The sequence below is a fragment of the Mastomys coucha genome, unplaced genomic scaffold (genome assembly GCF_008632895.1).
Source record: "Mastomys coucha isolate ucsf_1 unplaced genomic scaffold, UCSF_Mcou_1 pScaffold15, whole genome shotgun sequence".
NCBI classification, from domain to species: domain Eukaryota; kingdom Metazoa; phylum Chordata; class Mammalia; order Rodentia; family Muridae; genus Mastomys; species Mastomys coucha.
In genome coordinates this window covers 102628238-102772416 of record NW_022196897.1, presented here as the reverse complement: position 1 = coordinate 102772416, position 144179 = coordinate 102628238, and positions in this window count along the sequence as shown.

Below are 144179 nucleotides of genomic sequence, written 5' to 3'. Positions count from 1 at the left end.
CACAGGGTGGGCGATGATACTTGAACTTCCTATGGCTACGCCTAGCAAAACAGCATTGTTAGGAACATTTAGGATCATCAGAGTGAAGCAAACAATAGGAAAAATGGCCCCGTGACAAGACAGAAGAGGGAATCCTCATGGACAATTGTCAGACTGAAAGATGTCAAATCTCTCTCATTGCCAAGGAAATGTAAAACAAAATGATAACTAGATCTTAGTTTGTATTTAAAAGATATACCGAATTAAAACCATCAGGCAGTCCTAGGTGAGGATGTGAAATGATGGATTTTGCATAATTCTGTTGAGAGTATGAATTGATACAAGCTTGTTAAAGAATGTGACCTAATATGAACCAAGTTCATTCAACACCTCTAGTTAAGCATCACTCTTCATTGAGGAAATTCAAATGATATCATTATCTGTTATCAGCCCAATGTTCAGCCTCCTTCTCTCTTAGCTTAGCTGCTTGCTCCAGGAAACATTTACTCCAGAGGGTGTGACATTCCAAAGATAATTTATTTATCATGAATTACAGCTTGAGCAAGGTTTTTTTTCCAGAGTCTTGTCAGACAATGCCCACCAATCCAATTCCCTTGTGTCATAAATATTGCCTGATTCATACCAGTTCTCTGTCATAGCATTATCTTCACCAAAACAGGTCATAAAGTCATATAGATTCCCTGGTCTTCATTTTCTCTTTGAGACAATGTTAAGAATCTGCCATAATCTTCATTCTTACTATGGTTGACATAATAAACTTTTGTTTTCTTTAACAAGTGCTTTTTGTTTATTTGATTGGGGGTCAGAATTTTAGGTTATTTTCTGGGACTATTTTGGAGGAGATATTAGTAATAAAGTTAAAGATGTGTATATAATATGGCCCGAGGAAAGCAACACATACATAAGCATATGGTTCAAACTGTGAGCTTGGTGAACTAGGAAGTCACTTTAATGAATTACAGCCCCCACATTTTTAGAATGGAATAGAGTAGATGGAAATGAATATTAATGGAATGGAATGGAATAGAATCAAGTGAATAAATACATTTAAATAACAAAATTCCTATAAACTATTTTATAAAATTTGTAATTCAATATAGGTATGCATGGTCACATATGTGTATTAATACATTAACTTAAACTAAATATGAATGTAAAAAATAAGAATTGTATATTTTTATTTCAGAATATTTGTAATAATAAGAAATTAAGATCAATCTCAATATTCAAAAATAAAACAATAGATGGTATCTATTTATGCAGTGAATACTATGCAGTAGGTAAAATGAGTGAACTATATAGTTATGTAAATGAGCACAAAAATCTTTTAAGACACATAGTGAAATAAAGAGAAAATTACAAAAGAAGAAATTAAACAGCACAATTAATAAATGGGCTGATGAAATAGGCAGACAATTCTCAAAAGATAAACTACAAGAGGCCATAATATTAGATGATCTGTTCATCAAAGCTGCACTTGCCCCAGCCCTGTGGCACCCAGGACTACTTGACTGTCTACATGACTTCCATTCTGTCCTGCATGGCTGAAAGGCATCTCTAGAATTGCTGTCAGAGAAGCCTTGTTTAGTTCTCATCCTTTCTTTGCAGATCTAAAGAAGGCGGAGACCATCTCCCTGGGTGGGCTGTGGGAAAGAGGAGGTTGCTGGGTGACACTTCATTTGAAAGCTCTTTTGCAGCCTTTGCATCTGGAAAGTCTTCACCAATCTGAGATTCAGATCTTAACTGGTTTTATTGCAAGATGGAAACAGTCACCATCAGAATCATTCATAAACCACAGATGAGGATACAGCTCCACAGCCAGCTCTCTGAGTGGGGTGTACAGACCATCTTTGACTGGTTGTTTGTGTTGGCGTTGGAGACAACTCTGTGCTGCCAAGGATGAGGCACTAACTGGACCATTGTTTCATAGAACTGACCAGTTGTTTGATGAAACTGGCTGTAGGAGCCTCTTGTTTTGATGTGGTGTAAACAGAACTCCACGCTCTTCCCAGTTCTGTGTCTGTGCCTTCTCTCTTGGAAGGACTTGGCCAAAAGCCCTGTTTGACATAAAACAAAACAAAACAAACTGGAGACATGGACTCAACTCTTCAATATTTAATGCACCACCACATCCTTTGTCTTTCTCCTAAATGTTTGAGGAATTTCTTTAAAATATCATGAGAGAAATAATGACTGGCTTTTGGCAATGATTTTTAGGAACCTATATAGTGGTATATATTTGATAATGAAATTAACAAAGCTAATGGTAAAAAAAAAATTAAAAGATGGTTATGGACTGGTTACCATGCCACATTATTCCATAAATCCAACCTCATCTTTATAACTATCCTATAAAATAGGGAATGACTACTACCACTTTACACAGAAGGAATTGAGACATAAAGGCTTTAAGTAGTCTTCCCAGGATTCTAAAGCCTGAGAAGGAGCTCAGTGGAGCCTGGTGAACTGTGTAGTTAACTCTCATGTTTCACACATGAGAGAGCTGCAGAACTAGACAGATACAGTCACCAGGGTCCAGGGAGATGACATCATTCTCTTCAGGAATAATCAGCAGACATTTACTTAGCCCTCCAGCTCACTGAAGTCATCCCTGCCTTTGCACTCTTGCCTGATGATGCTAGTATTTAGTACAAGATAGGTCAAGCAATTTACTTGCTCCATGAGGCTTTTAACCCATGAGCTTCATTGGTCTGATTTTCTTGAGTGTGAATCTGGATTTTTCCATCAGATGTTTCCCATTGAATAATTTTAATTTGCTTCATATTTTTCATATTTTTATATTCATTTAGAAACAAGTTACCCTAATAATCATATTGTAGAAGTTCTTTTTAGAAAAATTCCATTTGGCTGGGTGGTGGTGGCACATGCCTTTAATCCCAGCACAAGGGAGGCAGATTTCTGAGTTCAAGGTCAGCCTGGTCTTCAGAGTGAGTTCCAGGACAGCCAGGGCTATACAAAAAAAACCCTGTCTTGAAAAAAACAAAAAAGAAAAATTCCATTTGGAGCTAAGTTTTATTGATCCTTAACTATAAAGAATTTACCAAAATGAACCTCTGAAATGATTTGGGATTGAGAATTTCTCACTCATTTTTTGTGTAAAATTTGGCTATATTCATTAGATACTCTTCCATAGATCATGTAGGAGATGACATGCAAATTGGGTGATGCAAACCCTTTTACTTGTCCTTTGGGTATAGGACAGTATTCCCAATGACCATTATTCCTTCATCACTGTTGAATACAGCTTGGCTTGAAAAGGTAGTTGGAAGCAATCCAGATACTGTTCCTTCAGGAACTTATATGGTGGTAATTAATATTAAACAGCAGGAAACAGATACTGTAACACCTCATGAGCTATCTTCTTTGTCTCATCTCTGGAATTTATTTGAAAATTGCCAAAGAAAATAACTGCCCTTCTCTAACTGATCAGAATCTGGAAACAGCAGTGACATCTTCAACAGAAGAATTTCTTGGAAAGACCTCTCTTTATAAAAATGTATTTTGGAAAACTGACCAACCAAAGTATACAGAAAACAGAACTGGAACATTTAAGTAAGAGGAAGGTTTAGTCAAGTTAATCAAATAGCAAAATAATACAGTCCTCCATTACCTGATTTTTATCTACCCAGTGTAAATGTAAGCATAGAATCTGAAGTACCATCGTACCTACCACCATGACATAAGTGTCTCTCTTACAGAGTAAATACTTACTGAAGGTCACTTTTGGGGACAATTCTTTGGGTCTTTCAAAAAGGTCTGAGTTTCCTAGGAATGAGAGAGGTTAGTATGATATATTCAAGGTTTTTCTTTCAAGAATTCATTTTTCTTTTCGTGTGGTTTAAAGGCTGTGGCTATACTATATTCATGGACATCAGTTTCTATAGTGGATTACACTGGCTGGTTTTGTGTGTCAACTTGACACAGGCTGGAGTTATCACAGAGAAGGGAGTTTCAGTTGGAGAAGTGCCTCCATGAGATCCAGCTGTGAGGCATTTTCTCAATTAGTGATCAAGGGGGTAGGGCCCCTTGTGGGTGGTGCCATCCCTGGGCTGGAAGTCTTGGGTTCTATAAGAGAGCAGGCTGAGCAAGCCAGGAGAAGCAAGCCAGTAAGGACCATCCCTCCATGACCTCTGCATCAGCTCCTGCTTCCTGACCTGCTTGAGTTCCAGTCCTGACTTCCTCTGGTGATGAACAGCCATGTGGAAGTAAGCTGAATAAACAAACCCTTTCCTCCCCAACTTGCTTCTTGGTCATGATGTTTGTGCAGGAATAGAAACTCTGGCTAAAACAGTGGATTTTCCCAATTTTCAATAGGCAACAAAGGCTTTTATCCTAATTAAATTTTATTAGTAATGTTATTGAGCTATTTCGGTTTGATGGGTTTGAATATGTGTGCTCTAGGGCATGGCAATATTAGAAGTTATGGCCTTGTTTAGGAAGTGTGTCACTGTGGGGGTGGGCAATGAGATCCTTCTCTTAACCACATGGGCCTCCTAACCCAGTGGCCTTCAGATGAAGATGTAGAACTCTCAGCTCCTCCTGCATCATGCCTACCTGGACACTATCATACTTCTGTCTTGATGATAATGGATTGAGTTTCTGAACCAGTAAGCCAGCCCCAACTAAATGTTGTCCTTATAAAAGTTGCCTTGGTCATGGTGTCTGTTCACAGCAGAAAACTCTAATTAAGACACTTGGGGAATATGAATATTTGCTTAAATATCAATTTTAAGAGGATGGATTGAGTATCCCAGAAATAGGTGGTACCTGCAGGAAATTCTTCTTGGAGACTAGAGTTTTTCATGATTTATACAGACTTTCATGTCTTACAGCACAATGTGGTCACAAATATCTTACTGAGAGAGCACATAGATTTTCAAAGAGAACATTTTTCTAACAGTGAGAACTTGAGAAGAAACAAAAAGCAAGCAAAGGAAAGCATTCTACAGTGAATTAGACCCCAATTCCCAGCTTCTTCCATTGTAGGACATACCTCATGCTATCAGATGGTTCTGCACAGGTGTTTCATCCACAATGACTGTGAAAATACAACCCCAAACAAGAAACACCCACTGAAACAATGGAATGCTGAGAAATTTAGCAAGCCCTTGCTAAACTTGGTTCATTTACTCCTTGTCATGGGTGTGTTGTGTCAGAAACATAGACAGGTTTGTGTCTTTCTACAGTGTCAGAATTTATTGAACCAGAACAAGTTGATAAGCTGTATTGATTTGGTTGTTTGCAACTTTCCCAGTAGTCTCGATTTCCCATGATAGCTGTCTGCTGGCAAACACATGTTCAATTATTCCAATCTTAATGTCGATATTAATTATTAGGTGCTCTATTATATACCACACAGTAATTGCATTTGTCTCTGCATATATGTTAAGGGTGTAAGTATTTTTTAGAATGATCACGAAAGGAATAAAAAAGCTGAAGCAGAATTCAAGGAGTTCAAATTAGTCTTACTGGTAATAGTAGGAAAAGGCTTTCAGAGACTTAAAGAGACTCTGCTGGGGAGGATCAAGGTATTAGCAGCTGGAAGGAAAATACATTTGATAGAAAGGAACAAGGATTTTGAATCATTTCCATGCTCAAATACTTTACACCAAAATTAAAAGCAGCATACATTTCTGGCTGAAGAAATCTCTGAGCAAAGTATGAATGGGTGCACAGTTTCTCTTAATCATATACAGTAGATGTGAAAAGAGAGAAAGGACTTAAGGATGTAGTTTAAAATCAAGGAGGAGAGGGAGCGTAGATATTTGGACAATCTCTCAGCCTGGCTCTGTAACAATTTAAGACGTATATTTAGCAGAGAAAGCTGCAAGCACGTCCAAGCCATTGCTTGACTAGTGTGAGTAGAAAGGCCAGGTGCACTTTATCAAGACAAAAAGGAGTGAGACCCAAAGACATGCCAGAAGTCTTTCAGATTGCTCCTCCTATAATAGACCAGAGTGCCCAGCAACACCAGTAAATACAAACTCCAGATGAAGGAAGCCTGTGGGATCCCAGAACACCCTGCAGTTTTGATTCCAAAATTCCATTGAAATGACTTTCAGCTCCTCCAACTGTGGCCAAATGCAACTCAGGCTGCCATTCCACAAGGCAGAGGGCAAAGAAACTGAGATGTGTCCACATAATACTAATTCCTCAAACACACAAGTTCTCGTGGCATGGCTGACTTTACTGAGATCTCTAAGGATGTACTTGAGACACCCTGTCCTTTCTAGAACTTAGTGGAGAGCTACCACCAAGACCCAGAAATATAAAGCCACCAGCATTATAAGTCAGTTTGAGGAAGGTATAGGCATGAGACTCCAATGCATGAAGGGTACTTCATGGATTGAGAGCCACAAAACGTGAGACAAGATTGCCTGAGGTTTTGAAGGCCCAATCTTTCTTCTAGAGTCCCTAGAAGGTACAACAGGGATGGTCCAAACCAGAAGTTTGGATGTTGCTTGTTCCGAAGGTTTTGACTGGCTTGAAATGTGTTGCTCCTTTCATCTTGTCCCAAAGAGGGGAGGGAACACAGAGGTCACATTCAGCAGTCAAGAATTCTCAGTGCTTTGAGGACTTCTAAGTCTCTTTAGTAATTGCCCCCTACTGCAAAAAGAACTTTTTCTGGTCAAAGATGACAGCAACCACTAATCTGCTGGCATTAACATAAATATTCCAAAGGCATTTTGGCAGGCATATCACATCCATTTAGCAAAACAGTGTCAGTGGCTTCCCTACTAAGGCCTATCACCTTCCTAACCATGGGCTTTTGACATAGTTTACAGTGGCAGGAATTCTCTCCTGTGGTGTAGAGCTCAAATCCAATCAGAAAATTGTCATTGACCCCGTCCCCTGACACTTATGCTCCTATTGCATCAATGAGCCCATCTTGCCTGAGAGATCAGTAGTGTCATCCCAAGCTATATAGCAAACCCCAGGTTGGAAAGAACAACACAACAGCACCTTGTCTCAAATAAATAAATAAATAAATAAATAAATAAAATCAATTCAATGACTGTCTAAGAAATATCCATGTTCATGGAATGGATTTTCCATTTGGTCTCCCCTCTACTTATTTGTATCAACTCAAACGACACTTACAAATAACCTGGGCCTGGATGTTCGTACTGAGAAATTCTAAAAGTAATAGCAACAACAACAATATTTTCCAAATCTTGCTAATCCAGCATTGTGATTTATTGAAACCATTCTAATTCTGGTTTGGGCTAATCTTGCACACTGAATTGAATTTATTTTTACCCTCCACTCAGAGTTTACAAGTATAAGACTTGAAACATGAAAACCTTTATCTACACACAATGCACCTTCTCCTTCTCCAAGTTGTCTGTTTGCAGTAACATCACCACAAGGATAATGATCCTCTTTCCCATCCGGGGGGGGGGCTCCTGTGAGAAAACCCTGTCCATGGTAGATTTGGATCTTCATCATCCAGGATTGAATGCAGACTCTGGTGGAACCTCTACAAGTCTATCAATACATTAACGTGAAGAAACAGTACAGGAAGAGAAAAAGCTTTCTCATTCCCTCTATTTCTCAAAATGAAAAGCAAACATGCATTGCCAGTGCTGGAGTCTTGCTTTGACACCAGCTCCACTTGGGAGGAAGTGGTCTCACATCCTTTGAATGACTTTTCAGAGAGTTAAGCAGATGGGGCAGGACATGTAAAGGTCATTCTCTTGGTTGTTAGGCACCAGGGGCTCATGGGATCTTTTCCTCACTGGGATCTGAGGAGAGATCAGTTTCTCTCCATCTTCTCAGTTTCATGGTTTCAGGAAAACCTTAATCAACCCACTGGTGAGGGTTAGGCCCAGGCTGTCTTGAGTTTATGCTGACACTCACATCTTGCCTGGTGAATAGACTCTAGGAGTATGATGCTTTCCCACCTAAGTGGCATGAGTTATGTGTGGAACCTCCCCTTAGAACTTCACTCCTGCTGTGTAAGGTTTTGATTACAAGGCAAGAGGCTCTGGGACAGGAAGAAAAGTGGAGGGGTGTGGGGGAAGGCTTTGAATGCCTCCTTTGTCCCAAGGTCAGTTCTAAGCCACTCAGAATTCCTCTGCTATTTATGAAAACTCACCATGCTCCCGCTAGCTACTTTTGTCCTTCTGGAATAGAAGTAAATGAATCTTAAGGATGCTTAATAAGTGCTCAAAGATTCTCAACTAAACTTCTCTGACAAGATTCCATTACAGATGTGAGAAATACTGAAAGCTACTGTCTCTTCTTCATATGTTTGTCTATTGATTTGGAGAGGAACTGGCAACACTGAGGACTTGGATTGTGTGAGCAGTAATAACTACTGAAAATATTAAAATCAATCAAACAAAAAAATAAAACAACAAAACAAAATCAAAAAACCAAATGCTCTCTTCATAGCTAGAAATTATTTCTGACTCCCCTGCGATGTTCTGAACACAGACAGAACTTTCTATGTTCTATGGGGTTCTCACCTTTATCTTTTCTTGCTGACATTAATCCTGATAAAGATGATCTCAGGGAGCTAAAAATGAGAACATTTTTTTTTCATTACATGAAAATAGCAACATCAAGCCAGGACCTCCACTGTCTAGCAGCTCCTCCACCCCTACCCAGCCCTCCCTGCCTAACCTCAATGACAGATAGGAGGTTAGTGCATTAGGCTTGGGTTTGTGACAGAATAAACATCTTACAGTCTGCTGGAATTTGGCAAATGAACTAACCAAACATTTTAGGATTAGGAGACAAGACATGGATCAGAGGTTTGGAAAGTGTTTCTTATATTTACATATGCATCGTTCCTTAGGTCTGTTTGAAGTTTGGGATACCACAGGTGGGCAGCCTTTCACATGGAGAGAACCTTGGGCTTGAAGGAGAAACCAGTTGGCTTGAGTTTTCTAGCCCTCAAATATCTGCACTGTCAAGGAGTGCTAGGGAAATACAAGGACAAAGCTGTACCTGGAGCTGTACTTGTATGCTGTCACGTACAGCAGCTAGAGTGTCAGGAGCTGGGAGAAGGCTTCATCAGTGAAGTGCTTGTCACTCAAATTTGAGAACTTGAACTTGGATACCTAGCACCCACATAAAAAACTAAAGGCATTAGTGCATACCTTTAATCCTTGACCTGGGGAGGTGGAGACAGGGGTTGTCCTTGAGGCTTATTGGTTAACTAGTCTAGGTGAATAGGTCCTCTTCTTCTTCTTCTTCTTCTTCTTCTTCTTCTTCTTCTTCTTCTTCTTCTTCTTCTTCTTCTTCTTCTTCTTCTTCTTCTCCTCCTCCTCCTCCTCCTCCTCCTCCTCCTCATCCTCCTCCTCCTCCTTCTTCTTCTTCTTCTTCTTCTTCTTCTTCTTCTTCTTCTTCTTCTTCTTCTTCTTCTTCTTCTTCTTCTTCTTCTTCTTCTTCTTCATCTTCTTCTCCTCCTCCTTCTCCTCCTCCTTCTTCTTCTCCTCCTCTTCCTCCTCCTCCTCCTCTTCCTTCTTCTTCTTCTCCTCATCCTCGTCCTCATCCTCCTCCTTCTTATCCTTCTCCTCCTTCTCCTCCTCTCCTTCTTCTCCTTCTTCTTCTTTTTCTTTTTTGTTTTTTCAAGACAGGGTTTTTCTGTATAGCTCTGGCTATCCTGGAACTCACTCTGCAGACCAGGCTGGCCTTGAACTCAGAAATCCGCCTCCCTTTGCCTCCCCAAAAGGCATATGCCACCACTGCCTGGCTGGTTTCCATATTCTTACAGTGATAACTCTGACAGAGTTCGTCCTATGCTACAGAAAGATACCCGTACTAACCTCTGGCTTCCACAGGTACAAGCATACATTCCCCCTCTTCCCTCTCTCTCTCTCTCTTTCTCTCTTTCTCTCTCTCTCTCTCTCTCTCTCTCTCTGTCTCTCTCTCTCTCACTCACTCACACACACACACACACACATACACACACACACACAAACACACACAGCACTTCTGAAGAGAGAAGCCTGGGAAACTTTACCAACTTATATTCCTCATCTCTGAACATTATAGGACAATCAAGTTAAAGAGCATAGTGAATGGCAATGTTTGTCCTTTAGAACACAGGTAGCACTCAAAATTCATAATGCAAGTCTTGATTTCCCTTGTGTAATATTGCTCATAACAATCCTAGTATACAGCTGGAAATGCCGCACATGATAAAGTGACCTATCATTTTCAGTTTTGGTATTCTGGGAAATCACACCTTTTCTGTAATTTCCAGTACCTTGGCAGTTCTCTCAAGAGACACTACAGCCATTTCTACAAACTAAAATCAAAAGCAAACTGGACTTGTGAGTAGCACAAGTAGTTTTTGCCCCAATACAAAAGAGCTTCAGACAAAGACATCACAAGTCCAGCCTCTCCTGGGGAGGTCTCTTTTCATGACTAAAAATAAGAATTGTGTTACTTAATGGTATTTCTTAAACCCTTACTGAAGATCCAGTTCTTGCAATTTATCATGAACCACAGAAAGCATAAGCTTAAAATACAGTGAGCAGTGGTTAAGGTTATCTGTTCTTGTCATTTAGACTGGAACATACTTGGTTGTTTAAAGGAAATGAGCAGCTCTGGCAGGATTTGAACTCTGGATAAGGAAAACAGTAGCGTGAGCAGTCCAGTAATGAGCCAGGATAAAGGGTGGGGTTGGCCATATCTGTGTACCCTGCAGCTAAGGATGGAGGAGCAGAAAACAGAAACAGCCCATAGCTGTTAATAGGACTGTCTGCACAACAGGCCTTTCTGACCATTAACGACATAAGTACAAGCAATAACTTTTAATACCTAGGTACAAGGTTTCAGACTTCCGTCTACCTCTGGGTCCTTTGGGAAAACTCCAGTCTGAAGACAGCATTTGCTCTCTTCACTCCTAGCTTATTAAAGTATGAGAAGATGATGCTGGGCATCATCAAATGTGACCTTTCCAGCTAGGAGGAGGAAGAAGAAGAAGAAAAAGGGAGGCCAGTTTAAATAAGTCATCTCCCTCCAGAAAGGCAAGGAGACCAAACTGTGCAAAGAGAATGACTACCTTTTTGGTATTTGTTATTATTGTTGTTGTTTGGTTGGTTGTTCGAGACAATATCTCATGGAAAACAGGTATTACCAGGGCAAGTCAAGGTTTTCTTGGAGGGAAAAAAAATAACTGGGCAGGCAAGTTGTAAACCCTGTCATCTGCTGCCAGAGGAAGACAGAAAGGCTTCCCTTCAAGAGAGCAGGCAGGCTCGGCAATGTGGCTCAGTAAGAAGCTGCATGGTGGGAGAGGGAAGACCTTTAGAGAAAAAGAAAGAGATCTTAGATAGCTAAGGGGAGCATGCTTAGGTATTCGATAGAAAAAGCCAACATTCAAAAGAAAAAGAAAAAAGCAAGATTATAATTCTCTGATGCAGTTAGAACTCTGGAAGGCCATGTTCCCCAATGCTCTATGATGGAAGCTCTGCAAGGGGCTACACCAATGGAGGCACTTCTGGCCAGAAGATATCCTCTCATCCACAGGGTAACTAGTCCTCCTTTCTCCTTAAAATGTCATCAGGTAAGTCAGATTTCCTTGTCGAGCAATTGGCAGGCCCAGCTGGATTAACCTTAAAAAGGAGACAATAGTGTGCTACCTGTTGGTCTCTACCTGCTGTCAAAGGCGGAAGTCATAGTCCATTCCTCAGACCATGTGAACAAGTAGCTTACCCTTAGTGATCCTAAATGTATATATGTTATATTTGTACTGCATATTTGTGAGAAGTGGTGTTCTTGGCAACACCTATAACATCAAAAAATCAATCAACTATGAAAAGTTTTGAATGTGTTCTATGCCCTAGTATCTAATATTGCACCAAAATTTAATTCTTTTTATATAAAACTAAATGTATTGGTAATTTTCTTTAATCCTTAATAAATGTCAAATTATGCATCAAAATATATTTATGATTTATTACTTGTTATCATTTGATCTGTATATCTATTTTATATACTCATATACAGAAAGTCATATCATGGCTGTTCGGGGAAAATGGAGAGGAACCAATAGAGCAGAAAACCTTAAGGAGGCTCTGTTATGAGTTACATCCTTCAATGGCAGGTACTGTGAGCCACATCTTGGTGTGCAGTCAGTCGATCCAGATCCCAACCCACAGGGCTCCTGACATTGCTTAACTTTATGTTTCCTGGGGCCCAGATTTGAAACCATGAAATGTGCAATATTTATTTAGCATTAGACAAGATTCTGAGGATGCTTTTTTTGGAGTGATGCTGTGACCACAAAACTGAAAAGGGTTTTGAGATGAAATGTTAGCCTTGTACCCAGGTTTGCTTGTCACTCTTTCCATTTATAAGCACTGGTAATATGGCTAGCTACACAATGTATTTTAACCATTTTTAAAAGTCATTTTTCTCCTTTCTCCCTTTCCAACCACAGAAATATGTTGGGAGTGTCATAATTAGGTTTTTTTCTCTTTGGAATTTTAAAATAGAATATTTTTGTGATAGAAATAGCATTTCTTTAATTTCTTTCTTTCTTTCTTTCTTTCTTTTTTTTTAATCACCAATGACTGCCATACCTAACCACAGGCTTGGCTAATTGTGTTCAGAGTTGAGCTTTCTCTGCCTGGCAAGTGTGCTTTGTTGGGCTGCCCAGAATATTCTGCAGTGGTTTGTTTTAGAAGCTAATCAGGTGAAGGAATTCAGAACTAAAACTGGACCAGGGGGTACTGATTAATTCTGAGAAAGTGTTTAGTCTAAGGTCTAGCAGGTACCAGTGAAATGCTTAGTATTATGGAGGTATTTTGAGATGCCATAGTATCAGAGGCTGTGTGTACCAATTGAAACTAGCTTCCTTATGCAAACGGACCCAGTGCCTATGAATCTCAAACAAATGAGTGTCTGAATGCAGAAGACTTTAGGTAATGGGTTAAAATGTTTCATGGCTTTGGAAGGCAAGGCATAAGCTACAGTTTCTACTGGCTTAAAAGGTCACCCAATAATTTTTGAAAAGTAAAGATGTTTAGAATTATCACAGAAAGAACAAGCAACTGACATCCTGAAGGGAGAAGGGTTTCAACATTTGGACAATGTTTAAGATGTGATAAAAGTGTACCAGGAGATAAGGGAGTGAGTTCTAAATAAGGAAATTTTTCTTTTACCATTGATCCAGTTATTTTCAAGTTCTTCATGTTATGGATAGAACAATGTGATCAGAATACTTATGAGTAAATAATATTGTTTATGTAGATAAGTTGGTAAATATTTGAACACATATTGAACATTGATTTGTATAAACATACACTCTGGAAAATATGAAGAGCTCTATAATAGATGGCTTTAAATCAAGCCTCTGCATCATTCAGATCATTGCTAAATTTAGAATTATACTTTAGAGCATTTCAGATAAGAGAGTTATTCCTTGAAAATTCAGATAATAATTGGGATGGTTTTAAGTAATGACAGAACATGTCTAAGAGTTCCAGAAGAGAGGTGGGAGGGCCAAACATATATTCAGTAAAGACCAAGAAAATAAAAATAAAAGATAATAATTTTTTTTACAACTGTTTATACAAATCCAACAAAGGTAAAACTCCATCAGGGAAAGGTTAGGAAAACACCACCAAACAACAATGGCACACATGAATGCAGAACTTGACAACTAGAAAATAGCCAGCTTACCAACTTCAGTGAGAACTGAACACTTGAGAGGAGGGGGCCAAAGGAAAGGGTGTGGGCATATTCTACTTGATTCGTGGTATAAATTAGATCTATGTAAATAGAATACAAGAGCTCATGCTTGGAGCAAAACCCTCCTGAGTGGAAAGGCTGCTGAAGTCTGTATTGTAAAATTTTGAGAAAGATTTTCTCACCTCTTTCTCAAAGTGTTTTACGTGGACTATACTTTACACATACCCACAACAGGCTTGTGTAACTTCTTGACATACACAGTAGGCTCTCAGCATCCAGTTAAACATGCTTTTTAAGTGGAAGGTCATAGCCTCCTGTCACACCTGGGCACATCTGGAGATGGGCTTTGTATGTTGACGAAGTACAGAATTTTTAAGAAAAACCCAGATAGGTTGTTTTGGTGTTAGTGAAATTTCCCTGCATGCTCACTATAGAGAAGGATGTTATCTAGACCCTGAAAAGATTCTGTGAGGAGAAAATAAACCAGCCTCGAACCTCCTGCCTACCTAGCTTTCCTACCACCACTTAGAACCCCAGCAGCATCAGGGAGCCAGTCCATGCACAGGGGAATTCTGCAGAGAACCAACCAGTTCTGAAAAGAAATCCCACAGCCCATTCCTCTGAAAAACCCCTAGCCCTTCAACCTAATCAGTCATCAAAAAGAAACCAAACATTCAAAAAGAAAAAAGAGAAAGGGGTGGAGAGGAACGCAGTGGGTCTATTTTCAGACCTTCTAAATAAGGAAGGGGTAATACCCAAACTGTTGGTATAGGGCTTGGCAAGGAAAACAGCATTTAATAAGGAATATTCAAGTCAGGAATTTGGAAAATGAGGTTTCAAAAAGTGGGTCAGTACCTAATTAAAAAAATAAAGAACCTTGAAAGCTTAGGAATAAAAGCTCAGAGTTATTCCTCTTGACCTACAAAGTAAGTAAAAGCTGTTTGTGTAGGGAAAGAACAAAATGCTAAGATTATCCCCTGCTGGGTAACAATGTGGTGGGTGGCCATGAGTAAAACCCATAGTCCCCTGCCATGTTTGTTTGAGAAAAGCTTTCATGGATCATACACAAAGTGATTAGGTTCAACATCACCCTGAGATGTTAGATACAGAAAGCTTTACACTCAAGTCACATTGATTCACTTTTATATCTTTTCACTTTTTATTGTAAATAAGATCCACTCATGTATAGCAATATAAAGCACGAGAGATCTCTAGCAGCCTCAGTCCACTTCAGCAGCGCTAGTCTGCCAGTCTTGTCTTGCTTCTCTGTGTCCACCCTCTATCCCCATTGTCTGTAAATGCCTTTCATTTTGAAATAACTTCAGACTTACAGAAATATTGCAAAACTAATGACCTGCATTTCCACATACTATTTAATTAGATTTCCTAAATGTTCACTTCTCTCTTTTCTATTTTTATTTTTCTGGTTTGCACAGATTCTTGCACATATCAGTGAGGAACACCGTGAGGTTTTTCACTCAGGTGTGAACTGAATTGTGATCAAATTAGGGTAATTTGCATGTGGATCACCTAACATTTGTATATGTGGGGGGGGGCAGATTTCTTGTGGTAAATACATTTAAATATTCTAACCAGTTTGAAGGACATAATGATAGCTGTTCTTTTAACTAATTTTAAAGCACCAAACTTTGCTGACTACAGGTATGATGTATTGATCTCTAAAATTGGACACCACAATGCTTGCTTCTCTCTCTCTCTCCTTTCATTCTCTCTGTCCTCCCTCTCCCTCTTCCACCCCTCCCCCTTTCCCTCCCTTCCTCCCATCTGTCTCAGAGTGGTGGACTCCCTCACAGGTCTTTATGATGATTCTTATCATTCTCTGAGTCTTAGTCTTTCTTTTGGACACACTCAATCTTTAAGCTCATATTGCAACGTCCATGCCACAATCCTGAAATGAAACACTTCTCTGATGACTACTGCTTCCTTGTAGGGAAGAATAATACTCAGAAATGAAAATATGCTTCCTACTCCTCACTTAAAAGACATCACTAGGAAGACAATGTCCATGTGAAACCATGAGCTCATACAGAAACTTCCATTTGAATCCAGTCCCATATGGCTTATTCTAGCCTTCCTTGTTTGTAATTTTTCTAACTGAGAAACCTGAACCACTATCCACAATATAGTCAAAATAACATTTTATATGAATTGCCTCAGCAACTTCAGTGAATAGAGATGAATTCATGAGTAGATTTCTTCAGCTGGTTAGATCTACTCCTGGCAGAGAAGGTGAAGAAAAATGTCAAAGATATTTATAAAAAGGTATACATTCTTCTACAGCTTTAGACACAAAGGCAAACACAGGCTGCAGACGTGTTTCCAGAGTAGTTCAAGGCTAGAGACATCTTGAATCTGTCCTTGGATGGAGCTTTATTTTCTCAGACTAAGTTTGGGCTTCACATTCCAGCTACAAGCCTTTCCCCTGTAAAGGGATGCAAGGAGACTTGCCACCAGCCACTAATGGAGAAAGCAGCTGTGTCTATGGAGAAGGCAAACCACTCTCCTAACTCCAGCATTGCCTCTCCTTCCCACAAGGACAACAAGCACATAGTTTATGCACAAATGAGAAAAAAAAAGACCTCCTGGTTGTTGCTTGGGAAGCCTATTGGAGAGGAAAAAATTCTCTATAAGCAATACACTTTGTGGCTGAATTTTTCCTTTAAGTGATGGCTTGAATAAATGGTGATTTAAAATTAATGATCAATAGTGTTTGTGAGTTGCATGGGTAGATTTATTCAGAGTTCTCTAGGGAAACAGAATAAATATGAATTAAGTAGAGATTAATGAGGTTACTTTACATAATACAGCCTGAGTCTGGAAAGTCCAACAATTGACTATCTTCGTGGAAGAGAGACAAAACCTGGTATCTTCTCAGTCTGTAAGGTCAGGTGCCTTAGCATTTCCCTTCTGCTGTTGAAGGCCTGGTGATTCTTGGGGAGTCACAGGTCTCCAGTCCATATTGTCTGAGGAAGATAGGTTTGGTGTCAGTGGAGAATGACAGCAGCATCACCAGGGCACATGAACTTGCCCGTGAGATGTGAAGGCAGGGAGAAGAAAGCAAATCTTTTTTCTTAAACCCCCTTTTACCTGGTCTGCCACTGGAAGGTGCCATCAAAACGATGGGTTTTCCCATTTTAAATAACTTGATCAAAAAATCTGCCAAAGGTGTTTCTAGAAGTTTCCTTTTTAGTTGATTCTAGACCCAGTCTACTTGACAACCAAGACCAAACTATTATACTGAGTTAGTGAACATGTGGCATGAATGAACTGAGCACCCTTTCTCTGGAGAACTTTCTCTAAGGCTACTTTCCATGATTAATGGTGTAGTTATTACATATTCCATAAATGTCGGACACTGTTAAGAATTTGGACTTGGGATAGGGACCTCTAGAGACTAAGAGCCACTATTGCAGTAACCATGAACAGAAGATAAGACTTCTTTCTCCTTGATGAGTAGGTCGCATATTGCGAAAAGACACACTGTGGCTTTAAAGCAAGTCCCTGATACACTATGGCTGAGGTGATGTCCAATAGCTTTTGCTAGCCTCATCTGTCCCCTTAGAGAGAGATTTTCTGGGTAAGGACTCAGAAGAAAGAAGCAGGGTTAAGAGAAAGTGAGGGCAGGGACTTTTAGCAAACACCATCAGCAACTTCATAGTTTTTGACGACAAAGCCTGAGAGACCCTAGGATCAATGAAGGACATTTCATTCTGTTAAGCTCTGTCAAGTTTCTGAACATTTTCCATGCAGAGACAATGACAGACTTTTCAAGGATTATATCATTACTAGGTAGTATATTATTTCAGCAAATAGAAACATAGGTTTGTTGTCCACTGTAAAAAATAATGCAAGTTCCTCAGCCCACAATGTCTTGCCATAACACAGCACTGTGTGGGAAGCCATACTGGTTGTCTGTGTGTCACTCTCTGTGAACTGAGACAGGAGATGCTAGCATTGGTAGCTCCAGATAATGGAGTGAGTGCACATGCATGTGTGCATATGTGCATGTGTGTATGCACGTACGTGTGTATATGTATGTGCATGTGGGAGTGTGCATGTATGTTGAATGCCTTTGCCAATGAACCAGAGAGAAGTCTCATATCCTTTATTGGAGTCCATAAAACTGTGGGAAAGTGGCTTGTGAGTTTGAAAGTATGCTACTATCTCTGACTTCCTACTGCTTTCAAATTGAAGATCAGACTCAACAGTGCCTACTAGAAACAGCCTCTCAGATTCACTCGCCCCATGGCTGTCCTTTATCCATAGCTCATCCACTTTTGCATGCCCTGTTGGCCATCAGTCTAGAGATAGAGAAAATGGGTTTGCCAATGTCTTTCAGGCCAGCAGCTACCAACTGTTCCCAGATAACTATGACTGATTTTTCTTGGCCCACAGTCTCCTGAACCTATCTGTACTTACAGGTAAACTTATGATCCAATTATAAAGAGTATATTTCAAACAAGACATGTACATAATCATGAAAATCTTTATAAATATATTTTCTTTAAAATATTCAACTTATTAAACTTATTAGTGACAATTAATTGTTTCTAGATTTAGATTCATGAATGTCTCCACAGGCCTTCAATTTTCTTCCTTTTTCTATCCTCCATACACACTATATCACAGATCTAGAGCAAAGACAAATGAAGCATCCCTAAAATAGAAGGCAGGAAGATAATAAAAATATCTAACTACTAAAGTTTAAAGGAGAGTACATTTGGTGAAATGGTCATTATGAAAGTCAAACATTCAATTCAGCAAGTCAGGTTTAGATGCAAAGCTCAACAGTCTCTTTTCCTACTCCTGCCCTGGTCTTGTTCATGATGAAGTGTCTTTCTCCCATTTCTGTTCGTGTCTGTATCCCTGATGAGTTTTTTGGGAAGAGACACCACTTCATGTGCTTCTGTGTGGCCCGTTGTATAGATTGGCTGCTCACAGCATCTAACTGTCCCCAAAGGAGAAGCTGGCTGAGTTCTTCTAGGAAGAAGTGCAATGTTTTATAACATAATAGAGTAAGATGGAAACCTTCCCAATTCTGATATAGTATTCCTAAAAGCTCAATTCCCTCAACTAGGAAAAAAGATCATATAAACTCCAATGATTTGATTTGATTTTCTTGTTTACTAATTTCTAGAACTACTAAAAATACATCTCATTTAAACCAATCAGAATCAAGGTTCCTATAAATGTTGCAAGTGCTATTAAGGTCTTATTGAAATAGAGCTATAGTATGTGTTGACCCATTTTCCTGTGCTCATGAACATCTTCCAATCCTGTGTTCCTCCAAATTGCTTAGTTGCTTATTAATGATTTTAATGCCTTTGTTTAACATTAATAATAATGTTTAAGGGATGTTTAAGGGCCTCATCTGAGTCCCAAGTTCCCATGCTAATGTCTATTCTTTTTATCTTTTCTAAGTGGGAAGAGAGGCCAAGGGCTGACACACTGAAGCCTGGCAACCACAAAAGGGCTAGTCTGGCTACTGCAGGCCAGTGAGTCACTGTGGAGAGATCCCTGGGGCCCTAACTTACTGGCCAGATAGCTCAGGCAAAGAACTTCAGTCTTGGTAGCTAGTAGGGCCAGCTAATTAGACTGCAGTGCATTGATTACAGTGGTTTCCTTATTTTCCTCATAGAGCTATACTTTGACAGGATCTTAATATTTTATCAGCTTAAAGTCTATGAGTTTTATAAGGTGGATACCAGTTTTCCCAGCATGGATTAACACAAGTCTAAAGGAAATTCAGAGATCTCTCAACTGATTGTGTAAGCCTTGTGCTTGGTTTATGACCCAGGCCAGAAAGATTACTATGCATCAGCTAAATCTGTTTCCTCCTTAAATTTCTCTTGTTTATCACACCCATGCACATATACTCTTTCCTGGGTTCACTGGTCAGGAATTTTTGCCCTCATTGTAATTGACAAGCATGAGTCGCTTGAGAAGAGAAACCCAACAAAGAAAATGTCCTCCTCAGATTGGCCCGTGGGGCATTTTCTCGATTATTGATTAATGAGGAGGTGTCCATCTCACTGTGAACAGTGCCGTCCCTAGGCGGTGGTCCTGGGTATATAAGAAAGCAACCTGAGCAAGCTGAGAGGAACAAGCCAGTAAGCAGCATTCTTCCACAGCTTCTGCTTCAGTTTCCTGCCTCCAGGTTCCTTCCTGCCCTGACTTTCTTTCAGGATAAACTAAAAGCTGTGAGATGAAGTAAACCTGTTCTTCACCAAGCTGCTTTTAGTCACAATGCTTACCTCAACAATAGATACACAACTCTAAGACTATGGGTCCTAATTCCTGTTTCTAGAAACCATCTGATTGTCTAGTCATAGCTTTATATAGATAGTATTCTTTGAGTAAAACAACAGTTGACGCTGTGAGAAAGCCCTAGGAAGGAAAAAAAATCAATTTATTCCTCTGAAAATTAAAAAAAAAAAAATCCCCTTATTTCCTGATTGGATTTTGACTCCATGACAACATCAGTAACAGAGTTATTGAAGTATGGTAGGTGAAATGGCCCCTTTGTTTCTAGGTAGGCAAAGATTTTGAGCTCCTGTAGAGGGAGGAGCTAACTCTTAAATCCCAGTAGGTGTCTGAACAGGTATCTCTCCACAGCAACCCCTGAAGGAACTCAGCTTTTCCTGCTCCTTTCTGCATATAGACAGGTTGCTTCTCTAACATCTCTGCTCTGTAGAGATAGAGTTGCCCAACGTCTGGCTACTCTTCTAGGCCAATTCAGCCTCCTCTGGTGGACATTTCAGAGCCATTGACCTTGTTTTCTTACTGAAAGTGAAGTCTAAAAGTCTGAGTCAAACCCACTTCTGGGAGTGTTTTTCTGGAGCAGCCTCTTAGAGGCCCTCCTGTGTGCATCTCTCACACCTGCATAGCATTGCCTTGCCCAGTGCTAAGAATAGGAAGCCAAACTCCACATGAACACTGGGCAGAGAAACAAGTCAGGGGAAACAGAAAGGCCCTAGTGCTATGTCCTAATGCCAGGGCACACATGGTGCCCTGAGCCATCCAAGGAAGGTGTGACACTGTTTACCAGGCGAGTGGCTGCTGCTGCTGCCTGGCTCCCTACGCCCTGTCTGGCCTGTGAAATTTGATCTAAGTCACAGGAGGCAAAAACATATTAGTCTGACCACAACTCACATTCCGTAGGAGGAAACAGGATTAGAACATTGCTATTCTTGCCCAATGCTGCTAAATTTAAGTCAGTTTAACTGTCCACTGCAGTCTTTTCTCCAAAAAACAAAGGCAAGCATCATTTGGTTCAATACTAGAGGTGAGACACTCTGAAGTAGTACTGGTCTCAGCTCCGAAGTGGGTAAAGAAATATGAGAGGGTACACACAGCCCTGATCTCACAGCCAGAGTACCTGGTAAACACCTCCACAAATGACTCCATTCATACCCTCCTTACAATCAACTAAGGAACCTGAATTATATATAACATAAAAGTGAATGAAGCACAATCTCACCCTGTGAGAGGCAGGCACACCATAAACAAGAGTGACAATCTCCATTAAGTGATATATAGTACACTAGAGGACCTTCACTTTCCTTCATTTCTGTACCTTTCCTGGGCCACATCTACCTCCAGTCTAGCTTTGTTTCCTGTTAACATAGGGATCCCCAGTATGTAAAAGGGAGCTTGTCTGTCAAGCTTCCACTTTTAGTGGCTCATCAGGTGAGACCTGGAAGCTCCTCCCAGAAATGCGACAACTCTACAAGTGCTCTCTTCTGATTTACCTCCATCTATCCATATATCCATCCTTACACTACTCTTACTATTTTGAATCAACTTTGTATTTAATTTTATTGAGATGTCACATTTGAACTATTTTCTAACTTTATTCTACCACTTCGGGATTTTAAATGGCTTATATAAGCAACCACATAGCTAAGGACTTATTTCTATTGATTTGACAAGATCTCTGGTTGATACTTGGGCTATGCAAGGCTGGTAAAGATCCTTAGAGTGAAACATGGCTAGGATTGGTAGCATTGAAAGCTTATGCTTATACATAAATGTTATTTCTGATAGTCTACTAGTCTGAGGAAACCAAGTTCTACCACCTTTTTCCTCCTCCTCCTCTTCCTCCTCCTCCTCCTCCTCCTCCTCCTTCTTCTCCTCCTCCTCCTCCTTGTCCTCCTCCTCCTTCTCCTCCTCTTCCTCCTTCTCCTTCTTCTTCTTTTGGTTTGGTTTGGTTTCATGTATGTGAGGAGGCCAAACTGTGAGTCTAAGGAATGGCCCTGAATTTACCCTTCCCCTTCCTCTATCCCCAAGTATTAAGTGTCATGTAATAAGGAGACCCCAGAGTCATATTTTTTACTTCCTTCCTTCATCTGCCCTCAGCATAAGAAGGAGATACCGTCTTTCACCTGTGATGTTATGTACCCCCCCCCCATTACCAATGGCTCTTGCTGTAGATTGACATCTTGAAAAGCTTCCTTTCCATATATATGACCTCTTTCTAGAGAGAATGAGGATCAACTAGGAAAAACTGATGGGAGATTGGAGAATCAGAGTTAAGATTGGAATTTGAAGAAGGAAACCTGAGAAATGACCACTTAGAATCGGATCCTAAAACTAAGTAGATATTATTTGTACAGGAAAAGAAGGACTAAAGGAAAGAATTTGATTTACTTGGAGTTGTCAGTGAGGAATTTGGTGATTCTAAACTGCCATGATTTGCCCCAGGAAAGAACAAATCCCTGGCTCAGTTGCCAGCATCCCCAGGCACCTGAAACAGGAGATTTAGCTCCCACCATACTGAAATTGCATCAACTCAAATGTTATTTTCTTTCCGTGGAAAAATTACAGCAAAGAGATTAGGGCATGATTTAGTGCATTTCAAAGGAAAATAAGGACTAACTACACTAAATAACTATGAAATAGTCTAATGATATTCTAAAACTACTCTTATTAATTTGAAAAAATGCAGAGGTTCTTTTGTTATCATTCTCGATCTCTCACAGAACATTAAATAAGTAATTAGCAATTTCTGCCACTAATTCAGGATCTGTAATGGCTCACTGCATGGCTGTGCAGTTTGCCTGGCCTTTCTATGATACCACACTTCTCTGAAAAATGGAGATCTTCTTTTGTGTATTGTGAAGAGAATAAAATAATGAAGGTATATTTTTTTTTAGAAAACATGACTATAGTGGTTAAATATTTTATTTCCCATGCAACCTTTTTTTCCAATATGTTTGATTGATCCTCTATATAACTCCCCCCAACATGAACATATGTGGTCATGTACAATGACATATAACAGGAAGTCACAACAGCTATAAGTACAGTTTCACAGAGACAAATATTGGATCCCAGAACAGACTGAATCTGTTCAATAAACAGAAACTGTCAAGCAATACACTATTACTTTAGGTCAAGATAAGCATTACTAAGTGTCAAAATATAGAAGGTACACACCAATATTTGCCCAACCATGTAAATCTAGGGCACTATCCAAGATCCATCTCCCAATACTCCATTGACCACCTCTTTCTCTACTCTGATCTCTCCTTTAGCATCATCTAATATCCATCAGCACTATTTCTGTGGTCTTGTTGACATTCTCTATCAGCTGTCACTTCTACTTGCATTGTCAGGAGCTCTACAAAAATTGTAGAAAGGCTATTCCCAAGTCCCTTGTCTAATTCACTGTTCCTAGGTGAGACTGAGGCAACCTAAAGTTTCAAAGGCTCACCAGGGGCCAGCAACATGGTTAACCAACCTGCTGCCAAGCCAGATGACCTAGGTTTGATTCCTGGAGCCCACATTGTAGAAGGAGAGAGATGACTTCCACAGCTGGTCCTCTCAGCTCTACACACACATACACAAAGAAAGAAAGAAAGAAAGAAAGAAAGAAAGAAAGAAAGAAAGAAAGAAAGAAAGAAAGAAACAGAGAGAGAGAGAGAGAGAGAGAGGGGGGAAGGAAGGAAGGAAGGAAGGAAGGAAGGAAGGAAGGAAGATGCAATTTAAAAATAACAAACAAATGAATGAAAAGGATCACCAGGCAAATCTAATGTATTGGAGGATAAAATGCTATAGCTGGGGCTTTCAATTCTGTAGGTGGAGAAAGTTAAATATCATTGATTTCCAAAGTACCTACCTTACTTAAGGAATCGCTACTATTCGTGAAACTAAAGCTTCATTCCTGATAACCCAATGTACAACTTACCATGCCGTTAGACATTGTTAGCTGTTAGTGGCACTCCGCATTCACCTCGATACACTTGAGTGGGCTGACCATAAAAATAGTGCCTCAAGCTAGACCATCATTGAGAAAGAATCATACTGGTATAGCCAGACAAAGTAACCCAGCCATTCCAATTATGGAAATATTTCCTAACTGGGAAAATTTGCAGGCCGAGGATCCAACTCGTTACCCTTTGGACAGAACATTTTTCTCATTTTAAAATGGGAATAATAATAGATTGCAAATAGGCTGAAATGAAGGCATTTTTAATGAAAGAGTTCTACAGTCTTTAAAATCTTTTTTTTTTTTTTTTTTTTTTTTTTTTTTGGTTTTTCGAGACAGGGTTTCTCTGTAGCCCTGGCTGTCCTGGAACTCACTCTGGAGACCAGGCTGGCCTCGAACTCAGAAATCCGCCTGCCTCTGCCTCCCAAGTGCTGGGATTAAAGGCGTGCGCCACCACCGCCCGGCTAAAAATCTTAAATATAAACTTAAAGCACTTCTAATTGAGCCAAACACTTGCCATGAAAGAGACTGCAATGCTGGGTGCATGCTCCTGACTCTTGCCTGAGACATTTCTAGTTAGGAGTAATCAGTGCAGAGGTCAACAGCTGTGAAAAGTGCTGGGCCTGAGTGAGAACTGAGGGACCAGGCATCCACGAAAGACTGCTATCACCCACTCCATAATTCACAGAACATTGCAGAAGAGAGGACAGTGAGACTACTAAGAGCCAGAGGATAGTGCAGAGTGTTGTGGAATACTTTCTGTCAGACACAACATGGGTGTTATCCTCTTGACCTCATAGCCAAGAAGAGGACTGGCACCAGGCTGGGCCTATCAACATCCTCTCTTGGAAAGGGGATATACTCACAATGCCCAACACTTTCTCTGAGGATTTATAGGTAATTAATGGTTTCTTGGGAAAGGAGAAATACTTTCTTCAGTGGTATAGACACTGGTAAGGTGAGCATGTTTCATAAATGATCACTTACCCATGAATTTGTAAGCAACCCAAATGAAACTCATTGCATCACCAGATATTTTTAAAAAAATCAGAAAGATGTACAAAGAGATAAGGGTCTGTTTGGAAAAAGGGATCAGTAGAACTGAGAAGTAACATGGGGCAAGAATAATGATCAAAATATATTATAAACATGTATAAACCTGCCACTATGAAACCCATTATTATACATTATTAATATATGCTAATAGAAATATTTTAAAAGAAGCTGAGGTACTAAGGAAGGTCAAAAATGAGAAGTGTCAATCATAGTTGAGAAATCAAATCCTACTGAAAATCTGAGACTAAGATGAGGTAAAAAGGGAAAGCAAATGATTCCTATTTAAAACGTGTTTCTCATCATCAGATGAGGCAACGCACACCTAAAATGTCAAGTCCCCTTTGCTAGTTTCCTTACTGGGAAATAGAGAAAAATACTTATCTTGGGGTCGTTTGAAGATTAAATTGGCAATTCTTATGTCCATCACATGAGGAGTACACAATAAATGGAAGGTCTTTTTGGTAGTGCCATCACTATCATTGGCTTATGATGTTCCCAGGAACCCATGAGGCAATAGAGCCAGTGATGAGAGTGATGATTAAAAGAAGAAACAGAAGGGTGATGTGGAAATAGAAAGAAAGGGATAAGGAGTCCTGCCTGATACTGTAGATAACAGCTATCACACAGAGCTACCACATCCTGCAAAACTCCAGAGACTGACCGAGCTGGTGTGGTGAGAGGATGAAAAAAAGTCAAACACACAGACATACAGAAAAGCTGAGGTGTGATGGACTGGGCTCCCTGAAGCCACAGCACCCTGGAAGCTCAGCATGTTTACTACATACAGATTAGCAAGGAAGAGAAGTAATAGCATACAAGAGAACAAGAACATAGGGTTTGTGGTGTACTTCTGAATCAAGTAGGCAGGTTTAGCTGACTTTGGTAGAAACAGACTCTTTGGGGGAGCAGTCTTCAGGTTGTAGTAGTTGTGGGGCAGAAGATACTGTGGACATTTTCTGCACACACCACCAACATGGACATGCAAACCAAGAGGGAAGACTTTACCATTTCCTGGAGCCCAACCTGGGGAAGCATTTGCCATTCCCATGGGACTGAGGCACTAGGGTTCTTGACATGCCCATGCCATATCAACAGAACACATTCGCTCAGAACTTCTCTGATTCCCAGCACAAAGCCAGGACCTTAAGCCTCATAACTACCACAATCCTCTCTTCTGTGGCCCTGCCTTTTGAGAATATTTTCTTACCTCTATGGGCATGCACATTTCACACCCATATGGTTCTCTCCTTAGCATTTAACTAGAAAGAGAAATGTCTCCCAACACATTTAGATAATTTATTTTCAGTGCTAAAATATTTTTGTAGACTAAACCCAGATTAAGTTAAGCTTTTCCTTATTTTCCAATACAAGAGAAGACATTGAGAGAGGAGCCAAGTGTTATTGCAGACTCAATGGGATCACTGTCCTGGCATGCAAAACTGCAGCAACAGATAGAGACAGAGGGAGAATGCCAAGAAGCCATTGGATGTTTTCACAGCTAAGGTCAGAGAGGGAGGGAAAAGTGCCCTCTTTTTTTGCCTTATCACAGGTATATAAACAGATAAAAGTATGAACATGGGAATTGAGCATTATACAATGAGGTTCTTGGCTTCTGCACCTCATTCTATTCCTTACAATGAGGAGTTATCTATGTCCCTTGTTGGGAGAGGCAAAGTGGACAGGTATAATAGATGATACTCCTGTTTGGCTTTTGGGTTTCTGTGTCTAAATCAGAAAGGGATTTGACAACTATGAGTTTGTCAGAAAAAGCTTGAAGGAAACAAATCACTATGCTTTGTAAATATTCAGTCATTCTTAACTAAACATGATATTCCCAATCTCACACTAAGCTAAGACTCTTGTGTGGTGTGCCAGATACTAAACTTTAGCTTTTGAATGTAGAAAATGAAATGGGAGAGGCAATGGAAGATCCAGTTGCCCCAAGACTTGACTATGAGGCTCATTACCTAACCTGATTCTATAGCTTGGAGAGGGTCAAGATGTAGTTGAGCACCCTTTCAAACCATGTCTTCATCAAGGAGGTATTCAATAGAGTGAAACTGGTCAATCTCTTGCTGTGTCTAGCCACAAGTTCTCAGGAATTTTCTTGTATCATGGACTGTGATTTCAAACAAAAGCCATATAGGAACTTATCTGAACAAAATTTACAGAATGAAAGGACCTATTGCTTCCTGCTCCCACACATCTCTTCTAAGGGCCCCAATGTCCCTTCCTCTTTTGCTCATCATTCTGTTACATTGGTCGTTTGAAGGAAGAATATGTTATAGTATTTGAATCCCACTACTTCTGTTACAAGTCTTTTGACAAAGAAATAGGGTTAACAAAGTTATTCAGTAATCCAGTTCAGTGGGATTCAGTAAGAAAGCTGTTAACAATACTGTGATCCATGGATATAGGAAGACCCCAACAGTCATAAACAAAACATGACATTAACCCAGGCTAGGGTTGTTTTAATCTCTCCTCTTTCCCCTTACTCTTTTCTCATTTCTTCCCTCCTATACTTCAATCTCCCTACCCCCAACCCCCGCCTAGATGGAGTTCAATGGCAATTCTTTACCCACTTTCAATCTACGCAAATTACCAGGTTCTATTGCCATGTGCAAAGGTGCCAATGAGTTTACTGGTGCCACCCAGCAATTCACTGTGGTCATGATGGTCAAATAAGGCTGAGTCTGGTCACAGTCTGTCTCACAAACTCCCTTTGCTTATGGCTTTCCACCATTGTAGTAATGAGCCCTTTGGTCCTACAACCAAGCCAAGAAATGGAAAGAGGATTCCATACTAAATATGAAAAGGACAAGAAAAAACAACATTCATTTTTAAATCATAAGGCAAGCAAAAATATGGGCAGGAACCAGTTGTTAAAGACATTGTTTTTATAGGAGTCAGTGCAACTAAAATTTTACTTTGTGTATAAAAGACAATTATTTTAATTGACTAGAAACCAAACAAACCATGCAGCAAGCACTTATGTATACTTGGGTTTTTTTTTTCATTTTTTTTTAATTTTTAAATTATGTGTGTCTCTGTGCCGGTATGCACATATGCATGCTTGCAACATCAGAGGCCATGAGAAGGTATCCAGTCGTCTAGAGGTACAACTACAGGTGGCTGTGAGCTACCCAACATGCATGCTAGGAACCTATCATGGGTCTTCTGCAAGAGCAGTATGTGCTCTTAATCACCACAAATCTGTTCAGTCCCTTGTTTAGATTGTTATTTGCAAATTCATTCAGTTTTTATGACAATTTCTGTGATTTGGAAAATTTCTACTTGTAGTTGAAAGGGTACGCAGACACAACATTCAATGAAAGATGCAGAAGAAGTAGATTCAAAGAATGAAGAAACTGTTCCATCTAGCCACAACAGTTGATTTGCTGTTGGTGGGTCTGGGCCTAGGCTGAGCTCAGTAGCACAAACATTTTCCTGAGGCAGCCTCAGGGCTGTGGCTTGGGCACAATGCCTAGTTGCATACATAGCTTCCACTCTGACAATCTGGGTCTCCAAGAAAGCTGGTGGGAGACTACTAACTAAACTACTAACTACTTTCCTTTCCAATTAAGCTAACTGAATTCTATTTATTCTGCTATTTTCTCCCAGGGCTGCTGTAGAGTTGCTTTTTCCCATTGATCGTGGAATGTTCTAGATTAGGGAGGTATTCCTTTGTAAAAATCCCTCATACCATTTTTTTACATGTGTATGTTTAATTTAATGTCAAATGGTTTTATATGATGAATAGTATTGCAGAAGTCATTTTTTGAAACATAAAACACCTTTTCCTATCTCATAAGGCCCATTCACTTAGAATTTAAGCTAAGATGCATGGGAAAGCTGAAGCCATGGTAGAGAAAGTGTTGTGATCTTTGGAGTTCTTGACTGAATGCTCCAACACCTCCTAGCAAAGATCAGTTTTTTTAAAAAATCTATCAATCCCTGTTGCGGGAATATTTAAAAAAATGAATGTTCCCTGCAAACTCTCTTTCCTGCCAGTAACGTTCTAGTGTTGGTGCTGGTACCATCTGGCCACAACACTAAGTCTCAGTGAGTTCTTGCAATTTTCTCCCAGCTAACAGCAACATCTCGTTCACATGCAACCCTTTACACATCCCCACAATCATTCATCTAACTCTTAGAACCTGGTAAAATATGACTCTTAAGGCTTAATTATCTAATCAGGTTTATATAATAATAAGATCACAATTACAAAATGCCAATTAGTTTATCTAATAATAAGATCACGATTATAAGATGCCAATACAAGAATTTCAATGCCAAATGATAAAGACAAATTTTGACCCAATTAATTTAACCTTGTAAAAACCTTAGCCTGGTTGTTATAACCATGCGGGGTCTGAATTGTCATCTTCCTCTGTCTCCGTGATGAAGAAGCTCCGCTCCTTCCTGCTCTCTGCCCTTTTTCCAGCTTCTAGCTCCACCTCTCTATTCCTGTCCAATCACAGGCCTGTCACTGCCCTAATGTGATTGGATGGAGAAAATGCTGCAACAAATCCCATCAAAGTAATCTCCGCTGAAGAGCACCTGTTCATCTAATAGATTAACTCAATTGCAGTCTGTATTTTATTTACATTGCAAACACTCACCGTCACTGCTTTGATTTATGCCTGATTCCAAGAGCTTGTGTGGCCTTTCCATTATAGTTTATACTCCCAGTTAAATTGTTAGAATTGGTATTTGAGGATGAGATCATAATTTATGGCAAAAATGACATGCCTAGTAATTCCTTTTTTAATAGAATGTCATTTTCTATAAAAATGATCCAAGTGTGCCTGGTGGGTTGCGACGAGCATCCCCATAGACATTGAACATAGCTCTCCCTATCCGTGCCATCCCCAGCTCTATTGAACTAATCTCAGTTCCTCATCTCTGCTGGGTCTTTTCTAAGATTATGCACGGTTGTTAATGCTGTCTAGATCCACACCTTTCTTGTTCTAGCCCTGCAAATAGGCATGTGCTATTCCTAACTGACTCCTTCTTATCCTTGAGACATACAGAGAACTTTTCACTCAACACTCAATAGAAATTCTCCCTCCCCGCAACTTTATCCTTCCTTACACATCATAATATGTTTTTAGCTATTCACTTGGCTATTTCTTTAGTCACTTGCTCCTTTGAAAGTGTGAACTACATGTGGGTAAGGACCAAACTTGATTGGTTCACCATTGTATAATTAGAATTTTTAGCAAAGGGTCTGAAATATATTGGGGGGGGGGAGGTTCTACAAACTCCACTGAGTTGCCTCCTCACAAGATAATATAGACACTATTTTTAATATATTAATAAAAATGTGTTTATACCAAAGAGTTACATCCAATAAAGAAAACACATAATTGCCCTTCCTTATAAATAGCTATTCCTTTGCAGATTAGTATATACAGGAATTTCCTGGCAATCTCTTTGGACATGGCTGTGAACTTGTGCCAAACAACAAAGGTCATGGGACTTTCTTCCACTGAAATCATGTGTGCTTACCTTAAGTCCACTCCAGAGCAAGGGGAATGGAAGTGCTTGCTCATCTTTGAAAATTGTTTTTTTTTTTTTAATGTAGTGAATAACCCATTGTTTCCCCTACTCCACATTAATCACCTCTCTGAGCACTTTATTTCTCTATTCCTTGTTGTTAACTAGAATTCCCAGAAGTGAACAAGTTTCCAGTATTCTGTGCATGAACTGGGATAGAGAGGAAAAAGTCAAAAGTCCATGCAAGGATTCAAATTGTTCCAAAATGCTGTCCTTTGGGTTGATGTACATTCCTTCAGTCTCTTAATAAAAGGTTAGGCATTACTAATAGAGTGAAATGTAAGGCATGCCTCTAAGTCCATAGTGTTAGGAATTGCCAAAACCAGCGTTAGTGAAACATGGGACAAACAAGAAACAGAGCCTGTGTGTCTTTCCCTCTGGCCCTTTGAAGCATCCCCTAAAGGAAAAAAACAAAACAACAACAACAAAAAAACCCAAAACCTCTTTCATTCAGAGAGTTTTAATCAGCAGCCTTTATCCCTCAATCCTATTGCCATTCAGGTGACACAGAAATTGGGACAGTTGACCCGTCTGGCTGACTAGTCACCTGTTATGAAATTGCCACCACACTAGAGTCCCTTCCTGGGTGCTGAAGACACCGTGGAAAAATAATTATTCTTCTTTTTTGATTTTAAAAGCATTAAAAAAAGGCATGATACTTTTGGTTGCATAAATTAGACTTTCTCAAAATGGAAACTTAGTACACCAAAATCAATATAGAGAAATGGGACTGTCTCCATTGTCAAAAATTTCATTGGCTTTTTGCCTGAAGAATCTTTTATTTCTTGGCTCCTAGTCACACCATCTCCTGACTTAATAACACTATCTAGTTACAGAAATTAGATACATGCTTCCAAGTCTCATCTTCTGGGAAAAGTCACACTCGGTGTGCTTAGTTCCTCCAGCAGCGGGTTTCATTAACCTGCTTCTATACCTATTTGTGTATATGAAAAAGAGAAAATCTATGCTATTAAATTTGTATCTTTTTAAAAATTCATGCTCAAGAATATAATATTTTCCTTTATAACAATATAGCATTAATATAATAGTTATTTTCAGTGATATACTGGATCTAATCAGTTTCTGTTGTAAGAGCCAATTATTAAGATATTAGTTTTGTAAACTACACTAGCTTGAAATAACCTATGACAGAAATATTTACACCTCATACATACATGAGTACATGATGTTATGGAGCATGACATTTACTGGAAGAGACGTGGGGGGAGGGCATGGATAAGGCAGAACAAAGTATTCTGACATTAATGTATAGCTTGTCTCACTGCCATAAAAGATCCCAAGGAAATAGAAGTCTTTTTCTTCTTTTACTCCAAAAAGATTTAGCTTCCTGGGCTTGGTAATCTTTAGTAAACATGACAATTCCCTTCATACAGTAGGCTTTGTTTGGGGATTGCAGGGCCAGTGATTGAGGCTAGTACTCAGAATGAAGATGCAGAACTGACCTTCTACAGGAGAAAGTGTTGTCTTGCTTTAATTTAATATGGGAAGAAATATATGTCTGGATGAGGTAGGTCTGAACTAGGAGAGAGTGAATTATTTATAGTATGGGCTAAGGTTGGTCTACATCTATTTCTGTGATTTGTTGTATACATGTGAAGGCTTTGAGAAAAAAGGATGTAGAGTGAATGATACTCAGAAACCAGAAAGGCAAAGTCAAGACTGTAGTAGAGGTAAAAATGGGGTCTGGAAACACACACACACACACACACACACACACACACACACACACACACACAGTGAAGAAGGGAGTAAGGGAGAGAGAGAGAGAGAGAGAGAGAGACAGAGAGAGACAGAGACAGAGACAGAGACAGAGACAGAGACAGAGAGAGAGGCACATACAGGGAGATGGTAGAAATCTCAGCATGTTCTGGACTGGTAGGAGCATGGTAGAGATCTCAGCATGCTCTGGACCTTGTTTCCATCAATGCATATGCTCTTACCATACACCAAAAGTCCTGAGCAATGGCTGAGGAATCCTCCCTTCCCTCTATCTTGTGGTTAGAAATTTTCTCTTATTCAAGAGGTATTTTTGACAAGCCCACCAGCAAATCCCTGTACTCAGTAACCTCAAGAAAGAGGATCAGATGCTCCATCAATCCATCACATTCTTGGCTTTAGCTCTCTTTGGTAGCACTTGCCTTCTCATCCATGAATTCTAAAAGGACAGGAAAATATGCTATTTAAGCTCTCTTCTGTTCCACCTTTAATAGGCACTAAAGGGACACCATAATTTTTGGTTGCATAGATCAGACTTCCTTAAAATGGAAATTTAGTTATTATAGTTAGCATATTTCAAGGATGTTTTCAAGTGGAAAATATATTTAGGAAAAGGAAACTGCAGCCCTTGTAATTGCATGCTCTCTTCAAAGTTAGAATGCTAACTGACCCAGCTGTCAGCTTGGTGAGGTGTAAGTACACCTAAATCATGAAACAGAACTTTTTGAGGATATTTAGGAAATTCTGGTCATGGGAAGCTCATTGATCCTCTGGGTTTCTTTTTCATCTCACTTATGTGAGCTCATCTAAGCCCCAACAGAAAAGGGTCCTTTTAACTCAGCACATTTATGTAATTTGGCATCTGAAGGAAGCCCACCTCGGTTAGGACTACTACTCTGATAGACTAGGGGATATTATGCTGTGTTTTGATGGTTTTCCTGCTGTTTTTAAAAAGAGATTCTCTTGTTTGTTTAAGATTCTGGATTTAAGAATTCTACTCTGTGGGGCTTGGGAGAAGACTCAGTTGGCAAGTACTTGTCTCATAAGGCTGAGGACCTAAGTCTGGATTCCCAAGTTGCAGACAAAAAAAAAAAAAATTCTGGGGAGGTGGAGATGCAGCTCTACCTAAATCAGTAAACTTCAGGTTCAATGAAAGATGGAGGAGGAGTGGGGAGAGAAAGGAGGAGGAGGAGGAGAAGAAGAAGGAGGAGGAGGAGGAGGAGGAGGAGGAGGAGAGAGGAGAAAGAGGATGAAAAAGGAGGAGAAAGAGAAAGAGAAGAAGGAGGAAAAGAAGGAGAAGGAGAAGGAGGAGAAAAAGGAGGAGGAGAAGGAGGAGAAAAAGAAGGAGAAGGAGGAGGAGGATTGAGAAAGGCCCCCAGTATCAACCTATGCTTCTTCACACACCTGTGTGAATGCAAATAAAAACACACATACATAGCCAGGCAGTGGTGGCGCATGCCTTTAGTCCCAGCACTTGGGAGGCAGAAGCAGGCGGATTTCTGAGTTTGAGGCCAGCCTGGTCTACAGAGCGAGTTCCAGGACAGCCAGGGCTATACAGAGAAACCCTGTCTCGAAAAAACAAAAGACAAAAAACAAAAAAAACATACATGCAACATATATTTTTTAAAAAAGAAATATGCTTTAAGCCTATGTTCTTTAGGCAGGAGGATATCTGTGGAGCTCAGCCTGGTCTACATAGTGAGTTCTAGGACAACTAAGGCTCTATGGAGAAAATGTTCTTTAATGATGCTATTATTTAAATCTTAGCTACTTAACTACAGCATCTTGCCTAAATTAGTGAAATGACAATACACTGCTCAACTGAGCATAGTAAAGACATTGTAAGTAGGGGACAATTCCCTAACATGAAAGAAGATGGTTTGAATGTATGTCCTTCCCATTCCTGCTCTTTGTCCCACGTGTCACTCTTCTCTTGGCTTTTAGCTAAATACAGGAAGTGCATAGAGAATGATTTTCTTAAGTAGCCACTACCAGAGTGTATCCCAGGAATCACTTCCCTTCCCATTCCTCACAGTGCCTAACAAGACCCTCAAACAGTGGGCGCAGATTTCCCTCTGGAGAGGAAACCTGCTACTTGAGTTCTCACTTGTCAAAGCCAGCATTCCTCTTCACTAATACCTGCCCCCATCAGATACCCATCAAATGAACAGAGGCCACAGGTCAGAAGGAATGCCAAAAATGCAGATAAGTCCTGATAACTGGCTGCAGAATGAATGAAGCCACCTCATCAGGAAGGTAGCTGTCAAAGTGAGCAGAGGCTTCTGGGGAGACTTGGCTACAGTGACTGTAACTTACAGCACCTTTCCCCTGAGCCAAACAGGCTGGTATTTCATATCTAAAGTCCTCACAGGCAAGGGACAGATTCCTTTGTTCTTTGTGAGCTGCTTAGCAAGGTCAAGCCATCTCCTGTAGCTGCTGGAAATGGGAGCATTCATGCATTTTCACCAATAGGAATGAATTCAAATGACTGTAGGGGAGCTGCTGAGCCAAGCAGGGGGCATTGAAGAACCCTCTGACTTCTTATGTGGATGGATCTGTTGACTGGTTTCATACTCAGAATTTCATAGTCAAATGAATCTCATAAACCAACTTTTTAACATAAATATTTCAGAACAATCATGGCCTGCTACCTACTTTCAGGCTGGCAAGAGCCCCGGAAAAGTCCACAGACAGAACATGGGAAGAATGAGATTCCATTGTACCTCTGGACTCTACCTCCGACCTCTGAGTAACCTGCTGGTTGACTGGATTCTGCATTCACTGTCAACCAAGTTCTGCATCCCATGGTCAACTTCAGCTCTGACTGGATTTTTCTTTCACCCTCCAATGTAATTGTAGAACACCTGGTATCCTGCTGATCCCAACCAGAAGTTGAAAGCATGCTTGGCTTTGGGACAGGAGTGTCCCAGTCCTGTAAAAGAACAATGAAAATTCCAGGAAAGGCTGAGATGGTGAGTCATGAGGCTCTGTGTCTGACATGACATCCTGAGTATGTGGAATGTATTCCCATGTAAAACAGTGTTTGAATATTTGGAGAAAAAAATTAGAGAATGGTGAGAGTTTACAATAACAGTGTTCACCCAGTACTCTTAATTCTTTCACACTTTATTAACAAATGTGAAGTTCATGTTTCAGAAAACTCAGTTTAGAATCAGTATAGTACTCCTTAAATCCCAAAGTTCCGTTCATCACTAAGTGAATACCAGAGGGAGAGAAGTTTAACATTTGTACTCTGCCAGCTTGTTGAGAAGTGGGATCATAACTCAGCTATCTTTCCACTGAGACCCTTCACAATAGCTCCTTTACCTGTGTTTCCTAAGGTTTTAATTTAGAAACCATATGATATATTTGATATAAATGCCAAGGAGATTGTAGGTAATTGCTAGTCATTGGCAGCAACCCAGACATAGGGCAATTATGTACCTTGACAAAGTCAATAATTGGGCTGATAATGAGCCTGAAACAGAATCACATTCTTACTTTGTGCCTCCTGAAGCTGGATGAGAAGGCTTCTGAGTCATGTGAATAACCTTTTGAAAGATTCCCTGCCATGAGTCTATGATCCATACTAAACTGAAGTCTAACCACTCTTCTTACTCTTCCATGTTTAATATGAGACCATTCTCCTGCAAAGCCTGGGCAATTATCAATATAACAGTTATTAATTTATGAAATGTTTAAAATTTGGGAATTTAAATGTGGAAATGTGTAATTATGTTAGGCATAGCTTTTACTCTAGGTCATGGTCAAAAACACAGGAAAGACACTGGCCCACTGAGCAAACGAAACATTGATCTTGCAAAGATAATTAGTGGAATGTATGTTCCAATCTCTTTGTATTCCATTCTGAGTTAATGTTGTCAAAAATCCAGCAACCTACCTCTAAAAACACAGGTTCTCTTTCATCCCTCCAATCATTACTAATACAGCAAATTTGGCCTCTTGTGTTGACAGTACAACACACCTTCATGGCTACCAGTCCAGATCAGGGTGCCTGTCTTTCACAGGAACTATTTGCAACTCCTCCTACCTGCACTGATGAGAGTCAGGCAAAACGAATATGCCAGACAGTCAGAGGTAAGCAAAAAATTATCAGCTACCACAGGCAAAACTCTAACCTGTAAATTCAGGGTGTCAGCCTATTCTGACAGTTAAAACAAGTACCATAAGTTGGATAGTTTATACACAACAGAAATCTGTGAAGTCCAAGAGAAAAGTGCTTGTGCTGTTATCTAATGAGGACTGCTCTTTAATTTGTAGATGGTGGTCTCTGACAAGTCTTTGACAATGTGAAGAAGCAAACTTCCATAGACCTCATGTGTAAGGACATTAATCTAGTCTCATGACCCTGCAGGTCCCACCTCTTCATGCTACCTTGTTGGGAGGGAAGAAATTCATTGGAAGAAACAGACATAGTACAGGGTAACAAAGAAGACTGACATTAATCCAACGGTCATATATTTATGGTTGATTGGATTTAGAGAGCATGCTTAATGCTTTCAGAAATCATCCAAAAACCTAGCCTTACATTTCATAATCAGAGAAATGTCAAATAAATTGTTGGCCTACCACTGGAAGCCTACAGGTGACCTAGATGTGTGTTTTGCAGTTCATAGGGGAATCAGAAATCACTTACCCAACTCTGATCATATGTAGCAACTGTGAAATCCATTACTAAAAAGATTACCAGACATTTGAGAATGTGCTAATGATCCTATTAATTGTTGTTTTACCACTACCCTGATCCATGTTTGACTTCCCTGAAGGTCCTGGTCGGGGTTTCTACAAGTACAAACCAACATTTATCAGGCAACATATATATTAGCCTGCTTTCTACCATCAGGATTGTATAGACAGTTCAAAAGACTGAGATCTGATTTTATTTCTGTTTAGCTTGTTAGTACAGAGTCAGACACGAAGTCTCAAATAAGACAAGATTGGGGGGGGGGGTTCCTGAAACACTATCCAATCTCCCCTGACCCCTTGAGACAGATGGGATCTTCATTTATTTCAAGATGGCCATGTGCTCATAATCCCATCTTTGTCTCCTGAGGCCTAAGGACACTGGCATGCCCTTCATCCCCCATCAACTTGTAACTTAAAGAATAGCAAACATTCTTACATGATGTATTCTTGCAATAAAATACTATTGTCTCCAGAAAAAAAAAAAAAAAGAAGTTAGAAACAAGTTGACTGACAGTAATCACAGTGCCATATCACTTTACATTTTTATCTGGGGAGGGCAAACCCTGCTGCTTGTCAGGAATTGTGAGGAATGCTGGCATAGACTAGTGTTATTTCTGAAATGAAGTTAACCTTGTTTACATAAATCACAAAACAAATCAGAAGGTGCCCAACAATCACATCTTTTGTTTGTTTCCTTCAGGATTTCTTCATTAGAGGCTACAGGTTCTTATTAATTTATATTGATAGAATCTTTTAGACTTGTGAAATAAAAAAAAATAAACAACCCTTCAGCTCCTTTGAAAGTTTATTCAAGTCAATGATATCACATAAAAATATCCAACTTCTTTACCATAGGCCTGTTCCATGCTGAGTATTGGAGACACTGGTGTCTCCTGGCCAGTGCCTGCTCCCAGCTGGTCTATCTTCAGGACACACAGAAGGACTCTGTGTGGAAGAAGAAAGGCCAGAACTACAACTGCACCAGGCCAGTGAAGGCAGGCGTCAGGAACGCTGGACATCTGAGGAAAAAGTTGAAAATGAGCCAATGTGTGAAAAGTTGGGAGGTGTTCTAAAGGGCTCTGAAAACATCAAAAGCCAAGCATCAGAAGAAAAAGAATCAAGAAATAAAACTGCCACTTTTTATAGGCTTTTTGGGATCACTCCCAACTCCATTGAAGCTAGAAATATTTTGTTGGATTAAAGCTATTCATAATATAAAAATAAGGAAAGTATATTTTAAAAAGAGAAAATTAAGGGAAAAAAATAAAACTTCAGAAGAAGGCAAACTTTGATAAAAAAGCAGCTCAGAATTGATCTGATTCCCCATTTTTTTGGCAATGTTTCTATCTTGTGAGGGACAGACAGTGACATCCAGTGTCCTCCAAATTCCAAGGGGGCAAATATCATCTTTGTGTGCGGCTTTGTTTGTGCAGCAGAACCCAAAGGTGGTAAACAGAGCAGAGAAGAATTTGGCCTGAGCCACAGTTACCATCATTCAAAATAATTATGCACAAATTAAAAAATGGCAAAAATTCAGCTCTTATAAATTCCATTATAAAACAGTAAACTGTTTAAAGATCATTAGAGATGCCCTTTCACATGATAGCCACTGTGATCCATGTGAAGTGAGATAAAGTAGAGTGTATGTCATTACTTTCTCTCTCTAGCATTTCCAGAGAGTTAAACAATATGAAGAAATTCACAACTGGACATTACAAAGTGATGTTCTAGTGAGGGATTCACTATTTTAAATGCAGCTTTGTGTGTTTGCTGTGCTGTGCATCCATTGCCACTTTGTGATTGTAAAATGTTCCCCATCTGTAGGGGGAGGTGCCTTTTCCCTAATTGGTTCTTAATTTGGTCAATAAAGAAGGCAGAAGCCAACTGATGGGTGAAGGGCAAAGGTGGGACTTCCAGGTCCCAGGGGGAAGAAAGGGACCCAGGGAAAAAGGCTATCTTTCTGCAAGGTGTTGGAACAGGAGGCATGCTACAACCATGTAAGATCTTGGGTGGCTGGAAACAGTGGCCTCCGCTGAAATAGGTTAGCTGATAAAATTAGGGCAGATTTTAATGACCAGCAATTTTGTGCAATCTGGCTAGTTTTAAAATAATAAAGCTGTCTAGAATTTTTCTCCCATGGTGCTAAGGTGGGCAGGAGAAAGAGGGAAGTCAGGGCTGTTGATGGTGGCCTTGGTGAAGCTAGCGGGAGGAAGAAGTAGCAGTGGAACATGGACAGTAGCTCCCTGCCTTCCCGGGTTTAGGGTTGGTTGCCTTTGATTCTGGGCTAAGCCAGATGGAGAAAAGAAAACAAACCTGAAGAGGTCAGAGTGTGAGCTGCAACACAGGACAAGGAGGTAGCAGGCTTTTTATAAATTACATTCAACACCCATCCCCACTGAAAGACACATCCTTAGCAGCAGTGCGTCCAAACATACTCCTTCTGCTACCCCTGGCAATTGCCCATGCACTTTCCGTGTTTCTAGATTTGTCTGCTCTTACATTTCACACGGGCTGACTCTCTATTATGTAGCCTATTGTCTACTCATTATCATGTAGCCCACTGTCTACTTATTATTATGTAGTCTTTGATTTCGTTTAAACTTTACAAGTTATTTTATCTAATTTTTTTTTCATGCAATAGATATTGACCATGTGCTTTCTTCTCTCCTAGCTCTTCCCAGCTCCCATTGAATGCAACCCACTGGGAAAGATGAAAACAGTTTTTTCCAGTGGAGTGACACTGATTTATCAACCACACTTCCAGTAGATCAGTCTTATCCCTTCATGGGACTGTTCCTTATTGTAGCTCAACAATATCCCTCTATATGGATGAACCTCATTTTGTGTGTTTGTTTATTAATTGATTAACATTTGAACTGGTTGTACCCATTATATATAATGAACAAACTTATAATGTTTCTACAATCACTAAATGATCCCAAAGAGATTTTTGTTTGCTATCATGTTGCCAATCAAATGATAGCTCATGGGATTCATTTTAAAAGTCTAATTCTGACTAGAATCTTCACATGCAACTTCCTTAGTTTCCTAATGCTGCCACAGGTTGGCCCGGCAGGATTTCCTATCCCTGTCTCCCAGTACAATAGGCTTCCTCCGATGAGTACACACTCTGGTTAGGAAAAGGGACAAATCCATCAGCCAGCTTCTAAACAGATGGATGCAGCTAGAACTTCCTTGCTAGGAATCTGGGTGTCATTGGTACTCCTTTTCTGTCTTCTTTAGCCTCCTCCATCTCTTCAGATGTTGGAATATCTGACCGAGAGGTGGCCATATAAACTCTAGCCACCATGTGGCACTACCTTTGAGGCATTGTTCTAATGTGTGCTGTAAGATCGGTGGAGGTCAAAGAGATGAAGTTTCTCTTTAATTTACCATGACAGTAAGAGCATTAGGAACATCAAGATGGTGATGGCTATGAGGGAACTGGGAGCAAGATTTATATGGGAATGAAACTGTCCAATAGCCATGTGTGTCTCCTCTGAATGAGGTTAATAGATAAGTTGAAAAAGTATAGCCAGTCTCGAAGTTCTGTCAGCCTCTTCTGTCACCAGGAACATTCCAACCTAGCTTACAACATTATTTTAGGGGGTATCTCAAAGGAAGCCAAAGAGCAGGCACCATGAGACCAGATGTGACACAAAGCATTCCAAAGTTTTGTTCAGAAAATTCCAACCTACCTATTGTGCACATATATTGCCAATAGCTAAGAGATTCCCAAGCCAAATTCTCAGTCTCCATATTTCCTGAACAAAGAGGAAAATGTAGTTCCCTTTTCAGTAGTTCAAAAGCCCAGTTAAACCTTTGATCCATTCCTGAGTATCTCCACAGAAAAAGTGTTCTATCTGCAATAAAAATCTCTTTGGTAGTAACTAAAACAGCAAAAGCCCAGGCTATTTTTCCAATGGACTTCCTCTGCAACCTCCACTGTCACCCCCAACTCATGTAGGAAATAAGTTACACGAGCCCCTAAACCTTCATAGTTCAGGGACAATGGAATAAGCATCATTTCATATTGGGAGTTCTCCATGCATTGGCTGGTATGCCATCACTTGGGTTTAACTCACGTGGAGGCATACCTTTGTACTTGTAGAAATCTATACAAGTCGAGATATTCATTCCTCCTGAGTTCCAAATTATTTCTTCTTCAAACCTTTGCTCATTGGAAGTCTTGACTTAACAGTCATACTAAATCTCAGGGACCTCATATTTCAGCATTTCCATCACGCTAACTCTCCAGCTATCCTAACCCTGATGTCAAGCTCCTTCTTAGCAGTTCTCACTTCATTGAAGACTATCATTATTCCTTCAGGAAAGACATCTAAACACCATTTTGAAAAAAGTGTTCATCCAGGGAGTTTGCCACATACATATGAAGACCTGAGTTTAATTCCCACTGCCCATGGAAAAAGCCAAATGTGATGGCATATACTTGAAATTCCAGCACCCACATACTGTGTATGTGCACAGTAGAGGGTAGAGACTGTAGATCCCTGCATCTCATTGGACAGCAAGTCTAGGCCAACCAATGTGCCCAGGTCCAGGTAAAAGATCGTGTTCCAAAAACAAGGTAGACAGCTTCTGAGAAATCATATCCAAGATTGGCCTCTAGCCTACACACATATGTGTGTACATGATTCAATCTGCACACATGTGAACACACATTGCTCATACACAAGTGAATGAATGTTCATCCAGCATTTTTAATCTATCAGTCAAATCTATCATTTTTCCTTTGAAACATCACTGGGATTTTTTCCCTTTTTTCCACTTATCCTGAGACCAACATATTTATAGTCCTCCTCACCATATGCCTGAATGACTGCTATAGCCTCTTAATTCTTTATTGGCTGATAGAAAGATTATAGGCAGGAGGGCAATTTAAAACTGTCAATAATGTACTAGGTGGTATGACTCATATAATAAACACCACAAATGAAAATGACCCAGCTTCATAGATAGTTGCTTTGATCAGACAGACATTAATGTAGGGACATCCTTCAACATTACTGCCATCAGATCATTTTCCCCTTCAGAACTTGGAGTGAATCATATATTTGTTCTAGGTTGTACACTTGTGTTTGTGAAGTTTCCTGTCTTTGAGGATTCTACCTGTCCATTCTGGTTCCTTTATATAACATCCCCAGTGGTGGTTCATTTTACTAAACAAGTTGCAAGATGAACTGACCCCACATGCTCCATAAACATCCTCACATTTACTGCTTGCCAGTCATCCTGGATCCTGTATCTATCTCCACATACAAGCCTTACCCATCATCCTCTGGGGCCTACTGGGAAGTTCACTTCTCCCACCAAACCTTCTGAAAATTCCCTAAACTAATCTTCGCCACACTAGTTCCTATTGTGATTATAGTTGAAGTACGATTCTACTATAGGCCACTGAGTGTATTGGAAATTACGATCCACAAGTAGATGTAAATGTTTTAGTTATATTATTTGTTCAGTTATCATGCATAGTAATGAGTTTCTCAGTGGCACTTTCACACATATATTTCCCCTCCCATTGTTGTTATTTGTGCTCTATCCCCTCTGCTTCATCCTCTTTACTCAGCAAATAAACCCATTCTCTTCTGTCATATAAATTTTCTTACCCCGACTTTCTTCCTGCCCTTTAACTTCAGATTTCCCCTGCTCACTCATAGACCCCGTTCTACTTTCATGACCTACACACTCTAGGGGTTTTCTAGTCTTGCTTATGTTATTAACAGCCATTCTTTGGTTTGGTTGATTCTATATATTGCTCTTTCAGACTCCATTTAATTAATTTCTACTCTACTCTTCATTGCTTCTTGCCTCCTCCTCCTTTAGAATCAAGCTTGTTTTTATTTTTCTAAGACCTTGGAGTGAATCATTGAGTGTTCATTTGGGAGCTCTCTGCCTTTTTACAATACAATAACTTGTAGCTACAGAGGTCCCTCTTAGAACTACAGCTTCATATACCTCTTAATGATTATTATAAGTTGTGCTTTCATTTTCAACTGATGCTAGAGTTTTTTAAGTTTATTTTTAAATGATTTTTTAAAGTGACCCAATGGTTGTTCAAAAGTATATAGGTCAATACCCAAGTATTTGTGTTGTTTTTATATTTCTTTTGCTAATTATAACCTCATTTGTGTTGTTTTCGCCTGAGCCTTAGTTCCTAAATAATGACTCACGGGCTTATTTTTTATTTAAAAATGCCTAGGCCTTAAGCTTGGGCTTGTTCCCTGAATAGCTTGTAACTTATAGAACATGTTTATTCTATTTTATGTCTGCCAAACGGTTGGTTACCTCTCCTTAGTTTCATAGTCTGACTTCCTCTGAGTTCGGGTAGAGAATCTCCTGCCTGACTCTACCAGAATTTCTCCCTCTCCTGGAACTCCCACCTTTTCCTTCCTGCCTTTTGCTAATAAGTTGTCAGCTTTTTATTGACAGATTATGCTTCCACACAGCACATCAGAGATTATCCCTACAGCTAATGGTTTCTAGTTTTTTCTCACCATGATTTAATAATACACAAGAAATTATTTTGATTCTTTTTACATTTATTAAGACTTGTTTTGTGGTTCAGATTGCGGTCAATTAAAAAGAAGATTTTATGGGCTTTGAGAAGAATGTATCTTCCATATCTAATGGAATTTTCTGGAATTAACTGTTGGGTGTATATTTTCCATTGAACAGTTAAATCTAGAGTTTCTTGCTTATTTGGATTTCCTATCCTAAAGATGAGAGGTGGGATTAGAGAAATGATTCATACATTAAAAGTTTATGTTTCAGGGGGGACCTGAGTTCAGTTCCCAGTCCCTGTATCTGGCTGCTCACAGCTGCTTGCAATTGCAGCTCCAGGAGTTCCAGCATCCTCTTCTGGTCATTGCATCACTTGCCCTCACATACTCATACCCCTACACAGACACACAGACACACAGACACACAGACATATACCTAATTAAAACCAAGGGTACCTGGAAAGGAAAATCAACAACACAGAAGAAGTCAGAAACTTTTTGGTTTCTCCAGTTACTCCAAGTTATATAACCACATCTGAAGACCTTGGAGCTAGAAACACAGGCGAGACAAATCATGTGATGTTTGTCTTGAACATCTTTTGATGTTGTAAGTCATTAGATATAAATGACAATCTGGAACACTGGATCCAAGTTTGCTACAGTTCCTCAAAGAAATCATTGACTTTCCTTGTTTTTCTTCCCCTATTTGTATACTAATTGCTTGAACTCTGAATGTACATTAGAGAGTCTGAAAGGGAAGGGTTGTGTTCTGCATTCAGAACAAGCCTGAAACTATGTGGCTAATCTAGTGTGTTTTGAAAATGTCCCAATTTCCTTCCCCCAATCTAAGGGGAGTTGTGTTTGATCTAACCCACCTAATCTCTCATTTCCAACCAGATGTAAAAACATGCTTCTCAGGAAACCCAAACTACTCAGATTAAGAAGTGCAAATAAGCAGAGGAAAGTGGCTAAAATAAATCTGTTTAGATCTGTAGATCTGAGCTGTAAGTTAACCTGACCATTCCTCTTTGTCAGTCACAAGCGGCTTCTAACTTTGATGAAGCACTGTAGTGTCTAGGTTCTTCATCTCCTCCTACTTGTATCACTGCTCTGGCTACATTTTTAAGAAGTATAAAGATTCCATTGTGTCCATGCAAGTTAATGTGCCAAATGTTTGCCAAAACTTTGTGTTCCTGACATTGCAAGGAGCATAAAAAGGGCTGAACTTAAACTATCTATTTAGTTATCACCCCAGGAAGTTTCCTTTAGTAAAATAGTTTGTATCATCTTAATGCATCTTCTAAAGCATTGTTGTGTAATAGGAAGCAGAGCTTTTTATTTATGTTGGATAATCAATATAAATACAATATAAAAGGACTATATAAATACAATACAAATGAACAAAATATTCTTAATTGTTTTGTTTTAATTAAAATATAGTTGCATCATTTCCCCTTCTCTCTCCCCCCAACCACTTTTATGCCCTTAAACCCTTCTGAAATGTATGACCTTTTTTTTTTTTTAATTTTTACTGTAATACACACACACATACCTACACAGAAAGAAAGGGGAAAAAAAACGACTTCTGACAAGATATTTTAAAAGAATTCCATTCAGAAATGTGACCATAGATGATGCTGTAGTGTTCGTGGGAAGGAAACATGGGGTGAGTTCCACATTTGCCCTGGTGTCCATCACCCCTATTACAGGGAAGTGCAGAGCTAACAGAAAGGAAAAATCTGCTAGGGAAAACAGAGATCAAACTTCCAGCCTGCTGAGGAGAACAGAACTCAGAGGACAGATTACAGCAGAGGAGAGATCTGTACACACTGTGGAAAGTTTGTATTTCCCCTTCAATACTGCCGTGCATGTGAACAGCATGAGGCACAGCTAAGTCTCCGGTGATAGCCACTGAGACCAATCATGCTAAGATAAGGTTATAAATCACAAAGGACAAGCCACAGACTAGCACCACTGCAGCTCTGCTTAAAGGCAATCCTATAGGGAACTCAGCAAAGCCCCAGTGAGGCTTTGCTGGAATTAGACTGATCCTCTAATCAGTCCATGAGCTTCTGAGGCAATGTGCAATATGGTTCAAAGAGAGGAAAAATAATAACTGATTATCCAACTTATGATAGAGAAATAAAACATTACATATTTTTTAAGATGGAAATTACCGAAGGATGTCCTGATATTAAAATCCCATTCTCCAACTGGTTTTTGATTTGTCAACAAAGAAGGCCAAGGGTCAATTGGTGTGTGGGAAGTACAGGTGGGATTTGTGGATCCCAAGAGGAAAAAAAAAAAGGCAGATGTAATGAAGGAGAGTGGTTTTTCCTGCCATGCTTTGGAGAAAGAAGAATGTAACAATCATGTAAGGCCTCGGATGGAAGCTAGGGTCTGTAGCCTGCCCTGCAGGTGGGTGGCCAAGGATGTTTGGCAGGCACTAGGTGGAACAAGCCCCTAAGTTTAGGCAGAAGAAGAGATGGAGATAATAAATTGGTAAGGGCACACTTTTCCAGGTGGGAAATATCTGTGTCCACCAATTGTGCTAAAGAGGCAAGTTATAAAGTAACAAGTTTGTGTGAGTGTTTTTTATCTGCCCATTCAAGGGTCTCAGGAGTAGGATGGTAGCACAACCCCTCCTGGAGCAAAGGCAGGTAGAAAAGGAAGCTGGGTGGTGGTGGCTGAAGAAAGCTGGGAGGGGCCAGAGCACAGTTTGATCCTGGGCAAAGGCAGTAGCATTTTAAAACTGCACGCAACAGGAAATGAGTCTTGATGAAGAAAAATAGGAAGTGAAATCACAATCAGTGATGATGATGCAAAACAGAAGAGTGCTTTCAAGAAAATGTAGATATAATGAAAGACTAGGTGGGAACATCCAGGGTTGCGAAATACAAGACCTGAAGTGAAAACAGCAGGAGAAGTTACTAGAAAAATGTACATGGGGTCAAAGGAAATGCTGGATATGAGATAGAGACACAATGCCTGTGAGGCAATGGTGGGTAACACTGAGAGAGCATCGACTATGTGTCACAGAGACATGCAAGCATGTGCCACAAGAGTCAAGGAAGAGCGGCATATAGAAAACAGTGGAGAAAATTATGGTTGACATTTTCAAAATTTGAACCTAAACATTTCACCTCAAAAGTTGAAAAGAAAAAAGAAAACAATTTCTAGGCCAATTAAAATCAAATTGCGTAACAATAAATCTAGGACAAGAGAAAAATTTAAAGGCAACCAGAGCAAGTACATCACAAACAATGGAAGCTGGAAGATTGTGGACTGGCAGGGCTTTGGAGGAGAATATCTTGACCATGCATAATGTCATACCCTGAGGAAGTATCCTGAAAATAATGTCAAGATGAGGGCATATCAGACAAAGATCTGAAATCCTTCATAAGCAGCAGAACTATATAACTAGTATGCTTTTAAAAATCTTGTTAGCCCACCAAATGATTGGTACTTCAAAGAACTCAGCAAAGAAATGAAGAGTGTTTAAGAAAGTAAACATGTTAAAAACTAATGAAGACTTAGCCTTATATGTTATTATCCTCATGTGCTTTCTATTGCTGTGATAAACACCAGACCAAAAACAACTTGTGGAGGAAAGGGTTTATTCTAGTTTACAAATCCCAGGTCATAACCCATCACTGAGGAAAGTCAGGGCAAGAACTCAGGCAGGAATACAGAGGCAGGAACTGAAGCAGACGCCATGGAGGAGCTCTGCATATTGGTGTGTTTTCCATGCCTCCCTCAGCATACTTTCTGATACCATCCAGGACTATCTGCCTAGGGATGACACCACCCACAGTGGACCTAGCCCCCCAAATCAATTATTAATCAAAAACCTTCTTCTACAGACTTCCAAACACCAATCTGATGGAGTCAATTCCACAGCTGAGGTCATTTCTTCACAGGGGTATCTAGTTTGTGTGAAGTTGGAAAAAAAAAAAAAAACAAACACAGAAATCTCAAATTTTTTTATAAGACAAGTACCATTTTGAACAAAAGATAGCTATACGAGTTATTTTAACTCAGATAAAACTTAATGATACAAAGGATGCAGCAGAAGAAATTCTATTATAGATTCTTCTATTGATAAGATATTTAAATTTAATTTAGATCATCACTCCTTGATACAATATTTCAACAATAAGTATTATAATCATAAGACCAACCACTAAAAGTACAAAGAAGTGTACTGAAAATAACATAAGTAGATAGATAGAAAAATAACACATATTCCATTGGTGTAACTAACAAAAAAGAGGATGAACAAACAAATGAGAAAAGTTGCAAAACAGTAGACTAAAACTCTATCTTATCAAGAATCATATATGCAAACTGAATAAGCTGATTAAAAGCAGAGATCAACAGACCACATTAAAAGACAAGACCTGGGGCTGGAGAGCTAGCTCAGTGGTTAAGAGTACTTGCTGCTCTACCAGAGGACCTGAGCTCAGTTCCCAGCATCAATTTACAATCACTGATAATTCCAGCTCCAGGGAATCCGACAACCTCTTCTGGCCTTCATGGGTATTTGCACCAAAACAAACACACACACACACACACACACATACACACACACACACACACACACACACACACACACACACACACACACACACGCATGCACACACACCATAATTAAAAATTAAATAAGAAATAAGTATTCTTTAAAGACCCACCTATATTGATACAGTAAACAAATTTAATGTGTATTTGAAGAAGCAACTCATAAAAAGATAACAAAATACTATGAGCTGTTATTAGCTCATAACTGATCCTACATAAACTCTTAGAAATCAAAGGAAATGTTTCCCAGCACATTTTATGAGTCCAATATTAACATAATACCAAATCCAGCAAAAACATAAAAAGAAAACTATGGGGAAATCCCTGTCATGCATAAATCATGAAAATCCTTAACAAAATGTTGGCAAGTAAATTTAGCAATATATAAAATTCATAATGCAATGTGGCCAAGTGGGTCTTACCTGGAATGCAATATTGGTTTTCCACTTGGAAATCGATCAGTGTGACCACGTGATAACAGAATAAAGGCCAAAGAAAAGAATGAGAGAGTAACATGTGTCTCTTTTAACAGTTGTAGAAAGTGATTTAACAATATCAAGTCTCCATTCATGATGGATGGGGCCCAGTGAATCAGAAGGAAGAATCCCTCAGCCTGCTCCAGAGTGTTTATAAAAACCTGGAGTTAAGTGCAGGAGAGCCTTTGGGAGTGAAGCAGCCTGATACTATAACATGTCATTGTCCCATACAATTGTCAGAATCCTTGGGATTTTACAATCTGAAGACTGAAGTATCCATAGCTTGGACAGAAAATCCATTTATAAATGGGAAAAAAAGATGAAATCACTCAAAATTTAAAATATCTGCTAACAAGGTTATATCATAGATAAGAGAATTTGGGTAATAAAATATGTTAATATCTTCAAAAGAAACAAAAGAACAAAGGTGAGAGGGGGGTTACATCACCTAATCACAAATCACTTTATTATAAAGTTAGTCATTCCATGATTGCAGGGTGCACACACATACATACACACACACACATACTCACATATATATGTATATACTGAAAGCAAGAGAGAGAGAGAATGGATGAATTAATGAATGAATTTAAGAAAGAGAGGCAAAAATCTAGAAATAGAACCACACACATATAATGACTGTGTGTTAAATAAAAAGCACCAAATTGATTCTTCAAATCAATCAGTATCAAAAGGAAATTCTATTTAAGAGTGATTTTTGACACCTTGATGTATATGTTTCTATCATGAACTTCCACTTTTATTTCATAGAACAGTCAAGATAGATCATATGAATAGATAGATAGATCATAAGCATAGATATAAATACCAGACTTATAGAAAAACACAGGAGTCAATCCCTGAACTCTTGAAGTAGGCAGAGTATCCATAGCTTGGATAGAAAATCCATTTATAAATGGGGAAAAAGATGAAATTGCTTAAAATTTAAAATATCTGCTAACAAAGCTATACTATTAAGAAAACGAGTTGTAAACCATGGACCAGGAGAACAAATGTATAAGGCCTGCCTCATAAATGATCTGTACTATGTAGTATAAGGAGTTACTACACCAATTTATATGTATGCTTGTGCATTCTCCAACATATATTAATATACAACATTATATAAATTTATTCTCCAAATCTTTGGTGAAAAAGTTCACAAAAAAGGTACCAGAGGTCCCTGAACCACAAGAGGAAGTTACTGAAATGATTATTAGGAAAATCAACTTAAAACTAAAATGTCACTTCATATACCAGAGGTCCAATCCCTGATAACAATGCAATGCTGAATCATTGCATACCTCATCCAGCACCCATGTGTGAAGTGCCCCTCCCCTGAACTGGAAAGCTGGAAGTGTGTGTAAACATAGAAATATTCTATGAAACAACAGCTGCACCCTAAGTAGCAGTGACTACCTATGTCCACTAAAATACTTTTTAAGAATTCTTGTATTCCTGTTATGCATTATGCTAAAACTGGAAATCATCCAGGTGTCTATCAAGAAGGAAACACACTGAGTGCACAGACTTGGGAATACTCATATGGAACAATGAACATTGACGAGTGATGTGTGCAATACAAAGGACACATTTCAGAAACATTTTGTGGCCAGTTGGAGCCAGTCATAGATAATGCTACACAAGTCCGTGTATGTAAACTCGGCAGCAGATGAAGTTTGATGTTAGAAAACAGAGTGCTGGCCTGGGCTACCGAGTTAGAACATGGTTTGTCTAGGAAGGGGCAGGAAGAAACTTGCTGGGATAGAAGTATTTCACACCTTGATTCACTCTGAGGGTTACTCAGATGTGTGTATTTATCAGAACTTACCAAATACATGTGGATTTCACTACACAGATATTACATGTGAGTCAAATTTACATTTCACATGATTTTAAATTCACAGATTTACATGAGCATGCACACATGTGCAGATACACATACTTTTCTTTCCCTTGGTGTACTTGAGAAATATCATAAATGTCCAGTAATCAGCACTTAGGTCATAACTAACTCAAATAACAACCATTTGCAAATGAACATTTTAAAGAATAATTTTCATTTCTGTGCATGGATCTCTCTCTTTCTCTCTCTCTCTCTCTCTCTCTCTCTCTCTCACATGTGTGTGTGTGTGTGTGTGTGTGTGTGTGTGTGTGTGTGTGCACATGTATATGAGACTAGTCTGGGACCAGAAGAGGACATCAGATCCCCTGAGCTGGAGTCACAGGCAGTTTTAAGCCATCTGACATGGCGCTGAGAAACAAACTTGGATCCTCTATAAGACTTCAGTGTTAACTACTGAGCCTTATCTCCAGCCCCTGGATGAATATTTTTAAATAATGTATAAGAAGCTACTAATAGTATGTTCCTCTGAAGGTCATCCTGGTAAGAGGGAGGTGGTTTGATAGAGACAATATGCCATACAAAGAAAAGAGCAGCAAGTGCTCTTACCATATTCCTTACAGCTCTGAGTACATCTTACACACATTGAGACACACACAAACTTCTATCATATTTTTTAAATTTCTAAATCTTAGACAATTTTAAATGAAATTGCCTGACAATGGGAAGAACCCCGTATCTCTTTGTTGAATAAATTGCTGTCTTTAAATTTCAATATGTTATGTTTTTCACAACATTAAGCACTCATTACCTTATTGGGAGTGTGCTAAAGGCTGGACTAAAATTTTCACAGGATGGGCAAATGGTAAAAATCAGCTGTCATCCATAGAGACCATTCTGCTGTCCTTCTCAATAGCTGTGCAGAGAGCAATGCCACTTCATCTCTGAATGAATGCAGCTAAGCCAGGGAGATGAGTTCATTTGTCAAGGTTTGTTATCAACTAGCAAATTTAGAATTGGGAGCCTTCCATAAATTTTTTTCTCTTTCCCTCTCCCCTTCCCTCCCTCCCTCCTCCTCTTTCTCTGTCTCTTCCTCCTTTCCTCTTCTTCCCATCTCCCATCTCTCTGTAGTGGAGACTGAACTCAGCACCTTAGTCATCTCATGCGAATTCTCTACCACTGAGCTTTGAGACACTAAGGCAATGCCTCTCAACCCCTGGGTCGTGACCTCCTTCACAGGGACCACCTAAGACCATTTAAATATCAGATATTTACATTATGATTCATAATAGTAGAAAAATTACAGTTGTAAAGTAGCAACAAAAATAACTTTATGTTTGGGGGTCACTACAACATGAGGAACTTCTTAAGAGGTTGCAGCAATAGGAAAGTTGAGAACTACTGTTCTAAAGGAAGATTATGTCATTAAATTATCTCACCTTTGAGGCTATTGTTGATAGAGCTAAAATAAAATAGTGAGCTTTCCTTCTGTGAATCTATGAACTCTGGATTCATCCACAATTTTTTTTTCTTGTAGTACTGTGGATGGAAACCAGGGCATCACACATGGTAGGCATGTACGCTACCACTAAGCTATGTCTGTAGCCACTAAAAACTTATTACAGATGTGCAATTTTTATGATACTTTCCTTTGTGTAGCATGGCTCAAATATTAATAAAGTGGAACAGTAAATAAAACTGGTACTTTTACAAGGCAAATAAGGGGTTGGAGATATGACTCAACTATTACAAGTACTAGTTGCTCTTCCATAGGACCTAAGTTTGGTACTCAACACCCAGGCTAGGTGCCTTACAACCAGAAATAATAACAGCTCCAGGGAGATTGAAGCCTCTAGTCTCCACCAACACACACCCACACATGAACAAACACACACATAGTTAAAATAAATAAATAAATAAATAAATAAATAAATAAATAAATAAATAAATCTAGAAGCAAATGAAGGTTAAAATACAGCAACCACTTCATGGTCACTGGGAATTCCTAAGGAGTGGACATAACTAGAATACTGCTCCAAGCACCGATATAGAGGAACATAAAAATTCCTGGGGAAGAAATAAGAAATGAGATGTCCTCTGAGTCATATTTTCCTAAGTACCTTTCTATGCAGCTGAAGAAATAAGATAGGGTCCAAGCTGAGCTGAAGCAGACAGTGCTTTTGACGAAATGTAAGGAACACAAGAATGCTCCTCTGTGGAGCAGCGATGTTCATGTATACCCACAGCCAGCCAAAAGACCATGGTAGCTGGCAGATGAAAGCGGAGTCCAGAAAAGACCGCATAGAGCAATGCTGTTCCCAGGATTGAGGAATTTCTTTCATTATCAAAATCTTTAATACCCCTGCCAAAGTGTTGTCAGTTTGGGTAATTAGAAAAGCCAAGAGAACAGGAGCTACAGGAAAGCAGAAAACTTATATCTGCTATTTTTTGCCAAATTTTGACTTCACTTTTGGCAGTAGAGTGAGTTAAAAGAATCTATACACCTCTTTTTATTAATAGGAACTTGGCATCTCCTTCTCTTTTAAATACATGGTTAGTGAATATTTTACAATGTAGGGGGGATGATATGGATCTCTGAGTCAAAGTCCAGCCTTGGCTGTGTTTAGGCACCATTTCTTCCTACCCGCTCCTTTTTAATACCATGTCATAATGAAGGGGGGGGGAAGGCAAATTGTCTTGAAATTAGGATTATCCTGAGAAAGATATAAATAAAACCTCCCATCTCAAGCCATGTTTTTTTTTTTTCCCCTAGTTTTATGAGACATGGTCTTATTCTTTAGCCAAAGCTCACTGCCAAGTCACTATGTAGCCCAGGCTGGCTTTGTGCTCACAGTAGACCTCCTGAGTGCCAATAATGACAATGACCACACCCAGTTTAAGCCCCACTTTGAAGGAGGAAGAGAGTTGGTTAGGGATGTCCTATGGCTGACTGCTAAGATGAGGTGGATGTAAGTGAGTTTTAACAACTCAGACATAAGAGGGAACAATAGCCTAGAAGAAAAAGTTCTTGTTTAACAAGTCTCTTGGGCTGTACTGGAGGTAAATCCTAGAGAATAGGTTTTCGTAACAGTCATGGCTCAGAATGGAATATGTGTACAACACACATGCCCACATTCACCTACACCCTCCACAGCACACATGTTCTTAGCTAATCTAGCTACTTGATTCAGTTTTCTATAGGAAATTAAAGATAAATAACCCCTCATGAAAAACAGAATTACAAAAATAGGCCCAGTGAAGACAAATTTTATGTCCCTTGGATTCCCCAACTGGCATGGCTTCCTTTCAAACATTAACACGGTAGAAAGGTTACCAAAGAGTTCCCGTTCATGTTGGGACAAAATAAAAATGTTGTGCACTTGGCATCTGCTTGAAATGGAAGGTTCTGGTAGCTTTCTTTGGAAAAAGATTTCTCTGATCAACAAGATCGTGGCATGCTTCGACCTGTGACACCACCTCTACTATTAGAGGGTCAAAACCCAGACAACATCACGGAGGAGGTAACACGTGAGATTTTTATTTTGTATATTCAGCACAGAAGTAGCAGGTGTCATGACCCTGTGTGCCTCTCTCTTGCTTGTTGATAGAGAAGTTCCATTGGAAACCTTAGCATATAGAGAAGATGTATTTGTGGGTAAAGGAAAAAAAAAACTAACTTGGACGTTTTATTTCTGAGGTCCATATATGTTGTAGTAGAGTATTTTTTCCACAACGATGATTATAGGAACAAACCTGTTGGAGGATTGTTTCTAATTCTTTGTCTTAATTCAGCTCTCAAAAGCTGCTCTCCCAGAAGCTGAGGTTCCCCGCCCCCAGCTGGCTTTGATTGGTAATAAAGAATTGACGTACAGCCAATGGCTGGGCAGGGAGACAGAGGCCCACGGGGGCCAGTCTCCTGACTGGATCTGGGGCAGCAAAGGTTAAATATAGATTTAGAAAGTATTAACTAAGAATTATCAGAAGGGAGTATGTCTTAAGCACGGGGAAGTTCAGGAAGTGCCCACCCATTGAGCAAGTAAGGCTGTGTGTGTGTGTGTGCGCGCGTATGCGTGTGCGTGTGCGTGTGCGTGTGCGTGTGCGTGTGCGTGTGTGTGTGTGTGTGTGTGTGTGTGTGTGTGTGTGGTGCATGTGTGATTGTGTGTCAGGGATGCTCATCTGTGTGGAGGCCAAAGATCGATGTCAGGATGTTTTTATTTAAGCTTTCCCTGGAGAAGGTTTGATCTTATACAGCGCTTGTGTGTATTTAGTCAAAGCCCCTGTGAGTTCACATGAGCAAAATCCCTGCAGTATCCAGGAAATACTGTTTGCCTACAGTCATCCACTACCTCTGACTCTTAGACTCTTCCTACCCTGTCTTCTACAATGATCCCCGAGTCTTGTAGGGAGAGGTGTGATTTAGAGCTGAGCATTCCATTTCACAGTCTCTAGTCCTCTACATGTTGGTTCTGTTAATTTTTATCTACTGAAAAAAAAAACAGACAAACGATAAATGAATAGGGTTGAGAGATGCACTACTTATGAATATGAAGATAAGAACGTAGGAACTAGTTTATGTCTCAAACACATTGTGATGTGTGAAATTCTCAAACAATAAAAAATTTAAAGTGAAAAAATGCAAAGGCTGAGCATGGAGTCAAGTGGAAGGTGAGATGAAGACATGTCAGTAGAAATTCCTCTGTTTTGTCAGTGGTAGCGTTCTATCACACCTCGATGGCACCATTTATTTATCTTTCACTGAGAGAAGAATGTTACTTTTTCTTGCAATTGTATGTAATTACCCAAAATTGCTACAAACATTCACATGTGTCTTTATTTACCTTGTGTAAAAACCTAGAATGTCGCGGGCCGGCCGATCTGGACCTCTCTCAATCCGCGGGAGAAACGGGGGTCCTAGTCAGGTTGACAAGGTGTAGGCGAAGAAATGATGGCAGAGACGACACATGAAGTATAGGATTTAAATGTATTTCTTAGAAATGGCATCAGACTTTTACAGTCATTGTAAAAGAGAGATGGTAAATCTGGCAGCTCAATAGTTGAGGTACATCTGAGGCTATCTGAAACATACTGGGTCTAAAGCAGCAGCTATCTCCTCTGGACTGGTACTGCATCCCCCGGGCCCAAGTGCTCTGGGCCCGGGGGACTTCGGATTGTATGAATCTGAGTCCTAGCCCATCTAAATTCTAGTCTTAGTCTGAGCGCCACTGCAAGTGCAGCGTGAGTCCCAGTCCTCCTATACAAAGTGAAAAGCAGGCTTAAGTAGCATACAGCAAGCAGGGCATATGTCAAGAGTCACGCAGGTAGGCAGGGGTTACAGCAAAGGATGCAAGGTTGAAGTCACATAGGCAAGTGACCCCCACACCAAGGTCAGCAGGGTCTGGTAGCTAGGTGTGAAGCAAGAGGAAGAGGAGTGGAGCCCTCCCTCTTGAGGTAATTTGATATTCCTAGGCTAATTCTCTGATTCTGCTGAAGGCAATGACTAGGAGGTTTTAATCTAACACTTCTAGCTAATGTCTTTGGGTAGAAGCCCTTCATTACTCTCTAGTATGTAAAACATTTCTAACTATTATGAACTGTCTATTGCTCTAAGGAATATGCTTGACCTCTGTTGCTAGCTGTGGCAGGGCAGATTCCTTGAGAGAAATTCCAAGTTATGGACAGCTTGGTGTTAAACTAAGATAGGTTAGAAACATTGTGTTGACCAGGGAAACAATGTCCAATCTTAGCCATTAACGAATCATTACTTGGGGTACCTTTATGCCTAATTATGAGGCCGTGTTGACGATTGGAAAGACTAATCTGGAACATGTCTGAGTCAGGGGATACCAGCTACTGTCTATCCAGGAGGCACAGAACCCCTTTTGGATTCTTATTGCCTCTTATCCTTTATCAGGATTTTATCCCCGATATTTTGGATGTGACTGGAGTAGACGAGTGTGCGTAGCACTAGAAGAGCAATTAATGGAGTGTAGTTGTATCTTTAACTTTACATTTAATTTCTGGTCTGTTTTTAGAGTGTCTATAGGCATTTTTCGTTCTTACCTGCAGTGAATGAGCTCCAGATGTCCCTCCATCCTTTTAAATGTCTTTATTTAAAGAATTCTTTCTGATGTGCAGTAGACAATTGCTTTCCCTTTGAAAATTCAACCTGACAATCTCTGCCTTTTCATGTGGTGCTTAATCCAGTCACATTTAATGTGGTTATTGGAGAGGTTGGGTTTAGTCTACCATTTGCATGTCAGTCTCTCTCTCTCTCTCTCTCTCTCTCTCTCTCTCTCTCTCTCTCTCTCTCTCATTTTCTCTCTCTCCCTCTCATTTATTGAATAGTTTCAAAACCTATTTCTGCCCACATTGTCTTTTTTAGACATAATTCTTTGTATTATTGTTTCTCGAGAAGCTGGAGTCAATATTTCCAACTTACTTCACTCTGCTGCTATATATTATACAGAGCACAGCATAAGAATCTTCTTGAAGTAATCTTTTTTAAGAGTTTAATTTTATTTTTTCAAATTATGTGTACACTTGAGTGTGTGTGCATATGTGTCACTGTGTGTGTGTGTTGTAGTGTGTGAGTGAGTGTAGGTGCCCATAAGATCATAAGACCCCCCTGGAGCTGGTTGTGACCTGCCTACATGGGTGCTGGGAATCAAATTTAGATCCTCTGTAGAGCAGTGTATGCTCTTAACTCCTGGACCATCTACATCCCTTCAAAGTATTCTTAATGCCCCTCTCACTACTTACTAGTGTCATCTTGTCCTTCTCTCCTGCTTACCAGGTCTATCTTTGTGTAGTTGGGTTCCCTACAGCCCCAGAATAGTTCACTGGAGAATGTGCATTGTCTATCTCCTAGGATTCATTCTTAAAATGTAGTTCCTTGAGTTTAATCTATGACATTTTTTTGTTAGTTTAACACTGCCCCCTTTATTTCCCCTACTGCTATGTGAGAATTTCCTTGAGTCAGTCAGTATTAAAGCATGTCTTCTTCCCCTTGGAAAGAGAGAGGAATCATTCTAGGAATCTCAAAATGACAACTCAGTGATATAAGCTGAATTTTAAGTTCTATTATCTGCAAGCTATAAAACAAAATCTGTTCTTTACCTGGATTGGATGGAAGGGAATCTTTATCATGCAATCTTCTAGTTTAAAGTTTATAGCCCATATTTATATAAAAACATAATTAATTACTAAATACTTAAAAGTTTTAGCTATAATGCCCTTATTTATTATAATTTGGTTCAAAAAATGTGTATCAGGAGAATGGCATGCTCCTCAGGTTCAACTTTATCATTTTTATCTTTCTTAATAATTTAAAAGCATAGCTTCTTTTATGTTCTGCATTTTGCAAGGGTTAATTTTATAGTACATATATATTAAAATTGTAAATAATTTATTCAATGTAATGATCGACTTTAACTATTCAGTCTTAAATTTAAAAACATGAAAGAGTGGTTTTCAGCATTATTGACTTCCAAACAATATTAAAAATAAAAACATATTATTATGAAGACATAAATATCTGCATAAGAAAATGCAAAACAAGTGGCTTGTGGTAACTGAACTTAAAATGAAGCAAAATTACAAATCTGATCAAATGTATACTGTCCCCTTTTAATACGGTATTCATTTTGTTGCTCACCTTCAAAATTAAAGTCAAGCTATTTCTTTTTCCTCCTGAAAATATTCATGCTAATTATTAAATATAATACTAAGGTTTATATTCTCACTCCCCAGAATTACCCATTTCTGAAAGGGAAATATTGTGAGACAAAATAAGAGTCAGGCAAATATAATGCTATGGAGTAAAATTTCCATGAAAATATTTTCACGGGTACTGAAGGAAATAGTGTGTGCCAGCTCTTCTTCACATTCCCTGGGATGTGGTTTAAAGAGTTTGGGAGTGCTACCACACTCCAGCCGCCCTTCCCTTGTCCCATTTCAAACCTAATTACTCTAATTCTCAATGTTTTGGTGCAGACCCACTGACAGAAGTGATTCCTGACCTTTTTTTGATATGAGTCTTTGTTAATTATTCAAATCAAAAGGTTTCATTGTGACATTTCCATACATGCATACAAAATACCTTGAAGACCAACAAAAACATATTACACTAATATTTAATAAGTAATTCCTGGTAAAATATTAATTTTTTAAATGTCTATTTTCAAGGTAAGATCTTCTTAGTCACATGAGAATTTTTTTTTCAAAACCCACAGATTCCTTACACACTAGAGGTTATTTCAAAGGGCCACGGAATTTGATGAATGAACCCTCAAAAATTATGCCCAGAACTGTCTTAAAGGAAACACAAAGTAATTAGCAAAAGAAGTGAAGGTATTACTGTGAACATTTGTATCATACATACTGAAAATAGAACCAATGGAAAGATTTTTAAAACACATATTCTTGCCAAAAAGTTAGGACCATACACAAACATTGTACCACAGCTGAGAATGATGGAAGCATTTGTTATCATCCCACGTGTCTCTGCATGGGAGAAAGCTTGATTCCAGAGCTATTAGTAAGTTAAAATGTGGTTCTTGAAATGGGTTCCAGGCTGGTTATCCATAAGGATTCCTCTAACACATCAGATCAGCGACTCCATTACACCACGAATGGCTTTATTGATGCCATTCCTCTAACACATCAAATCAGCGACTTCATCGCACCATGAATGGCTTTATTGTTGCCATTTCTAAAATACATGCCAAAAGGATGCTTGACTGAAGGAACATCAAGGCAGTCTGGACTGACACACACTGTAAGGTGTGACTCACTCTTTGGTCCCTGTGTAGTGAGCTCTTCTGCAGCACTTTTCTGAGATGGATTCACCTTTCCACACCATCAGGTCAGTTTTTAAATGCAGCCTACTGACAAAGCAGTGGGTGTAGAAAAGAAATTTTTTAAAATGCTTCATTGGGGGATTAGAACCTAAAAGGTAAAAACTATGCATAAATGTGTCACCTCTCAAGATTGAGAAGTTCTAGACAATTAGTCATTATTCTTAGAGTCTGTAGATGTCTAAAGATTTAGAAATAAAAATACCATATGTCATATTATAAAGTAGAGTAATCAAATATACTTGTATATTTTATTATCTTCAAAAGATACTTCAATATGTCACAGGGCCCCGCAGTCAACATTGCAACAAGCTGCCATTTTGTTTCCCAGCCAGCATAGACCTCATGAGGACCACTCATCAGCCTCAGCATACACAGAGGTCTTAACAGAAAAACAGCACATTCTACGGAACTGCACCTCATAGTGTTCCTGTGCCAGGCGTTTCCCTAAGGGTCCTCAAGGAGAAGTTGTCATTATGATCCCCTGTCCTCCAGTCTCAATGTGTGCTACTGTCCTGTGGCTTTAGAAGAAAGCTTATACAGGACAGCTCCAGTATTTTCCTACTCTCATTCTATTACCAGTGCTGTCTTGGCTCCTCCCTGTGTTCTAAAGCAAAAACCTCTGCCTTCCTTTTGCTCTGTTGCTTGTTGATTCCTGAGAAGGGAAAGCCATCAATCTAAGAGAAGATTTGGGTGCTGCAGCTGTCATTTCCATGCTTCAATGGAAAAGGGACTTCCTGTGATCCCATGGAAAAGCCAGATACATAAACATAGGAAGGAACCAAAAACCCAGGCTGACCCAGAAAGCCTATCCCCATGCCACGACCTCACCCGGGCTGACCCAGTGAGCTTCGGCTAACACCAGGACCTTGCGCTTGATCATGCATAGGAGCCTGAGCCTCACACTTAGAACTAGGCAAGGGAGAGCATTGATGTGGCCAGCATCGTGGATGATGATTTTCTGTGTATGCCAAGTGTGGTACTAATCTCAGCGACATCCAGAGAAGATGAAAGGTTATCTGTAATTATAGAGGAAATCCACCAAGCAGCACTTAGGAGAGTTGCTCCCTCATAAAAATGGAGCTCAAATGGTCTGTAATTCAGTTACAAAGGAGACATTATTGACCTATTGGAAAATCTTCCTCGTATTAGTTCCTTTGGAAGGAATTGTGTTTCCTGTTTCAGAGGGCCATCCAACATAGTGAGACTATGGTTTGATTGACACTAGTCCACATCACAGTCCTGGCCTTTGAGAATGGTTATCCATAAAGGTTTTCTTACAAAGTAGTCAGAAAATAAAATGCTGTGCAGGTAACATGTCACCACCTTGCTGGAATAGAGCAACTTTCCCTGCAAAAACTGAATTCTAAAACATTTTGATTAATTATATGAGCATTTCATACATTGTGTTCTGATCATCAACCTCCCTTCCTTCATTCCTATCAGTTCCATTGTTCCTTCCACACACAACCGACTTTATGTCATCATTATTTTTATTTTAAAATTGTTTTCATAAGCATACTTGGTCCCTTTCCCCAGAAGTTCAAAGATCTGTTTCATCTCTCTACCTACCTGTCTTAGTTAGGGTTTTACTGCTGTGAACAGACACCATGACCAAGGCAACTCTTATAAGGAAAACATTTAACTGAGACTAGCTTACAGGTTCAGAGGTTCAGTCTTATCATCAAGGCAAGAGTGTGGCAGCATCCAGGCAGGCATGGTGTATGAGGGGCTGAGAGTTCTACATCTTCACCTGAAGACTGCTAGTGGAAGACTGGCTTCCAAGCAGCTAGGATATGAGGGTCTTATACCCTAAACACACAGTGACACACCTACTCCAACAGAGCAACACCTTCTAATAGTGCCACTCCCTGGGCCAAGCATATATAAACTGTAACACTACCCAACTTTATATACTTTCTCTCCCTCCCCTGTCTCTGAAAAGAAAATCAAATCAAACAAACAAAAACTCAGTAAGACAAAATAATGCCCACACAACACAAAATGAAAAATACAAGACCACCAAATCTTTTAGTTTGGTGAGTGTGTGTGTATGTGTGTGTGTGTGTGTGTGTGTGTGTGTGTGTGTGTGTGTATTGACTAACTACTACTGGGCATAGTGCTTACTCTTAAGCGTAATTGATATACCAGTGGAAAAAATTAACTTTTTTCCAGCAATCTGCCAGTGGGTATGAGTTACACACAGCTTCTTAGTTACGGGTAGGACCCCTCGTCCACCTCCCTTCTCAGTGCTGGGACTCTGAGATAGCTTGCACATGCCCTGCACATGCTGCCACACACCCTTAGTTCATCTGTGCATTAGTCCTGTTGTGCCTGGACGACTGTTTCCTTGGAATCATCTACCACCACCTCTGGGATTGTTAATCTTTCTGTTTGCTGCCCTGCACACATCCCTGAGACTCGAAGAGAGATGTTTGGTGAAAAACATTCAAGTAGGAGTGAGCCCTACAGTCTCGCTGCACACTTTTAAGTTTTCTGAATGTAATTTATGCTGATATTCACTAGAGGGTGCTCGACCAACCAGGGGCTGCACCATTAAAGAAAACTGACTCAGTAGCCATCAATTACCAACAGCTCCTAGCTAGGTATTGGACCTTTAGGCCTATTACTCAAAAAAAAAAAAAAAATCATATTTATTAAGTCAGCATTCTGTTTAGAGTACAAAAAAAATGAGAAGTAAAATATATCTCACAGAACAGCACACTAAACATCAAGAATCAAGTCTTCAAAAATCATCTTATAGCAATAACAGGAAATATCAAAGTATATGTTCTCTCTTCTAACAGAGTGCATTTTTATCAAAAACACTTATTGATTTATGAGAAGCCAATAACAAGCAATGATAAATAGTAAAACAAACAAACAACAACTAGGACTGGAGAGATGACTCAGCAGTCATCTCTTGCTCTTGCAGAGCACTTGCTGCTCTTGCGGAGGATCTGGGTTTCATTCCCAGCACCCACATGGTGGCTCACAACCAGCCTAGACCCCAGCTCTAGATGATTCAACAGACACACATGTGGAGCACATACATGCATTCAAGCAAAATATTCATACGCATAAAGCAAATACTATTCAAAGTGCAAATAAAAAATATATACCACATACACATAATTTTAAAAAAGAATATCTACACATAATGCAATCTTAAGAAAATGTACTAGAAGCATTTTTCTTTTTGCTTAGTTTTGCGATAGTGTTTTCTATATCCCAGGCTGATCTTAAACTCATATAGCTAAAGATGTGGGTGGCTTTGAACTCCTCTAGCCTCACCAGCCTCAGTGCTGGGATCATGGTCCTACAGCACCACACACAGCTCTAGCACAGTGTTCTTGGTTATCATTTTTTGATACAACCAATCTGAACAACACCTGGTGCATGTAGATGAAATTAAATTATAAATGAAGTGGGTTTGTAAAATTTATTTTGTGGCCTTTCTTACAAATTTTCGCTAAATGTTGTTTATAAACTCAATACTCGATTGTGTTCCCCTCTCCTAGGTCTGATGTGAAATTAGCCATCCTTGTTGCCTTTTGGAACTATCAGAGACAGAAGACAAGCATGTGCTCCAGGCGAGGGGGTTACAGATGCTGCTAAATGGCTGCTGCTCTGTGTTAGACCATGTTGACACTGACTGTCCTCTGAGACAGGCAACTGCCATTTGGCGGCATTTGGCAGTGCCAACTTATCCCGGCTGGGCTTGTGGGCCATTTACCCTACCCCACCCTTGCCTGAGCATCCAAGGCTCCCTAACAAGAGGCAACTCTACACACAGATCATCTGAGGAGCGAGAGCATGCACACAGGCTGGGGAGACTAGGGTGTACCTCCATCTGTGTGGCTACTGCTACTGGTGAGCCCTCATGCCTGCTGGGTAAGGCTTCCTATGTACTGCCTGTCAGCAGGAAGGAGTGCCCACACTCCTGTATGACCCCTCCCCTTTGCTCTGTAAGGAAACTCGACAGACTCAACTGTTCCCCTGTGTTGGTGGAATCCTACCTCTGTTTATCATCAGGACCTAGGGATAACTTATAGCTCTCCCTGGGAAAGAATTTTAGCAACATCCCATTTTTTTTTCACAATTTTTGTTTGTAATTATATATATATGTATATGTATATATATATGTGTGTGTATATACACATATATGTATATGTATATCCAATAATATCTAAATGATTATATATTTCTATTATCAGGAAGAAAATAAAATAACATTACATCTTTTTAAAATATAGCCCCAGATATGTTCCTAGACACATTAACTCTCTATAGGCCCCAGAAGGCAGCTGATACACAAAGCAATATGCTTCAGTGGTCACTAGAACTCATGGATAAGTCAACCCCTGAGTCAACCTTGACTGTGAGCAATCTCTCACTAACACTCTCTACACCATAATTTTCCTTGTACTAAACCAGAGGCATTAAATGATGTGTTGGGCTTTGGGGTGAATTAAGTATTATGCCTTCAAAGCTGTGTCCAGAGTCTAACCCGTTGAGCCCATGAATATAACTTTATTTGGGGCAAGGGTTTTTGCAGATGCAATTAAGCTGAAGAACTCAAAATGAGTTCAAACCCTTTTTACCCAGTACAGAATGAAGGAGTCTCTCTTTCCAGCCAACCTATCACCTACTGCATGCTAGCGTATATATTACCATAATTATACACGGATGAATCCCATGATTTCCACTGGGATTATTAGATGAATCCCATGACTTCTCATGAAAGAATATCATAGGATTAGATCATAAGAGATACAGTGTGTGCGCGCTAAGGATTGGGCAGTTTTTTAATTGGTTGAGAAAAGAGATGGCAGCATGAAAGAGACGAGCTACTTTCTGTAAGTTGGGTCTCTTGCCCTGATGACTTCTTCATCTCTGACAGCCTGAGACTGCTGACCTGTAAAACTAGTTTCTCTTAGTGCAGTTTGTAAAAAACACAAAAACCCCAGGAAAGGCCCACTATATCTTGCATGTGACAGATACATTGCCCAGGCCTCTGCCTCCTACAGCATCTGCATGTGAAAGCAGGAGCTCTGGAATGACCAGAATGGCATGAGGAATGGCAAGACTCCCAACCCAGAGGCCTTAGCTTACACTGGCCACCATTTGGTTCTCTTCAATGGGCACTTTAACAGGAAGGTGAGTATCTGTGTCCTTACTATATGACAATGCCTAGAATCAAATCAAAACTCTCGTTGGACTCACACGTTACTGAGAAGAAATAGCTGGCTTCCCCCAAAGGTTGTTGTGTCTAGTTGTTGGAAAGTCATTTTCTACTTTCATGAATAAACACATATACTCAAATATATGTATGTATTCAAATATACTCAAGCATTTCCATTTCAGAATCAAAATAAATTGGCTAAATACAAGCCTAATAGGGTGGGGTTTCTAATTGAAACTTTCAAATTCCCAGCTTGGCTTGCATGCCGATTGCTTTCCTCTCACTGTGAGACTAACTTGATCTGCTTATTTGGTTTATTCAAGCAACTAGTTGTAAAATTAGGTTGAGATTTTAAAACTATGGTAGTTATTCTTTATGGGTCTGGGCCCTGAACACAAATATTTCTTTAAGGTTTTCACTTGAGAATTGCTTTCTTCAGGTGAGCGCTGGCAAATGCTGTAAAATGTATAAATCTGGGATGCTAGGGAGTGTGGAGAAGGGAAGGAAATTACCTCAGTCTGCCGGGAGGCACAATGTTGCTTTCTTTAAATAAAAGCATCCTCTGTCCTGACTGACCAATGCAGCGGCGGCAGCGCAATTGCGCATGTCAGTCTGTTCTGTCACTTAGCCCTGCTAAGGGAGAAGGGAGCCAAGGGCTGACAGGGTACCTGGAGTTACAAAGAGCCTATGTGTCCCCAGGCCCTTTCACATTCTTCCTCGGAGCGGAGGGATGCTTTGTTATTTCTCTCAAAGTCTGTCACAAATGGTCTTTGACATCCCAGAAGGTCTGAGCAAGAACTACTGGAGCTGACTGGTGCCAGAGGTGTTTCCTGCCAATGGCTTGGAGATCGAAAGTCACTCTACATAAAAGTACCTAGGAACTGCCTCCGGGTAACACCAGCAAAGAATATTCACTGAGGACCAAGCAAAGTCTCTTGACTACAATGGAAGGAGGCTGTTCTGACAAGAAACAGGACAGGACTGGGGGGTGCAGTCATCAGAGCCTCTCACTAAGCTACAATGACTAAGGCTACAATGTTTCACCATGGTAGCATTCTAACCAGTCAGGCTGTAACACTTTACCATGGTAACATTGCAACCAGTCAGATGGTAGATTTCTGTGGTGGAAGGACACTTCTCTAAGACTGTTTTGCATTCCTTTATTTTAAAATCTGAAATGGGACTTTCATCTGCTGGATACTGAAGAGGAATGGCATTAATTTCCAACTATACTTGGTACAGCAGCACATCTTTACTCTCAGGGACCCCACTGACCATTACTCCACACACTAGCTCCTACACATACTGTGAGTAGCAAGATTCACTGGAATTGAGTTGTTAAATGTAGTCTGCATGTACTCAATAATTCATAGAGCCATTATTTCACAGATATATATATATATATATACATACATATGTGTGTGTGTGTGTGTGTCACCCTAGTTCCCACATTGGCCTTTCTAGCTTCCAAGTTTACCCCATCATGATGGCATCAAGGTGACAAAGCTGAAATGGCTAAGGGTGGCATGCATTTAGCTTTGTGTGTGCTGGAGAGACACACAGGCAATTTTCTCTTCACTGGGGCTTGTGCAACACTTATGTGAGTCTCATCAGAAGGCTGACAGTCTTGAGACAATAAAGCATTTACTTTATTATTCTTTACATTTTCAAGGTCCTAAGAAATATATACAAGGAAGGAGTTAGAGCTAGAAGAATTTGTGATTTTGACAAAAGGAAATGTCATTTGACAGTGGGATGATTGATGGGTCCGAGGACAGAGTACACTGCAACCTTTTTACATTTTCCTCTTTTTTCTCTGGAGAGTTAGCAATGAAGCCAGGGACTTTCCCTGTCGCCTAAAATAGTGAGAGTTTACTCTGTCAGTTATAGACTTTATTCCTACTAAAAGCAAAACATAGTGCAGCTATTCAGAGTCTTATTAAAATATTCATTTTTGCATATAAAGCAGAAGCAGGTGATGCAACACCCAGTGAATGATAGCAGAGCCACAAGAAGAGGGCAGGTATGTGTGTATGTTGTCAGCTTTACTCGGTTCAAAAATCTGCCTTAACATACAGCTTCATAAAATTAGATACAAAGAAAACAATGTCGAGATTATGTTCCCTATATCTGAATAAATCCTTGAGAATATACTCTGGGGTATTGGGGATGGAATGTACTTTACCAGAGGGGTGGAATTGTGACTTAAAGTGTGTTATGCAACATTGAGTGACAACTCCCTGGAAACTATAGCCTGTCTAACAAAAACCCTAGTGCCAGGCAGAGTAAACCCCCTTCCCCGCCAAGTTGTTATCAATTTTTTTTATAAAGGAAAAACTAAATATACAAAGGAGATGGTAAAGTAGCCATTGCTAGCACTATATAATTGAAGTCACATAGGTAATTTTCTATTCTTTCCCACAATTAAATTTCATCACTCTAGAAAAATTGACATCTTCCTAAGATAGGGAAGCTGAAAGCCGGAGTAGGTAAAACAGGAGTTTAGACTTGGACTCGGTCTATTTGGTTCTGCCACTTATGGGTATAAACCCTAGCAAACTGTCTTGACACACAGAGCCCAGGGTATCAGTCCACTTGGAGGATTGCGATGTAGTTTCCATGGGGCTATTTATTTGAGGACCACAGAAAGTAATGTGTAGGCTCCCCATACATAGGGCCAGATTTACCTGCATGACCTTTCTAACTCTCCAGTGAGAAGCGGGCTTTCCCAAGCCATCTCCATTTACAAGCTCCTCTCACAGTCCACCTTACCTGCTCTCCTTGTCTTCTTCCATGTCCACCTCCTCCTCTCCAGACGCTCTGCCATGGGGATCTTCTCTCTGGGAGTCTTGCTTCCTCTCTTGGTGTCTTCAGCGAGGCCTTGTCTCTTACCTTGTTAGAAGTGTCCATGCTTCCATCCCTCACAATCTCCCTCCCATTGGGCTGAAGATGTCTGAGGCCTCATCACACCTGCTCAGGTGGCTGCTGTTATATGGAACTTGCTTGTTCCTTTGTTGTCTTCCTCTCCTTGGAAAATTGAGAGGTTTTCCCTCCAGCTCAGTAATCACTTAAAAGTTATCACCTAGACTAGTTTTTGATACATGAAGAGTATTGGGCAAGTATTTCCTAAATACCATTACTAGTAATGAAGTGTGAGATCAATTCTAAGGAATCATAAAACAATATAGAATTTGCCGAGTGATTCCCAAGTTCAAAATGGAGAGTGTTTTCTAAACCCAGTGGAGAGTGTTTGCACCATGTGGGGAAATACAGTGAAAGCTTGAGAAAGCACAATTTTTTCTTTCTCTTGTTTTCTAACTAGAAGTTAATTAATGGTTAGAACAGACTGTAACCACAGGAGGAATCCATGGACACTACATAGAAAGAAAGGCCCGAGACAGGCAGCTTACAAAAGCATGGGAAGGGGCTAATTAATGGTCTCCAAGTCTAAAATACTAAAGGGCTCCTGACAGATCCCATCAAAGTCACATATGCCCGGTGCCTGCTGACTGGCAAGGGATGGCACATGCAGGATGGAGAAGATGGCAGTTGACCTTCTTGTGCCTCCTGGTTTCCTCCTGTTTCCAGATGTGCTCTTTAGGAGTGTGTGTGTCTGTGTGCGTGTGTGTGTGTGTGTGTGTGTGTGTGTGGTTTCTTTTCCTTGGCTCCTGAGTGAAATGACTTTGATCATAGCACTTGGCGACCCAGTATGCTTCCACCCACTAATGAACAATCCTGTCTGCAAAACAGAACAACACCTTTGAGTTGGCTGTTTATCTAGGCAGCGTACAGCCTCTGCAGGCCACATGGCCCTCTCCTGCAAGACCATTGCTGAACGGCCTCACCTGGTGAAAGGCTGAACTGTGTCTGCTCTACTTGATTAACGGGCGATGGCCATTTCACTAGGGGAAAGTGGCCTGAGGAATCCAGTCTGCTGTGAGCACAAATGTTTTTGCATCTCTGTGGTGCCAACAGGGCCTCCTGCAGCTTGCAAGCTAGAGTACAAAGAGGGCAGTGATAAGGGGTTCTGGAATCCTGTGCCTGGCTCAGAGCATGCTAATTGCCCATGAGATTGATAGCTAGGGTGCAAAGGCTAAAGAAATCAGATTAATTTAGCTCAGCTGTGCTCACAGAAGGACTGGGTTGCAGCTGGTACTGAGCCATCAGTGATCAGAAGCTCAGAGACTGGGACAAGGCTCGGGTTTGCAGGGAGAGGGGAAGATAGATTGATTGTCCCTAGGCATGCCTGCTCCCTGCGAAGGCAAGAGCCTCCAAAGACAGCCCTGCATTTCAGATAATCAGGGAGAGAACAAGTCTTGTGACCCTTGGAATATGGACTCAGAAGTGGAAACTTTCTCTTCTTGTCCTGGGGAAGGGTATCTAGGACAAGCTGCCTTAAAAAGACAGGCAGCTTCAGTGTCCTCTATGATATACGGCTAGTGCTTCCAGGTGAGCTGAAAAGCAATTGGAATTCTCTTTGAAACAATGTGTTATTTCCAATACTGCCATTTGTACAGTTGTGTGTGTGTGTGTGTGTGTATGTGTGTGTGCATGTGTGTGTGTGTGTGTGTACATATATCATATGATTAATTCACGGACTAGGGTACTTATATGTCATTTACCTATATGACATATATCAGCCATTGCCTTATAGAAAACCCTGCTAGGGTCCTAATGGTGAAAATCAGCATTAAAAACAGAAGAAGAAAGGTTTAGGGCTTAGTGTTACAGGCCTTTAATTCCAGCATTCAGAAGACTGAGGCAGGAGGATCTGAGTTCAAAGCCAGTCCAAGCTACTGGCTGAGGCTTTGTACTGAATAAAAAGAAAGAAAGAAAGAAAGGGAGGAAGGAAGGAAGGAAGGAAGGAAGGAAGGAAGGAAGGAAGGAAGGAAGGAAGAAAAACCAATAGAAACAAAAGCCCGCTTGTCCCAGTGTTTTGGTGCTGAATGGCATTTAGAAGTAGCTTGGAGCTGGCACAAAAGAGACCACAGGCTTTTAGAATTGAGAGTTGTGAAAATGCACACACGAAGATGATCTGGGGATGGGGGCAGGGAGCGGTATCATGATGCTTGTAGAAGAAACGATGTGGAAAATGAAGAACAAATTCTCAGTGGAAACTGTTGTGGACCATGTTCCAAGGGAAACCACTGTTTCAGAACAGTCTTCATTTGTGAAACTTATGAGTCAAGTTGCATAGTAGACAGGAAATTTCACTGAAGACTATAAAGCCTTAAGCCTATGAAGAAACTCTACATTTCAGAAAAGTTTTGATAGTTCCAAAATTCACACATCTAAAGAGAAAAACAAACAGTGCCCCCATATCTCCTGATCAACCAATTAGGTGCCTTCTCGGTTACATGCTCTGCATTCCTGTAATGACTAGGAGAAGTCTTGGGCCTTAAGAAAACTCAAAGAGAAATCAAGGAATACCCACAAACCACTATTTAAACAGAGGCACAAAAATCAAACATTTACGGAGGGAAAATTAACATTCTTGGGTCAAGTTCAGTGGTAAGCAAACTTGTGCACAGTTGCAACCGCTTTGGCGGTTTGAAATTGTTAGGATGAAGGGGCACAGGTAATAGGATGTACTTTACCTTCTGGAGAACAGGAATCTCATCTAAGTGGCCCTGATTCACCCAGCACAGAAGTATAAGCTAGACAAGTTCTGAAAGAAAAAAACAAACAAACAAAAGACAGAAAATAAAAAAAACCAAACAAACACAAAAAATATGGCTACCAAAGAAATCATCATTTGTTTTTAAAAATAGGTCATAAAGTGGGAGAGTGGAAGCCAGACTCTGAGACCACACAGAGCCATGAAAAAGTCTAGGGGGCACCCACAGGAGGAAGAAAGGAAGGAAGGAAGGAAGGAAGGAAGGAAGAAAAACCAATAGAAACAAAAGCCCACTTGTCCTAGTGTTTTGGTGCTGAATGGCATTTAGAAGTAGCTTGGAGCTGGCACAAAAGAGACCACAGGCTTTTAGAATTGAGAGTTGTGAAAATGCACACATGAAGGTGATCTGGGGAAGGGGGGCAGGGAGCGGTTAGGGAAATGTGCAGTAGTTGAAATCCCTGCTTTGCAAGCATGAGACCCTGAGTTTACATTACCAGCATCCATATTAGACACCAAGCACAGTGGGAATGTGCTTTTAACTCCAGCACTGGGGGTGTGGCAGATAGAGACAGGATTGCTGAAGCTGATTGTGCAGCCAGACTGCAAAACACCTTATCTCAAAAAAAATAAGGGAGACTGGTTGAGGAGAGGCACATACAGGTGCAGACACACACACACACACGTAATCTCATATGTAAATGCACATACCCACATTAACAAGTATATTGAACACATACACGTGCATGTACACACAAAGCACAGCACAACTGTTGAAACTGCGGCACATTGGATCCCACATCAATCCTCGATTTCACTCCATTACAGCTACGTATGAATAAACTGCCAGTGTGATTGGATCTTATCATCTATTTCCAAGCAGAACAGAAGTTGGAAGTCTATGTGACTGGCTTCAACATGTATGCCACAGATCGAGTCATAGATCAGGCCTGTCTTAGTTACTGTTCTATTGCTATGAAGAGACACCATGACCAAGGCCACTTATACGGGAACGCATGTAATTGGAGACTTCCCCTCCGTGTCAGAGGTTGAGGTGAGCCCATGACTATCACAGTGGGAAGTGTGGTGGCAGCAAGCAAGCGGACGTGGTGCTGGAGCAGCCGCTGAGACCTTACATCTGTGCACAAGATGGAGATGGAAAACGGAGAGCAATAAGGGGCGGGGCATGGAGTTTTGAAACTTCAAAGCCCACCACCAATTGATACACTTCATTCAACAAGACCATACCTCCTAATTTTTCTTAATCAGGACACAAACTGGGACCAAATATTCAAGTGCAGGAGCCTATGGAGGCCTTTTTATTCCAACTACTGTAACACCTTAGAAAAACATAACAAACGAACAAACAACAACAACACCCAGGGTATTTGGGTTTGTCTGTTCTTGAAAGTGAAGAGGTAGCAGGATGAAAGAAATTAGACACCAAGATATGGAGTTGGGTGGGAAAGTAGTAAGAACGGAGTTCAAGAGTCAAAGTTCAGATTGCACCTGCTACCTAGCCATCCATTTCCCCTGTGACAACGTAAACAAAATAAAACATTTATGCCAAGAAACTAACCTGTAAGCAAAAGCAGCAGCCAGAAGAGGGACGTGAGAACAGGCCATGGGATGAGCAAATCCCCCTGAACCTCATCATGGTACATGTCTCACCTCGGATGCCAGGGAAGATGGCACCTACCCAAGGATGGCTAGTGTTTCACTCGCCGTATCTAAGAATCAGCATTACCATCCAAGCCAAGCATGAACACAAGACCAAAGCCCAATGTTGTCATTCACAGGCCCGTGCAAAGATGGACTGCAGCTGTCACACAGTGTAATGATGTTTTCTGCCTGCCTCTAGGTGATAGATGTTATGGCTGATTATTGGATCTGCTGATTTTACCCAAAACTCTGCCAAGAGTTGAATTCCTCTTTCTCTGTCATAGCTACTCTTTAGAACTACAGAACACCTTGAACATGTCACCCACAAGCCAGGAGTGTCCTTTGTGTCTTCTCCTGTGGTTTTCTGGGAATCACATGGTGCTCTTCTCTATTTTAACTCTGTATAGTGGTAGAATGAACCCTCTTCTTCAGAAAAAGCACGGATTCTCCTTCTTAGACCTGCATTCAGTCATATCTCTTGCGTAGTATGTAGCTATGTAGTACAGGATTCCTTTCCACTTGAGCTGGGAAAACCCTTCTTTATTTCTCTACTTTTTGGGTTTGATGATGCTTGGAGAATTCTGGGCCAGCCTGAACCTCTGTACATGATTTCCATTACTCATTGGGATGGATTATGTTTTATTTTTCTGACAATGCTCCAAATTTTGAATAGTTTAAGGTTAGACTGTATTGTAAGTTCTGGTCTAGTACTGAGGATTATCAAAAATAGCTAGTCAGCCTTTTTACTTGCTTTAATACAGATGGCCAAGAAGGAGGGGCTTACAGATCGAAGACTCTCCTGTTAGCTTGAGTCTCTGATATGTCCCTGGTCCGCCATAGCCACTAACCTAGACCTTGGGCTTCTCCACAGCTACACAGATTGAGGAGTCCATAAGGCCAGAGGCTAGGCTCTCGTGAGCACAGGCTCACTGCCTTCTGCAACATTTGCACTGGACCATGATAGGTACTTTGGATTCAAGAACCTTGTTATTATGTACAGAAATCTATTCTGTCAGATTTCTCCATTACTAGCTGCTTCTTACTGGGGCATCAGTCCTGTGAATCATTTCTTTTTCTTTCTTCATTGTTCTAAATATTCAATGGCCTTTTTGATTTGAGGGTTTCTGCTTTTGACTTATAGATATTGATTTATTATTTATTTAGTAATCCTGTCACCCATTCTCTTTGAAATTCCTATTAAATGACAATCACATGCTGTAACACTGATTTTTAAACTGAATTAATTTATTGATTCCCTTTACAACCCAACATCAGCCCTTCCTCTTCTTCCAGTACCCCCTTACATAAGTCCTCCCCCTTGCCCCCTTCCCCAGGTAGGAAGGCAGGCAGGCAACAGGCTCAGACAGCCCCTGCTAAAGTTGTTTGGGGCACCCAAATGAAGACCAAGCTGCTCATCTGCTACATATGGCAGGGGGCCTAGGTCCAGCTCGTGCTTGCTCTTTGGTTGGTGGTTCAGTCTCTGAGAACTCCCAAGGGTTCAGGTTAGTTGACTCTGTTGGTCTTCCAGTGGAGTCTCTGTCCTTCTCCAGTCCCTCAATCTTTCTCCCAGCTCTTCTGAAAGACTCTTTGAGCTCCATCTAATGTTTGGGTTTGAGTTTCTGAATCTCTTTCCATTGGCTGCTGAGTGGAACCTCTTGAGGACAGTTATGCTAGGTTCCTGTCAATAGAATATCATTAATAGTGTCAGGGATTGGTTCTTGCCCATGGGATGGATTGCAATTTATGTCAGTCATTGGTTGGCCATTCCCTCAGTCTTCACTCTATATTTGTCCCTGCACATCTTATAGGCAGGACACATTTTGGGTCGAAGGCTTTGAGGGTGTGTTCCTGTCCTTATCCTTCCACCAGGAGTCCTGCCTGGCTATAGGAAGTGGCCACTTCAGGATCCATATCCCCCACTACTAGGAATCTCTGATTTTAAAACCATTTTCTACTTATTATAGTTGGACTGTAATCCTTTACTTTCTTTAATTTTAACTTCTATTTTTCTGCTGAATTATTTTTAATTATTGAAATAGCTATTTCATACTCATATATACATATATAATATATGATACATTATATGTTAAATGTCTATATAATATTATTTAATTATGTATCAAAAATCACATAATTTTTTCTGTCTACATTCTAGGAAGTGAATAAAGGGCTCATAAGACTGATGGTACTCTAAGAGTAAGCTGGCAGTGGATGTAATTATAACACCGAATAGATTTTGCAAATACTGGGAGAAAAACCCCCATTTGTTTTTGCACAAAGAATATGTTGTATAATATATTACATAGTAATAATGTATTGCATAGATATCATAAGTCATATTAAATATAGGAGAAAAAGCTGTTACTAAATAGTGTACAATTAGATATTCTATCTCATTTCTCTACGAAGATGATACATGGATAGGTAGGTGATTGATAGAGGATAAGTACATAGGAATATAGATAGCCAGATATAGATTAGATTAGATTACATTACATTAGATAGCTAGAAATCCAAGGTGAATAAAAACATGTAGTCTTTATTCTAACTTGGCATCTATAGCTGCACCTTTCTATCCATCAGAGGATATGATAACTTAGTGGTATTAGTTTTTTTTTCACATATTTTTACCAAGCAGAAGAGGGAAAGGAAAAGATGACTGGCAGAACTAGCTCTTCCTCTGCTCTTGAGACTTACAACGCAAGGTGAGTGTAAGGTTGACACATTATCATCATCATTATTATTATTATTATTATTATTATTATTATTATTATTATTTGAACTCAGGAACACTGCTTCTAGCTGTTAGGATGAACCCCACTTGGCTGCAGTACCCTGCTCCTTTGAGGAATTCCCTCTTTCTTTTCTTGGCCATCAGTGTTTTCACTATGGAAGCAGATGACATGAGAATTATAATTTTTACGAGGCCCTTTATTGGGAGTTCTGTTTTGGTTTAGCTTAGGGACGATGTGAGTAAGATGTTTCTGTGAGAAAGCATGAATTGTGACTGTAACCTTCATGACCATTTGCAAATGGACTGAATCACTCATTTATGAGAGAAATGTATTGAGATAATTCTCATACTAATGGAGATGACACATATTTAGGGTTTTTTACTTTTATTTTTTCAAGAAAGACATATGTATTAGACCATGGAAGAAAAATTTTAATTTTTTTTTGTATTTCAATGTTAATAGTTAATGTGGGGAGCAAACGTTTTAATGCACCAACTTCATGCATACATGTTATGCATAAAAGTGACTCAAATAAATATTTATACTGATAATTGTCTTTAATGAAAAAACATAAAGTATAAATATGGTTGAAAAGAAAACCTTAAATTCTAAACAGATATTTTCTTTATAAACTATCTAATACTATTTCTGTCTAGTCACTCATAATCGTATACTATGAGGTATATTTTTACTTCTATGTTCATTAACTAAATGAACTCTTGATTTTTTTAAAGGTTGTTTATTCATATGCTATGAGTCTATATAAATAGACAAGAATAAGAAAGTTTTAAATGGCTCCTAGCAGGCAGACTAAAGGACTTTTTTTTTAACATCGCACATTTAGAAGTTCCCTCTGAATAACTTCATTGATGACTGGTGTTTACACTGGCTTTTATATGCTGGCTACCATGCTTTAAAATTGATGAGGACAAATAGGTCAAGAAACATTCTGATGAGAAAGTAATTTTATTAATTGAAATATTTGCTTATCTAGGTTCAATCCAGTGGACTTTTGCCCTAAAATGATATTTTCAATAAAAAGGTAAATAAAAACTTTCTAAATGCTTATTTAGTTTTCCAGAGTTTCACGGAACATGCCGCCCTAGAGTTGGAGGCACATACCGTGTGGCTAATGTACCAATTCGATGCTTGAATTCCTCGGTACAAATTGGAGATCGTTTTCTGAACTCTTGTTAAAGTTTGTTTTTGAGAAAAACACATTGCAGACATCTGCATAAACTGTGAATATATACATGTCATCAATCGCCGAGCACAGATACTTCATGAAGCCTCGTGGCAGTGCTGCATTTCATGATTCGCGGGGTGCTGGGTTCAAATGTGGTATAAATGTCAAGCCTGCTTTCTCTGCTTTGGATCCAGCCTGCATTTCTTCTCTATTGGGATCGTAGCAGAGTGTACAGCCTGTTGCATCCAGTGGAGGAAAACAAGATCACGTAGTAAACAATCAGGAGCAGTTTTTCAAGCCAATTCCTAGCTCACTTCCCAGAGGAAAGCATAATTTTGGTTGCAGTATTATATAATGTGCTGGGGCGGGGGGCAGGAAGGAGGATGTGACCAGCATTTTTTAAAACCAGCGTCTAGAGGCAGAGCTATATGATACACACAAAGCACCCTCAGGGTGATGGGGAATGACTCCATCTTTTGTCGAGTCCCCTGAATGAGCAGGTCCTGCTCTGCCCCTGTGAATTTGTTCGGTACCTTGATGACCTCAGCAGGAAGCCTATCAAATGGGTGAAGATTCTAAGAAATATACACCACAGATATGGTACATCTGACCCTGCTGTGGACCTAGCTTACTTGAGGCTACCGTCCTCGTTCAGACTCCATTGCACTCTCCTACAGCTGAAGATTATGTGCGATACTCATAGTGTGCTGAGACAAAACATGATTTCTATAAGATCACTCTTCTCAAATTAAATCTTAAAAAGCCAAGCAGGGTAGTATATGCCACTCAGCACCAAGGAAGCTGAGACTGTAGCCGTGCGGGCTACAAAGTGAATTCCAGGAGAGCCTAGGTTTCATAGTGTGACCTGTTTCCAAAAACAACAGCAGCAACAACAAACGAAACAAAAAGAATCAGACAATCAAATAAAAATGCCATAAAATAATCGATTCAAAGTATTTTGCCTAAACTCTTTTAGATATTACGCAGGACAACTAATCAATACTGTATCAGCTGCATTTTATTGAATTGCATGATGGTTGTCAAATAAAAAAAATAATTTGAGACTTATCTTAAAGGAACACTTTCTAAAAATGTGAACTCAATTGTTATATGCTCCTCTACCTGTATTTAAATATTCTAAGTTATGCGTGGATCCATTTCAGCAATCCCTAGCTCTAATGTACCTTCTCAGATTAACTGTTTCACTTGCAGATATATTCATAGATCACACATGGTGAAGTTATTCTGCACTCAAGCTAAATTAGCAAACCTATTGCCTCATATGATCATTCATTTTAGTCTTAGTAAAGACATTAAAAATCTATCCTCTTATTTTCTAGCATATGACAGTCTTGATTACATCCCTCATCTCTAGAATCATCATCTATAATCACAACTCTGTCCCTACGACCATTTCTCCTACCCTTTCCCCAGCTCCCAATCACAGTTCTACTCTTTATGCATATTAAGTAGGCGTTTTCAAGGCTAGTTGACTTCAAACACTTCACTTTCATCTTTGTGACATACGGCATTGCTGATGCTTATAAAATCTGTTGATACAAGACCTGAACATACCATTCTCCAGATATCAGACTGTTAAAAAAAGCATATGTGGGAGCTAGAAAGAGGAATCAGCAGTTAAGAGCACTTGTTGCTCTTGTAGAGAACCATGCTCAGTTCCCATCACTTACCTGGTGGCTCACAATTACTTGTATCTCCATCTCCAAGAGATCTGAAACCTTCTTCTGAACTCCTCAAGTACCAAGAACATACATGGTTCACATACATAGAGGCAGGCAAGATACTCATATGTAATATCTAATATAATATAATTAACATAATATAATATAAATCTTTTTTTAAAGAAAACATGTTTGTACTTGAGGTTTACGAGTCTATGCTCTGTGCCACAGCATAAAAATTTCAAGTTGTCTAATTTCAAACTAGACTAAAAGAACATTGTTCAAGACATCTGAGAAAAATCTTCAAAGAGGAAGCAGACTCCTTGGACAGATCTGCCTTTCTGTGCCTTGCCAGAAAGCTACAGCCCACCATGAGGTGTAGGCTAGAAGAAATTATGGATGGCAATTGGAAAGTAGTACCTTTTATTTCCATTTGGACTAAATATAGATCTTAGATAAGTGACTGTTTATCCCTGGAAGACTCGTGACTCATCCCTTTGCTCCATCTTCCTTGCACAGCCAAGGCACAATGGTGACCTTGAGAACAAGCAGAATGTGCATTATATTAACTAATAATTTATTTTAGTATATATGCTTTCTCCTGTGACCTGAGGAGTTACATGGAGGAATATAAATCCATGGCTGGGTTCAAATGGAAGTTTTAAACGCTGGGAGGAAAAAAAAATCAAAGTTTCTCAACCTCAAAGAATCCTGGGTAATAAACTCATACTCAGAGACCAGGAGAGGAGTGGGATGGAACCTGAGAGAAAACAAGGCTGGTAAAGTCCCACAGAAGAAGCCAAAATCCATACCTCCTTTGACGATTTCAACTTGACTTCAACTTCATGAAACAAGAAGTATGGCTTTTTGCAAGGATTATGGAATGACAAGAAGTTTTAATTTTTAGTATCTATTACTAATCATGTGGTTTTTTGACAATATTTAAGACACGAGTAATTTGACCACATGAACAAGGGATTTTAGGTAGCCTAGAGTATATCTTTTTTGACGGAATGTACAACAGAAACTCTGTATTATATATGATATCCTTGAAAAAGAGACAGAGAGGAACCAGACAGGACTGATGGACATAAAATATGATTGTAACTCCAAAGGCATACTTCATGTTACTTTCAGAAACTACGGCATGACTGGGCACTTACTGAAGAATTACATTTCGCTTCTTCTTTCCTAACTGTCTTGCTCATAAGGATTGAGTAGTGGGTCTGAAGCTGGTGCTCCTGCTCTGCCATGTTCTGAAAGGGTTTGCCATGATCTAGTCAGAAAAATCACCTTAATCAAAATGTAGGCAGCCGATGAAGCCCTTTGCCTTTGGCTGCGTCCATCCTCCTCTTCCAAGACTCTTCCAAGCATCCTTGAGCTATGCTTGGTCCACATAGTTCCCCTGAACCACTAGGTCACACTCAGGGCAACATCTTGTAGTTTTCAAAAACATTAAAGCAACATCTTTGAACGTGAGTTTTCATGGCTCTATTCCTAAATCAAATTAAATGTATCTAATTGTCAGTTTCCTTGGTGTCTCTTTCAAAGGCACAAAAATGAAAACCGAAGCTCCATGTGCGAGTCAAAGCCATGACCTTGGACTCACTCACAACTTTCTAAACTACTAAGCAAATAAACCACATTTAAATCTAATACAAACACCTTGTCCTTACATGCCCCAGCCCCCATTGCAGGAGCAGAAAATTATACTGGTGTGTTTAAAGATTGGAAGGAAAGGAAGGAAACCTTAAGCCAAGCAAATTGAAAATAAATATTATTTTTCTCTAAACCTACACCAGTGTGAAAAAAGTCTCCCTTCAAGAAACATACTCTACTGTTAGCTCTGTGTGCCAAAATGTCAGCCATGAGAGCTCTTACCCTGTCTCCTGAAAGAAATTGAGTGGGTGCTTTCTTCTCAGAGTGTAAACTCAGCATTAGTTTGAATTTTTTCTAGACTTCCAGCATTCTAAGATCCAACCGCATTTAACTTTCCAGTTCAAAAACACATCGAAATGGTGGATTGAAAAAGCGTTTTGGCAACTCTGTCTTTCTAATAAAAGTAGTATGAGAAATCATAATTGGATCATTAAGAGTCTTTATAGTGTTTTCTGAGAAACATACCGAAGTGACATTGTAAAATGATCAGAATGATGATTATGATATTTGGAACCAGAAGTGCTTGTTGTCAAAATACTATTATACAAGTAGGCTTTTCCTGTCCTGGGTGAGGCGGGAAACCTACAGAAAGCAAATTAATTAATGGCCTGAGTCACCCAAGGTCAATATGGTTCTTGGCTCTTTCAAAAGCAATTAGAGGGAGAAAATATGCAAATCCACAGCCAACTATCAACCAAACGCCTTCTGTGTAGGGGGTACCTTTTATTTTGTTACCTGTTTTCCTTACTATCATTTATTGTACTTATCAATAAAGGCTGGATACTAGGTTTCCCTTTGAGTGTCAAATGAAGGAAATAACTTGATCCTTCTCTGTGGGTGTGCTTCACCATTTTTTTTTTTAGACCAGTGTAGAGAGATTACTGTCTAGTACCAGTCTGATGTGTGTCTGTGTTTAAGACAGTCGATCACTGCAACATTCTGTTTCAATGTCAGTAAGTGTTGTGCGAGGTGAAATAAAAGTGCTTTCTCAGGGATTCTGGCCCTCTCAGAGATCTGTGACATCCCCTATTCAGACACACTAGTAAATTTCTCCAGACAGTCTATGTATTTCTGTGTTTCCTTTGCATTTGTTATTGTAGTAGTAGTAGTAGTAGTAGTAGTAGTAGTAGTAGTAGTAGTAGTAGTAGTAGTATTGGAATAGGGTCTCTCTAAGAGATCCACCTACGTCTGCTTCCAAGTGCTGGCATCAAAGGCATGTGCTACCACTGTCAGCCTTGCATTTGTTTTGAAAGTTCAAGAACATTGGCTATCTTTTAAGGTTAAAGATAAGATGAAATATTTACTCATTATTTGGATAATAACACTTCATAGTCATTCCTGTTCAATTATAACCCATCTCTACACTACTGGAAAGAAGAAAAAAAAACTATTACCCAAAGATAACTATGGATCATCTCAGGTGTGTATGTGTGGGTTATGTGTCTGTGTGCACGTGTCCAAATGTACACCAGAATTTTGATATTGAACCTTATATACTAAACTAAATGATGAGCATCTGCTTGCATTGCTAAAAATAGTCTCTGCCATAAATACTTACTGACCCCAAAATATTTCAGAGTATAATTTTTCTTATTTATTGACCCAGATGAACTTATTAATAATTCATCATGTCTAACCAATGGAAATTTGTCCTTTGATACAATTCAAACTAGTAAAACAAGTTTGAAGTATGTTCCCTAGTACTATTGGACCATGTGTTTCAAACTGTTACATAGTCAAGAATGTGGAAAGTCATGAGAAAAGTTGCATGATCTGGAAAATTTCAAAACAAATGATTTCACGGGAGAAACATCAAGAGAAGAAATTAAAGTTCTAGTCCTTATGAAATAACATGTGTCAGAGACTTAGCAAGACCTGCTGTGGTCTTAGTGTGGGTCCACAAGACCTATAGCCGAAACCTAGCTACCAAAGTGGTCACTGTAAGAGATGAGACTTTTGGAGGGTGACTCAGTCATCTTCATAAATGCAACAGACTTTTCTTTAAGGACTCACTGGGACCATAATTGGGTCTCATTGCTCTACTTGTTGTTCTCCCTTCACATGGTGCTCATGTCTGGAGGAGGCAGCCACAAGATGCCCTCTGACAAGCATGTCCTGTGCTCTCACTAGGTGCTGGATCTACTACAGCCTTAATCTTGGACTTTCCAGCCTCCAAATAAATTCTTGTTTTATCAGTGCTCAAGCTTTGGTATTTTGCTATAGAAGCAGAAATGGACCGAGATACTCCCTAGCAAAAGACACAAAACAGAGATCAGAAATCAGGAATAAGCCTGTAGATGACAGAGAAGACAGAGACAGTGCAGAGGATGTAGAATATGGACATGGTGCTCTGGTTTAGAGTCATGTTTTGTATTAGTCAGGGTTCTCTAGAGTCACAGAACTTATGGTAGTCTCCATGTAGTAAGGGAATCTGTTAGTGACTTACAGTCTGTAGTCTGACTCCCCAACAATGGTCAGCAGCAGCTGTGAATGGAAGTCCGAGGATCTAACAGTTGCTCAGTCCCACAAGGCAAGCAGGAGAAGAAGAGAGAGTCTTCCTTCTTCCAATGTCCTTATACAGATCTCCAGCAGAAGGCGTGGCTCAGATTAAAGGTGTATAACACCACTCCTGGATCTGGGACTTGCTTTGTCCCAGATGACCATGAACTCAGAGATCTCCTTGCCTTAGTCTCCTGGATTCATAGCCACTATGCCTCAAGATCTCCATGCCAAGATCCAGGTCAGAAACTTGTATCTCCCAGCCTCAAGATCAGGATCACAGGTGAGCCTTCCAATTCTGGTTTGTAGTTCATTCCAGATATAGTGAAGCTGACAACCAGGAATGGCCACCACATGCTTCATTTCTGCTTTCAGATTTCCATGTGGGAATAAACTTCCCAGAGTTCTCCTCTCACCCATCTCTTTAAAAGTCCCAAAGTGATAACTTAGTACTTTGCTTTTAACTCCAAGTTCTAGAACATATGCTTCATCTAAACCAAGAACAAGCAGAGAAAAGTTGAATCTGGAGGCAAGTGGAGTTAGGTGAGAAGGTGGTTCTAGTCTACTATAGGCAGGCGAGTGGAAGACAAAGAGGCAGAATTCCTGAAGACCTATGTCGGGGTTAACAACAGCCAACGGGTTTCATAGGCCTCTAATGGGAGAAAAAAAAGAATCATGTTCCTTAGGCACTGGCTACTCCTCAAACAGGTACACCAAGCAGGGATAAGGAGTTCTGCATATGATTGCCACGTCCAGTCCATGTTGCCCAACAGCTGGGCTTACAGGACCAGTAAGTTTTCAGGGAAACCAAGGCCCACCAGGGATGCGCTCTTTCTGTGAACACCACTACCTGAGTATTTTGATTGTTTATTTTTAAATCTTCTAAAAAATTAATCTCTGTTAGAAGTAGTAACCACATAATGAAGAACAAAGGGACAAACAGTGGTGTTTGTTTATTTCTCAACTTATTTATTTTAAAAGTTAGGAATGGATCAAGGTCTCTAAATGGAAAGGAGATGATGTAAATTACTTAGAATATTGAGAAAGAAAAACTGACTAAAAAGCTAAGGAAAAGAAATCCAGGACAACAAGCAAGTGTCACCTTTTTGCCTTATGGGATTTATGAAAAAATATGTTTTACAAGTAAATATGAATCTTCCATAAGATGTTGTCTTAAGAAACCTGTTTAGATGCACAAAGCATCATTGGGTTTTCTGGGAATGGAGAGAAAGATGTCAACCCCTGTGGTACCACTTAGGGACATTGAGTGGACCTGGGCCAAGGCAGTGGTCTTCAGCAGGAATGGCTCAAGCAGCAGCTTTTTTCAGGACACAAAGGCCTGTGCAGTTTTCTCTTAAATCCAAAGTGAAAAACAGGTATTAAAACTGGATACTAATTTAATTTTTTAGACTACCATCGCTGTCTGAAATAAGCAATAAGAACAGTTTGTCCATTGCAGTGGGCTTAGTGAACTGAAGGCACCAAACATGGAATTGGAAATTTGTTGTCTTTTGGAAAGCTCTCTCTCTGCATAAGCACAGGGTGTCCAATAGCAGTAGGTCGGTGTCAACTAAACAGCCAAGGCAAACAGCAGTTGCTTACTGCTTGGTTTGCAGGTGGCTGGGGCCATGGAACCATTTTCAGAGAAGTCTAAACTCTTCCAGAATGCCTGGGAGGAGAGATTGAAATGGGATGATCAGAAGGGAAGGTTCTGGGTCCCAGAACAAACTTAAGAGAAAGCCAGAACATATATTACACTTGGAGCAGAGAAATTTTACAGCTTTTGAATCTAATGAGAAAAATACATATTTTTAAAGCACACATCAATACCAGAAATGGCTTCCAACAGCAACAATAATAGGCAATATTTATTAAGTACTTGAGTCTATGGGCTACATCACATAACTGGAGGCAAAGCCAGCAACTAAGCCCAAATCAGTCTGCCTTCAGCGGACTGAAAACCGTTGCCTCTTTCCCACCTTACATTAAACGAGGATGGAAGAGCTTGCTTGTCTCAATTTGGATGTGGGGTTTTGAGACATGGTGGGGATATTGTTTTCCCTTCCTTCTAGAAATCAGCAAGAATAAAGGATTTTTTTTAGGTGAACATTACTAAGACACACTTGCTCCTGAGGAAGAAGCAATCTGGAAGTTTCCACTCCATTGAGTTGTGCTTATGTTGCTGTGTTTTCATACAGAGGATAATTAAAGGAAAACAGTTGGATGTATTTTGGGATGTGTGGTTTAGTGGGTGTTCTTAAAGGAAACCAAGGGGACATGGAGATGTTCCCCATGGCAAGAAGAATCTGGCCATTCACAAATGCTCACTGAGGTTTCATGTCTTAGGCATCCTTCTTACTTCCACCAGATTAAGTTTGCTCCTCCTGTGGGGCTCAGTTACCTTTTGAGCTTCTAGAAAAAAATCACGTAAGTGGTCTTTTCTTTCTTTTCTCTTTCTCCAACTCCAAGAGAATGCCGTTAGAATCAACAAAGAAATTCTTATAGCAGAAATCAATGTAATGTCTCATGCACAGAGTTCCTATGTCTGTGAGAATGCACAGTGGACCCTCTGTGGTTTCCCATACTCTCTGGTCCTAGAAACCAGCTCATGTGATCTCCTGCAGCTGTTGGTCAAAATTCTTTATGTCTAATGCTGGCCACTAAGCTCCAGGGAAAATTTCTCCCAAGAGTACAACCCTGGAGGAGTTGCTTCAGCCTGGGATGAGAATATTCACCACCATCCATGGTCTCTTACCATTTCCCTGAACTCCATCCACTACTTCAGGCATCTTTCTTTGTATTCAACTCTCCTTAAGTTATTCATTTTCCAGATTGTCATCTGTTTTTAGCAAATATAACAATTAGCTCAATCTTAGGATATTAAAAATGGGAAAACTGCTTATGTGAAGGAAATGGAGTCCATGCTCTATTCTCTCTTGTTCCTTGAAGACTGTGTACAATAGCCAAGATGTGGAAGAAAATAAAATGATTACATAGGAATACAGCTGTAACACCATTACATTGGTTACAGGGGCTTGGGAGTAGGAAGAAATGGGGGAAACCAGCCAGAGGATACAGATGTGCAGAGACAAAGGATAAACATATCCAGACATCTATGTATATCACATTGGATGACAGAAAATGCTAAGTGGTCTCACCTCAAAAACTGAATGATAGAAAACAAAAGATGATAATTTATTTGACTATGGTAATCATTTCACTATGTATAACAAAGCACCATGTTGTACAACTTCAATAGATATGATTTTTTCATTTTTATTCTAAAATTAACTGTATAGGCATTTTGCCTGCAGATGTGTCTGTGAACCAATTTTTCTGCTTGGTACCTACAGAGCCAGAAGAGAATATCAGAGTGCTTGGAACTGGAATTACAGATGTTAGTGAGCTACCATATGGGAGCTGGGAATTGAACCCTGCTCTACTGCAAGGACAGCCAGTACTATTCACCACTGAGTCATTTCTCCAGCCTGAGATATAATTATTCAAAGAGAACTTTAACCAAGAAAACCTCCTGTGCAGGCCTATACCTTGTTAAAATCCCCTTTTCACCCTAGAATGCACACACTCAGCTCTGTACAAGCTTACTGTTGTTTTACAGCCTTGTTTCTGTGTCTCTTGATTTCTATTTTAAAACTCCCCCCCCTCTGTCTGTCTGTCTGTCTGTCTGTCTGTCTGTCTGTCTATCTATCTATCTATCTATCTATCTATCTATCTATCTATCTATCTATCTATATATATATATATATTGGCCTTATTTTTTTCCTCCCAGGTCCTCCTACCTCCTACCCACTCAATGTTTTGTTCTCCCTCCCTAGTAAACAAACACAACACCAAAAAGAAACACACAAAACCACAAAAAATCAACATCAAAATAAAAAAGCAAGAGACTGTCAATAAGACAAAAGAGCCCATCCTGACTTCTTTACTCTCTAGACTGTCATCTGTGTGGATTTCATACCTCTACCAACTTCAGAGTTTCCTTCTCCACTTTTCCCCCACCTAGTTATAATGATTCTGCCATCAAAAATTCCAATGACATTCTACTATTTCTATAAGGACTTCACTAAAAATATAATCAAGTCATGTTTCTATAATATATAACAATTTCCCCACACAACTAACATCAATATAATCAATAGTTTTCTGAAACAATGTTCCCAAATCCTCTTGGGTGAGTCTAAGCCATATGCTCAATGGCTCACTTATGTGTACAGACCCATATCCACCCCTGGGATAGCTATACCTGCTCTACAAAGTGAATTGTTACAGGAGATGCTTACCCAGAGTCTATTTCCAAAACTGCTAGTCAAGGGAGAGAAAATGTTGTGACACCTCTTTCTCTCCTTCTCTCTACTCTTTTGTCCATCACCCTCCCTCCTTTTCTTCCCTCCCACCCTCCCTCTCCCCTCTCCTTGTTCGCATTTCATTTATTAAAAGATTCCCTGGAAGTTTGTCTCACTAGATTCCATTCCAAACCCTAAGTTATTCAAACACTGACTCTACATTTGAGTCACTGAGGAATGTGTAATAACAGGAAAAGGAAATATACACACTCTCTGTATTTGGCATGCAGTGTGTTTTGTGGCTTGGGAAGGTATGCCTGGGAGTATCATATGGCCATTACCCAACCTGGACACAGAGGAGCTCTGTACGGTATTCCTCACTGTCCAACCTGAAGGAACATTCAGTTAAGTTGGCTTACATTGACTCTTTCAATTGAGTTCATAAAATGTTTTTTTTAACTGAAAATTATGTATTTTTCCAAATGAAAGAATTTAATTACTGCTTTCTGCTCACACCCAACCCCAAATCATCTTTTGCTTTATTAGACTCAAGTGGAAGGTACCAACACAATTTCAAGAATACTTGTAACACTCACCTTTCAATGTAGTCTTCTAAACGTCTGATAACTGGTTATTTGTAAATTCTATAAAGCCTTATAAAGAAGGTATTTTTTGAATGCCCATTTTACCAAAGTCAAAAGCCAGGATATAAGATGAGAGAACTTGCTTGAATTGGTATAGTTAATAGCTTGGGATTTGAATTCTAGTGCTGGGCTATCTAATCCCATATGCTGACGTTGAGACCAGCATACTCTGTTAGCACATTAGCAGAGATAAGCTTTGACATTTTCAGAGAACTACAAAGCCAAGACAAATTGTTTGAAAGTATTCTCAAGATTCTTATGTTTTTAGGTCACCAGACAAGCTATACCACACAGCAATAGGGTAGATTCATGGGCCAAGAATAGCAGTTGTTGAGTACCATTTCAAAACAAGGATGACCAGAACATTCTTGGAATAGCTCATGGCCCTACAGCCAGGAATAGCAAATCTGCCTTGCTTCTTATCTAAGGTGATGAAGGTGGGGCTGCACTGCCTCATGCACCACTGGACTGAAACATTTGTTAACAGTAACAATTTCCTATGAAGAATTTAATTTTCAACTAGCTTACGATTTAAATCCAGCATCCAGTTTGATCAGGTTTGTTGAAGAGCTTTGTCACTTTAAATTGGTTTAGAGAAGTGGGGAGGTCATTAATCCAGTGTGTCTGACACCTGTAAAATGACAAGGGCTATGATCACACTAGTGAGAAAAGCTGTCCAGGCTTCCTAGGTCTCATCTTCAAAAGGCAGAGCCTCAGATATTAAAGAAAAAAAGGACCTGGCAAAAATGTCTACTGCAGAATGGACTTTCACCTGAAGCTTGGTTCTCCTAACTACTGGGGCATAGAAGCAGATCTCATCCCATCTCACACCAGCCAGAGAAGGATCTTTCTGCCTCTCCAAGTTTATAATATGTCAGTTTCTTCTCCTTTTTCCCATTTCTTGAAGATATGAGGAGATAGGTTGGCAGGTGTATGTAGAACTCCCCTGACACTAGATGTTTTATATAAGCACGACTGTGATTTTCTGTAAACATAATTTGGAGCCATTTCACTGTCTGCTTTAGTCTAAAAACTTATGGAATGAACAAAAGATCTCTGAGGGGGTCCTATGTGCTATTTACAGTCACTTGCGTCTGTAAGCCAGGAATTTTAACTGGCTTTGGAAAATAAATTACATGTTCTTGTGCTCTCTCAGTCATGTCTTCCCTCTTTCTAAAGACATTAGAAATATGTGCATCCATTGTATCTACACGATGAGGAGCCTACAGAACTGAAACAACATTGCTGTCACACTGTCCAGGTGTTCCAAAGCTGTGATCTCCTCCCTAGGGATGTGTGACTATTCTGACCACTCTGGGATATTTTTAGGGGCCTATCAGCCCTCTAATCATATTTGATGCCCCTCAAAACACCATTTGATTCCCATGCTATTAGTTAAGATTCAGTTTAATAAGCCTGTCTAGCTCTAAAAAGTCTATCATGCCCATACTTTATCCATCAAAACAGTGGTAAGTCTGTCAATGTCAATCATAGATCCTTCTAAGGAAATCAATTCAAACATGGACTTTGGTTCTGTGTTGATTAAAATAGGAATTAAAGCAAAAACTTGAGTTTTCTTATTAATATATCCTTACCTATATCCTAGGGAAATATAAAACTTCCCAGTTCATACCTGGCTTACATGTGGCCATACCCAAGTGTTCATATCAGGTGGGCATAACCTGACTTACATCCTTTTCATGTAGAACTACAAACAAAGGTGAACACAGAGTCAAATGGTCACCCTAGGCCAGGCTGCTATTGCAGACAATGCAGACTTACTCTGCTGAGTCTTATTTGGGAACCCTGGAAAGCCAGAGGGATTAATTTGCTTCTGAAGCCATTTCTATGGAGCCCTGAATTCCTGTGCACATACTGTGATAGCAAATTACTAGTACTGATGAAAACCTACTGGCATTTGGTTAAAGAGTCAAAGACAACTAGGCAGTGGTGGCGCATGCCTTCCATCCCAGCACTTGGGAGGCAGAGGCAGGTGGATTTCTGAGTTCGAGGCCAGCCTGGTCTACAGAGTGAGTTCCAGGACAGCTAGGGCTATACAGAGAAACCCTGTATCAAACAAACAAACAAACAAACAAACAAACAAACAAAAGAGTCCAAGACAGAAGCTACTATTTCCCCCTCACAAATTAAAAAACAAAAACAAAAAAACAAACATGAAGTCAATTCAGACCACCTTTAACTTACTGTAATTTCACATATAATGTCCTGCATCAAAGATGACATTTGGAGGAGGTATTACTTAGAGGTCATGAGGTCATGTTTTGAATTTGGAATTTTGATCTTGTTCTGATGTAGAACAGCCGTTCTTTTACTTTCAATGTAGCATTTACTAACCACAGGTAGAAGCCAAAATCTTACTAGAAAGCATGATTTATGTTAGATTTCTTTGCCCTCCCTTAAATCTTACACAGTTGCTCTGAATGCACTGGAGGCAGGCCATGTTATGTTAGGGGGTTTGGTAGCTGAGGCATACTAAATATGATTCTGCTTTGCAGTATTTTTAGAGTTAACCAAGGATGTAACACCTCAAAAAATTAAGGAGCATCTATATGAAGGTACTTATTTGTCCAAAGCTTTTTTTCCCCTAAAGCCTAAATAATAATCAGTAGATGAGGCTCCATTTGCTAGTTCAGTACTATGTTCTTCACAACCAAAGTGTTGTGCCAGTCTCAAAGGTTATTTGGCACAGAAAGGACTCACCTCCTATTCCAGGGACATCTCTTCTGGACAGCTGTTGAATGTGCCGGAATGGTATATCTGTGCATTAATCCACCCAAGCCCAATCCTTCAAGACTTACAGATTACATGCAACTAATGGACTGCAATGCCCAGGAGGCTGTGGTGGAGCAGTAAAGTAACCCTTGCTCTTTTGGAGCCATTATCCTTGAACAACAATTCTGCCCAAAGCTCAGTGGTTGAACTTACACTTCAGTGTGGGAGCTTCAGGTGTTGGAGAAAGGGAAGCCATAGAACTCCAGAGTGGTACCAATATGGCCTTAGAATATGCTTAAATGATGACTTCCTTGGGACAGCTGTTTGCTGTCAGCATGGATTGCTGAGAACAAAGCATTTATGAAGCTAGATGACAGTCATCCTAGGATTTGCCTCCTGACCCTGAAGAAGCAGGTGATCTATATATATTCTAAGTAGTGAGAGATTTAGTTGGAAGGGGATCCTGGTGCCTGGGTACGCTCCAACAGGAAGTTATGAGCAGGAGTAGTAAAAATGTGCCATGGAAGAGACTGGCACAGCTGCCATCTCAACAAATAAGAGTTCCTCTTGTTACATACAGCTTCTCACAGATGAAAATATCAGAAGAGCCTCTCAAGGCAAGATTTTTAATAGAACGTAGTAGATTTTCAATGAACAACATAGATCAGCAAATGTAAATGCTAGTCATCAGGAGTGTGTAAATATTAGAGGGTCAAGAATATATAATCAGGGGCCTAGAGAGGTGGCTCAGAAGTTAAGAACACTTATTGCTCTTTCAGAGGAGCAGAAGATCCAAGTTCAGTTCCCAGCACCCATATCATTATGATAGAGCACAACCATCAATAACTCTGGTTTCAGGGGATCCAGTTCACTCTTCTGACCTCTAATGGGACCAGGCAATGCATGTAGTGCACATACATACATGCAAGCAAAGCAGTCATACACATATAATTAAATAAATCTGAAAAATAAAGAATGCATAATCAGCTATCTAAAATGAGGCATCTACCTGAGTCACTGTCAGTCAAACCATAGTGGGGTTTTTATTATTTTTATGTATATGAGTGTTTTGTCTTTATGCATATATGTGCACTGTATGTGCCCCTATTGCCTGAGAAGCTCAGAAAAGGACTTCAGATCCCCTGTAACTGTAGTTCCAGATGGTTAGGAGGTCCTCTGCAAGAGTAACAAGTACTTTTATCCATTGAGCCATTTCTGCACCCCCCACAATGATTTTTAAAATAACGTCTATTGTCATCTGAAGTTATCTGTTTTGTTCGATGTTGTATTCCTAGAACCCAGAACAGCAATGCCAGCCTCACATATAGTAAATATCCAGTGAATGCATATTGAGTAAATTTATGACACATAGAAACAGATTTATAGTGCTAAATGAAGATATATTTAGTTAATCAACAAAAATAAACTATTAAGGGCCTATGTGTGGGGCTGGAAATCTGTGCACCTGGGGGACCTTGTCCAGAGCAAGAATGAAGCTGAGATATATGCAAACCCTGAAAATATCATCCTGGGATGAGAAGGAGTAAGACCGCTTCCTCGTTGCTCTGGGCCTGCATGTCCCAGCACATATAAGCCTTACGAACCCCACCTCCACCACTTTTGAGGTAGTCTTGTAGCCTGGTGGTCAGATTATAGGTTCAACTTCCTCTCTGCCTACAAGGACATGCCAAGCTAGCACTTGGAATGCCTCTTCAAGCAAATGAAGCATTCCCAGAATCTCATCCATGCCAGTGATATACACTCACCCTGAAAACCCCGTCTCATGTTCCAAGGTTTATATTGCCCTGTTTTCCCCCAATGCAGAGAGCTGCTCCACAGAAGACTGTCTTGGGAGAAGGCTTTTGCTCCCACACTTACAACAACAGAGATCCTGTTAACCCACTGACTTGTCTAAGCTTCATTTCTTGCCATCTAGCCCAAGGTACAACAGTCGCTGGATACTCCTAGGGAAAAAGCAGAACCAGGCTGGCACCTATGGTTCGATTGGTCAGTTTAGAATGTGACCTGAAAAAGTTTCTTCCAGGTGTGATAAGCAATTTTCTGGATGGGTGGCCTCTAGCAGTTCCTCTGACACCCCCTGATACAGTTGTTGACCTATAAAGTAACAGTGATAATAAAACAAATCTCACCAGGACATTACAAAGATGGGACAGCTTAACAACACGTGAACGCAATGCATCCACCCAAAGCACCATGTAAATAGTAGATCTGTTACCATGGTAACCACAAGCAGGAGGTGATAACTGGATTATTAAGTTCTTAAGAGTCATAAGCTCAGCAGGGCAGGCTCCATGGTAAGTGTCTGTTCATATTGAGTTCCTCCTTTTACAGAAGTTCCATAATAAACACATTCCTTTCTGATCTCAGGTTGTGTATACATCATTCCTGCTCCTACCCGAGCAACCTCGTCCTCCCCTGTATATCTCTTACCTACTCTGGAAAGAATGAATTCAGGGGTGGCCTCATCCACACGTTTTTCTGGATGTTCCCCTGAAACATCTCAGTCCTGTGACCTAGCTTGGAATTTCTCCACCTGTGGGCAGATAAGATCCCTGTCTTTCTTTGCTTGACTATCTGGTCTAAGAAGGAACCTCCTTGATAGCATTTTCCTTTGCTTTGATGATCAGCTGCACCCAGAACAGTGCTGGATACAAAGTAAGAATTCAGTAACATGGGATACAAGTTGAATGATTCTTAGAAAGGACTCAGTTGCCATGGTCAGCATGGTAGAAAATCCCTTTATTAGGAATCTTAATACTTAATTTCCAAGTTTAATCTTGAAAAATGTGTGTCCTTGTAAGAGTTATGGAAATGCCATGCTGTGTAGGACTATCTATGATGTGGTATTTTCCCCATTTTCCAACTGTGTCTCCATTGGCTTTTAACAGGGTCTCTCTTCTTACTGCGGCATGAACATAGCTGTTGGACTCTGTATTCCTGTCATCAGGGTCCCCGTGCATATTCTCCAAAGAGGGAAAAAGGGAAAGAGGGAAAGACAGAAAGAGGGAAAGAGGGAAATCAGGAGCAGAGTGTAGAAGTCATTAGGAATTGTGAAGGTCCCAGTGATCCCTACAGAAATAAATATTTGAGAAATAACTTTGAACTTTAGCACCCAACAGCTTTTTAATGTTCTGTGCAATGATAAAATAAAGTCTCCAGTTCTATAAAATCAGAAATGTCTTTCCAGGCTTTATTTCATATCAGAAAGCAATAAGGTTCATAAATGTCTCTGTGAAGTTTGAATGTAATAAAATTCAGCTATAAAATATTTTATGTGCAGCAGGCTTCAGAACTCGAAGCGTTGACCGTGTCAGACAGGCTCCTTGCCACATGCTGCAAGGGTCAATGTAATGTCTGGCTTAAACTGTATCCACAAACTCAGGATCTTGCTCTCTGCATCTGATCCTTGGTAAGGCATGGGCAAGGAGAAAGATAAGCCTTCCTTTTTCCCTTTTAAGCAATTCTGACACTTCCTGCTATTTTAGAGGTGAGATTGAGAACCTTCTAGTAGACAAAGGGAGGGGGTGGGGTGTGTGTGTGTGTGTGTGTGTGTGTGTGTGTGTGTGTGTGTGAAATAGCTAATGATTCTTTATGAGTAAGACAGCATCAAAGATCTGAGACACCGGGACTACAACAGACAGTCAAGATGAAAAGCATCTCCTGCTGTCTTCCCATATAGGCATCAAGTTTTATGTCCCGTCCCAATACAGTCCCGGTGATTGGCACATGCCATGGGTGTATGAGACTCAGGCGAACCATTACCAAGTAATGGAAACTAGTGCTTTAACTCACAACCAGCATACATTCTGCTTGCTGTGGTATTGTATCTTATAAACAAGAAAGAATCAAGAGAGAGGGGTCCATTCATTTATTCTATTTGAAAGTTGAAGAACTAAAAATAACTTAAGATGTTTACACCTATCTTTCCTCCATGGCCTCTACACTCTACAGAGTGTAGTCTCATCATATGCTGGCCCTGCCCTTGTGCAGCCTCCACTGACACCACCACACCCTCTCAATACAGCGTGAACAGTCTCCAAATCTGAATCAAAAAACCCTTAGTCAAAAAGGAGGCTGGGAGTTTGAAATCCCAACTGCCCCACCACTTATAGGATTGCAAACACAACATCAATTGGGAAAGACTCCAGGCTTCAAGATCCCTGCTGGGAGAACAGTGTTTGACACAGCACCCCACTCCAAGTCCATAAATAGAGCAATGCATGATTTCATTGTCTTTACATGCAGTGATCAGTTGTCTTCTGCATTTTGAACTGTTTGGGGTTTTCTGTTCACACCTATAATCTCAGTACCCAGGAGTCTCAAAGTGAAAGACTGTTGAAAGTTCACAAGCCACTTCAGGCTTCACAGTGAGTTCCAGGCCAACTTAGAATACAACATAAAGCTCAGTCTCAAATGCAAACAGAAAATGTAAAATGCCAGGCGCTGATGGCACACTCCTTTAATCCCAACACTTGGGAAGCAGAGACAGGCGGGTTTCTGAGTTCGAGGCCAGCCTGGTCTACAGAGAGAGTTCCAAGACAGCCAGGGCTACACAGAGAAACCCTGTCTCGAAAAACAAAACAAAACAAACAAACAAACAAACAAAATCCAGAAAGTGTAATGCATCCATTTGCAAATATCCAACCAGATATTTTAAGAGCAGAAAAGTCGTTAGGTCATCTCACTTATCCTTTCAATGGTGCTTTAGCCTCCCCAAAGCAGGCCCTTTGAGTAGATCTGTGCTGCTTCTGGACCCTTTGCAGGAGAGATGGTTCATGCTGTGCCTACCTTCAACAGTCTACACTCCCCCTCCAGGGATATTCCAGAGCTGATGGCTCACATATGCAAGAACTTCTGCTGATCTGAGAAGGGAAAGAAAACCCTTTTCAAAGTCTTATTTCCAAATAAACCTTTTCTCAGAAAAAAATAATAGTAAAATAGGCCAGTGGTGGTGGGGCACACAAGTCAGACCCAAGCATCCTGGTGCACTGCAGTCTCCTGTGTCGTAATTCCAAGAAGAATTTACTAGGAATCAGTTTAATCTGTGTAAAGTTTTTGGGAGAAGAAAGAAATAATGGTCCCCCTATCTTTGAAGCTATTTACTTTTATGTCCCCTGGAACTTTTAAAACAGTGTGGTTTGAAAATTTAGTCTGTAAGTTGCCTTGGCTCCAGGATCATAAAGAATTTATAAGATGCTTTATCTCCAATCCCTCTAGCTACTGGCAGAAGAAGCAACCCCCCAGCATTTGCAGCTCAACACTGGGGAGTTTGTGTTTAATCTGATCACCTTCACTGGGCACACACATCCGACAGGCAGCAGTGATACAATACATTCAACTTGCTTTTTTCCATCCTGTGAAGACTGGTGGGCAATGCTACCTGGCCCAGGTAGTTACCCTGAAGAACTGACATTTGCTGCCGGCCAAGGTCTCTGAGAAATGGGATAGGACAGACTGTGGTGGGAGGTTTCTGTTATTGACATCCAAGTGACTATGACCATGCTGAGTGATGTCATCCTGGGTCCCTAAGTTCATATGCAACCCTATCAAGGCAGTTCAAAAAATACCTCAATTTTATCATCTAATGTTAGTGGTAACATTTGGAGAGAGAGAGAGAGAGAGAGAGAGCGAGAGAGAGAGAGAGAGAGAGAGAGAGAGAGAGAGAGAGAGAGAGAGAGAGAGAGAGAAGCAGGTCTGCCTTAACTCTTCAGACTGTTGTAGCAATGTAACAGCCAAGCCAGTGCAAAGTCAGGGGAGTTTTCTTCAGTTTCTGCTGGTGATGGCAAACTGGAAGCATCCTGAGTCTGGGGTGATTCAGCTGAGCCATCATAACAGCCATGGATGGACACAGTCACTGTGGATCCAAGGTCATCTTATTCTCACCTTCCTGACCTCTTAGAAAAATGTTTCTGAATGACGGTGGGGTAGGGTAGGAACCAATGGTGTGGAAGGCTCACATTCTTTTATTCCTTTTTTTTTTTTTTTTGCTTTTAAGAAGTTTTCTTTTATTGTTGATGATTTAATGTTGTTTTGTTTTCAAAAAATTAAATTTCAATTTCAGTAGTTATAGCACACTTGTACAACCTCAAATAAGTTATGTAAACCTTTGTGAGCTTTTTATTATTTGTGAATTTCCCATCATGTACCCCAATCCCACTCATCTCCTCATCCTTTCTTATCCTCCATCTGCCCTTGCAACCTTCCCTGCTCCTCCCCCCACAAAAAAAATATTGTCACGGACGCTAAAGTATATCACACCATATACCCTTTTGCCCATGTAGCTTTACTTGCAAATGATCATTGCAATGAGTCATTGGTTTGTTTTGAGGCATCTGACTTTTGCTACACTATCATTATGGGATCCTCACCAGGACTCTCCTCTTGGATATCCTGTTGTTGGCTGGTGTCATAAAGACCCTGTCACAATGGATCCATAGGACCAACCTTTGTACAGGCTCTAGCAGTTTATAGATGGGATAGATGTTGTGGTGGGTGAACTCAAAACCCTGGATCTGGTCCTGGGTAGTAGCTGAATTGTTCAGCCTGTCAGCTCTCCTGCACCCTCACCACCTGGGCAAGCTTTCCAGCATTGCCCTGGCTAGCTCACCCAGTGCTGCACCAGGAAAGGGCAGGGACAGCTCACTGACTCTCCTTCCGTACTCTCAGGGTCCAGCCTTCTCACCTGAGGCAGGTAGCAAGGGGAGAGGTGTAGAGAGGGCATCTCTTCCTTACCCATACTACCCCTCCTTAGACAAATGCTCTTTGAGCTGGCTCACCAGTGGTCCCCACCGCCAGAGCCAGCTCTGTCCAGGTGAGGTACAGAACCTGTTCTCCCAAGAGAGACAGTGAGCGAAGGACAGGACCAGCTTAGCACAGGGCTGAAACTTCAACATGGGCTCTGGTACCAGTCAAGACCAAAGACATACGTGTGGCTTTTGGTGATAATCTGGACCTTGAACATCAACACAGACCCCAGCTGTGATAGGACCACAAACCCAGGTATGGCCCATGGCAGCAGAATGGGCCCAACTGTCACATTGGCTTCAGGTGGCAACACAGGCCACTCACATCAGCATGTCCCCTGAGGCAGCATGATCCTCAGAAATCCACATGGTCTCTGATGGCAGACCAGACCATGGATATCCACATGGCCTTTGGTAGTGCCTCAGGCTGCAGACATTGACACAGAACCCAGCTACAGTAGAACCACAGACCCATACAAAGCCCTTGGCAGCAACCCAGGGCCAGGACATCACCATGGCCTCAAGTAGTCACAGGCTCCTCATATCCGCCTGGTCCTTACCTGTGTCAAGTCCCCAGTTCCACCGTTCTCCACAGTGTGTGAACCTCTTCCCTTTCTCTCCCATTTCTCTATCATGTAGTGGACATTTGGCTGTCTTTCTTCCAGCTGCACTGGGCCTATGGGGCAGGGGCAGGCCTTGACAAGTTTTCTTACTGCATCTTCACTAAAAGCTCTATAAGGAGTCTAGTGAGAATGAAGGCTTTCTTTAGGTATAGAAATCAAAATAAGACAGAATTTTCAAACCCCTCTCCTGACCAAAAAAAAAAAAAAAGCAGATGCAGTATGCATCTGTGTGTCAATATTGAATCCATCTGCCTGAAAAAACTCTCAGTGTTTACCAGTCTGTTAATACTGCTGCCTGATTTCCAGTCTTCATTCTTAAGTAGCACTAAGATTTGATTCTGTAGCTCCATGAAGAGCAATTCAGCGAGGTAAGATTGTTAAAAGCAGTGTGTTTTCTTTATTAGGACAGACAAAGGTGCCAGGATGGCCCCACTAAGTTATATCACTGACACACAGTCAAGAGCTTGCCTGAAGTTGGCAATATTTCTAAGGAAATTATACAAATAGCCTTGAAAGGACTAATAGCTCATTTGCGCACCATAAAGTTGGCACACACTTAAGCGGTATAATACAAATGCCCCACACATAGTCTCTACTGACTTCGTTCATATTGATTTCTTAACAACTGAAAGAAATTGCACAAGTGTGCCAAGGACAAGAGCTGAGGAGTAGTAACAACTGCCATCTTGGTGTCCACCAGACATACAGGGACTCCACGAAAGGAAGCCGTCCTCTCTGAAAACGGCATAAGTTCCCAAGAGATTACATTTCCTCATACCTACATATGTATGCCAAGAGGCCAACTCTCATGAGGGCTAGACAGGATTAAGAACAGGGAATGAGGAGGCCACTGCACTTGAGTCAGCTGATGGAAGACTCTTGCCTTTCTACAGCCACCTCAGGAATCTCTCCATCCTTGCTGGCATCTGAACCTCTTTTTCTCTTTTTTTCTTCTTCTAGACATATAAGGAAACTGTATTTTTCAGCTTCCCTTACACACTGTTCACAGACTTAACTGAATCATCCACCCCCACCCTCTCTGAAGAAGAAACAGACACATATATCTTCTATTTTGAGAGTCTACATCATTCAAAAGGCAAATCCATATCTTGAAAAAGAAAAGATTGACACAGGGAGCCCTTGAACTGGGGAAGCTGTGGTGGTCATGTAGAGCCAACTGTTTAGTCAACTTCCTAGGACAGTGTGGGTGCAGAGCTCTTGTAGAGTGAGGGGTGGATGGAAACAAAGTGAGCAAGGGCTTTGTATTGAAGCTATGAAGGAGCACCAGTAAAATTGCTGTTGGTCCAGTTTGTTGTAACATCATGTTCTCAGCAGCAGCATAAATGATGAACAGCTCAACTTAAAACCCTTCTCAAGAAACATTCTTTTCTTGCTCTTTGTAGTCACGGAGGAGCCTAGATTCTTGGACAGAGCCTTTGCTGAGAGCCAATGCAGCCTGATAGGTTGGCCTGTCTCAACCTTAGTAGTCAACAAAATGCTTCAAGTCAAGGCCAGCCAAGGCCGCAGCTGTGGCTCATCACGCATTTGTGAGAGATAGTTGGCATAAAAAAATAAAATAAAAAACAAAAACCCCAAATCTGAGGGAGCTTTAAGAACCTGGGGTGGCAAAATACAAAGTAAAGTGAATTTCCTTGAAATTCCATGAAAGAAAGAATGTATTCTAGGGCTTTGAAGTTCCCATTTCTTTATTTACTAATGCTGTCCAGTGTCAGTTGGTGAAGAAAGGGGACCACTTATTAGACTCCCAGTTTGTGAGATTTTCCTTCATACTTCTTTGGGCAATCATCAGTCAGAAACTGTTTTCTCTGGTTTATGTCTTTGTCCATTGCTAGAAAAAAATGTCTTTTAAAATCAATCTTCATGCAAGTCTACAAAGCTGTGGTTTTCATAGCTAATATATCATCACAGTTTGTTCTAATTTGCTCTCTTCCCTCACTCCCTTAGCCCCCGCAAAAAAAATCTCAATACAGGCTTTATCTCCATGTTTCTACATTTCTCTTGGAGCTCTTAATAAGATAGAGTTATTTATTTATTTATTAATTTATTTATTCATTTTTATTTACTTGCTTGCTTGCTTTTCTGCCTGTTTTTGGTTGGTTGGTTGGTTTGGTTGGTTGGTTTGGTTGGTTGGTTGCTTTGTTTTATTTTGTTTTGTTTTTTAATCTGTTTTTAAGATAAAGTCTTGCTATGTAGCCCAGACTGAAGTCAAACTAGCAACTCTTCTGTCTTTGTCTCCCCAGTTCTGGGATAATAGGCTTACACTGTTCTGCCAACACTTAAGTTTAATTCCATAATAAACGAGTTACAACAGCAATTATTGAAGGAGCATACAATGACTGGGTATATCTTCTAATGAAATAGAAATATCCAGACCCCTACACCAGACACGTTAACCACAGTCATGTTGTGCTTAGTAGTCATCTGTCTAGATGCCTTTATGACCAATAATGTTTAGGGTATTTCATTGCGTGGGGCTGACACATATTAGTACTATATTTAATAGACATGGGATTCCAAGTTTAATAGGGAGTATTCTCTGTGAGAAAGAATGATGAGTGTGTTTTCTTTCTTTCTGTTAGTCTATATTTTGTTTGGGGGAAGATGAAAATATGCTATTTGGACAATAATATACCTATTATAGAGAAATTTGTTTTCTTCATTCTTCCTAAGAAGAAATTCATAGATGAATAGCTGTCTTCTCTTAACTCAGGAAAATATGATAGAGTTGAGAAGGCAGAAGAACAGGTGGCTTTAAAAGGCATCAAAATCAGTGTGTTCCCTGCACACAGTGTGCTTCACTGCACAGCAAAGATTTTATGATTTGATATCAAGGTGAGCTTTGGGGTTCTAATTGTTTCCTTGCAGCTTTTAACAAACCTGCAAATTCTTTCTAAATGAATACAGGCAAAACTGCCCTACCAAAATCACATCCAAAGTTTGAGGCAACCTCAAAAGGTCATGTTGGGTTCCATACCCTCTGCAGTCTCACAGACCACACCCCACTATCTACACCCTCTGCAGTCTCACAGACCCACACCCTACTATCCACACCCTCTGCAGTCTCACAGACCCACACCCCACTATCCACACACTTTGAAAGGAAATTAGAGAGAACATTAAGCACTAGAAAAGTCTCAGAAGGTTTTCCATTACATTCGGTGAAAGTTCATTTAATCACTTTTACTACCATTGTACTGGACTGTAAGTCATAATAACAGCCATTATGAAAGAAGGCTCAGGGAAAGACAAAAAAGGACGAGTCCTATTTTCAGTCCTAAATCTCCATGTTGAAATGTTACCCTCTGATGTGATGATGTTAGAAGTGGGTCTTTGTGGAGGTGGCACAGCAGAAGTCACCTTCAGTGAGGAAGTAGACATATGCAGTCATGAAATCTGCAGTGTCTTCAAATTGGAGTGGTTGAATCTAAGTCAGCTGTTCTGTGGTATGTTGTTATGGCACAAAAAACAGGTTAAGTCCTATGGGTAAGTTGTGACTGCATAAAAATAGCACAGTATAGATCATCACATAAAATCCAGTTGTATTGCTATTCACTATCAATAACCAGTTTGAAAATGGATAAAAAATAAATGCATAAGAATGATGACTATCATAGAACTAAAAGATATGGATAACTTATGAGGAATATTGTGGAAAAACAGAAAAATTAAATGTTGAATAAATGGGAAGAGGCATTAAGCACACTGAGTTCAAGTAGATTTAATACAGTTAGAAAGTATAAACTAAAAGATATCAAATGTTGCCCTCTAAAACAGGTTGAGTGTAGCTAAGGCAACACTAGAAAAAACAATTATCCCTTAAACGAATACATTGGAGGAAAGGAGAAAACATAATTTGGAACAGCAACCACCTAAGAAAACATATATTAAAGAAATCAATAATAGTAAAAATTAATGGATAGAAATGACGTATAAATGAGAAAGGAGCTTGCAAAACTTTGCAAGATGGAAAACTCTGCTGAAACTGAACCACTGAAGAGAGAAGACAACAATGTCCCCTAAAAGGAGCAATAGTGTTGACACAACCAAATACTGTCGATAGTCAAAAGAAAATGATTGGTAATAAGCTTTGAACAGCCTTTTTAAAAATTTAGTTGAAACAATTTTTATTCTAGAAAAAAATACAACATTGTTTAAATGAAAATAATCCATTAAGAACTACATCAGCTGTTTGCATTTTTAGATAATATATCAAGTAATTTTACCAGCAATTACTGCAAAAATTTTAAATTTTTCTGGCTCTAGAGAGTGAATCAAAGCTATGGCTGTTCTAGAGAACTTGAGTTTGATTCCCAGCATCTACATGGTGGCTCACAGCCACCTTTAACTCCAGTTCCAAGAGATCTGATCCCTCTCTGGTCTATGTACATGTAGTACACAGACTTACATACAGACAAAACATCCATACACATATTTTTTTAATTATTGGACAAGTTCCTTAATAGCAAATTCTTCCTGGGAATGGAAAAAGGATGAGTGTTCCTCATCTCATTTATGAAATTACAGCAAACATCACTGCCAGCATGTGACAAAGGAATTATGAGAAAAGGAGAACACAGGTTAGTCTCTCCCAAAAACAGAAATGGAAAAATCCTAAATAAACTATGTGCCAAGTGAATCCAAACCTAACAAAGACTGTGCTTCATGATCAAGCAGGATTTATTCCAGAACTCTGTCCTTCAGGATTATGTGCAAGAAAGCTAGATATATGGATACACACATTGGAGGTTGAAGATTTGGGGCCAGTTGCTTTAACTGCATTTCCATTAAAATATTGCTGAGTAGAGGTGTGGAATCCAGAGTAATCTAAAAGAGTTGTGTAGAAGGAGCTATGGCAGAGTTTCCTGTTGAGTGAGAGAGTAGAGGAGAAATGGCTTGTCTGCATTTGGGGTCATGAATGTAGAGGTCACTTACAAGAGATACTGGCATGTACAGTTAAGAAACAGATTCTTCCTGGATTAAGTAACAAAATGGCAGTGCTTTCACGACCTATAGATGATTGCATGTGTATTGGTAAGTTTTGTCAACTCCATACAAGCCAAAATCATTTTTGAAAATTTTTCCATCAGATTGGCCTGCCTGCAGATTGGCATTTTTTTTTTAATTTAATGACTGATGTAAGAGAGCCGAGTATATTGTGGGTGGAGCCAGACTTGGGCAGGTGGCTCAAGGTGCTATAAAAATATCAGGCTGCCCAAGCTATGAAGAGCATGTCAGTAGTCAGCACTCCTCCATGGCCTCTGCATCAGCTCCTGTCCCCAGTTCGTGCTCTGACCACTCTGGATGATGGACTACAATCTACAAACTGAAATGAACGCATTCCCCTCCAAGTTGCTTGGAGCATAGCAACAGAAATCCAATTTTGGTTGATTTTGTATAGAAAAACCTCACAAATGGTACAATGTTGATATATAAAAGGTCAGTTGCATTGCTTGTCTATCCTATCTTATCATGAGCAGAGGAAATTTCTATTATAGATAAGCCTTGTTTTGCATGGGACTAGATTTAAGCCAAGAGAGAAAGCTTACATTCCTGAGACAACAATTATCCCATAAAAATTAGTGTGTGTGTGCGTGTGTGTGTGTGTGTGTGTGTGTGTGTGTGTGTGTGTGTGTGTTGTATGGAGTTCTAGTTTACTGCTCCTGGGAAAGGAGGAATGCTTAGCAACTTTCAGGAACTCAAACACCAAACTTTGCTAGCATTAAACTGCTTCACAGCTAAATGAACCGTAAACCAGTAGACCTGGAGTGTATTGTGGTTCAACCCCAGCAGGTACTGTAGAACACAGAGCCTGCTCAGTGCATTCTCCCCTGGAAAAGTGTCAAATCATCTCACATGATTTACAAATATTACCTGGGGGAGCGCTTCATCTTATCCATATAATATAAGCTAAGCAGCCACCTGGTAAAAGTCCTTTCCATTTTTATGTCCTTGTCCTCCTATGAGAAGACCCAAGCCCTCCAGAAAGCCCAGGCAAGAAGCTGATGAGGTGAATACATTTTTCCTCAGGCTCTTAGACAAATAGTCTTCCCTCAGAGCCTGGCATATCTCTGCTAAGAGGTCCACAGTCATGATACACAATAAATCAGTGCTGAGAGGCCCTGTGAATCTGTGCTACAGTCACTGTAATTCTCTCTGTGAATGTGGTGTATCTCTTTGCCTTTAGCATCTTCTGTTCATTTGAACAAAGCAGGATTTGGGTGTTGGTCCCCTTTGGCCCTATAAATTTCTATGGAAGTGACATTCATTGAATACAGTTTTTGTGATTCAAACCAGAAAAATAGAGAAAGGAAGGAAGGAAGAAAGGAAGGAAGGAAGGAAGGAAGGAAGGAAGGAAGGAAGGAAGGAAGGACAAAAGAAAGGAAGGAAGGAAGAGAGAAGGAAAGAAAGAAAGAAAGAGAGAGAGAAGGAAAGAGAGAGAGAGAAAGAGAGAGAGACAGACAGACAGACAAGGCATGGCTATTAGCATTATGGGTGGCATCTGACAAGAAAGTGATTGGAGGGGCTACCTGAGATCTCTGCTGCCCACTTACCTGCTGAAGCTCTGGGACATAAGGCCCATGAGGAAAGATCAAAGTTCATACCACCTCATCATTTTCTATGGTATCTTCAATGGTTTCTCCGTCTCTACACCCACTCACCCAGTGCCCTCCACTTGTAACTCAGCCTCGCCTCACAGGGATTGAGAGGCCGGGTGTGCTTTCAAACAGCACAGAGTCAAATTACAATTTTAAGACCTTGGTTAAGTAACTTAAGCTCTTCAAAGTATAAGTTTTCAAATGATTTGAAAACAATTAGTGATAAGAATATATTTAATGGGGTACATATGCTAATATCTCATATATCCATGTACATATACTCAAGTAAACAGAAAACATGAGATGAGATGGTGCTTACTCCTATAAGATTCCAAGCACTGTTAATTGATTACAGTCTATTTACATATTTTTAAATGGTAGCCATGCCCAATCAAATTGATTTCATAGTGAACCTAGGTGCATAATTAAACAAGAAGCTGTAACACTGCTTCAGATGTTTGTTTTCTCATCTGTGAAATGAGAAAATAATGATATCATTTATGAAGAATGACTAAGAATGTTCTAGGGTTTGGACTGAAACATAGAACATGCTCCATGAATGGTGGATGTTATGGAAGGGCATAGGTAACCAGTACATCTTCTCAGACCTCAAATCTGAGAAAGGAGTTGAGTCATGCCACCCTTCATGACTCTGCGAATGAGTCACATTAATTTCCTTAGCATGCATACCATCAGAGAAGTGGATACTTGGCTTTTGTTGCAGATGCAGTAAACAAGAACATGGATATTGGCACTGAAGTGGCAGCCATCTTGCCATCATAAGGGTATGCCTGGGAAGGAATAAGAAAGCTTATGAGGAGGGGCACGATATTTATGGAATACCAAATTGCGGAACTGCATTCTCAGCCCTTCATTTAAATCATGAAAATTCTTCTTAGAAAGTTTTACACAAAGCCATGGATGCCTGGCATGATATCCTCTCCTTTCCTTCCCTGGCAGCAAGTAGCTCCATGTAGAAACTGCCCCTTGTCCCTTGAGAATGAGCATTCCCTAAAACATCAGGATGGCATGTGGGACTCAAAACCACAGCATCAAAAACTCTTCACTTGGTTCCTAAGCTGCCCTTCTATCTGTCATCCCTGAGTGGCTCATAGGGAAAGGGAAACACATTGGGCTCTATGGCAAATAGGCCACTCCCAGGCACAAATGAGAGACTCCTAACATCTCTTCAGGGGAAGTGACACTGGTGGCTTCAGGTGTGAAAAGCTGATTGAACTTCAACAATGCCTAAGAGAACCTGGTTAAGGCTGCAGTAAATCCTAACTGGCCAGCACACAGGGAAAGAGAGCAAACAGCTTGTAGATTCTTCAGTGTGGCTTCCTCCAACAGCAGGTAATTCACTTCCAGGCTGGCTGACTTCGCTAGGATTTCCAGTTAAAGGTTCCAAGTGCCTGGAAGATGTCATAACATGAAGGACTCAGAACATTTTATTTACACCATCTTGAGCCACTGTGTTCCTTCTCCAGCTCTAAGGCCACTCTGTATATCATGGTGAATAGCATCTGAAGCCTGGTTCTGGCAGGAAGCTGAAGCGGGTGGCAGTTTGGGGCTGAAACCTTCCATGTGTCCCTGGTGCCAGCCAGAGTCTTTTAAATCAAGCCTGGCCTTTCTTCCCAAGTGCTACAAACTTCTCCCATGTTAGTCAGAGCATGCAGGTTCAGTGCTTCTGACCACGGCAGCCTGGAATTTGAACTTTTCCATTTTCCAAATAATTAAGACAGAAAAGGAGTTCAGGGGGAAAATAGTCAGATTAAAATATACAATTCAGTAAAGTGGGAAAAGATATCAGTCTGGATCTAAGGTGAATAAATGCCTATCTCTGAGCCTCATAAGAGACATGTGGTAAGTAGGAAGGTGAATTTTCAAAGTGGAACTGAAGAGGTCTTTTAATACATACCAAAGGGAGGGATGGACACATTGAGCCTCAGTATCCATCAGCTATGGCATATACATTCTCCCTTGTATTTCTTACAAAATACATGTCTCCTAGCTGTTTTCATTTCTACTTTTGGAACATAGCTTGTCAAATATCACAAAACAAATAACCATCAGAACTGGGAGGAAATCCTAGGCCTTTCTCCTGCAGGATTTACACTCTCCCAACCAGATTTCACTACCACAGGGACAGTAAGGAGAATCCATACAAACAAATACTTGGAAAAGAAGGAAGGGGGAATTTCATGGCTGGACATCAGGAGATAGATAAGTTGTGCATCAGGGAGGATTTGTTTAGAGGTTACAGGAGGGAAGACATCTCCTTGTATAATCTGGATTGAAGACTGGGCCTTCCTATGCAGGGAAAGTCATTCTCTTAAAAAGACAGAGTTGTGGAGCCCAGTCCCAGTGTACACACCTACAAACTATTCCTGCATCTAAGGCTCAGGGAGCCCATGGAAGAGGGGACAGAAAGACTGTAAGAGCCAAGGAGCAGGGAGTTTGCTGTGAGATTGTGTCGCCCTACGATATCAGAAACTAACCCATCACGTCTCACCAACATGATTGCCTAAACCTGAGCTGAATGAAGCTGACACTCATAAACATGGCAGAGTTATCAGGGGAAGGGCCATGAGACCTCAATTCTACAGGGGGAACTAAAGACAACTACCAGTAAGGAGCATACTCACGGCTGTCCTATACCAAACAGTCAACCCTGAAGACATGCACATAATTAATATTACACAGGCTGAGCAGGATATGTTTAGGAATAAGTAGGTATGCAGATACATATATTTGCATAAAAAAGCCTCATTATGTACTTGATTCCATTTTTTTTACTGTAATTCTTGATATATTACAGCTGAGAATAATCCATTTTGTGAAATCAAACTGATAGAGAAATAATAAGTCAAATTACATAAATTTATAAGTCATCTAAAGTAGTTTGCTATTTAATTTTATGATTGTTTTCATTAAAAGTTTTCATACCAAAAAAAAAATCCCTCATTTTAAAAGGGGCCATAAAATTTGAAAGAGAGAAATCAGGGTTCAGAGGGAGAAAAGACAAGGAAATGATGTAATTATAATTTCAAAACTGAAAGAACAAAACAACTGGGGAAGGCAAGGGGTTGCCTGGAGAAAGATGAATGTCGGTGAGGCTATTTCATGATAAGGATGAACTAGAAGTTGAAATGTATATTGGAGGACCCTCTGGGTATCCTGAGGGCCCAAACTTATTGCAGCGCTGTCCTTCCTAGTGCCTTGAATACACGTCTGGAGAAACCTTGACAGCCTCCATGGGTCATCTGAAAAGAATGAAGAGTTGATTCCATCAGCTGACAACTATTACAAAGGAAGAACTTTAGTATTTAACAGACTGAGTCTTCTCTTTGCCTGGCCTAGACCTTCCTTTGAGTCTTTGGTTACAATGAGCAGATGTTCAGGACAGGAGACTTGAGCCAAAGGCAGGCTTGCTCATTGCCCTTGCTAGTCATTTAAATACTCCACTTCTTTAGGCTGCGAATGGACCTTGGTAAAACCACATTTCTATGTTGCCAGTCAGGGCTTCATAGGCTCTATCCATGAGGGACCAGAAGGAGACAGACTTGCCAAAGAAGGAGGACAGACTGGCTCCTTCCTGCTTTCAGACTGTTCCTCTCCCTCAGTTTCATCCTAGTAGTACTTAGCTCTATTTTCCAGTTTCTCCTTTCCCAGATTAGCCATAGCTCCCTCCTTGATGCTGAGTGTTTTCCATGGGCCACAGCCCCAAAGGTCCTAAGGCCCTGTCCCAGCCAGGCAGCATCCTGCCTGGGTCAGGAATATCGGTCAAGTTTTCTGATCCTATGCCATTCACATCCTTTGTGTTTCCTCAACCGTGAAAGTGGTGGTTACTTCTGTAGCTTTTGAATCGGTGCCATCCTAGGGGCTTCTCCTGTGTAGTTGGTCCTTCACTTGTTTACAGAAAGTGCTCACTGTTAATGATCTTTTAGTGATCTTTTAGGGGTTAGTCTCCCTCTAAGTATCCAAATGCTAGAAACTACTTCCCAAGATGTGGTTGCCTTCAGACAAGTGAATTCCCACATACACCAGTCCTGTAAACTTTGCTCCCAAATTTAAAGCTACTGATTAAATAAAAGTGGCTATAGCCAAATACTGGGGAGACTAGAAGTAAGCAGGTTTTCAGGTACCAGGTTGGGGATAGAGAACAGGAGAGAGGAGGGTGAAGAAGAAGAAAGAAGGAGACCAGACCACCATGAGGCCTGACGGATCACAAGCATGTGGCAGGAGGAGTGGACCCTGAGGAAAAGCTGTCAGAGCCAAAAAAGCCCAGATTTAAATAGCAAGTCTAACTATTGTGGAGATTAACAGTCTAGCATATATAAAAATAGACTAGGGGTAATTCACCCAATAAGTGGATTGAAAATCCGTAGGACTCTGCCTCCATTGTTGGGGGGCTAGCTGAGTCATATTAAGAACTAATAGAATTTATTAAAAACCTATTTACAAAGACCCTAGCAGGAGTGCTTTCTAGACTGGCCTTGGCCTTGTTTATTATTATTTGCCTCTCTCTATAGGATAATGTTAATGAATGCTCTGAGATCATGCAGCGTACAACTGTGAAAAAAAAGACTATTGAATCCCTTAGGAATCCAAAGACCCCGACTCTCACACGGTCTTCAGGGTAGATACAAAGGACTGTGCACAGTCTATAGCCATGCTCTGAGATCTTGTGCTCTTGATTTTAAAGAATCATTTGGTCCCTTTTGCAATACTGTTGTCATGGCATGAGCCCAGGTTATCATCACAGTTAAACACTCTTATCTCACCTGAAGATAATCTTATTCCAGTCAACATACAGAAGCCACAGGGTTCATTAATGCAGTTAAAAATGTATTGCCAGAGAGTTAGGCAATCTTTTACATATCTGTAATCCCACTGCTCAAGAGACTCAGACAAAAGACTCATAAGTTCAAGCCTAGACTGGGTTACATAGTAAATTTTATTACAAAACCTGGGACTAGATAGTGATATGTGGTTTTCTAAGATAAATCCTGTTTTCCTTCTTCATATGCATGACTACACATCCTTATTCCATTGAAGAGACACTAGTTATGTAAGTAAATTTGACCAACAAAATACAAGTGGGGGGGTGGACACTGTAGTGACCCAGTGCAATAGAATATTATTCAGCAGTCAAAGAAAGCAAACAGAAAAAGACATGTATTTGTAACATGGTTTTGTTTTCTTTAATTTCTTTTATTTCTGTGATAAAATATCCCAACAAAAACAGCAGTGGTGGCGATTGCCTTTCATCCCAGCACTTGGGAGGCAGAGGCAGGTGGATTTCTGAGTTTGAGGCCAGCCTGGTCTACAGAGTGAGTTCCAGGACAGCTAGGGCTACACAGAGAAACCCTATCTAGGAAAAAAAAAAACAAAACCAAAAGCAAACAAACAAAAAAAACATCTTGAGGAAGAAGGGGTTGTTCTGGCTTATTGCTCCAGAAGGACAGAGTGGGTCTTTGTGGAAGGGAAGGCAGGATGGTGGGACCTGATCACTGATCATGCTGAGTTTATACACAAGAACCAGACGTAGTAGGAAATAGAATGAGTTTATAAAACCTCCAAGCCAGTAATGTACCTCCTCCAGCAAGTCTCCATCTTCTGTAGGCTCCACAGGCTTCCTAAGCAGGGCCATGACCTCAGGACCAGGCATGCAACCCCTCAGTTTCCACAGTCCCTAATCTTCTAGGAATCTGAGAGTCTCACCTCTCTATTACAAGCTGTAAACCATTTGTTTTTTGTTCATAGCTGAACAATGATGTTGCTCCAATAAGATGACGGATAAGAAAGTATGTCATAAAGACGCTATGTAACGTGAGTTTTTAAAACACACACACTCACACACATACACACACACACACACACACACACACACACACACACAAATGTATTTGTAAGTTAAAGGAGCCAATCAGAAAGCCTGATTACTACATGATCCCAGCACCAGAACATTGTATAAGAGGCAAAGCTGTTGAGTACAGGGTCCCCAATGAAGGAGTTAGAGAAAGGACCAAAGGAGCTGAAGGGTTTGCAGCCCCTTAGGACAAACAGCAATATGAACTAACTAGCACCCTCAGTGCTCCCAGGGACTCAACCACCAACCAAGGACTATACATGGTGGGACTGATTGTTCTGGCAGCATGTGCATAGTAGAGGATTGCAAAGTCAATCATCAATGGGAGGAGAGGCCCTTGGCCCTGTGAAGGTTCTGTGCTCCAGTGTAGGGGAATGCCAGGGAGAGGGTGGGGTGGCAAGCATGGGGAGGGGGAAGGCAACAGGGGTTTGTTCTTGTTGTGTTTGTTTGTTTGTTTGCTTGCTTTTTGGAGGGAAAACTGGGAAAGGAGAAATGATATGACATATACATAAAGAAAATATCTAATAAAAAAATGAAAAAGAGGCAAAGCTGTAAAACAGCCCTGGTTTCCAGGAGAAAGCAAGGGAAGGGATAAATAATATGACCACACAAAACATTTTTCCCCATTTTTTAAGAATTTCATGGAATATATTTTGATCATATTCACCCTCCCTCACTCCTCCAACTCTTCCAAGATCCAACCCATTTCCTCAATCACCCAACTTTGTGTACTTTTCAGCCCATGAAGGCTAATTTGTGCTCCCCAAATATTCTTGTATGTGTGTTCCTCTACTGGAACATAGTCAATTTGTCAGGGGCTATACTGTTAAAGAGAAGTGACCCTCATTCTCTCAATAACTAGCAATTGTCAATAGCTTCCTGGCAGCAGTGGAACTTCATACCTGGCTGTCATCTCCACCCTTGAATTTGGTCTGACTTGTTCTTACACAGGTCTTGTATATACTATCATCATATTTGTGGTCATACTGCAGCTGTCCTATGTGCAGAATGATACTGTTTCTCTGTAGTCATCCACTGCCTCTGGCTCTTACACTCTTTCTGCAATGATGGTTGAGGCTTTAAGTATCATATATAGGTTTCATTCAGTGCTGAGAATCCTGTATTCCCTAATTCTCTTTAGTTGGCCTCTTGTTGGTATCCACATTAGTCACAATCTACTGCAAATAAAAGTTTCCCTAATGAAGTTTGAAAGATGCATTAATCTATGATATAAAGTTAAGTCATGAGACATAAGTTTAATACTATAACCACTTAACAGAATAATAGTAGCAAGTTCTTTCCTAATCTGTGACCTGTCTAGCCATAAGTTGTGGGCCTGCAAATGGTTCCAGGCACAGATTTCTTCTCATGAAGTGGGGCTTAAACACAACAGAAAAGAAAACTGGATTTGGTTCTCCCAGCATCTGTCAATTGCCAATAACCCCTGAGCTGGGGTGGGACTTTGTGTCCTCCTCCACTCTCAGTGTTGAAAGTTTCTCAGGCTTGAGCTTGTACAGGGGTTGTGTGCGCTGTCACAACTGCCCTGAGTTCCTATGTGCTATACAACTGCCAAAATTCGTCTAGGAAATGTTTCCTGCTAGTTATCCACTACCTCTGGCTTTAGAATTATTCAGAATGCTCAGTTGTAAATGGGGCATTTATATCATATGCCCTCTCCATTAGGTTCCGAGGTCATTGAAGAAGTTAGAGTAGAAAGAACGACAAAAGAAAAAAAAATAAGCAAGTAAAAACAGCCTATGAGACTATAATGGTGGACTCAGGACAATATGTGTTTGTGAAAACCATAGGAAAGACAGTACAGATTCAACCCTAGTGTAAACTACAGGCTTGCTGAACAATGACATTTTATCAGCTCAGCAGTTACAGCCTCTGTAGGTATCACACACATGGAAGATGTTACCATCAGGACATGAGAAAATGGGCATACTCAACTTTCTGTATAATTTTTCAGTAAACCAAAAGATGAACTTAAAAGTAAGGCCATCTTTAAAATAACAAATGGTAGATACATATGAATGACTGTACTCTGTGTCACTTTATGGTGGGAGAATTAATAACTAGCCCCTTTCTTTTTCACTCTCATTCAACAATGGGAATTTGGAGACACCTATCTTGTTGTATTTGTAAAGCTTCTTCAGACAGCGAGAGTCAGCAGGATACAGACTAGATATTATGGAAAATTGACATACAAGATCACGGATGCTAGACAGTCCGGGGGAAGCCAGACAGATCAACTGAAAAAACAAATGTGCCCTTTTCCTACAATCATCCACTTAGGGGTTCACATTGTCTTATTTGTTTTAAATTAGTATACAAAATCATGGGTTTCAATAATTTGTACAAAAGAATGTGGAATATGTTTTATTATGATATTTTTACATATTACATATACACATATACATACATTTTAAAGTAATTGCTACTTCTATTGTGCGTGAAAATTATATCTAAACACAATGGATAGGAGTTTATTCTTCAAATACATAAAGTTCTTCAATATGAAGAAAATGTGATTGGCAAATCTTGCATATTTCTTATTTGGAAAACCTAATACATAATTAAAATGTTTTCATTTATCAATTCCTGTTTTTATATGCAACAATTATCTGTGGAGGAAGGACAAGACACTTAAGAAAGGTAGCCCCGGAAGGACATATAGTCACTCAGAGAGAATAACATGAGTAAAAAATGTAAAGGAAAGAATCCCAATCTTGACTTAGTGTCTCTATAAATAGTGAAAATAAGGAACACTGCTAATTTTCACCCACCAAGTGTGCATAAGAGTACTTTTCAAAGACGCACAAACCCGATAAAAACACTGCTGATGCCAAGTGTTCTGCAATTGAGAAAATAACCTACATTTCTTAAGTGAAATAAAATACAGCTTTATGACTTGATGATAATGAAGATTAATGCTCTCATTTGAGAGTCCTGTGTACATCCCAGTCATATAATCCATAAATCAGGGGTGGTTCCTATGCAAATACAGCAACTGATGAAAATAATTCCCAGTAAAATGCAAGCTAACAGTGTGCTCTAAATCTATTGCCTTTATTTCCAATAGTGAGTCATTCCTTCTTGCAGCTTGGAAGTTAGGACACTCTTCCCAAGCTGTGGCATGAAGAGAATCTGCAGACTCGCTAATGAGACACTCCCTAAGACTCATGGGATGCCGCCGGGAAGACATGATTCCAGCTACCTCTGCTTAAGGAAGGTGAAAGTGCTTGGTGAAAGACTATAAAACAATTAGGAAAACAATTATCTTCATGCCACAATCTAAAATACTTCATTTGAGTTACTTTAATACATTCTCAGTTTTCAACTCCCTTAAAACTGACACTTAAAGCAATCTACAGATTTGTTACTTGTCCTAATGTTTCCTATGTGGTGTGATGGGATTGAGCATTCAGAAGGCACCAAGCGCTCTGCAGTGTTGCTAACGTTGGGAAAACAACAGAGGTTGTCCTGGAGTTTGTCCTGAAGACTGGTGGGTAAAGGAATGTGAAATACAATACTGTTCAATCAAGTAGGAATTTCTGGTTACTGCAATGCTGCCGTGCAGGTGTCTCATATTGGCATGTATCCAATAAGAGTAAGGTTTCCTGTTACTTCTTATAATGGGTGAGCTTGGACCAGATCCTCCAGGGCATTCTCTTCTCTCAGTGCAAACACAGGTGAACTCTTTGTTGCCAGTTACTTTCCTCAAGCCTTCCTAGTAGCACACTGAAGTCAGCCATGTTCAGGTAGGCAAATGAGGCTTTATTTGTTATGAAAACAGCTAAAAAAAATCCAAAGTCTCAGTGTCACACATCCAAACTATTTTCTTTAAAAGCCAAAACCAAGCCAAGTGATTTTTTTTTTAAAAGAAGATTTATTTTATTTATTATTATACGTAAGTGCACTGTAGCTGTCTTCAGACACTTCAGAAGAGGGTGTCAGATCTCGTTACAGATGGTTGTGAGCCACCATGTGGTTGCTGGGATTTGAACTCAGGACCTTCGGAAGAGCAGTCAGTGCTCTTAACCACTGAGCCATCTCTCCAGCCCCCAAGTCATTTTTATTGTGTTCTCAAACAAGGTAACTGTCTCAGAGCAGACGTAGACAACATGTAGGCAGCTGAGTACACACTTCATTTTAGAAGTTTCCACACGGGCTTTAAAAACAATTTTGGGTTTGTGTCAGTGAAGAAACCAGAACTGGTATGGCATTATGGGTTGGCACTTGGGACCTAATGCACAGGCAGCAGATGGGGAGGAAACCCCACAGGAAAAAAAAATAAAGAAAAAGGAAAAGGAAAGGATAGCCCGTAGTAGAAGATAGGAGGAAGATGGTTTCCAAGGAGATTTTAAGAGGTGAAAAAGGAAAAAAGTAATTCAATCCTGTGTTAGGTCAGCAAGTGTCTCTTGATCTCCACTTAAAATAATGAAGTAATAATCCCCACTGTGGTATTGCAGTCTAGCACAGATGGAGGAGAGGCAGAAGTGACTGGGTTATGTATTCTGTCACTATTTGCTCTCCCAAGTACCATGTTCTTCTCTGGTATAGATTCTTAAGTGATGTGAAGGGGAGCACTTTTTGTTTCTACCTGAAGATAAGAACCAAGACAACTTAACAAAATCCCATCATGTATTTATACCACATTTTCATTACCCACTGAAGGAGGTACCCTGAATCTAGAACTTGCCACAGGTTCTTGCTCACATGTATTCCAGTTTCAGATATTTAGATTTGCGTGTTTAAGCTGCAGCACCTGAAGCCAGGGAACCAGAAAGGGGCCTCAGGGGAACGAGAAAGCACTTAAAGTCACGGATGGTTTGAATGAAGGGCAGGAAATAATGAGGGTGGGTAGAGCAAGTGAGATGAGAGGAAGGAGCAGACGATGGGTTTGGGAGAAGGGTAGAATAAGAATGTGCTTGTCAGGCATGGCCTTGGTAGGGACAGAATGACATGGTTCCTTCCCAGGACAGGGCCAGTAGGGGTGGGCCTCCATGAAAGTTGATGGCTGCTGTGGACATAAGACTTGTTTGTATAATAATGTACATATTTTTATGTTCTTCCTTCAGGGAATGTCCTCTCTGCTTATGCTAATAACTCTATGACAATCAGAGACAGCAGGAGTCCAAAAGGCAAAAGTGTAGCTAATGTCTTAGCAGAATGGTAAATGCAGGGACCTTCAGGACAGAGTGTCAGATATGTAATCAAGGAAGACAATTCTCTGTCATTGAAAGCCATTTAGTCAGTGCCTCAGACAAACCAAAAGAAGTCTTCCTTAACTCTGTAGATTCTCTCTTCCTGACTAGGATTCTAAGACAGAGATGGATGGTTGGTAAACATCTTCAAATCACTTCCCCAAATTATAACATCTGCTACAGTTTTGAAGCAATCATCCCAACTCTGAATATTCCTGGGCTAGAGCCCTTACACCACTTGACTTCTCCTCCCTGGCTGTTTGAGAAGACAGGCTTCCCATGGTTCCTCTTCCACAGGCCATTGATTCCCTGTCTTCTGAGCCCAGTGTAGGCAGAACCAACCGCTTTTCAGCAAGACTGCATGAGGCTTGTCTTGGGCTTTCTATTGCTGTGATAAAACACCATGATCAAAAACAAGTTGGGGAGGAAAGGGTTTATTTGGCTTCCACATCCACATTTGGTTCATCACTGAGGGAAGTCAGGACAGGAACTCAAACAGAGCAGGAACCTAGAGGCAGGAACTGATGCAGAGGCCCTGGAGGGATGCTTCTTACTGACTTGCTCCACATGGCCTACTCAGCCTGCTTTTGTTTTTTATGGAACCCAGGACTACCAGCCCCACCCACAATGGGCTGAACTCTCCCTCAGGAATCATGAATTGAGGAAATACCCTTCATGCTTTCCTACAGCCTGACGCTATGGAAACGTTTTCTTAATTAAGTCTTCCTTCTCTCCAGTGACTCTAGCTTGTGTTAAGCTGACATAAAACTAACCAATACAAGGCTGAACTCAGTGGAATGGCTCATTTGTCTAAGGTCCACTGATTTTCTAAAACAAAGCTTTACTATATTGAAACCACATAGAGCAGCCCTCTTCTGTGACCCACTCTCATTGCCGAGTAGATTCTGTAGGAAGGAGGGAGCCATAGAAGGCTTACTTCATTTTGACTTGCTGTCCTGGTTACCTAACACAAATAACCTAAAAGACAAATCCTTTACTTCATATGCTCATCATGATGAACATACTCTACACATGTAAATACTCTACCCAGGCCCTAAGCCCAACACTGGAGTACAGCATGTGCTTTCTGGTTTCAGAGTCAAAACACTCATGCATAGGTGACTTCTTGGGTGTATGTCATCAAAGGCTCCAGCCCAGAGTTCTTGCCTCCATCTGTTCTAACGATTTTGTTGTGGGACAAATGGCTCTGCCTCCTCAGTGGGAGTGTCCCTCAGACTCCTGCTGTGGGCCCTCTCCATGGAAGAAGCCAACTCAGCCTTGCCAAGGTGTGTGCCCAGCACATGTGGCCACTGGCTTTGGAGGGGAAAATAGTCCCGATCTGTCAGAATAATGATTTCAGTGTGCTCTTGGCAAGCTCACAGTGTGATCCCATGAAGGTACCTCTTCCCCGCTGCATGATGTGTTGTGCTTGGAGTTCTTCCCTGTCTCAATTTCAGTATCAGTCAGGGGGAAATAGCAAAACAGCATTCCTTCATGTAGATAACAGTAGGCAGCTGGCTACTCCTGGCTGGTAACATAATCCCACCAGTGTACTCGGGCAGCTGGGCTCACTTAAGGGCAAGGACAGACGTCCTGCTCAGAAACAAGCCTAATAGATATGATTCCAGTAGCATTCTTACTGTCAGCAGAAATAAGGCCCTGGAGAAGAAAGAGCAGCAGGGGTCTGTCTTTGGAGGGAGCCTGAGCATCATTGACAGTCTCTGCCGGCCAGCTAGATGGCCTTCTTCACTCAGTTACTCAGTTAGGAAGAGTGCAGACCCTGTGGGAGGATGTGTTTTCCAGAAATAAACTGATCTTGCTGAGCCTTGATTTTGTCATCAGCCAAGCAGGGACAACATGTAGCTCCCAGGACCATGTGAGGACACTGCACACAAAGCCTGTAGCCTGGGATTGGTACAGAGTCTAGTTCAGCTTCTGTATTAACTTTACTGTGTCCTGATTTAGCAGTGGCTGCGTGGGGTTGGTGTTCCCTTCACCTCCATCTCCAGAGTTCTTCTAGTTTCCATGACCCATCCAGCATCAGAAGCTGTGCTCTCTGTTCAAGCTGCTTTCTGAAGTCCTTTATTTAATACTTACCCAGTGCTGGCTGTGGCAAGGAGGCTGCACAGGCAATATTAGAAATCACATGGTTTATGCTCTGGCTCCAGAGCTGTGCTGTAAACTCTGGTACTTAAAGTGTCCTCCCTGACAGGGCCAGAAACAAACATTAACCTAAGGTACATAACTATGTATATGAAGTTGTGTACAAATGTATGTTTTTGATAGGCTAAAATATATAACATATTCTGATATCATATGTATAGCATATAGGATTATATGTGATTCATTATGTAGCCAATTTATATTATTTTATTGAATTAACACACCAAACTGTATAGTAGTCTAGGTGTCATGCTCCATATAAAATGTATACAAAATATATAAATATATCATCATTTTGTTTACCAAAGCTGACAAAATTTCTCAGCGATAAGGAGATAGTGACCATTTGGACACAGTAAAATTGCACTAGAAATGCTCTGCAGAAATTCGACAGCTCACTCAAGTGGTTTTACCAACATGGAAGCAGAGGAAGAGATGGTATTAGAAGCAGCTTCCAGAGCCCCAACCTCCATTCTTCCTGTCCCCTGTCCCTCAGGTACTGAGATGTGTCTAGTAGGGAAGTAACAGTGATGCCTGTGAGGCTGATTGGAAGTCCAAATATCATCCAGTGACGACTATCCAGTGAGACTAGTGCAAACTCTGCTCATCTCTACAAAGGAAGCATTCGGCTTCTTCAGAGCACAGACTTCAGAGCCTAGGGGAACCTTTGCTTCTTGGCAGAGAACATCCAGGTAGTCCTGATGTAAGACCATTTCACTCATGCTATAGATTTTACTATTATTTTTCACTCAGCCAGTAGGTATTGCTTGTGTGCAAGGAACTTGCAAGGTGCTTGCTCTGCATTTAGTATTAGAGTTGCAGTTACCTAGTACAGGTCCTGTGTCTTTGTTCAGACATAAATCTGCCTTAATATGCTAGTCAGATTCCAGTTCCCTAAAATGTTGTTTTCATCTTCCCACTCTGAGCAGCAGTCACTAGTTGGAACTCAAGTGGCTCCTGTAGAACTCTTCTAATAACACCAGAGGATGCCAGTGTCACAGTTCCTGTGAGTGCCCAGGACTCTGTTCTAAGCCTTATCCCATCTATGGGCACACTCCAAGGTTACCTGTGCTTCTCTGTCCTACATAGCAGAGAGCATGCATACAGTAATTTTCAACAAATGGTACTTCTTCATGGGCCTCCCACCAATGATCGCCATGAGAACTAGACCTCGTCTTCCTTGTACTTTATCACCTGGCTGTTGAGGGTATAAGATGAGTGTGAAAGATTTGTTATGTATTCAAGTTGTGGAAATGCAATTTCATTCTCCTCCATGGAAATGATGAACTGGAACCAGAAGTTACTGATGCAGAGCTCTTTAATATGCTCATGGAAGAAACCACATCATGTACCCCCCAAAAATCTGGAGGTTCATATCGTTCCAAATGGACTACAGAGATGAGTACTACCCAGTTTACCCAAAGGCGAACCACCCTGGAAATAGGTTTTCCTGTCCTACTAACCAGAGACAGAAAGAGTGCACATATCCTGTGGACTATTTCAAGTAGAGTGTTATTCTTCTGAGCTTTATCTCCATGTCAAATGTGTACCAAATGACAGGTAGTAATTTCCCTTGCCCAGAAAATGCAGTGTTGAGATGTATCCCATAGCATGACATTCCTCCCAACTCCTGCCTCCCCAAGCAACAGTCTAACGTTCTTTGACTAAAAAAAATATGCCCAAGAAGATCCTAGTTGAAGTCTTGGCTTTAATTTAAAACAATAAAATAGTGTTCACTTATTCATTGATAGATTGGTTATTGTGAAATGGTTAATGATAAGATTGAACATGTCATGTATCTTAGCAGACTTTAAGAGAGAGCTGGGAAGTTTCACTACACCACAAGATAGTAGAGTGAGCTGATTTGTACTGATGTCTTAGCTTGGGGTGTTATTGCTACAAAGAGATACCATGACCAAGGCAACTCTTATAAAGGGCAACATTTAATTGGTTCTGGCTTACAGGTTCTGAGGTTCAGTTCATCATAGTGGGAAGCATGGCATTGTCCAAACAGGCATGGTGAAGAAGGTGCTAAGAGTTCTACATCTTGATCTGAAGGCCACTAGAAGACTATCTCCCAGCCATCTAAGAGGGGGATCTCAAAGCCCACCCCCACAGTAACACACTTCCTCCAACAAGGCCACACCTACTCCAACAAGATCACACCTCCTAATAATGCCATCCCCTAGGTCAAGCATATTCAAACCACCAGCTTCTCGCCATGAATGCTTAATTCCCATCTTTTCAAGCCCCTCAGCCTGGGAAGTCAGTGAGCAGGCTTCATTATCTGTGTATCTTGGGGCTGTGCTGAATGTAGGTGCACATGAACACAGTGAGGAGAAAATGCTTAGTTGCATCACATAAATTTGCAGGTTTCAATAAGCAGGTATCAACAACAGAAAAGATAGACTTGCAATTAGAACATGTCAGAAGTACCTTTAGATGCTGTATATATCTGATAGGCTTATTTCTATAATAATCACATGATATTGACATGGCTTATTTGCTAGATTAGGAAATAGAAAAGGCACAAGGGAAAAAGCAATCTAACTAAACCTTACAGAAATTAAACCAAACTCCTTCTTTATCCAAAGTAAATTTTCTTAGCTAGTTCAAAAGACATTACATCCAGTGTGTTCCTCTTTTTGTTTATCAATAAAAATCTGATAGGGCTGGAGAATTGGCTCAGCGATGAAGAACATGCACCGCTCTTGCAGAGGACCTCAGTTCAGTTCTCAGCACCCACATCGAGTGGCTCACAATGTCTATAATGCCACCTACAGAGATCTGACTATATTCTGGTCTCTATAGAAACCTGTACTCAGGTGGTCAGGTTCATACACACACACACACACACACACACACACACACACATTTTTTAAAAAGTAAAATAAGTAAGCATGATAACAGGTGTGGCAGTTTAGTTTGAATAAGATTGCCCCCATAGACTCATATATTTGAATGCTTGGTCATCAAGGAGTGGCACTTCTTGAGAAGCGTTAGGAGATGTCGTCTTGTTAGAGTGTGTTACTGGAAGTGGGTTTTGGAGTTTCAAAAGCTGAACGCAAGCCCAATCTCTCTCTCTCTTTCTTATTGTTGCCTGAAGATCCAGGTGAAGAACTCTCAGCTCCTTCTCCAGTACCATGTCTGCCTGCAGGCCACCATGTTTCCTGCCATCACAAAAATGAACTAAACCTCCAAAACTGCAAGCTATCCCTGAATAAAGTAGCTGTGGTCTTGGTTTCTCTCCATAATACAAAAAACTGACTAAGACTGCTAAGCCTGTGGTATACACTGCATTGATACTTAGTATTGATTCCACAACTAGTTTTTAATCTCTTCTTGCATGTTTTTTTTTCTGCATAGCACACCAGGAAGAATTCAACTAGAAAACAAACAAACAAACAAACAAACAAAAACCCAGTGAAGATAACAATGAAGTTTGTTGCAAGAAATTGTTGGCTTGGGAATTATAGGGCTACCTCAGGTGCCAGGTCCATAGCCCAGGCCCTCACAGAGAGCCCACTGAGCCCACTGAGAATGGGTCAAAGCTGCAGGCTATACAAATGAATTCTCCTCTCCAACAAGCCTCAGCACCCCCTTTCCACTCCTGCTTTTAAGAATTTTATAAAAGAGCATAATACCTTTGTTGCCCACTTCCTGCAAGTCATCCCAGAACCTTATCTCCAAGACACCCCTCTCAAATTCATATCTTTCAAACTCATATATATATATATATATATATATATATGTGTGTACATATACATATATATGTGTGTGTGTGTATAACCTTTATATATTTTTCTATATATATTGCACAGTACATATATGTATATATATAATAAATTCTTCTAGTGATATTTATTATTATGTGTATTAATGATACATAATATATTATATATTAATTGATTATATATCAATTAATCCAATTAATGTTGCCTCTATTCACAGGAACTCAGCCTGAGGAAAATCATTTTTTCCCTGCTGTCTCATAGCTAGGGATGGGACTTTTTGAACCTCTCTTTAATTTAGAAGGTAAATGGATGGAACCAAAAAATATTATGCTGATTGAAGTAACCCAGACCCAGAAAGATAAATGTCACATGTTTGTTCTCATGAGTAGAACCTAGCTCTGGATCTTTAGGTTTGTGTGTGTGTGTTTTGGAATAACTATAGAAAGGTACCACAACATATCCATCACACCTTAAGTCCCTTTAGCTGATTAAACCCATCAGCCTGTCAGGGATAATTGTTTTAAAGCCAAGTAGCTAAGGACTCTGATTATATATACAAACTACCTCCACAACATCCCAATTACTGTGTACTTGGACAATTAGGACATATAGCCTATCAAAACTGGCACATATAAAAGGTAATAATCAGGGCTGGAGAGATGGCTCAGCAGTTAAGAGCACTGACTGCTCTTCCAAAGGTCCTGAGTTCAAATCCCAGCAACCACATGGTGTCTCACAACCACTCGTAATAAGATCTGACACCCTCTTCTGGAGTGTCTGAAGACAGCTACGGTGTACTTACATATAATAAATAAATAATTCTTTAAAAAAAGATAATAACTAATTGATATATTTTACCATTTATGGCTTTTCTTCCCTTACTAAAATATAAAGTTCATGGGGACTTTATCATCATCATCATCATCATCATCATCATCATCATCATCATCATCATCACTATTAGTTTTGTTTTGCTTACTGTTGTAGAGTAGTCCCCACCCCTTTTTTCTATTTACTTTCTTTGTTTTCAGTTTTATTTTGGTCAAATGCATTATGGAAATCAAAATGAAATATTGCAGGAGTTATGGAGATGGCTCCGTGGGTCAAATACTTGCTTCTCAAGCATGAAGATGTGAATTCAAATCCTCAGAACTCATGAAAGCCATCCATGGTTATACTGGTGTCAGTAACCACAGGGTTAGGTTGGGGAGAAGAGAGGATCTTCAAAGCTTACTGGTCCCCAACCTAGTTCCAGGTTCAGTGACAAACTCTCTCTCAAGAGAATAAGGTGAAGAGTGATAGGAAAGGACACCTAACATTCTCTTCTAGCTTTCAAGTATGCACAGGCTCATGTACACAAGCACACGTGTGCAAATACCACACACACATGTACATGCACATTCTCACTTTACACTGTACATCATTCAGAGCAGTGTCACGAAATCCTATGTCACTCCACTCCATTCTACCTAGGAAACAAAAGATTCTTCCATAAACTGTTCCCACACTACGTATTCTACCCACCCATTAGTCACTTAGCAGCCACATTAGTGATCAGATTTACTTTTCAAATGACTATTCACACAGCTACTGTTCACATAGCCACATACAATGCTATGTCACAATGCCCACATCATGCACCTTCCGTCAGCTCATCTCTGACTAATGATTTCATACCATCACAAGAAGAAAGAACATGTTTCAAAGGTTATTTTGAAAGAAAAAGACTATTCATGTATAACATTTATGATAGCACATTATTATGACTTCTTTTAATACTGTTATTTTTATTTGTTTATGGTATATGACATATAAACTTTATGAGATACATATATGTAGGAAATCACTGGCACGTGTAGGTCTTGTTACCTACAGCTTTGGGCATCAACTGGGAGTATCTTAGAGTGTATTCCCCAAAGATGAGGGACTAATACATATTTTAACAGTTGTAATATACATAGTGAATGAGAAACAGTTGGTAAATCTGGAATTATGAAACTATTGAGTCAATGACTGGCTTTCTGATACAAGGCACCTCCCCACTCTATGTTGGTCTCCGGTATCCAATAGTTTCCAGAATGGAGTCATTGTAATTGCTCTGAATTAATGTGCTGATAGAAAAGCCCCTGGATGTGCATGTTCCACCCTTGCCTATAGAATCCCACAGCTCAAGGGTATTTGGTCTTATGGACAGGAAGGCTGCAGAAAGCCAGAGACAGTTTTCAGCACCTCATATTACTTAGGTGAGGAGGAAAGGCTGTGGGCACCACCACACCCCTGCTGGGACTGATGGAGATTGAAGATAGCAGGGGACATACACAGTGGCTCTCCTGCTTGGAGTGGGTTCAGGAATAGCTCAGTAAAGGATTGTAAAAAGTGGGAAGGTCTCAGTACATCCTTCAGTGTGCTCTGCTTCTGTGTGGAGGCACAATGGAAAGGTCTTGGATTACCAATGCGAAGAAAACATTCAAACAGAGAAACAGGCCTTGTGTTCCTAAGTCAGTCTTCATCTGCTGCAGCTCTTCGATGGAGCAGGCATCCAGTACCACTGGGCTGAGTCTTTTGGAAGCCAAGGCCATGCTACTCCTTTTGACCACAGAGGAATATTTCTATTTACAGCTGGGATGATAATTACATGGATCATCCTTTCAACATGAAACATGTTTCCTCTTTTTAATCCTTAAAGAAGAAAAGTTTTCCTACCAAATCTGTCATTACTGAGTGGTATTTTCTTTTAGATTTTTTTTCAGTACTTGCCAGTATGCCAACTCAGCAAACACAAATGATACACACACACACACACACACACACACACACACACACACACACACACGCACACACGCACACACGCACACACGCACGCACGCACGCACGCACGCACTCACGCACGCATGCATGCACACTCATGTGTATGTGTGTATACAAAAAAATAAGCAAGAATCAAAGATGTAGATATTGAAATAATCAAGAAATAGATTGTTTATGTAATGCATTTTGTGGTATGGTCTGGACTATAAGGAAATTATACTCAGTGGGTTGAAGCATTTGTAGAAATGTGACTAAGAATTTGGTGCTAAAAGAAGTAAACCTCATAAAATATGTCAGGAGAGCTGAGAAGCTGTAAAGTGGATTATATGACCCCAGTGTCAGCCTATGAATTAACTTCCTTATAAAATATTGAGGAAACAGAGTCCCAGGAGGACATATGGCTGGCACCTAACGCAGAAACCAAATACGAAGCACTCCCTGAAGACAGAGTGACGAGACTGTCATTAGAGCAGATGAATATGGTCCTTAAAATACTAATTAATGGTTTCCAGAGTTGGCAGTGCCTTTGAAGAAATGTAAGCTTCCCATCTCACTATGAGTGCAACCTCTGCAAACCATAATACCATCTAGGACCCCTCTATTGGGCTGCATTTACAGAGTTACATGCCTTCAAACCTGCCTCTCCAACCTTCCTCAGAAAGGAGGTAACCACTCAGCCTTGTGCAAAGTCCATGGAAATTCTGTGGAAACACCAATCTGATCTGTAAGAGATACTTAGGTTTTTCTCAGAGATGTTTAACAATAGAATACTGTGTAGGCTGAGTCTCAAGGCTCCAAAACCTAAAAACTGGTCTTTGAGCATGTTTCAGAGTCACCCTCAGAAGTTATTGAATCAGTTTAAATATGGGTTAAAAATAGAGGCATCAACAAAACTGATAATAACTAAAGTTGGCAGAGAAAGTAGTGATCTCTAAAAAAAAAAAAAAAATCACTTGTGTGGGACTCTGCCATGCTTCAATGGGCTGCATGAATGGCTATAAACTATCCAGCTCTCCATGTTAATGTAGACTACAGCCAAGCAGATTAGAAGAGACTTAAATATTTGGGGAAGGTTTTATTTATTTCTCTAATCTAGACTAGGTTGTTAAGATGATTTAAGAACCATATAAAGATGCATACAGTAAAGAAAGTAGAAAGTAAAAAAACAACTGAGAAAATAATAGAAAAGGAAATTAAGGTTACACAAATAATATAGAGCCAGGCATTAATGTTGTACTGAAACACTGACTCCCTAGATATTGGATTGAATCTGAGAATTATAGAGAAAACCCTTCATCTGTCTGTTTTAGTCTTTAACATTTCTAATCTTTGTATTAATTCTTTAAATGATGTGAACTGATGGTAAAGTGACTACCTTGAAACTACCCAGTGTTCTATTTTTCCTCAAGGAAAGTATTAGAAAGAAAGTATTAGCTAAGGCCAGTGAGGAAGGTAACAGTGCCAATACCCTTCCTATTTGTTTTGATTCCCAAAACTATATAGTCTGTCATCTCTTAATGTTGGAAGATGAAATAGATCAATAGATACAAGTTTCTCATAGCATAAAGACATCATAGAAACTCAGCAATCCAATTTCACTTGACTTATCAGACTTTAAGCAATAAAATTTGTTTCTTCTCTCTCAAATTCAAATCAAACAAAAATTGGTACAGGAATTTTAAAAGTTTGGAATTAACATATCATCTTGCTTTTGGGGTAGCTGAATTTAATACTGCATCTTGAGTGACAACCCAAATATGGTCCTATAAATAGAACCTACACTCTGAAGTTCAGGCCTCCACACTGCGAAGACAGAGTGTACTGTGTAAGCTACAAATGTGTGAACAAAGCAGAAGGATCCAAAGAAGAGGTGGTACTGCATAGACAGGACCAAGAAGAGGCTCAGCCATCTGAAGTCTGAGTTGCTTCTGTATCTCACCTACTATATGAGTGTCGTCCCAAGGGCCAGGCAGGAGGGGAGTAACAGATGAGGGCAAGGAGAACAACAGGCCACAGCTTTATCATTGTTTTAGGTACTTTCTGTTGCTATGATTAGAAACATGACCAAGGCAACTTAGTTTATTTAGACTTACAGTTCCAGAGGGATTAGAGTCCATCACAGCAGAAAGATATGGCAGCAACTGGCAGAAGCAGGAAGCAGAAAGTTCATATCTTGAGTGGAAAGCACACAATAGAGAGAGCAAACTCAAGATGGTATGAGTCTGTACTCTCTCAAACCCTACCTCCGGTGACACCTTTCTCCTGCAGAGACACACTTCCAAGCCTTCCCAAACAGTGCTACTAACTGGGTACCAAGTATTTCAGAGACTTTGGAGCCTATTTCATTCAAGACATCACCATCACCACACCTCCTTATCTTCTAAGGATGCAACACAAGCACTTCCCCTGAAGGACCAGGGTGAAACAGCAACATTATTCTTTCCTTCAGACAAATAGTACTGGGTTTGTGCATAGAGAAGGACCAAAAGTATTACTATGATCCTGATCTACTCCTAACATGCACATCTAAAGCCCAAGGACACAGGTACATATGGCACCCCTAACCAGGTACACGAGGCAAGACTATTTCTGAAATCTTCTTTCCCAAGAGTTTTAGAGTCTTGAGAATTAGAACAGCTACATATTAACACAACACCTTTCAATTTCTCTCTTCCAAGTCATACAAGGGTGAGTAATAATGTATTTGTACATCTCTTCATGCAAAGCTCTCAGAGTTTTCCACAGACAATAAGTAATTCCAGCTTCTTAGCATGCCCCACAGAGCTACACTGTGTAGTCCAGCACCTACCATTTCTTTTAACTCTCTCCCTCAAAACCCCCTTACCATTTGCTTCTTTTCTGCAACACAATGAGTCACATGCCACCTTCATTTTGCTAGACCATTCTTTTCCTCCTCTGCCGCTGGTTAACTCTATCCCTTTCTTTAAGTGTTCATTTTCTCCAGGAAGCATCTTCTCATGCTTGATTGAAAAAGGCCTGTGGTTAGAAGATAAAATGCTTCCCACAGACTCATGCATTTGAACACTGGGTATCCAGATGGTCATGATATTTGGGAAAGCCATAGAAGTTGAGTTTTGCTAGAGGAAAACAGTGGATGATGGCCTTGAAATTTTACATTCTAGTCCAACTTCTTGTTCAATCCTTGCTTCTTGGCTGCAGAGTCAAAGTGACCAGCATCGTGTTGCTCTAGTCACAATACCTTCCACATCTGCACAGAATATATCTCCTAGAACTATATGACAGAAGAAGGTTATCCTTCCTTCTATTAATTCTTGTCAGGGATTTTGTTGCAGCAATGATAAAAGTAACTACTGCATTAGCTCCTCTGGGATTCCACTGAACTTCTCCTCCACACACTACTGTTTTGTGTGTCACTGTTTTTCTGGAATTAATATTTCACAAACTCAGAGCCTGTGTCAACCATTCTGTAATTATCTGTTATCAACATAAAGCATAGTGTTTGCCATATCAAGGATGCAGAATAAATTTTACTGATTACAACGTGAATGAGGGAGGCAAATGAAGGACTCTAATCATCATCTAGGATCCTTTTCCTTCCACTAAGGGATACAGATCCAAAATAACAAGAAATACAAATTCTAAGATCATACTTCCTAAGTGATTTTATTATCGGCGCTGTCTCCAAGGTAAAGTCTCCATGGACCGGAGAACTTGGAAATCAGCTACACCCTCTTCTTTTCTGCCAAGTTAAAAAAAAAAAAAAAAAAAAAAAAAAAAAAAAAACATTCAGCCCTCTTCTCCCCAAAGCCCACCCTCCCAAGTGGCTTATTAACTCACATAGGACTCAGGAGTCAACAAGGCGCTCTTTGTTCAGCTCTGTATCCACAGCTCTATTTCTGCCCTCACTAGTCTTGCTCTCCCCAGGCTGCCTGTAGCTCCTCTCCTCAGAGTGTGACTGCTGCTAACATGTTGATAGAATTTTCCATCAAAGCTCAAACAATTAAAATATTTAAAATACCCAAATTGCTATGCCCCTCAGAGATGACCCTTGCTTTAATCTCTTTCTATTTACTCTTCTCAAAATTGCCAAGACAACCTTCTTGAAGTGTTCTCAGGTATTAACATCCGTATCAAACACAGCACTTGTCTTTGTAATAGGGTTCATAATATGGATCCATGGGTTGAGTTCAAGAGGAATCTGAAAAACACCTCAACACATTTGCAAAACCCTGTAGAAACACACATTGTTTTCTTAGGAGACTGGATGCTTAGAATCTCCTGGTTCTAAAGGCCTCATCATTGTATAGGTTCAACTGTAAGGTGCCTTCAAAGCATCTTGTAATTGTTTTCAACCAATGGCTTTCTCTTTTCTTCATTTCTTCACTGAAGCCATCCCCAGGTTTGAGGAATCATCTCATTTTGTGAAGTCATCTGTCTTGCTCTCCGTCTTGACGTCTCTCCTAAGGGAGAAAGGCGTGATCAGTGATGAGGAAGAAAGAGAAAATTAATCTTTGTACCTATTAACTAGTTACAAATTAGAAACATGGCTATGTATATAAACATAATTTTAAAAAGTCTAAATATTCTAAATATTCTTGTGTGTCTGTGTCTATGCTCTTCCATTTCCTTGACAATGGAAAAAACAGAAATTGTGGATTAAAATTAGGTAAACTCTAAGCCTTTTCAAACTCCAGAACAAGCATAATCACATGAAATCAAGCCATGCAAGAATGATTCTAAGGCTCTTATCTGTACAGGTGTAAGTTGTGTGAATACAGCCTACTGTATTTTAGAAATGTGTGTGTGTATGTGTGTGTGTTAGATAATATATAGGCAGCTTTAGACTGTTGTCCTTTGTATTTTCTTTTCACTACATAATTTCCACTTACTTTTTACTTAGTAGCTATGCCAGAAATGTCTCAAAAATAATAAAACAGGCCTCAAAGTAGACTTTGACATCCTTAGCATTGAAGCCAACTTTGAATAGATTTCTTTCTTTAAAATCATGCATAACAATATAGAACTCAGTTTCTTGCTCTGGATTTGATATATATTGACAAGATAAAGAATTAGTAGGGCTGAGGCATCAGTGTGTCCCTGGATTAGAGGTTAACACTGCCACTCGCCCCTGGAAACATTGGTTTAAAACTCTACATATGGAGAAAGCCTGCATCTTGGGTGAATCCTGAAAAAGTAAACAAATCCCAGAATTCCTCTGTCCTTGCCAGAGAATCAGCAGAAGAATGGGGAGTCAAAGAAAGTTACCAAAACATGCACTGCCCAAGAACAACACTAAGGATCACCTTTCTAGATTAGCATCCTCTGTAATGTTTGTGCTGACAGAGGAGTGGGGTAGGACTCTACCTTCAAAGACCATTGCTCCTCATCAACTAATGAAATAAGACTTCTGGTGTCAAATAACCTAAACTTCTCATAATGTTTCCAGATTTTACAATTCAAAATCTATCTAAGTCTATGCACCTTCTCATAATAGGCTAGGATTCTACTATTGAGCTACATCCTTGGCAGTAAATCTATTTTCTTAATGTTAAAAGTTATATTTAACTAATACCACATGTTGTGATGTTTATTCTGAGATTTGTTAATTTTCCTGCATTGAAATAACTAGTGGACATCTACTTCAATGCAACCTTACATGTATCAGGATGTGAGTAACATGCAGAGACATTTGCAATACCCTTGCAATTAATAGCACAGCTCCATTACCATGGAAACATGTCTGAGGTCAGTAGAAAGGTACCAGCTGTGACAGCAAACATGCCTCTGAGCTCTATGCACTGACAGCAAATCATAAGCATGGATTTATCTGCACACAGGGACAATGTACCACTGTATACACATCTACCCATGGCCACAGACCACAGGCAGCTCTTACGACGCCTTCCTTTCAGGGCATCACAAGAAAAGCAAGCAGCTGTGCTGAGACCACACTGACTTTCATTATTCTGACACCAGGAAAAGAAATATTAATGCAATAAAGCTTTGGAAAGAACCAAAGTACGAAACCTGAGCTTTTACATCTGTAGTCCCATTTTAGAGAGCATGAAGGGACTAGGTCAGAATTGGGCAGATCATGGTCCTGCATGTGGAGGTTGTTTTATTGCAGAGAAGAAACACATGTAGATACTGTCACTCACCACAAGCTGCCATTTCTATGTTAGAAATAACATCACCATTGACTTGGGAGATGAGAGCTCACTTTCCAGCTCTCTAGTTCTGAGTTCTAAAGTTTTAGGAGAATGTACAAACTCCAGGATGTTTCCTAGACCCCTTCTCTTTTCTTCTTTGAGAAATTCAACTTATTTTCCCATTAATCATTCTGCAATAACTTCAGCTATGTGGGATTTTACAGAAGCAAATAAATTGCCTTCCAATATTTATTTCCATCTACTTCCTTACAAGTGACCACAATATCCTATTATGTCAAAATAATTCACCATCAAAATAAAAATAGAAAGATAATTAGAGATCAACTACCACTTATATAATCCATTGATTAAAATATAATTAGAAAATGCACTTTAAAATTTTTAAATGCTGTTTATGGGCATATTTTTAAGATATTCATCATGGCTCAGAGAAATTCATATGTTTCCCACTGGGTGATGTCTAGTTTGAGGGGAAAAGAAACACATCCATCAAACCAAAGGTCTTCGCTCAAAAATCAGAAGAGAGGGCTTTGAGAACTGACACAGGTGACTTTGGCGTACCAAGGTGGCATTTGTGCTAACAGATACTGGCATCTCAATAATGTCTTAATGGACCCAAAATGCCCAAGATGGAGCAGTGACTTTTGGGTGAGGATGTCCCAATCCTAACTAAATGAGTGCATGCTGAGTTCTCTGGGGATGTTATAATGTTGAAAAACCAGCTATCACCTACCCTGGTGAGTATATAGAAAAAGTTATTTTTTTCAAGCCCCAGGACTCCATCAGACCAGTTTCTTTTGTGAAGTCATCTTGCTACTTTTATAGCAAGGCTTTTGTTATATAATGTGATCCTTAACCTTGTTACTAGTTTGGAAGATGTTTTATTTGTAAGTCAGTCATCTTAAAGTTATATTGCTTGTAATCCAGCATCTCTCCTGATTTATCATGTTGCATCATGGTGGCATGTGTAGACATTTTTGTTACAGCTCCTACCTTCCAATATACAGTAGGAAATCTCCAGTGTTAAAGAACAGCAGAAGTTTCTTAAGGTAAACCTAGAAGTCACTCCTTCAAACCATTTCTGAAATGTGAAGATTTCTCCCAGCCTTCAACACTCTGTTGAGTCAAGACACCCTCTTCTTGCATGCTCACACCCTGATTTTGTCTGTGATTTTCTTTCTCTGCTAAGCTATTGAAACAATAAAAAGTAACTAGGATCATTTCTTCTGCCACCTGCACCACCCATGCCCAACCAATGTGTCTCACTTAGAGGAAGGCTGAGTGTTCAAGGACAAGCTGCCTGGGCACCCAATCAAGGCAGCTGCTCAGGGTCTTGGACTCATAAGATTCCTAAGCTTGGACTTAATGCTGTGCATTTGAGCTCAGGAATAACAACTCAGGAATAGTTCTCCACAATGCATCTTTGAATTTGAGTTATGGGAATGAAGTACAGAAGGACAAGGAGATGTGTGTTCAGGGCTTGGAACCTCATCTCATGGGCAATACCGCATACCAGTTCCTGCCTCCCAGGATGAGTTTGGCTGCCTGCTCCCCACTCCTTCATGTCCCAGCAACTAACCAACCTCATCCTATTTGCCTCTGACAACTGACAGCTAAAGTCTTTCACCTGAGGAGGATCTGGACCTGGTTGGTAACCACAGGGCTTTGGACTAAGAGAAGAAAACCCACTCTTGCTCCTATAATCTCAGTACTGAGCACATCTCAACGAAGTACTTGAAGTCCATTTGGTACCATCCCTTTTCCGTTATAGGGCAGAGGGCTCAAGAGAAGGCTTCCTCAAACCCCAAGAACAGGGTAGAGCGCATTGGTCAACAGGTATTGGCAGGAGGAAGAATCCTGGAGTCTATGAGCTTCCCATATATTCCAGAACAGAATCTCCTGATCCCATGAGGTCTGTGCTCATTTCTGAATGTGATAAGCCATGGGGAGAAGCCATCAATAGAAAATGTAATCACCGAGATAGACTGAAAAGAAAAGGGGATTTTTAACTCTCTAGGTTTAAACTATTTACTATTTCTTGCTTTTAAACAAGGGCCCCACATTGCTGTTTTGTACTGGGATTTCTTTTGTGGTCAGTCTTCCCTGTGTATCATGGCTGGCCTCTCCCTGCATTTCATCAGCTCCTGCTCTGACTCCCTCCAGTATTCTTCTCAGCCAGCTCAGAGCTGAAGGTCAGAACATGCCAACCTCAATCCTGGTATCCAGGCTCTTCTTTGATAGCTCCCCTGCCAGAAATTCCAAGTCCTCAATCACTTCTTCATTCGATGTCCTTTTGCCACAGAAATCACCCCTATAATCTGATTTTTAATATTTACCATCTTCTCTGTATGGAATGGAACTGCCCTCTACAAGCCCACCTCCAACCCCCCCAATCAAGCTTAATCTCCTCACTCTGACCCTCAAGACTCAAACTCAGGCAACTCACAGTGAGCGTGTGCTCTCCTGTACACTACACTAACTTCATGTTATTCATGACAGGAAATCCTTTTTTGTATTTTTCAAGAACTCTGTGCTGAATATTAAGTGGTCCAGGTACAACTCAGTGCAAAAGCAAGATGAGGCTTCAAGGATTCTTTTAAAGGCAATCTGAACTTTCCTGTGCCCTACAGGTGCCCCATGAGCCAACAGCGCAAGTTTGGAAATGGAGTTCAACGGATGCTTCCATTGTCTACAGGTTTCCAGCCAATTGCTCAAACCCTGTGAAATAAACTAAACATGTTTTCCCTCAAGTCCACTGAAACCAATTTAGCAAGAAGCATTTCACGACACAGAGGAGGTCTCTGGGTCTATATTGTTCTCTGACAAGAATGGGCTAATTCTTTATAAATTACAACACTTAAGAATTCTTGGAGTTGTTCATAGTCAAAATAAGAAAGCAATGGTATATCACCAGTTCCACGGTGATGCCGATATCCCTGTGCTTGTCAGTTACACAGATGTATCTCTCTATGAAACAATCTATGGATCTGGAGCCACCAAGGAGGCAGGGAAGATTCTGATAAATAAATCAGCTAAAAACAAAGTAAGTTGGTAGCAGGACAAAGCAGACAAAACACCAGGGAACCTAGTGTGGTCATTTTATACATCCCAGCTTGCCAAAGGACTGAAACTTAATACTCAAAGAAGGCAGTGACATAGAATTCAGTTGCTTTGAGCTCTCTTTGAGCAATTGTGCCTGCCTTATTTGAGGACAGAGAAAGACCCTTCTTGATGGCGCTATTGAGGCCGTGTTTTCCCTTAACAGGCAGGCCTCTAGGCCTCACTGACCAGCCATGGGCCCGGAAGAAAGCCAGGGGCCCTGTAAGATCATACCACTGGCCACAAGAGTGACAAGCTGTGCATGGAAATAAATAGCTAAGACAAAGTGGAGGGAGGAAAGACTTCCTTAAGACGTGTGATCTTCTCAGAGAAGTATCTTCCATAAAGAGTTAGGTTATTTTATGCTTCTCATGAAAAGCAGGGCCAAACATTAGCCCTAAAGTCTCTGCCACTGTTTGAGAACTTGTGATGTCTTTCTCTTGTCACAAGTAGATATGTGCTATTGGTACAGTTCCAAACAGGAAGTAAACTCTATAAATAACAGACAACTGGCTTAAAACCAAAACAATTGAATTTGGCTTCTATTGTCTATTCCTTGAGATTATCAAAGTCCCATTTTGTAGGCCAGAGAACACAGTCATTGACATTGAGATTGATCTCTAGACCTCCAAGTTTGAGCTGGCCTTTTAAGAAACAAGTTTCTAACAGCATACAGCTGTAAAATTCGCTAAAATTGCAGAAATTGGCCTGGATAGCCATAAGCCTGATTAACCATAAGCTTCATTAACCATAAAAATTTTTCTCCCAGTCCCATGGCTGGATATTGAGACAGAGGCCTGCCTGTAAGGGAAAACAGGACCTCAATAACTCCATCTCAAAGGGTCTTCCTTCCTCTGCCTTCAAATTAGTCAGGCACAATTGCTCAAAGAGAGCTCAGAGCATCTGAATTCTATCACACTGCCTTTAAGCTCCAATCCTCTGGCAACCTGGGGATGTATAAAAAGAGCAACATGTGTTACTGTTGGCTTTACTTTTTTGTTCTGAAGTTCCTGTCTCCTCGCTTCTTACGGTACTCTTTAAAGTTGTATAGTTCATCAGGATAATTGTCTTTTGCATACAAATACAGACCTGAGCTTTCTTTGCAAACCTCACCCTGTGTGTATGCATATATGCACATATATATCTATGTATGTGTGAACGTAAATACTCTACCTTAGGTCCTGTGCAAGTGAGTTGAGGCTGAGACAAGAGATGGATAGGGGGTGAGAGTCAGGATCAGCACCAGCAGACCACATATGTGAGTGAGCCCAGATCTGCTTATTACGGAATTTCCTCTGGTCATAGTCAGATACAAATTAATTATTTGAAACTTGTTTTTTTCTTAGATGTTCACTAAGTCAGATGTTTCCTATTTCAATATGCATAATTAAATTTTTAGATGTCCATATAGCTCTGATTTGTATCATCTTGACATAAACTGACATAATTACACCAATAAAGGTAACACACTTGGTGGCAGCACTAAAGGATCTACCTGGAGAACTTGCATCCATTACCAGCTTTGTGAAAATGCAAAGGAGAAATAATCAGCACTATATATAAGATTGAAATCCATAAAGTACTAATACAACTAAGTCTCCCATGTAGACAGAACATTTATAAGATGTTTCAAGTATACTTGATTACAACAAGCATAGAAATTTTTTCATCAAATTCACAAAACAATGCCTCCTCTACCACCCTTTTCTCCAAACAGAAGAATGAGCTCTAATTTATTGTTGTTATTGGCCATATTTCTTTCATACTGACATGAATTAAAAAGAGCTTAGATCTCTTCTGTCTCCATAATTTCAACACTTTTGTAGTTCTACGTTGGCTGTGATGAAGCTTTTTATTGCCATCTGTTTGCTCCTAGACATTTTATTCAACAAAGTGTTGAAATACCAGGTTTAATGGTTTGTGCCAGTAATCCTGGGATGCTGAGAAGTCTAGGGCTGGAGGATCCTATGTTCCAGGGGAGCCTGAGGACACCTGTTCTCACCTTTTCATTCAGCCTCTCTAACTCTTTAGAAAGCAAAGCACCTCTCCACTGTCACTGTCTATAGTTCATTTTCATGTCACTACTTCCTCTCAGTCCCTGAGAAGCAGGCACCTCTTCTCTATTTCTAGCAGTATTTGTCAGATGAGAAAAATGAAAGAGTTCTATGAGTAGAAATGATGGGATGGCATGGTAACAATTGAAACAGTACTGTGATGAGCAGAGGGGAAAAGGGACAGGTTTTGTTGAACAAGTAGCATCTGTGTAGTCATCTTAAATGCAGTTGGAACTGACAAAATGACAAGTATTGAAGTAGATTCACTGTGAGCAAAAGCTGACATTGGGGCCGTAGGCCACACGAGTGTGTTCTATGGCGGCATTGCCATCTCATTCTCTGCTTCCAAAATGCCAGTAGTGTCCTACTCTGAGCTGAGAAGCAACCTTTACTTCTCATCTTAGAGCAGTCCTCAGCAAATGGAAAGCACTTAGCTATTGTTGTTCCACTATCACTGTTGATATATAAACCAAGAATTGGTCTACATCCTAAGCTTCACGGTGAAGATGTAGCAGCATCCCTGCCAGATCAGAGAGGAGACACAGCCCTGTCAAAAGGTGAGAAGTAGCTGCTTTAAAGGCCTTAAATCCCCTGCTACTATTCCATCTATGCTCGTGCTCACTTCTCAGACATGTACCAGCTCAGGAGATTCTGCAGATTTTGAGAGGTGTTACCTAGCTGGAGAAAGTGGATTAGAGAGGTTATAGGTCTGAGGTTTATATTTTTTACCATTCTCTTTTGCCTTCTGCTTCTTATCCACCATGAAATGAGAAACCTCCTCTAACACACCCACACACACACACAGGTACACACAAATGCATGCATACACCATCATTTTCTGTTCTTCCCAAGTGCATGGGACCAAGTGACTATGGATTGAAATTCCTGACACTGATGTAAAACAAATTTTTACTCCTTTAAACTATTTTCTCATAGCAATGAGAAAACTAGCTAGTACAAAATAAAGACTGTTCCTTAATGCAGCCCTATATTATTAAAGAAGATTATGCTTTATAAAATTTCCTTAGACATTTCACACACTCTTCCTTCTAAAAGTGCTGGAAGCTTCATTTTGTCAGTAGACAGTCAGGGGAGAAACATGACCATTGAGATTTGTGATATACACCAAAATTATCACATGCTATAATCAGTAATAGTCATTGTTAATGTTTATATTTTTCATACCATAGGCAATATTTTGTTGGAGATATTTTATTGTAACCATTACCTCATTGTTACCCTCCCAAAGACCTAGGAGAGAGTATTCCCATTTCACAGAAGGAAAATCCACCCAAGTTTTCTCATAACAGGAAATCAGGGTGGCTTCTCTGGAAGAGCCAAGCCAAGAAAAACATGCAATGAGCAGACAGTGGGGAAACCTGGCAGGAAATGACAACACTGCCCTCTTTGTCATTCAATACCAAGAATGCTTGCACTTGCTGCACTAGTCTCTGATAATATGGCAACTGTCTCAGTCCTCAGAAATGTCTACAAAGCAGCTCATTTTTGGACATGATCCTTAAAGCTTTCTCTTACTTCTAACTCAAGATCTGTTCATGAAGACCATCTCTTGTGGAGCTCTTTTAATGGAAACTGAAGCTGTTGAATGTTTACATACATATAGTCTTGATGCTCTGTAACATCTGGGCATAGTGTTAAATTTCAGTGCAATTGTCTTATCTGGATTATCTTATCCCAATCCTGAAACAAGGAAGGTAAAGATTTTTACTCCACTTTTTATGAAGACAATTGCAGCTCAAGAATATCTTAGTCTCCACTGTTGATCAGCACAACTGGATGCCAAAGCCCTAAACTCTGGCTCTCTACTCTCGCAGAGTTAACTATCTTAATAAGATGGAGAACTTAAGTCTCTTACAGAAGGCAAAATTCAGTTTCATAGCCACTGACTAGACCCTCAAGCAATCTATAAGAACATATCACTAAAAGCAGAGATTGATGGTGAGCTGGAGTTTACTCTGAGCCAAATATTCACAGACTCTACTGCAGTCAACAATATATATATCCATGACTTTCATATGCATATATGTGTGTGTATGTGTGTATATATATACACACACATATATGTATGTATTTCATATGCCAATATACATACACACACACACACACATATATATATATATGCCTTAGAATAAACTCAATGGTAATCTTTTAGAAACTGATGTTTTCTTTCATGCTGCTTTAATTCAGACTGGCTGGTGATCAAAAGAACTATATCTTTAACATTTCACCTGAAAAGAGAATTGTGTGTGTTCTTTTATAAAACAACATCCAGTAAGTAATTAAGGCCTGGAGTCAGTTTTTGAACCTGGCAGAGAAAAAGGAATGAAGTCTTCTGTACTTGTCAGGCTACAGTTAACTCATGCCGATAGTTTCCCAGAAAAGGAATTCACACTGGAGCGGTGCGGTCCCCATGGAATGCCCCCGAGTTTGGGGAAATCCATGTCATCACTCTTCTTCCATTCAGGAGTCCTGGATATCTGTAGCTCCCATAGTCAGTCAGAGGTCACATGAGAACAAACAATGGAATTCCTGCTCCCAAGGACAGCGGAAGACTCTGGTTTCATTTCCCAATCAGAGCTGATAGTTTCTACCTCAAATATTCGTTTTCCAAAGCACTGCCTAGATTTGAACGCTGTGGTGTAGACACCCATTGCTGCTGTTCCTAAGGCTGGAATGTGGCAAACAAAGACTGTGCCTTGTGGACTAAAATCTGTGAACTTCCAGCTTGATGGTAAACCCCTAGAGGAGCCCTGGGCCCTTCCTGCATAGAACACTGTGCTTATCTAAGACAAGTGCTTCATCACTGCAGATGTGACCTGGGACCCTGAGCACTTTGCAGCTAGGACCTTTAAGTCTTTAGACCAGGAACAGTTGGAGGATGTACAGAGAAGTAGAAGAGACAGGTAGCATTCTTAGAAACAATGGATAAGATCTCATAACAGAGATATTTTCTCAATACCTTGAAAGGAAAGCAGAAGGAAAGAGCATCAATCATCATTTCAGAGAAACCGCCCTAGTTACATATGACGGGAAAATGCTGCCTCTCCCAAACCCTCTGCCCTTTCCCTTGGTTACTGTGTCATGTTGGGAATATACAGTTTCAGTATACAATAAATCACTTCCTGCAGGACACTCTTGCTTATTTGGTTGACACTTGGAATCCTCATATCACAAAGTGATGCCATCTCTGTGAATCAGCCCAGTTATCTATATATCCATATTGTCCATGTTGGCCAGCAAACCCCCGTAGGATTGAAAATACCCATCCAGCTGGTTTAGCATTATCAACTGGCACAGATATTTCCACCGCCCCTTCTCCAGCCGTCTTGTGTGAAAACAAGTTAGAAATTGAACCCCTTTACTTTACTTTTGAACCCCTTCAAACTGTCACTGATCCAGAGCATCCCCTTTGCAGCTGCTAGGGAAAAGCATTTCTGGGAGAGGAGCCCCCTTTGGGTGATTAGCTCACCTCGTTTTCATTCTTTGGCAACAATAATAAATGACGCATTTCAAATAGGAAGACTCTATGGAGGAAGAGTGGAAAATGACCTTGGAAGTACATGCCTGCTAGTAGAAACAGCTGCCTGCATTGACTACACGGAATGCACCACACATTGTTTTTTTCTGCTGAGAGTAGACAAGGGACCATAAAATTGTCACCATCTCCACTTCTAACTTGTGGTTGTCTCCTTAAGGAACACTTGCCAATCATAACCTGTGACTGGATCTTTGTTCAGTATACTGAGAATTGTTTTTAGTCCACCACAGATGTAAACCTATGACTTCAGTGTACCTTGCCAGCTTCTCCCCTTCTTGACTCTCCAAAGTGCACACATACCTATTTGTCACAAGCCACTGTTACAATAGCACAATGTAAACTGCCACATCTGATCTTCAAGTCTAGGTCAAGACCCAGCAGGGAGCAGCAAGTTCAACTAGAGCGAGAAGGTAGAAGAGGAATCTTCCCTGAGACCCCATCATACTGCAGTCAGTGGAGCTCTACCATCCCATCCCAAAGGGTCCCAACAGCCCCAGGAGGTAGTAAGCAGTGTTTTCACTTTATATGTTAGAAAATGGATGATGCAGATGTTTCACAAACTGACCAGCATCATTCTTGAGGCCTTGAACCTCCCAAAGCCTAGATCCAAAATTAAACCTTAGGCTTTCTACTACACGTCTCTGCCCCAAACTGCAGTGCAAACAGAAAGTGCTGGAAAATGCTTACAGGTTAATATTTTATTTTAAAAGCAAGAACAAGTCGTGAGTTTACTTTAAACTTTCTCCTTATACATAGCGCCTTGGAAAGAATGTAGGTTAAAGCTGAAGATAAGGAGCTGAGTAAGAATGTTCCAGGGGCAGGTTGATACGATCTGGAAATAGGCATGTCTCGGCTAGGATTTCTTGGTTTTAAATATCATTTCTTAAAACCTACTTGAGGAACCTATTGGAATTTTGGGAGATATTTCACTGACAGGGTTTTTCGAGGCTCACTTGTAAAGTGCAGCTTGAAAATGTATTATAAACAAAAGTCCCCAAAGCTAAAGGACAAAGAGAATCTGTGGAGATGCAAGAAGTGGCCTCCCTTCTTTAACTTCTTACTCAGTTTCAGAGACCTGGAACATGGAAGCTACTCATCAAATTTAGATTCACATACCAGAGATTTAGCTTGAAGGTTGGAAAGAAAGGACTGTGCACTCCAGGGTTCCATAAGAGAACACAGGAACTTACAGTTGTTTTCCAAGAGGACACAGAGTGAATTAGAACTACTTAGGTAGACATCAGAAGGCTATCCAGAAGGTGGGAAGGAGATGAAGCAGACCAAAAACTTTCAATGCCCACAGTGAGTACTACCATGAAATTAATTCTGAGTGCTGTAACCATCAAATACTTAGTGGGAGTCTGTGATGGGCCAGGAAGCAAGACAGTGCTGTTGGAGAACTATTAGAAGCTATTAGTGCTATTAGAAGGCAGTATAAAGCAGTGACTTGGATTTTAAGACAGTTATAGAACACAGGAGTCTATCATTAGAAAGGTAGATGGCATATACTAACTTATATATGTCAAATATGAGGTGTATGGTACATATAACAAGGCTTTGAGGTTTGGAGAATTTAAAGATTGATGAATCTAAAATGATTAGAAAAGGCACCTCACAAGTAATTAAATTTAAATATCATGTAGAATTTGGACACTAGACTAGCATAAGAAAATCTCAGCAGGTAAAATGGTCTGAGTAGGAGCAAGGAGATGAGTTATATAAGGTCCCTTTAGGAACTGGTACATCAGTAGTCTAGGAAAAGGAATTCACATAAAGTACTATTCCTGAATGAAAGGATATTCCAAATGTGCCAAAATGGAGATCTGTTCTTTGTTATCCAGCCTCACTCACTCACTCAGTCAGCAGTACTTAAGACTTTAGAGAGGGAAGAAGAGAAGGTTCTTCCTTTGCAGGACTGTGGGGTTGGGTTCAATTGTGGCAATGATAATGTAAGAGAAGAAAGCAGATATGAGGTAGGGTGGCATCAAACTCCAAGGTCCCAACTCTCTTCCTAGACCAGGGCCACCCTGCTCCTAAGCAGGTTTGACCTAAGCTCCTTATCAGGCTCCCAGATTCCCTGGCCTCCCAAGTTCTGTCTCCCTCCAGACCCATGTTCAGTCATAATTCTTCTGAAATCATGAGCCCAAAGCTACTGCAACCTTCCAAATTGTGTCTTTCCTACACTCTGCCACCTCCATAAAAATCAGCATCTGTTGTGGGTGGTCCTGGTGCTGTTTGAATTCTGATGTTAGTTCTGCTTCCTCAATAGGGTCTGCCAGGATGAGGAGTGGATCAAATACTCAGGTGATCTCATGTGAACCTTCTGCCCATTTGAACTGGTCAAATAAAGGCTAAAGCCTATGACTGGGCAGTGGAAGGGAAAGGTGGGGCTGGAGGTTTTAGAAAGTGGGGGAAGAGAGGGAAAGAGGAAGGAGGAGGAGGAAGATGAGGTGAATTAAAGATAGAACAGAACCACAGGGCCCAGATAAACCACAAGTAACATGGATCTCACAGCTGGGAAACAGAGTAGTATAGTGGCTGATCTGCCCAGTCTAGGCCTGCAGCTTATAAATATTGTAACTGACTTGTATGTTTTTGCAGGGGCATATTGGGGTTAGAGATTTACTACAACAAGTATCATTGTACATAGTTACCTCTACTTCCCATCAAAATAAATAGCATTGAGTGCTCTATTTATAATCTTATATTCATCCAGTGATAAACTTCACATTGGACTTGATGTTCTGCTTAGCCCAAAACATGTGCTCTCAGCAAAAGGCAATCTCCTTGGTTTGACTAAGAATTTTGCTTGTAAGGCCTCTGGAAGACTTTGTCCTCCTGAACTCTCCCACCCATAGTCCTTCTCTCCAAGGTTTAGACTACAACAGTCTTATCTCGTCTATGAACATTCCACAGTCTTCCTAACCCAGTACCTTCCAGGTAACAAGAATAATGTCTCCATCCCAAAGATGCCAATGTTTTTATTCCTAGACCCATTGTGAATGGTATCTATGCTTAATGGTAGTGGGAGAAGGGAATTAAAGATGGTAGACAGAATTAAGATGGCTTATCAGATTATTTGGGTATGAAGAGATTAAAGAGCCCGATACAACCACAGATATTTTCAAAATTGAAAGAATGAAACAAGAAAACCAGACAATAAAAACAAAAGAAGAGATGAGAAGGGTTCCCAAGCCACAGGACATAAGAAGCTTCTAGAAACCAGAAAAATAAAAGAAATAGACCCCCACCAGAACACCCAAAAAGATTGCTTGATTTTACTCCAGAGCAACCCACTTCATACCTCTGACCTCCAGAACTTTGAAAAGGCAATTCAACTTTTTAAAAAGAAAGGACAGGGGCTGGTGAGATGGCTCAGCAGGTAAGAGCACTGACTGCTCTTCCGAAGGTCCTGAGTTCAAATCCCAGCAACCACATGGTGGCTCACAACCACCTGTAATGAGATCTGACATCTTCTGGTCCATCTGAAGCTACATAAATCTTTAAAAAAAAAGAAAAGAAAAGAAAAAGAAAAAAGAAAGGACAGGACCTGATCCCTTTCTTCTCTTTTGGCCTCAAACACCCTGTGTTGCCATGCTCCATGTTCCACTAAAGTTCTGATTAGCAGGGACTTCCTTTGGAACTGATAGGCCCTTACTAGTTCCGCAATGATGCCGCCCTCTGGTAAAATCAAGAGCTGCCAATGAGGTGCAGGCCCGCTGCTGGGCTCATGCTCCCTCCCAAGCAAAACACATGCACAAATAGGAAGAAGACCTCCAGGGCTATCATTTCCTAGCCAGTAAGTGTCTTGGGTTTCACCTCAGTGGTTAAGGATGTGTCACCCAGGCGCCTTAGCAAGGGGCACTTCCAACCTTCAATTAAAGAACTGTCATTTGCTCTATATATTAACATCCAGAACAATAAACACACTGCCACATGGTCATTAGAGACAGCCATAATCCATGGCCTGCTGTGTATTGATGTCAAGCCTGCTGCGTTTGACAACTGAAATAATCCCAAAGAAAGCATGTGCTTTCAAAGCCAGTACTCCAGTGAGGATATCCACCCCTGGCTGCCTTCCATAGCCCCACCTCTTTCTTGATTCAATGACAGAGTTTGAAACCCTTTGTCCTTTACAGAAAGACAACCACTTCCCATGCTGGGAACTGTACTACAGCATTGGTGGGACCTAGTGAGAAATCTTTACTGCAGGCTCATAGTAAAATTTCATGTTATTATGATTCCTAATCCAAAGGATGCCATGATAGAATAGACCTAAAGACAGACTTGCAAATGCAACTAATTAAACAAGCAAACCACCTCGAGGTCATGAAGCCCATGGGAAATGGAGAAAATACTATACAGAGATAGAAAGGCTAATGGGAAGTCTCTCAGCCTCTGTGTGGAAAGTGAGAAGTTTTTCTTTTCACTGAAGAGCCTGTGTTTGTCACATCCTGTCCATATGGCACAGATGCAAGCCCCACTGATCCAGCCACCTGAGTCAGGGTGCAGGGGAGGAGATGCATATTATATACACTGAGAGATTACTTAGGAGGCATGTTCCTGCACTGTCCAAGTGATAAAACGGTCTAAATGTTAGACAGGGAAGCAGGAAAAGAAGTAAGCCAGTGCAGAGTACTCTGGGACCCCCAAAAACCAAAACCAAAACAAACAAAGATCATGAATGGGCTAAAGAGCAGAGCTTATCTCTTACTGGTGCTGCAGCAATTGACCACCAGGGCACTGCGGGGATCTCAATAGGAAAGACCCCTGAGAGGGAATCTGATGTTGGTTGTTGTACACAATATAAGGTATTCTTCCTGTTTATTACTTCTTGATAGGCATGGGCTACCCTCATGTATCCTCATCCAGAGGCTACTTCTGGGCTGAGTCACAAGGTTCTGGCCTGTTGGCCTGTTGGCCTGTTGCATGTCAACAGAGCCAGCTACCTTGCATGACTCACAGGGAAACTTGACGTTTCCAGCGTCCTGCAGCAGCAGCCTGCCACAGGAGGAAGCTAGAGAACACACAGGCTCGCCTACCTCTAACTATGTGTGCATCTTTAGAGGAGTCACTGTTCTTTTAGATTATGCTGCCTCTGTTTTTACTAGTAAGGTGTTGTTTTTATGTGTGTGAGAATATACATGCTTGTTTATATGGGGGGTGCAGACATGTAGGTGGGTGCACATGGATGTGTGTGCAGTACTTACTGAAGTTAGGAGACAGTCTTTAAGAAACAACATCCTTAGGACATCCTTACCAATGCCTACCTTTTTTTTTTTTTTGACAGCATCTCTCATTGACACACACACACACACATACACACATACACACACACACACACACACACGGAGAGGGGGAGAGAGAAAGAGAGAGGGAATAAAGGGAGAGAGAGAGAAATCCACTAAGGTCTTCAAAAGTAGCTCTGAAAGAATTGTATTCCAATTCTTTTCTCTGAACACAGACTCAGAAGATGTTCTTCAAATGACTATTTTCTGCAAACTTAAATGCCCTGTTGCAAAGGTTGTATTTACAAACAACCAAACACACTCTCTTTCCTTATTCCAATGAGCTCCAATGAGCAAGGGAGGTGAACTTGTGAGGCAAATTGATAGAGACTTCCAGGTTTTCTGGAGAACTTAACAGATTTTTACAGACCTAGCATGGGTCTTCAATATCCTCAAGAAGTAACAGCCCTTTTCAAACTTTTCTTTCCCCTGTCCCTATCAGAATTTTCTATGTATTGTCGCCACCTGCTGGAAAATCCTAGGATTGGCTTCTGGTGGCATGTAAGGAGGACACCTGGCCAGCACCAGGAGGTGTGAGAGATGAGATTGTCAAAGTCATGCCATGGCTTTCGTTCCAGGAGTCACTAACCTGGCCTTGGCACTCCAGAGTCTGAGTTTTAATAGTCTTTTGGAGTCAGAGCTAAAGTCTACATTCCCGCTGGTAAATCATCTGAGTGTTGAGCCACCTCCTCTCCAGAATATTTTCCCTCTTTGTGATCTCAGTGATACTTCTGTTTAGGTTAATTTTCTACTGATGTGTTTTGATCCACAGTGGAAACTAACTACTTCCAGTACTCTGGGGGAAAGCCCGCTGCATGTCTGCAGAGAGGTCCACAAGCGTGCCTAGTTTCTCCGCAGATGTCTTCAGTATGTGTTGTTTTCTTTATGTTGACTTTGTTTGGCCCGTTTAAAAACATACTCTCCATTTCTATAGTTCATTCCTAAATACTTCCAACACCCCTCTCTCTTTCCACACCAGGAGAACATGACACCCCATCGAGGAATCTTGCTAAAGGCAAATACCGTGTAGCCATTATCATGTGGACCCCTCTCAGACCATCATTCCCTTGGAAACTATTTTCTCAGCACCTGT